The sequence below is a fragment of the Tursiops truncatus genome, chromosome 3 (assembly GCF_011762595.2).
Source record: "Tursiops truncatus isolate mTurTru1 chromosome 3, mTurTru1.mat.Y, whole genome shotgun sequence".
Lineage (NCBI taxonomy): Eukaryota > Metazoa > Chordata > Mammalia > Artiodactyla > Delphinidae > Tursiops > Tursiops truncatus.
This window is the reverse complement of record NC_047036.1, coordinates 29,798,700-29,924,605: the sequence shown is the minus strand read 5'-3', so window position 1 is coordinate 29,924,605 and position 125,906 is coordinate 29,798,700. Positions and strand designations below refer to the sequence as shown.

General features: G+C 41.3%; 1 protein-coding gene and 1 long non-coding RNA gene across 4 annotated transcripts; both read right to left on the bottom strand.

The window, feature by feature from the left end:
* Window positions 1-5,216: 5,216 nt before the first annotated feature.
* On the bottom strand, window positions 5,217-80,590 carry SLC1A3 (solute carrier family 1 member 3). Of its 3 annotated transcripts, XM_019930135.3 has the most exons (10): window positions 80,443-80,590; window positions 78,566-78,837; window positions 59,871-60,008; window positions 22,558-22,762; window positions 19,170-19,212; window positions 16,100-16,392; window positions 13,369-13,602; window positions 12,623-12,817; window positions 9,385-9,519; window positions 5,217-7,550 (listed from the first exon to the last, which is right to left on the bottom strand). In XM_019930135.3, the coding sequence occupies exons 2-10, from the start codon at window positions 78,744-78,746 to the stop codon at window positions 7,346-7,348; spliced, it is 1,629 nt and encodes a 542-aa protein (XP_019785694.2). In that variant the 5' UTR covers window positions 78,747-78,837; window positions 80,443-80,590; the 3' UTR covers window positions 5,217-7,345. The 3 variants fall into 3 exon arrangements, with proteins under 3 accessions (XP_019785694.2, XP_019785695.2, XP_019785696.2); XM_019930136.3 differs by lacking the exons at window positions 78,566-78,837; window positions 80,443-80,590 and adding an exon at window positions 59,424-59,525 and having other exon boundaries at window positions 59,871-59,887; XM_019930137.3 differs by lacking the exons at window positions 16,100-16,392; window positions 22,558-22,762.
* A 37,597-nt stretch (window positions 80,591-118,187) lies between these two features.
* On the bottom strand, window positions 118,188-121,155 carry LOC141278177 (uncharacterized). The gene is made up of 3 exons (XR_012330518.1): window positions 120,376-121,155; window positions 119,591-119,646; window positions 118,188-118,479 (listed from the first exon to the last, which is right to left on the bottom strand). It is a non-coding gene; the product is annotated as an uncharacterized lncRNA (long non-coding RNA).
* Window positions 121,156-125,906: the final 4,751 nt, after the last annotated feature.

Sequence of the window (125,906 nt, the reverse complement as noted above, 5' to 3'; positions counted from 1 at the left end):
TACTGTGATAGGGATGAGTCAATAGAGGCATGGCAAGGTTAAGTAAATGGCCCAAAGTCACACAGCTTGGCAAGGCCAAGATTAGGACCCTAGTCTGTCAACTCCAAAAGTCTATTTCTTTTTAGACTCTAGACCAGTGGTTCTCAAACTCTGGTGTACTTCACAACCACCTGGAGGACTTGTTAAAACAGACTGCTGGGCTCTACCCTCTGAGTTTCTGATTCTATAGGTCAAGGGTTGGATCTGAGAATTTGCATTTCTAATAAGTTCCCAGGGGATACTGATAGCGCTGGTCCGGGGACCACACTTGGAGAATCACTTCTGTAGATGTACAATACTTCAAGTTCCTTTTTCTTTCAGACTTCTGAACTATTTTCCGTCTCTATAGCCTCTGCTTGAGTGCATCAGAAATGAGTTTGCAGTAAATGCCTGGTGTTTCCGCATTGTCTGGAGTGGCCATCCGGAGCCTAGAGAAAGACCTTTGCCACAGGGTGGCAGCAGCATCCCAGGTACAGAGAGTTTGGCTTGGAGCTGGGGACAGCTCATTAGCACACTGGCCCCTGGGTTCCCACAGAGTGTGGGCCTGACTGCCTCTCCATTTCCCCTTGGCAGGGTGGAGATGGCAGGAGGGGGCCTGGCAGAAGGGGAGGTCGTTGGCACACAGAGTGGTGGTTTTGTTCTCTGGGAGACCGGGAGAAAGCTGGGTGGTCCCCTCAGAGTGTCGAATTGTGCCCTTGAAAAATCGCCACGCAACGCTGGAGAGCCGGGCCTGACAAAGGCCGGGAGGAGGCTGGCAGTGGTTGCCTGTGCCCCGGGCGCGCGCAGAGGCCTGGGCCCCTCCGGCCTGGCAGTTTCTCAGGATGCCCGTTTCTAGGGGTGATTGACCCTGCAAAGCCTCCCTCGGAGGAGAGGTTGGTCTGTGGCCTCCTCGGTGAGTTCCTTCCTGCTCTGGTGGGCCCAGATGGAGCTGGGAACCACTCTCCCCTCCTCCAGCATCATCCCTAGGCCTCTTCTTTTCTCATTGAGACGGTTTTGTCCTAAACGTCTTAAGAATCTTCCTAAGTGCCAGAAGCTGTGCTGAGAATTTTATATTATCATTTATTTAATTCTCGTTACACCTCATGGTCTTATTATACCTATTGATGTTGAGGGAGTTGAAGTCTGATCCAACACGTGCCAAGCTTAGTTGACCACAGAGCCCCATTCAACCTCCTCCAATATATGGAAACCTGATATGAAAACTGGTTTGGAGACTTCAGGTTTCAGCCAACCTTCACATGTACAGATGAGGACATACAGGGAGACTGAAGGATTAGGTCAAGGTACCACAGTTGGTTAAAAGCAAGTCAGGAACTTGAACTCACATTTCCTCATCCAGGTAACTACCATCACCACGATTCCAATAGATTATGTTCCAGAGTTAACCAAGACAGTCCAGGGACCTTGATGAAACTGCTCAAGAATTTAGGGTTAATAGGTTGGGATTCAACCACCACTCTGAAGCTGAGGGCCTTTAAGTTTCAGGAAGCATGAAGGTGCTTTTAGTCTAGCTGTGTTAGTTTTCTAACACACATGTAGACATTCTGCTTCTTTGGTTAACGGCTCATCATCAGCTTACGTGAAACAATACCTCACTGAGGCCCTGTAGTGCCAAGGCCATGGAATTTGGTGACAGTTTTCAGACTTGTGTTGCTGACAGAACTTTTGAATGCTAAGTTCTCCCCAGGGCAGACCGATCATCATTTCCTTTTGGGGCTGAGATGACCCTTGGATGGTCTTTATTTTCTCCTGCTATGTCTTCAAGTTCCTGGCTGGCTGCCTTCAACGTTTTTTTTTTTTTTTTTTTCTCTTTAATGATCCCCTGGACCTACAGACTTGGAAAGGAAATCCAAAAGTTGTCATCTGACACCCGTCTTCTGTGAGACACACTGTTGTCTTTAACCTGGCTGCACGTATGTGATTACTGGGAAAGAATTTATGATTTAAAGGGGCATATTTTGTGCTCCTTCTGCAGTACCGATTGGGCCCCGCTTTTTTATATCCTACAGCCTCAGCTGAAAGAAGCGGCTTTTGTGGGAATGATGCCCATTCACGGAGGCTAGAGTTCCCTCAAAAGACTTTGAAAAATGCCTCCTTCCGAACTTCACAATGACTGGAAAATGATGGTCTTTGAGTAGCACAATATGAAAAGAATATGGGTGCATTTCTAGAAAGAGCACCCCAAATGAAAAAAATATGTTCACATTGGAAAACAATATGTGAATGCCAAATTGTTCAGTCCTGTAACGGATTACAGAAAATATTTTATGTTTGGAGTTGGGGGGGTGGGCAGGGGAGAACAGGAGGAAGGAGTGAGAAAAGGAAAGGGGGAAAAAAAAAGAAAAGAAAAACAGATGTGAGTCTTAAAATATTTCAAGCATGGATAACTGAAACATTGTTTAATCTATTTAAGATCGTTCTGTGAAGTCTTAAAGGTGATCGATCAGGCTTTTTAAATGCAGCAACAAGATTTACAAGCACATAGTGAGTGATAATGCCCCCAAAACAAATAAATAGTAAGAAGAGTCCCAGATCTGGACTGTCTTTTAAAGCATGTTTTTGTCTGCAAAGAGGAATTAAAAATTAGGATGATTATTTTTAATAATCACACAAACTCACCTATAATATCCTCTTCATCGAAGCAAACATAAATTGTCTTGAGTTCTTCATTTTGCTTGTACGTAGGGTTGCCAAATTAACCAAAAAAATACAGTATTTTGGAACATACACTAAAACATTATTTGTTACTATTCATATTTAACTGGTGTCTTGTATTTTATCTAACAATCCTACTTGTTCGTGTATGTTCGGTAAAATGAGACTGTTTCCACATTGAAGACTGAGACACCAGTTTTGTGGGCATGATGAGGGAAGACCAGCTAAAAAAATGTTACCGAGCCACTTACTGAGAACCTGCTCTGTGCTTAGGAAACGTAAGTGATGGGATGGGAAGATAATTATCTAGAACAGGATGGCATCAAAAAAGGAGGTGGGAGGGGAGAGAGGCAGGGCACAGGGGAGAGGAAACAGAGAATACCCAGAAAGGAAGGGGCTCCTGGGAGAGAGGACTGGAGAAGCAGGATGACCAGAGGGAAAGGAGAAATGGGGCGGGGAAGAATTTTAAACCCCTTGATGGCTTTCACATACTGATCTTCCCTCTGCACGGCAGACCTTGGAATTTCATACTGAGCTCATCCAAGCGAGTTCTCTAAGAGGAAGTTCAGTTCCTTCCTGCGGAGAGTTCCGGGCTCCCCCCGGTGGCTATTGTGGGTATCGCTCCCCCAGACCCTGCCTCATTTACCCCAGACATTTCTCATCTCTCACTTTCCCTCTTAGAACTCGGCCCATCGGCTTCCTCCGCTCTTCCTTCCCTGCTTTTTCTGATGGCTTATTCATTCGGAGACTGCTTTCGGCATGGCATGACACCTCCCAACTGCTCTGGCCCCCGGAACAGGCCACACAGAGCTGGTCATTGTTGCCCCAGTTCTGGGACCACCCGAGCGGGAGAAGGGGCAGCGCGCCGCCGCGGAGACCGGATGATTGACAGCAGCCTCAGGTCAAGTGCCCGGCGGGCCACCCGGAAGGAGGGCGTGTGCTCCCCTCCCCCTCCCCCTGCCCCTTCCAGCGGGAAATGAGCCGTTCCTTCAGACGCACGCAATTAACGGCACCAAAACCTCTATTTTCAACACTCTGTATATGAATAAAGGCTTACCAAAAGAAAAAAAAAAAAAAAGGATTTTACCGGGAAAGGGAATCCTGCTTGGGGTGAGACAGTGCTGCTGAAGGCATAAATATGGGAAGCACACAGACCCCCAACTTCTCACAGTGTAGGATTTAAAAAAAATTGTTAGCGTATTTACTCATCAGAAACGTTCAAAAAAACCCGTTAATCTGAAAATTTTCCAAAGTTCCATTTGTGAACAGATCTGTGACCTACCACACAGAGAGATCTCTGCAGGCTTCCCCATCACCTTAGTCACACCCTGACAGGGCTGCCACGTCCCTCAGCCCTAATGGCATCACCAGATCTTCCACAGGCTGATGAACAGCTTCGCAGGCGTGACTGTGGTCATGGGGGGGGGGGGGGTGGTGGTGGAGGCAAAATGCAACTTCGGCTGCGACTGGAAGGAAACTGGTGATTGCAGGAAGAAGCACTTCCTAGGGCTGGACTCAGTTTCTGGTGGCACCTCCCCGATTGCTTCTTTATCCAGAAAGTCCCATAGATCGGGATTCCCTCAGGGTGGTGAGAGCTGGTTTGATGCCCTCAGGCTGTGAGCGTTTCCCCAATCAGCCAGTCCAATACCATAGATGCCTTGTAAAAAGTTAATCAAACAGTGATTGGTAAATGTTTTGGTCAAAAGATCCTTTAGAGAAATTGATGGAAATTAAGGATTTCTCCCCCAGAAAAAGGCAAATGCACAAAACTCTCCCCACACTTTCAAGGGTTATTAGAACTCACTTAAGTCTCAACATGGATGACCTAGGGGTTTGTGGATCATTCTTAAGAGCCCCTCCTCTAGATGGCTGTCACCTGCTAGTAGAGGGTCAGATTAAAATGTCTCTAGACACAACTTCGGTCTGGGCATTTCATGATATTGCCTCTCAGTCCTCTGTTAAAAAGCATGACAGAAAAAAAAAAAAAGCAGTTGTCGTAACTCATGCTTTATGACTAGAACGGTTCACTTGCACATTGGCTGTTTCTGAAATATCCCTTGAGACCTTATTCAGCTCTTTTCACAAATGGCAGCAGTAATCACATAGATAAATCTACCTACCTAATTTGAAGGTCAGACAGGAAATTACTTTTTTTGGAAGAACCAATGGTGGCATTACACTTTTCTAATTAATCCCAACATGGAAATGATTCAATTTATTGGAGAAATCTGAATCTGAGGTGAACAAGTAAATGCATGCTGTTACAGCAAAGTGCTTCCCTCACCTCCTCCTGTTTCCAGTTCTAGGAGTTGGGCAGGGAGAGTGTGTCCTTATTTATTTTCCTGTGGTTGGCTTCCCCAGCTGGGCCTTCTAAGATTTTACCTAGTAAAATCTTAAAAAAAAAAAAAAAAAAAATCTGCATGGCATCCTTCCCAGCATTGTCCTGAACTCATTGCAATACTTCCATGAATGAAAATTTTATTTTCCTTCAGGGAGAAGAACAATAACAACATGCAAAAGTATAATGTAAAACTAATTTTTTTCTTTATTGAAAATACATCTACAAGGTAATGCTTCTCAGTCCACACTGGGTACATGTAATATGCAGAGCCTGTGATGGGCTGGCAAGAGGGTCATCCCAGAGGACCTGCTTTCCATAAGAGATGGTTAGTATAAAAAAGATCACATTGTGTAACAGTTAATTTGACATGATTAATTTTTACTCTACTGGTGTCATGACAGCCATGTACATTAACTTTTGTAGTGTATTCCCAAATAGAGCCTTGACATTAAATGGTTACTCCACCACAGCCTAATGTTAACTTTTGTACACATGTATGTAATGCTCGCGATCTATATAAAAACATCTCTAATTGTATATCAGAGGATGTATGTCTAGATATTCAATCTGTTAGCATAATTAACTCCATTCCTCACCATTTTCAGTCAGAAACTCAAACACAGCTGGTATTGTCTGACAGCTCGCACTTCACATCTTTGACTGGATATTCCTTAGAGGGTAAAAAAATAATCTCCTCTAAACCTGGTAGCTGCCTTGCCTGAAACTAATACCCCTAGTGTTTTTTTTTGTCTTGGAACCACACTGACATGACTTCATACTGATTCATCTTCTACGGTTTCTCTCAGGGATGCAAACCAAACCAAACCAAACCCCACTTCAGCTGAAGGTTTTAAATGATTTGGTGAATGGAGTTCCAACACAAAGAAATATCTTGTTTCTGTCATTCTAAGAACTTTTGATGATAGTCAAAAACCTTTTCAAATAAGAGACCACCCACCCGGTTCATGGACCTCTAGTGGAGAGAGAGCTCATTCATTTGACTTCTTTAAAACGTATAAGAAGTGACCTTATATTTTGATCTGCAGACTTCCTTAAGGAACGATTTTTGAACTGAAAAGAAAAAGTGTTTCAGGTTAAAAAAAAAAAAAAAAAAAGAACCTCTCCTTTTAAAAAAAACCTTCCTTAAAGATGACTTATAATCTTGGTGTTTTAAAATCCTCTCTTTATAATGTCAGCCATGCTCCGTTCTTTCCTGGCGATCTTTAGTGTTCCATAGTAAGACCGTGAGCACCCTTGCTAAGTTGCTAGTCTTACGTTTTATTTTCTAAAAGTCTATGGTCAGTTGAGGAGTGGTGGGAGATATCCTTCCCAAAGTAGTCCCTTTAGTTTGTGAAGAGTAGGAAAGAAGGGAATACTTCCCCTGTTGGGAAGAACTAAGCAGAGTTTCGTGAACAATTCCACTCCTGGAAGGGCCTCCAGCCAGGTGACTTGTGTAACTGACATTTTGGACACAGGACCTGGTAAACCACACAGCCATCCTGCCCCCACTTAGAAATGTTCGTTCCCAATAAATGTCTATTCTGAAAGTCTCACGCTCCATGGAATGGTACTTGCTACAGGATGTTCTTTGGGGAAATGGAGGGCAGGCTCTTTTATGGTGCCACAGGATTTTTGGGTGAGAATCGACCATAAAGGCATCTAAGGAACTCGCTCATTTTACAGATGGGAACACTGAGGCCTAGAGATGAGACGTAACTTGCCCATGGCCACATGGAAATTTCACTTTCTGCGCCTCCTCACAGCTGTGCTGGGTGTGTATTTGTATTGTCCTGCTACTAATAAAATAAGGACACAAATCATAAGAGAAAGGAAAAAAAAAAACCCTTGTAATGACCAACCGATAACCCATTGCTGATCAAGTTGTTTTGTCTTGATACTAAAACTGAATTGTATTCTGAAGGATTCTTAAATTCTGAAAGTTGATTTAAAACCATGTTTTTAGCCTAGTATTTGTTTTGACTCTTTAATTTGTAAGAACTATCACATTTACAGGATTGCGTGCCACATAAACTTGTAAGATCTGATCAAGACTATTTTTGATCTCAGTACCTTATTAGATAAGACTAACATGAAATGACTTAAAATTTTCAAACATGGGATGAAAACTATACATTTTGGCCACTGCAAAACCCCCCCTTGTTTTTGGATGAATATTTCCCAATCCTATCAGGGCAGGGAGGAAAAGGGAGGTAAAGGGCTGACTGGAGAGAATGAGTTGAAATGAGATGGAAACATTGTATAATGGTTTTCAAACACCTGGTGCTCAAGGAAGCATTTCTTTGTGTTAGTCTACATCTTGGTCTCACTATCAATGGATTTCTCAATTTCGCTTTCCTGGGCAATCAGCTGATATGGTTTCTTCATTTCATTCTCTTCAATCACTGAGTTACCCATTTCGACGTCCCGGTTCTTCAGTTCATGTCGTGACAAGTGTTCAACAATGCCGGCTCCCAGGGAGTCTCCCAGCACGTTGGTGGTGGTACGAAGACGGTCCCTGGGGAAGGGAGGGGTGGAAGGAAAAGCGAGGCTCCTGTGAACATCACGGGATTTCAGCTCACGTTTTGAACCAGCTGGCTAAGTCACTGGGGGCATCTCTTAAAATTCTGCTTGGTGTAGCCACCCACTGCATCATTCCATAATAGACACATAACATTCAAAACTGTAGTTACTAATATATATCCGTATAATTAATAACTTATATAACTTATAACTAAGGATATATATTAGTATTAATTTTCAGTTACTAATTAGAGTACCAACAGTAGGAATGACCCTCCCCTTTCTCCTTTTATTTAAAATTTTTCTTTGGTTCTCTTTCCTACCACTCACTTTCCTTTTACCAGAAGGTCTCAGAAGTGTGATCTAGAGACCGCTGGGGGTCCCTGAGGCAAAAACAATTTTCATAATAATGCTAAGATGTTATTTGCCCTTTTCCCTCTCATTTTCTCATGAATGTCTGTCTAGTGGAATTTTTCGAACAAACAACACAACACAACACCAAAGATAACACAACAGATTGAATGCAGACGCAGTTAGTCTTGTATTAAGCTAGACATTAAGGAGATTTGCAAAAATGTAAAATGGTATCATTCTTTTCCCTAAATTTTTGGTTTGGAAAATGATATTTTTCCATAAAAATGTTATATATGTTAACATGTAATGAATGGATTATTGTAACCTTTAAATGAATTTAACATTTAAACAATGCCTACGTTTTTCTAACATGATAAATATTGATAGATATGACCCACACAGATAAAAGCTTTGGGGGTCGTCAATTTTTAAGTGTAAAGGGGTTTGTGAGACTAAAAACTTTGAGAACCACAGCTTTATATTATAAAAGTCTTCACATGAGTCAAGTAGTGGCTGTGGGCCAGACAGTGAGCTGAATGCTTTCCATGTGTCAATGCGTTTAATTCTCACAGCACCACCGGGAGGTACACGACATTATTGACTTCATTCTGCAGAGAAGGAAAGTAGGGTGGCTGGGTAATCTGGCCGGTGCCACACAGGGGCAGGACACAAACCCAGATCCAAGTGACCATGGAACTCATGCTCTCAAGTAATTATCTTCCCCCCACTTATTGTGCCTTGAGAACACTGAACTTTTTGTGGCCATTAGATCTACCTCATGGAGTCTATGTAGACTCCAACACCTACTGTGTCCTTCTAGGCTGTCACCTTGGGCATCCTGGGGAGCAATTGTAAATGGAAGGAAAAGAAAAGAGGCAGAGAATGTTAGCTGGAAGGGTGAGGGAAAAAGGGCAGAGGGGTGGGCCCTAGAGGTTAGGGTCTGAGGGCGCTTTTCTTGAAACTTTCCTCAGAACCAAAAATCAATTCCACTTAATGACGCCAGCTCTCTTCCCACTGTCTGCACAGCTGCCCCACTCGCTGTTGGGGTCAGATGGGAACATCTGCACTATATTATGCCATTGGAATGGGAAGCACAAGAAGAAAGCCTGAGGCAGCCTGGGAGGCCCGCTGTTCGGTCCCAGCCGCCACGGGGATGTGTTGTGCAATTCAGAAGTGGCTTTGCTGATTTATGTTGGCTTTGTAGACAACGGGTTTCCCAATCCCCGAATGGTTTTATAGCGCGAGAAGCGTAGCAGCCAGATGTGCCCCGAAGGCTGATAAGGGAGAGTGTGCATGGCGCCTGGGGCTTGGTGGCCAGATGATGGCAGGGATCAGGCAGGGAGGACAATTTAATTACAGGCCAAGCCTCGCCTCTTCATGGAGCCCTTTGGCAGGGGCGCCAGGCTGCCTGGTGCCCTAGGATGACAGAGGAGAGCCCCACGACAGCAAGCCGAATGCAGTCCGAGCGTACTCACAGGAACCAGTCCACTGCGATGATGAGCGTGATGTCGTCGGTGGGCAGGCCCACAGATGTCAGCACGATGACCATGGTCACCAGGCCCGCCTGAGGAATCCCAGCTGCCCCGATACTGGCAGCCGTGGCTGTGATACTGTTAGAGGAAGTCCCCAAACAGAAAACATTTGTTTAAATCTCCCGAGATAGAGAGCAGACCCTGTAAAACATGCACAGGGGCGATGTCTGACTTGCCAAGTTAACGTAAGAGGACGTGCTTTAGAAAACTGTAAGTGAGATGGTGTAAAACCCATTGAGCTAATAATCATATTAACTAATATTTCTCAAATGCCTATTACGTGCCTCCTGATTTGTTAAGCATGGATTACCTCATTTGTTTCTCACAACAACCCTTAGGAAGTTGGTCCTGTTCTTACAGCTGTTTCTAAATGAGGAAACTTGTGCCTATATACTTTTTCACGTACCTGGAAGTATTTTGCAAGGTCTAAAATACTGTACAGTTACAAAAACAATTTGTTTCTAATAATTCCCCTAACCAAGCAGAGGATTGTAAAGATACTGAACTTTACAGTATGGTTACTTTGGTCGGAAAAAAAATCAAATTTATTAATTCAAAAGCAAAATGATTTATGAACAAGGTTCTGTAGCACTAGCAATATATATATATATATATATATATATATTTTTTTTTTTTACTAGCAATATTTTTTATGGAGGCAGTGTGAACCTCATTTGTAAGGCACATAACCTGTCTGGGACTCAGTTTGTTAAATATCTATTTGATAGGCTTACGTGAGAATGTGAAAATATTTTTTGAATAATAAAGTATTACCTAGATATAAAGTGGTATTCATAAAGTAGTAAGTCTGTGGAAGAGACTTCACGGTTCCCCCGCATTGTTCCCCTTGTATAGAATGTTTAGATGTTTAGATGTTTAGATTGTTTAGAATTTAGATTGTTTAGAATGTTTAGAATGTTTAGATTGTTCCCCTTGTATAGAATGTACTAGAATGTTTAGCTGGTGTATGGCCGCCCACAATGAAACTATATTTCCCAGCCTCCCTTGGAGCTTAAACTAAGTTCTGGCCAATAAGACATAGGTGAAAGTGATCAAGCAAATTGCAGGTTGTGTCATTCCTCCTCCTCCCACTGGCTAAAATTTGGAGGTGATGTTGAGCCATCCTGGACCACCTGGATGAGGGTGATACCCCGGGGATGATAGAACCACAAGTTTGGGTCCCTTACACTGTAGAACACCTACCAGCCTGGAGGGCTTTGTGGAGTGGAGCTGCTCCACATGAGAGAGAAGTACAGTTCTATCTTGTTGAAGTCACTATAATTGTTATTATTATTTTTAACTCTGACACACGCAAATGAAACTTTTTCATAATGCAGGGCTTTTCAACCAGTATGTCAAGGTATGCCCGAGAATAGGTTATAGTGAACTGAGATATTGAGCTCCCAGCCCCAGTTTAGCTAGACTGGGCCTGGGGCTCCCAGAACCTCCAGGTCCGTCACCTCTGGCCATGATCAGCCCCATCATTTTTATCCCAATGCATCCTACGACTATTATCATTTCCCAATAGTACAAAATATGTATACAGAGTCTGACATAAATTATTTCTAAATAAACATATATAGACATACGCACACAAATGTGAGGGAACTGATAGAGATTTAAAAAGACTAAAGTGACATAAAAACCAAATACAAGCCGTAAACCTGGATTTGATCTTAGTCTGTGGAAAAAGCTATACAAGATATTTTGAAACAACTGGGGAAATTTGAATATAGGCTGGATATTCCAGAAGTGTTTTTAAGAATCTTACTATTGTGGTTATGTAGGAAACTATCTTTATTCTTAGGTGATGCATGCTGAACTATGTACAATGAAAGAAGCAAAAACGGCAAAACGTTAACAGTTGTTGGTTCTAGGTAGAAGATGTGTGTTGTAATATTCTTTAAACTTTCCTATGTATAAGACAATTTATAATAAAACTGTTGTGAAAAAACTAATTTATTTTCATTTCCAAATTGAATTGTTAATAATAATTAAAACACACACACACACACACACACACACACACACACACACACACTAAAGAGCAGGGTCTGAGCTGGATTGTGAGATTTTGTCTCCATTATACTCATTGGTCTGTTGTGCACGATGACTTTGATTAAGCAAAACGAAGGGACGATATTCACATGCGCACATGGATATGCCTGGACTGTCTCCAGAAGGATACAAAAGAAACCAGCAAGCAACAGTGGTTGCCCCTGGAGAAGGAAACTAAGAGATTAGTGGAAGGTAGGAGAAGGAAAATTACCTTTCACTAGACAGCTCAAATAATAGTTAAAAAATAGGGCTTCCCTGGTGGCGCAGTGGTTGAGAGTCCGCCTGCCGATGCAGGGGACACGGATTCGTGCCCCGGTCTGGGAAGATCCCACATGCCGCGGAGCGGCTGGGCCCGTGAGCCATGGCCGCTGAGCCTGCGCGTCCGGAGCCTGTGCTCCGCAACGGGAGAGGCCACAACAGTGAGAGGCTCACGTACCGGAAAAAAAAAAAAAAAAAAAAAAAAAGTTAAAAAAATAGCCCACAAAAGGAAAATTCTCAACCTATTTGTCAGTGTGCTCTGTCATATATACTGCCTAAAAGTTAACCCAAGAGAAAATGTTAATCCAGTTTTTGAAATGTATTTTTATTTTCTAATTTTTTCAATAAAAGCTAATGAATAATAAAAGCTAAAATTTCAATGCCTTTTATTGAAGTTTAACATTTTTTAAAAAGAGAAATATCCATACTATGTATTCTACAGATTTTAAAAAGGAAGAGCTGGATATGTTTATAGATGGTATACGGATGAGTAAATCAATCAAGTGGCAAGCAGTATGTATGGTATGATTCCATTAACTAAAAAAAAAAAAAAAATGTGTGTATGTCTGTGCATTGGAAAAGGTCTTTGTACACCAAACAGTAACCCTGGCCACCTACAGAAAGTTGAGGAGTCATGGTGGCAGACAAGTTTCACTTTTTACTTTATACATTTCTGTATTATTAGAAATTCATTATTAATAAATATGCACATCTGTAGTTTAAAAAAGTAAAAATCTCTAAATATCAAAAATAACACTGTTCCTATGAAGAGTCCCCTCTCCCAGTTTCTTCACTCAAGCCCTGATCACCGGCTCATCATTTAAAGTCGTTCTTAAGAAAAGGTCGTATAGAATGTTCCTTGTACCTGATTGTAATAATCTGTCCAAAGTTCAGGTCGAAGTTGTTAACTTGCGCAATGAAAATGGCAGCCAAAGCCTCATAGAGGGCCGTCCCATCCATGTTAATGGTGGCCCCTACTGGGAGCACGAATCTGGTGACACGTTTGTCCACGCCATTGTTCTCTTCCAGGCACTTGAAGGTGATGGGTAGGGTGGCAGAGCTGAGCACAGTAAAACAGGACATGTCAGCTGACCATCCTGACAGTTCAGACTGTGCCTGTCCGTTTTGGTATTTTGGACAGAGAGTTCCTTCCTTTCCCATATCCTAAGTGAAAGGGAACTAAGTCAGCACTAGTATAAATAGGGGAACAGGGCTAGGGACAGTGGGTCCCCTCACGGGGTCATTTGGCAGCTCCCCTGCTTCTGGAGTCCTCTGTGAGGCATCACTTGTGATTACTCCCCATCCCCCAACAAGAGCCTGTGCCAACGCTCGGCCATCTCTCCCTTAGGCAAATGGCAACTGGACGAGGAAGATGAGAACGGGCAGGAAAGGATAGCTGATTTCCATTTTGTCCCCTGAAAGGGTATATAGCCAGCTAGTCTTTGAATCCCAACTAGGTCTGACTAGCATTGGAGTCAAAAAGCCAATTCCTATGTCTGGACATTTAAAACCTGGAAAAACACACCCCCGCCCCTCAGTCTGAAGGTTCTGGTTCAAAGTAAAGTTTGAGATACATTTTCTGATAGAAATAAGCCACGGATGTATGCGTACCTGGAGGAGGTTCCCAGAGCCGTGATGAGCGCTTGCAGCAACCCGCCGATGAAAATCCAGGGGTTTTTCCGTGTTACCAAGAAGTAGAGGAGGGGCAGGACAATGACCGCATGGATGAGTAAGCCCACGATGACTGTCACTGTGTACATGGCAAGCTGCCCGCCAATGACTCCCATGTCTTCCATCTCAACAATTTTCCCTGCAATCAGGAAGAGGATGCCCAGAGGGGCGTACCTATGCAGAAGCAACACACGCACAGTTGGAAGTCTGATTTCCAACAAGCTATTCCACAGAAATTACCAAGTGATAAGAAAAAGTCAGAGGGTTGACTTCCAAACTTCTCTGCGCAGAATACTATGAGGACTTGCAGAAACTGTGAACTTCTTTCTTTTCTTTTTTAAAATATAAATTTAAATATAACTAGTGCATAATTAGGCTTTCCTCTCACTCAGAATTTCTCTAGGTCACAATTCTTTTTTTCTCCTAAACCAGAAAAAAAAGGCAGGTTCAGAGGTTTTGCTACTCACCTCTTTTTTTTCCTAAATAACTGTCATTTCACCACACCTGGGTCACTTTGGGGGTCCTCAGATGCCACCATCCCCCCATCCTGCTGTCTCCTGCTCCCCTGCTAAGTACTCTGAACAGTCAGAATCCACCAAACCAATATCCGGACTTCTGGGAGCATTTCCCACGTCGGAGCCTGACTCCCAAGCTAAAGCAAGATGCACACGATGGCATTTCAGTGTTTTAGATTTGCAGACAGCTCTCTTAATCAAGGACAACTTTTATTAGTTTTTCCCATATTACACACTACGTACAGTATTACTTAGTATCGATCTTTTTTTATTTAAATAAATGTACTCTAAGAGGAAATTGTATGTTACAATGCAAATGAAAAACTAGCACCATTTGCCATAAGTAGAAGGCAATCATAAAATAAATTCAGAGCTATCAAAGTTAATAACATGCATGTTTGTACTACCTCAATCAGGTTATGGGTGTTCTAGTTAAGTAATTATTACCCACAAGCTGCTACTGCCATTTGTGATCTCTCGCCTGTAGACTCGAAAGAATGAACAACGGAGACATGAAATGTCTTGTACACATTGAATCAAGGCCCCGCTCTCTTTGTCCGACGTGTGCTGTAAACTACAACCCAACTCACATTACCCAAAACAGAGAAGCTGATCACCCTTCAGGAGAAGGGTCTGCTGGGAACTGTGGAGGACTTATTTCATATTGGAAAATACAATGGTTCTTTTAAAAGTCCTTTAAAAACACAGGCCAGGAAATTATAAGAGTACCTGTTTTCAGAAATGTAATAACACAATGGTGAGTGTGCAGGCAAACGTACAGCTAGAAAAGCTACATGTGAGGTTCATTCAGCAGCCTTGAATAGGCTTCTTTCATAAAAGAGGTGAAAGGTGGAGGCATTTTAATACTATGAAGATAAATGTCCACTTTCAGCTCTGCCAAGATTTCCAAGGAGGGCCCCCAGCATTTCAATGGGGACTCCTGGGGAGACGACATTCTGATCATCTTTGTGCCCCCAAGTTCATATCCTTCTTGAACAAACTCCTGAAAAATGGATTTCTCTGGGCTTTGGGGGCAATAAAGACAAAGGATATTTTTAATCATGATGGTGAGGGCTTTTCTTAGAAATGGATGTTTTCCTGCCTCAGGTGCCAAGAGGGAGTCTGGATTTAAAACAAAGGAAAAAGGGAAAGCAACCCTCACAGGAGGCTTAAACCTATCACAGGGTTCTCTCCCTGCTGGGGAGAGTTTACTTTCCAAGGTCAATGTTCCTCTGTGGATTTAGTCTTTTCCTTTGTCTCCTGCTCTCAACTTTCTTTGAAGGAAGTTGTGTTATAAATTGTGGCTTGGCCTTCCATAATACTTCCCATGAGTCCTTCAGGCTTGACGCAGAGTGGCCATTTACACTTCTTTCTTAGGACTGAAATGGAGGAGAGCAGAGCTCGGTTTTTCTGATGGTCTAGGGGCTTTTCCCTCTCCTGGGAATGCTCTTCCCTCAGTACTTTGTATGGCTAGCTGATCACCCACCTCCTCAGAGGCCTTTCTGTCCCATCCAAGGCAAATTTTAAGCCTCTGCTCCAGTCACTTTTTATCACCTCACATCATATTACGTGAAAGAAAACCTCATGTTTTATTATTATTTTTTTCCATAGCACTTGTGACTAAAGCACATGGATGATTTGTTTGTTTGTTTAAGAATGTAAGATCCACACAAGGTCCTACTGTATAGCACAGGGAACTATATTCGATATCTTGTCATAAACTGTAGTGGAAAAGATTTTTAAAAAAGAGAATGTAAGATCCAGGACATCCTTGTCTGTCTTCTTCATTGCTATATCCATGGTACCTGGCATTAAATGCTTGGTATACAGGAGACAATCAATAAGTAGGAGACAATCAATAGGAGAATGAATAACTAATTAGTTATCAAATGGAGGGATGAGGAATGGTATCCCATCAGTGCTGGAGTAAGGGAGTTGACACCTTTCAAAAACAAGGAAGCAAACTTATGCAGACAGGCTTGCAGATATGTTCAAGGCCACTACCAGCCCAGAAAGTTACTGATTTTCTTGTGCTTGCCCGAATGAGATCATTGCAATTGGCCATCCTGCCTGGTGGCATCTTCCTCAGTACAGAACACAAGTTGATGGCAATAAGCATCTTCTAGATAGCATACATAGCAAATGGAAATACATACCACATTATCACCGCTACCAATCTCATGATGGCTTCGTTAAGAGAATCAAAGAACTCTCTCAGGGCCTGGCCCTGCTCCTTCATGTTTCCAATCACAAATCCGAAGCACATGGAGAAGACAACTAGTCCCAGGGCATTGACCCCATTCACAGACCCTGGCACTGGGACTAACTCCTCTGTGATCCTCGTCAGAGTCTCCATGGCCTCTGACACATTATTTATCACGGCACCCACAAGTGTTTCATTGGACTGGATGGGCACTTTAAAGCTTCTCTTCTCATAGTTGGTTTTAAACTTAAAAAGAAAAGGCACAACAGGGATTAAAGGTAATTTTTGCTTTCTTCTTTTGTACTTTTTGCTCGGATTTTCTATAATGATATACATTACCCCAAATTCAGAGAAAAGTGTTACACAAAGTATCTATCTACCCTGTCTGTCTGTCTATCTATCTATCTATCTATTTATCTTCTATCTATTTACTTATCATCTATCTAATCTGTGACAAACCTCTAATACTTCCTCAGCACAGACAAACACACACACACACACACTCAAATACACAACAAACCATAATAGGAAAGAGGTTGAAGATGGAGTAAACAGATACAAGTGCTTCTGCTTTTTTCTGAAACCCTAATAAAATGACTGTATATTCAAATATTCACAATAATCCCTTTACCCTCTATGGGTTCATGTTAGGGGATCATGGACAAATCACCTAACATCCCCTTGCTCATATTCCACAGCTGCGAAACAGGGGTAACTGTGCTGGTTCTACCTCACAGTGTTGTTGTAATGATCAAATTAAACAGAATATATGAGAACATCTGGTAAACTTTAAAGCACTATACTAATGTTGGCTAGTGGCGCTCAATAACAAAGCCCTTCAGGGACTAGACTTAGGTGGAGACTTCGGTGAATATTAAACAATTTAACATCCCCAAAACAACATTCTTCAAAGTATTGCTGATAGTATTAGTTCTTAAGAATAGTTGCGTGAATAATAGTTGAGGATGACAACCCCGTTCTCAAGTCTCCTCTTATTCAAGAGATGGTCTTTTCCCTATAGCTTCTGCAGAGAGGCCCCAGACAGAAAGGGCTGAGTGTATTACTGTGGCTATTTGGAACAATTAAGCCCATCTCTCTATGATTTTTAACGAGAGCAGAATTTCTGGCCTTCACATTGATGGAGATAAAGCACCAGAGAGAGTAATAATCTACGGATGTTGACTGGATCTACAGTCTAGGTGAAGAAAGCACAGCTGTACACGAAGGGCTGGGCCATTTCTCTACAAAGAGTAAATGGGAGACTTTTTTGTCCAGTGGGAAAGCACTATTCCCAAACAAGGACATGGCCAGCTGTCAATACTGTAGACATATTCCCTAAACAATCAGTGGCACTGCCCGTAATTTTAACAAAGAAACTGACACCTTTTTGTCAGTCAGCTCTCAAATCTCTATTCTGCTGGGGTGCTTATGCATTTTATGGATTGTCTAGGGTGAATTTTCAATCCCAATTAGCCTTTCCTACACCTCCAACTCTTTCCCCTTAGACACAGTTTGCAGCCTACACAGAAATTGCAACCTCATTTGCATTCTGATCTAAGACACATAGATCTGGGATGATACATTTGCTTCCCTTTCAAAATCCTGTAAATGCAATCCCAAACCAAATAGAATAAATCTTCCTGAGTCAGCACTTTTCCCAGCATTGCTAGAAATCAGCATTTTTGATGTCACCTAGTGCCAGCTGACTAACTGGAATAGTCAGCTCCGTGGTGCTGGGGTTGGCTGGCTGGGTTGAAAGGGGTTTATTATTTATGATTAGAGTTGTTTTGAATAAAGAGAGTTAGATTTTGCCCTCGCAGGCTTTTTTTGTTTTTTTTTAAATAAAGAAGGAATTCTGTTTGAATTTTGCAGTGCGCATATGCATTACCTATTAAAAATGGTCAATACAAATTTTAAAAAGGGAAAAAAGCAAGAGTGTAAAAACCTGGTCCTCCATGAGTTCGGAGTTTGATTTTGTTTGTTTTACAGATCCCAAGCACAAGGGTTAGGGAATTACAACAAGGGTGAAGTGACACCATCTGGAGAAATGTTCGGGAGCTATTATTTAACAACTAGAATGTCTAGTTGTTTCCCTTTTAATATCTTGGGCAACAAAGCTTTTTTGTTCAGGTGACGTTAGAATGAACTTTACTAATTTTATCCCCTAATAGTAAAATGTATTTGTGTCTTCACAAATACAGAGAGCCAAGAGTTGATTGGATTTGGGGCTAAAGGGAACTGGATTTCACTATGGCCTCCTGCTAGGTGTCTCATCAGCCTGGATACCCCTTCCCAGGAAGCAGAACAGAATGCAGAAGCAGAAAGAGGATGGAATTTGAAATCAACACAATGAATTTGAATTCAGGTCTGCCATTTACTACCTGTGAAATCTCACACCTACTACATAACCTCTCTGAATTATCACAGATAAGTTGTCTCATCAACGAAATGAAGACAATGATACCCGTCATATTTATGTGAAGAGTAAATATAACATTAGTGCTTGGAAAAGAGGGGACATTCAATACATGATGGTGGCAGTGCTTTCTGATGTGGTTCCTCCTTTAGAATCTCTAAGGCCCTTAGTAGACTTTTAAAAAAACAACCCATTGATTTTTAAAATCAAACCCAGAAACTTGAATAATCTCCCTAATCTTTAAAGCAAGCTGTAAATATATCTTATACTGGAGTTTGCTTGCTTGGTGAGCTTTTGTTTATGGGCTATGGGGGAGAGGAGAGAGAGTCTCCTGATTAGCCTTCTTAATAATTAACAGAGACTTAATGAGTCATTTGTATGCAAGACATACAGTGTCTGGCAACTAATTAAGCCTTCAGTACAGGGAAGACCACCCCCCTCCTCTCCCAATTCCCCAGAAAACTCTAGTGCTTTCCATCCGCTTGGCAAGAGAAGTGTTTCTTACTACAGAGAAATGGGAAAAAATTAAATTAAATTAAAAAGAGAACCCTACTCTGTTTGGTACACCAAAGAGGAATTTTAAAGGTGAATTAGTAGCTGTGTTTACCTGTTTAAAGCAAGCTTCCACCAGATTTGGAGGGAACATATTCCTGCAAAGAAAATAATGGTCACTTGAAAAATTCCCAAATAATAAATGAGTTCCTTAAATACTTTTTCATTGTGTCTAAGGTAAAGATGGCACTGAAATAAGCAGCAAATGGAAAAAGAGAAAGATTTTGGTGGATCTTATGAAATGGGACATAGGTCATCCCTCACTGTGGCCCATGTAGTTCAAGGAAGTCCCAAATTCAACTCATCTGTCCTTTTGTCAGACAATGGGATTTTTTATCCCAACATCAAAGCCTGCTCCTAGGAAAAATCCAAGCGAGAATGGAAATGCCTTTATCATAAGCATTCTGGTTAACTGAGGTATTATTCAATAATGGCCATTTTGGTATCATGCCATGTGTTTAAGGACCAAGTGCTCCGAATCAAATGTCACGGTTAGACTGTTCTCCACAGAGTCCTCCCAAAGGCTCTCTGGGGGATGAGATGTTGACTCTGAATTGCTAGAGCTTCTGAGGCTCTTTGGTGACCAACAGGGAGAGGGCCCACAAAATTTGAACTTGAGGCCCATGTGGCAGGGTTTGTTACTGCCTCAGTGCAGTGTTTGTGTTCATGGTGGGGAAGAAGTAAGAGGCAACACTCTCACTGGGGAATCTCTAGCCAGCTGTATGACCTTGGCTAAGTCATGGCACCCATGTAGGTCTCAGCTGACTCATCTGTTAAAGAGGAGATTGGATTAAACTATCACTAGGGCTCCAAGACTAAAGACTGCGGGAGAAGGAGACATGACCCAGGCAGCTGGAGAGTCTGAGGTTCCAGCAGGTGTATGTCATCAATCAGATTTTAGGGTTATAAACTCTGGTTTCTTCCTACTGCCTAGACCAGGGGTCCCCAGCCGCCGGGCTGTGGAGCAGGTGGTGAGCAGTGGGCCAGCCAGCAAAGCTTCACCTGCCGCTCGGCATCGCTCGCATTACCGCCTGACCATCCCCACTCCCCAGCCCCCGTCCGTGGAAAAATTGTCTTCCACGAAACTGGTCCCCGGTGCCAAAAAGTTGGGGATCTCTGGCCTAGACCATCCTGTTTCTTTGTCCTTCCCATCTATGCTCTATGGGTCTGTTTCTACAAACCCTGAGAGAAAAGTGAGTTTAGGAGATTCCAAGATAAATGCTCGAACCAGGTGTCTGGGTGGGGACCGGTTAGTCTTACACTTGTCACTGGGGCAAGGAGGGGCACAAACACGCCAGACAGAGAATGACAAGATCCCAATTCTTTAAATAAGGAGTAGAAATTATACAGAAAGAAAATATAATAAAATACCCCTAATCCAAACTCCCTGAGGGTAAAGTTCCTGAAAAAAAATGGTGAAAAGCCTTAATTAATTGTACAAATTAAATAAAGTCATTATCATTGGGTGCCAGCTTGGTATGAAATAATACAGACTGACTTGTTACCTTCGGATAATTGTGATTAACTCCCTGAAAAGGGCTTTCAGGGAGGTACCGTGGGGCTGCCTTGTGCTTACATACAGATGATACAAAGTCACTCATGGTCAGAATTGATAGGTGCTGCTGAAGAGACCCTTTGTTGCCCAAATCACTCTTGAATCTACCAGCCACAGACCCATTCCTTGAGATGGCACGTGAACTCAAGTCCCTAGGAGGAGGTTCTCTCAGATAGTCGGTGGGGAATCCTTTAGAGTAGGTATCTAGGATTGGTAAGCCAGTCTGCAAGTACGTTGTAGAGAAGGGAGGAAAGGGCTAGGTTTGGGGAGGACAGCCTGGGTGGGCTACTTGCTGGAGGAATGCTAAGCAGGTGGGGCACTGAGAGGTCCATGCTGGGATATCTTCCATTTGCCTTTCTCCATCCACTCTCCATCCTGCTTTGTGTCTGGGAGGCTGACCCCTCACCTTCTGGCTTCCTGTTGGGTTTGTCCAGTGTGAGGCGCTGACAGATCACAGGGCAGTGGGAGGAGAGAAGTGGATGTATATATTCTTCTGGCTCTCTCTCTGGCAGGTTGGGCAACAGCTTCCTCCCTCCAAATTAGAGCTGTAGCCCCTATCCTGAGGGCCCTTTCCCTCAGGACACAGCCCGTCCTGACTTCCAGTAATGGCTCCCTTCCTTTCCTCAGAGCCACAGGTGGTAACAAAACAGCTTCTTATTGCTGTTAGTCCTCTAGTGTCTCACCATCACTTGTAGGTTCCCTTTACCCTGCCCACACCTTTGCAAACCCTGTTCAGTGATCCTTCTGGGCTTGCAATATGCTTCCTACGAGCAACTGACCGATGCAAAGGCAAGCGTGGAGAGAGAGCAGGCAGGGAGGTGCCAGGCTCAAACTTGGGCTTACTTCTCAGTTCTGTGTCCAACATATTCTATCCTCAAGTCTGTTTCAAGTATTAGATAAGCTAATTCGTAATCAGTGTACTGTTTGTGTATAAAACAATGCTAAAGAAGCCATCCTTTAGTCTTTTATTATTGATCTGCCAAATCCTTTCTTCACAAATAGTACAAAAGGAAAACCTTGGGACAGGTATGATCAGATGATCTCTAAAGTCCCTTCTGGAAATAAATTGTCGTGTACAATGGATGATGATACAGATCACAAGTTCCAAACGAGAAGAGTCCAATGAACAGGCTATACTTGAAAAAAAAGTAGCCTTAGAGAGGAAGACTTGAGAAAAGTAGGTCAAGAATTATTGAAAGGCATTATGTTAAGTGAGATAAATCACACAGAGAGAGACAAATACTATATGATTATCACTTATATGTGGAATCTAAAAAATACAACCAATTAGTGATTATAACAAAAAAAGAAGCAGACTCACAGATATAGAGAACAAACTAGTGGTTACCAGTGGGGAGAGGGAAGGAGGGGCCCATATAGGGGTAGGGGAGTAAGACGTACAAACTATTAGGTATAAAATAAGCCACAAGGATATATTGTACAATGCAGGGAAGAAAGCCAATATTTTATAATAACTATAAATGGAAGATAACCTGTAAAAGCTGTGAATCACTATATTGTACACCCGTAACATATGTAATTGTACAGCAATATACTTCAGTAAAAAAGTCACACACACAAAAGAACTAGTAATATTGCAAGGTGAGCTGCACAGTTGAGAGGATGACTGAGTGCTCAGATTCCGAATCCTAAAAGCAGGGCTCTTAAATCCTTATCTTCTCCTTGCTCTTCTCACCTCTTTCACATGAGATCAGAAAACGGACACTTACTTCAATTTCTGTTAGAAAGAGGTAAAGATGTGACCTTCATTTCAAGCCCAGAGGGACTGGTTCAGTCAGATACCTCTTCTAGGGTTTGATCAGCTCCCCCAGTAAGAGGGGTTGGGTGGTCAAAATATACCCAAAAAGATGGGCTTGCAAGGACGTACCTGATCAAGTCCAGGAAGGCGTCTGCAGCTGTCACTTGTACAATTTTGCCTTCTCTGTGCATGTTTTCCTTTGTACCCTTCCCAGGATGGATGATGATGACAATGATTATGCCAATCACCACGGCAATGATGGTCGTAGTCATGTAATAGACTACAGCTCGCATCCCCATCTTCCCTGACGCCTTACTATCTAGGGCCGCCATTCCTGGGGAAGGCAAACAGAAGGAGATTTTCAGCAAATCAGTTCAGGGAATTTTCCAGTGGAAGGTCACGGGAAGAGCATTTCCTTCACCACTCCCCTACCCTCTCCCACCCAGCAATGGGATTTTATACATGTTATGAGAACTTGGCACCAAATTTAATCAGGCCGTCAACGAAAGGTGAAGGGAAAAAGCCATGGAATGGCTAGGCATCAGCTGTGTCAGCAAACACGTGATCACCTATTTTCTGCCCCAAGAATTGATATCATGTGGCTCTCTGATGGTTTGAAGGGGCAATCAAATTCTTTCCTAGGTTGCTACTAGTTGGGGAAGATGTGAGTGTTAATTAGTGAGTAGTGTGTGTGTGTGTGTGTGTGTGTGTGTGTGTCTGTGTGTGTGAAGAGATACCTTAAAAGATTTCTGGCAGAATAATCTAAGCATATCTCAAGTTCTGAGCACTGTGCAGACTCACACAGATTAACTGTCATTAAGTTCTTTTATAAGAATTATTATTTTATGTATGTACTTGGGAGTCTTTCTTTTGGGATATATTTACGTAAAATTTCAGCTATTCTAATCACCTACTGATTCATCTTCAATTTACATTTAAAGTAGGCCAAAGTTCTCGAATAGCTTCTCTGTTGTTTCATTTTATCTCATCTCATCACAATTTTTTAAAAAGAATCATGTTGGTGGGGTTCTTCTCATTTTTGCACTCTGTCTTCCTCCACCTTGTCCCATAGGCCTGGAGTATCTTATCTCATGTGAAACATTCTTTCCCTCATTTTTAGGACATCTTCAAAATCTACCTCAGGCAAGGCATTATCCCCTGTGAGAGAGGAGGTATGACTTTGAAGATTTCCCTAACTGCTCTAGCCAATGGAACACATCTTCATACCTCTTGGGATGGAAAAAAATTGGAAATGACCCAAAACTCTCAAGAGATTAAGTCATCTTAATAATAATATGGGCTCTTCTGTTTCATTAACCATTTCCTCACTTCTCTTCCTTCTTCCTCCTCCCCAAATCCGCTAAAACACTAAAATCCAATTATAGCATCATCCAATTATAGTTAATCAAACTATTTTCCTTACTATTTAAAATCATGATTCTCTAAACGTATTAAAAGTTTATATTGTATTTCAATGATCAGTATCAGATTCTAGTAGTGGTTCAACATGTAGGTAGTGACCCTGTTCATACCAATGTATTGATATTTAGAGTAAGGTAAAGTATTGAAAAAAATAGTGTCCATGATTGCCAGATACCTCGCTGGGTTTGCCCCCAAATCTTGATACAATGGTAATGAGCTCTATGGGAACTGAAGCCATGACCTTCAACTTATAATTTCATGTGTATTTGAATCATATCATTCATAATTTTCATAATAAGCACTTAGTACCTGCTACGTTCTTATTTGTAACAATTTATAAGGCAGATTAAAAAACAAATAAGTAACTTTCTAAGGTCTTAGTTAACACCAAGTAAAGTGAAGGGGGAACTTGAACCCAGATCTTGTGTAACTGAATTTAACGTGCTTTCTCCCCCTGAGAAAACCAACTACAGTCCCACAAACAAGGAGGCCAATTTTGACTTTAACGCATGAACTTAGCTTCTTTTATCCTTGCCCTGGGTTTCTTGAAACCCAGGATTAATACCCACTTATGGGGGAGGCTCCACTCCAACACTTCACCATCATTAAAAATGGGCTAATCTGTTCTCAGTCCAAGTGGTCGCATCCCCCCAGGTTCATTCTCAGGTCTCCATCATATCTCAAAACATCTTGGCTTTCCTGTGCTTGAAATCATTTCTCCCAGAAGGGGCCCACTCTCTTTCCCACCATTGCCTGAGCTTGTCACCACTGAAGCCTGCAATTCTTCGGTGGGCGAGTGGTGTGGGCACAAAAGGCCGGATATCTCTGCTAGGGGTACCAGGCGGCAGTATTTTCTTCCTCCGAGATGCTTTCTTTCCCTCTCGCCTTCTATTCTGTGGTGCTGTTCCGTTCTCTCGCCAACTCTTCTCTGCTGCTCCTGCCCACTATTCCCGACCTATAGCTATTCAGAGAGAGCGCTAAGTGGTCAAGGCAGAGCACTGGAAACCAACGTGGCAGACAAAGGAGGAGGCTTAAATCTCCCTTCCTCCCACCATGGGTGAGGGATGGGGAAAATTATACCAGAATCCACAGCTACAGGGCCATCGGCTCCAGGAAACAAAGTTTATAGGTATTTTTTTTTAAAGAAATAAAGTTTAAAAAAAATGAAAATCGCTAAGAAAGTATTTTCTCTATATGCTCTAATTCTGAAATAGATGAAGACAAACATTGAGGCATTTTTTAGCAATGAGCCCAGGAGAATCAACAGTCAAATGAGAGGCCTCACCAACCTCTGCATATTGACCTTGTTCCTCTGAAAGAGGATAAAGCAGCAGCTCCGATCGTTTCAGCGGAAGAGGGAATGCGTGGGAGTATCTTCATTAACCGATTCTCCACGTAGGTCCTTCCCCTAAAAGGGGTCTGGTGTCCCACAGCGGGGCTGCCTGCCCACTTCTGCTCAGGGTACCCCAGCATCCCCTCTCCTCCTTCCAATTCTAACCACTCCCCTTTTCTCTGAGGCAGGCTTGTAAAACTAAAGGGACCACTAGAAGCAAAGCCACACACTGTCATCAGGGCAACAGCAGGATGGATGTGGACAATCTGTCACAACACCGGGCCTGAAAGAGAATAGCCTTGATGCTGGTGGAGTCAAGAAAATGGAGGAAGAGCTCTGGAAGGTGAAACTCCACATAAGCAAGCTGTCATTCTTCCTGTCTCTTACCCAGACTCTGTGACCATCTTCTTTCTCCCGCCTCCTGAAATTCCAGACAAAGCTCTACGCTAGAGATGACACGCGTCTGGGCACAAGGGTAAAGTACTAAATCACTTTGTAGAAAAGGGAACTCTGGTAGGAAGTGCCCTAAATGTTTGAGAAGGGAAAAGTTTGCATTGAGCCTTGTCACTTTAAAATACATGGAAGAGGGGCTTCCCTGGTGGCGCAGTGGTTGAGAGTCCGCCTGCCGATGCAGGGGACACGGGTTTGTGCCCCGGTCTGGGAAGATCCCACATGCCGCGGAACGGCTGGGCCCGTGAGCCATGGCCGCTGAGCCTGTGAGTCTGGAGGCTGTGCTCCGCAACGGGAGAGGCCGCAACAGTGAGAGGCCCGTGTACCGAAAGAAAAAAAAAAAAAAAAAAAAAAAAAAAATATATATATATATATATATATATATATATATATATATATATATATGAAAAGGGCACTGTGGTGAGGGGGAAAGAGGTCCCTTGGGTATGTAGGTACTTGCGGGAGTATGTTATGACAACTATGTGTTCATCTAAATACGTATTTGAGAAACACATTCCAGAGCAAGTAGTAAAGATAATGATCTTGACTGGTCCCTTTTGCTTCATTTGATCTGGGCTTAGCTAAACCAGCTCCATTCAAGACATCCTGACATCTTTATTATGAAAACAATCTGTCATCAGAATTGAGATCCTCTTGAAACTCAGAGAAATACTGTATTGTCTATTGCTACAAATTCTGTGAGAGTTCTTCCAATTACAATGACATGTTTGTAAGTTTATATGTTTTGTAAATATTCAGTTAACTTTTGTGCTGGTTCACTAACTCACCAAATTCGCCCTCTGATCAATGGCACATATTCATCTAATTTCATGATAACTGTATGTTGTAGATATTGTTGACACCATTTGAAAGGTAAAGAGACGAGGCCAGAGATGTTAAGTAACTTGCCCAGTGTTGCACAGCTAGTAAACAGCAGTGGTAGGATTCGTACCCACAATCTCAAGGGAGTACCCTTTCCACTATACCTCAATTCTGATGGACAAGCTAGGAGTCACCCACATTTCACTTGCTTGTTATCCATGCTAACTTTCTTGCTTTTGAGTTCAATATTGAAATAAGCCACCTGACTGGAAGAAAATTTGACAAAGGGAGGTAACTGTGGAAAAACTCTGACCTTCCCCACCCTGAGGGGAAGTAACACTGGTCACTGGAAGGACTAGCCAGAGAGCTGATCAATCAGTTCAAATTCCTCTCTATTCCTAGAAAAACAGCCCAGAGCATGTTCTAATGGAGGGTGGAGGGTCATGGATATTTGCTGACTGTGGGCACATGGGCCTTACTTTCTTTTCTAAATATCAACCTGTCAATAACTGGTCATCAAGAAACTAATCCATCATTCATTCCTGAAAACCTATTAAAGGTTTACCAATGAGTATGGCATCTAAGAAAGATTGAACAAGACATTTTCTACAATGTAAAAGATTTAGACCTTTCTTCAAAATACCTGGGTATTTTAGGCAGCAGTCACTCTGAAGAGAGAGGAAAGGAAGAGAAGAGAGTTTCTTGATACAAATGGGTCAATATGCATTTACCTGATTATTTAGGCAATCAGTTCAGCACAACAGATGTGCACCAAGTTCACGTCGTTGGGTGGGGTGGGGAGGGAGTGTTTCCTAAATATGTGTATAGAACTCTCTAAGTCTATTGTAAATTAGATTTCTTCTGGTATAATATTGGTATGACTTCTCAGATAAATGAAATATGTATTCAGTCAAGTATGAAAGGGTAACATCAGTAATGTCAAGTTCCCAAGGCTCTATTATTTGCATGGATTTTATTCTCCCATCAGCTAAAAATCTGTCTTATACATTAATGTGTCTCAGTCTATTCCCCCAATAACTCCTATTTCTGGTTTGAAATGTGAAATCTAAAGAAGAAGCGGTCTGTTATGAATTGTCTTTCTACTCGTCCTCGTGGTGTTTCATTGTTCTTCCAGGGCCACTGGATCAGCCCAGAGAGGACGGAAAAGGGGGGATGGCAACAGCTGATTCAAGAATATTGTTCTGTCTCAGTTGTTATTTTATTTTACATATACTCCTTCTCCACCATGGGCTTCTCAAACACTCATCTAATGAAAGCCGCCTGTTCTCAACCCTCCTAGAATTTCAAGATGGGCAAACTTACAAGGAAATCAAGGATGAGCTCTAGTATGTACCGTATTCATTTGAATAAAAGGTAATGATTTTTTTTAATAGGAAAGTTAAGCTCTAGAAATACAATATACTTCATATTTACAGACTGAAGAATGAGCTCTTGTGTCCTAAAGCAGCTGCCCATTTCTGGAGCAAGGGCACACTGGAACCCTCAGCAATGGACAGTGAACAGGAGAGCCACAAATCTCTGAGGAAATGCGGTGAGGGGGAGGGAGCGAGTGTGAAACAAATGACTTTAAATCTCTGTCTAAAACTATGCGAAGGTTTTTTTCACCGAAATATTGTCTCTGGCTTCTTTATAGACTAGATTGGAAAAAAAAAGTTCTATGATTCTAGGGGTTCTGGAACAGAAGGCAAATCTTTAAAAGTTAGGTTAGAAACAGTATCATAAGGGGCTTCCCTGGTGGCGCAGTGGTTAAGAATCCGCCTACCAATGCAGGGGACACGAGTTTGAGCCCTGGTCCAGGAAGATCCCACATGCCGTGGAGCAACTAAGCCTGTGCACCACAACTACTGAGCCTGTGCTGTAGAGCCCATGAGCCACAACTACCGAGCCCGTGTGCTGCAACTATTGAAGCCCATGTGCCTAGAGCCCGTGCTCTGCAACAAGAGAAGCCACCGCCATGAGAAGCCCGCGCACTGCAACGAAGAGTAGCCCCTGCTCGCCGCAACTAGAGAAAGCCCGTGCGCAGCAACAAAAACCCAAAGCGCCCAAAAAATAAAATAAATTAAATAAATAAATTTAAAAAAACACAAAAAAGAAAGAATTCTTAAAAAAAAACTACCATAATTTTGCATCACAATGAATACGCTGGTTATAACCTCAGAATTTCATTGAAGAGACAATATTTCAAACTACTTGAGGCCAACCTCAGGCATTTTTAGAAGCACATTCTTCTTCTTCTTTTTTTTTTAATCTGGCTCTTTAATTAATTAATTAATTTATTTATTTTTGGCTGTGTTGGGTCTTCGTTTCTGTGTCAGGGCTTTCTCTAGTTGTGGCAAGCGAGGGCCACTCTTCATCGCGGTGTGCGGACCTCTCACTATCGCGGCCTCTCTTGTTGCGGAGCACAGGCTCCAGACGCGCAGGCTCAGTAGTTGTGGCTCATGGGCCTAGTTGCTCCACGGCATGTGGGATCTTCCCAGACCAGGGCTCGAACCCGTGTGCCCTGAATTAGCAGGCAGATTCTCAACCACTGTGCCACCAGGGAAGCCCCATAGAAGCACATTCTTCTTAAAAAATGGTGGTGCAGTGATTAAGAGTTCCGGCCCTGAAGTTAGAATACCTGGATTCCACTTCTAGGTCTGGTAGCACGTGACCTCTGTAAGCCTCCGTTTCCTCATCTGTAGAATGGGAATAAGGAAAGCTCTCTCACAGGGTTTTCATGACATTAAAGGGACTTCTGTACAGAAAGCACTTAGCATAGCGCTTGGCACATAGTAAGCATTCAAGAAACGTTAGCTGTTATTATTATTAATTAATCAGATAAATAATAAGCTACTCTCTAAGTGTTATTTGACCTGTCTGAGCCTCCATTTCACCTAGACAAGAAGATAATAATACCCACATTGCAAGTGTAGGGAAAACTTACGTAAAGAATCTGTACAAAATAGGTCCTTGATAAAAGTTAGTTATGATTATTATATGACTCCCTCTACTAGAATTTTAGTGCCAAGAGAGCAGAACCATATGTCTTATTCATTGATGTAGCCTCCTTGCCCCAAACAGTGTCTGCACAGGAAGGCGCCCAGTAAATGTTTGTTGAATAGTCATTCTTACCACCACTGCGGCTGTTATGCCCGAAGGAGGCCACACACTTTTTAAAAAAGCATTTAGATTAGGCTCCTGTTCAAATGGCGAGCACTAAAGTTGCTCTTGTTTAAAGCGCTCTGCAATGCGGACTCACCAATTTTCATTGCTCTTCTCGCCAATTAATCCAAAATAGTGAGGTTCCTTCTATCTTGAAGAAGGAGAGACAGACCTTGTGGGGAGCAACCCGGTATCACCTGGAGCTTTATCTCCAGAGCTGGGAGGTCATCAGAGCAGGGCAGGAGGGGCAGGAGCCTGGCACAGCTCCATGCAGAGAAGAGAATGGAAGAGGGGGTGGGGTCTAACACGTGCTTAAGTGGGTCACGGCTAGTATTTTTATCCATTAATGAAAGAGGATAGAAAACAATAGAGTGCATACATGGGGTAAAGGTATTGTTTTGTGAAACTTTTTTCAGCTCTGTGTGTGTATGTCCGCGTGTAGCCAGGTCACAGTGTAAAATACATTTGTGGGTTCTGGTAAAAAAAGAAAAAAGAAAAAAGGTTTGCAAACACTGGTATCTACCCCCTTTCAGTTAATAGTAGAGGCTTTAACAAGGAGCCACAAGCTATGGGCTTCCTTTCCTCTCACCTTGCTTCTGATGCCCTCGGGCTGCCCACCCACCATACCCAAGACCTCATCCCATCTCGCTAGCGGGGACCTAGGATAGGACGGTGCTGATTTCTGGAATCTGGTCAACTCATTTGAACAGAAATTCTACAGACATTGTAACAAGGGAAAAAGTTTTAGAAAAGGTTTGTTTCGTGGAATATTGAGCAAAGAAAATTCTTTTACTTTAATTCGTGATTCTTTTAATCAGTGATTCTTAGTGAAGAGAGTTAAACCATCTCCACAAAGAGCTGAGAATGATTTTGTGGAATTCACAGTCAATTAAATCACAAGTATTCTCACATGGGTTTTCACCCTGGCCAACTTTTACTTCCCGTTATGGCTGTTCACAGTCTCACAGAACTTGGCATTTCATTCACCTATAACACCACTTAGTTTTATGAAGTTATACTGCATGAGAACGACAAGGAAGCTTCCTTACAAATTTACCACTTGTGATGGCATTTGTCAGGCAAGTTGATTTTTTAACTTGACCCTTACAACTTGTCAATGAGTCTTTTTTTGAGCTCTAGTGTACATTAGTAGAATGCAGTGTGGAAAGGTAAAAGGGAAACTTCCTCTTTCAAAAGAGTGTTAAGTAGAAAACCTAGCAGAGCAGACACTAGTATCATTGGCAGAAAAAGTCCTATCATAAATCACCTTTTATTCTCAGTCTGGTAGGACTGAGCAAACGATCCCTTTTCCCTGGCCATAGACATCCTTGAAAATGAACTTTCACAGAAGGAAGCAGTGAGGGGAAGCAGAGGCCCAGCTTCAACGGCTGCTACCTCTCATGTCCAAGAGCTTCTGGGTCCTTCCCCTTAACCTTTGGCGGGGGGTGGGCAGGGAGGGGGACTGCTTCTCCGGGGTACCAGCTGGTGAAGCCCTCTGAGTGGTCAAGATTTGCTCTTCTCTACACTGGCCTTAACCATCCAATAGCCTCATCACAGCCTGACACAGCCCTGCCATGAATGGTTCCAGTAACGCGGGAACCTACCGCATCGACCCCCTCTCTCTCTCAGCAAGGTCTCAGGAAACTCTCAGAAGGGCCAGCTCTGAGTTTCATGTCTCACAGCCCATCGCTGCTGGCGCGAGCCCCACGGAGAGGTGACCGTTCACCCCACACACTAGCCCATCCTTCGCTCACGGTATTGGAATGTGCCACACAATATGCTTTTTTTGAAGAGGAAGCAGGGAGTCGTTCATCTTCTTTATGTGCGCTAAGCAGAGCAAGAGGGAGAGGCGAGTGGGACCCACGATGAGCTGGGGAGTAGTGATTAGTAACAGCTGACAGCCTCAGACCGAGACCCTTTCTTTGGTTACCTCATTGTGCAGCAGCTGAGCACAAAGGAATGACTGTCTTCTCGCCAAGACTTAGAAACCCAGGACCACAGAAAATAGCAGCTAAAAGAAAAAGCGTGGGTTGGGTGGTTAGGGCAAGGGCCGATCAGACGACTCTTGGTTATACCTGTGAAGCCTGGCTTTGAAAAGAGACCCCTGTGATGTGGAAAGTCATACCCACAGGCAGTGGACCTTCAACCAGCCCCCGCCAGGAGCACTGATGTGAATGGGGAAAGTAGGTGACTTCACTCACAACAGAAAGAGCACGCAGAGAGGAGCAAATTGCTCTGGTTTAATGAGAGGAAGTTCTTTGAGGGCCAGAGCTCCAGCCCCCTCTGCCTTTGCAAAAGAATCACGATTTACAACCAACCACCGGATGAGTTGTTTGCGATTTCCGTAACAGCCCTCTTTACTTGGGGTTGTCTAACTTGCCACGGAAAGGACCTTTATGTTCTGGGCCTCGTGCAACTTTCTTAAGAAGGTGGTGATCAAAACAGCACATTTTCTAAAATAGCTAGTGGGAAGCAGCCGCATAGCACAGGGAGATCAACCCTAGAGGGGTGCGATAGGGAGGGTGGGAGGGAGACACAAGAGGGAGGGGATATGAGGATACATGTATGCATATCTGATTTACTTTGTTATACAGCAAAAACTAACACACCATCATAATGCAATTATACTCCAATAAAGATGTTAAAAAAAAAAAAAGCACATTTCTAGCTGGCAGGATGCTGAATGGGACTGAGTTCTACCACTGGGCCAGACTTGTCCCAAGTTAATCAAAGGGCATCATGAGTTGACTGCAGAACATGTCAGACTCAAGGGGTGCTCTATTCTTCCCATGGAAGGCCTGTCCCTTGCAGGAAAAAAAGGAATTGAAAGCCTCATAGAAACTGAAAGCGACATATGGACATTAAAACCCAAATCCATCTGGCCCAGATTCCCAGAACAGTTGAAGCAGGAGTGTGACTCCAGGCCTTGAGGAGGCTGGGAAGCAGCAGAGATTCCTGGGGCCAAAAGTGTCGTACAAACTATGCGACCCAAGGTCCACCCCACCCCTCCAATTCCTTGCCATCAAAAGATTCTGGAACCATAACCCAACCTGAAAACTCTGCAATGAACTGAGGTTAAGTTCTGTTGCCTGAAACTGAAATTAAGATATTTTTAAAAGGTATATTTCTTAAAAAAAAAAAAAAGAAAGAAATAGTTGAGAGTAAAACATGTTCACCTCAGCTATTTTCTGAATTAAATCCAGAATACAGAATCTTATATACTACATAAAAGAATAAATTAAAAAAAATTCAAGTCCACATAGTATGAGTGTGTTTCGTGGTTGGTAATTGCAATCATCGTTGCTTTTGTTGTGGTCATCCATTTACAATGCTTGGTGTCAGTTTATTTATCTCTTGTAAAAATAAAATACAGTGTGTGTGAGTGAAAAAAAAAAAAATTCAAGTCCATGTTTCGACCAGTTAAGAGAGTGTACAGAATTAAGTCTTTGGGGATAGAGTTGGGGTTGAGGAGAAGAGGATGCTAGTGGAGATAAGAGAGTTGAGGAATGACAGATAAGAAAGGGGAGAGAGAAAAGAGAAGGAAAGGGAGACTTAAAGCAGAGACGTATGGGATGGGGAAACAGTTCAGAAGGTGATTTTATCTCAGTCAGCATATTTCTTGGTACGGCCAACACACCTCCTTTCAGTTCTGATTAGTTTGCTCAGCACTTAAAAGTTCATCAATTGTTCTTATCTAATCTATAAAGGAATAGTTGCACCCAGGGAGTGGGAGATTATGCCCCCAAATACCTGACCCTAACAATAAAGCAGTATCACTTCGCAGAGTGAAAAAGACCGTGAAGTCTAGAATTGGTTGGCTTCCCTCATCTCTGCCTTACATAAGTCAGAGAACATTCCCTCCTTGGAACAGGAAAAGCTGCATTTTTGCCCCCAGGGCCAAGGGCGACAATGGAATTGAATTATTCCTGATATATTCCACTAGAAGTGGTGCAACACTTTACAGCTTTTTTCCTTCTACACAAAGAAGTTAGTTTTGCAGCATCAGTTTCATATTTTGATGTTTTTTTCCATGGGGTATTTAGGAATTCCAAAAAATTCTCCGAAGAAAACTACAGGCAGCCCCTTATATCGAATTTCGCTTATCTTGAGTAGACTTCAAGGAGCTGGAGGATGTCAAAGAAAAGATGTGGAAATGACATTTGGTTGATTTTGAGACTGATGGTGCATGCGTTGGATTGGTAATATTATTCTTTAACTTGGGATTTAGGGAGAGGGTGGGTAACGATACAGTCACCAGTGTTTGGAAAAAAACACAACTAGTGGATGGGCACATTGGAGTAAAATTTGGTAACACAGAATGGCAAAGAGAGAGGGGGAGGGAGAGAGAGAGAGAATATGAACTGGGGACATTGTCTTTAACAAGGAATATGGGATAAAAGATTTATAAATAAGGTAAAGAAAAGCAGGTACAAAACATTGATTTCAAATGACTAATTCAAATGACTATGACTGCCCCATCACAAATAATGGAAAGTGGCAGTAAGGAAGTGAAGTTATATTAAGGGTAACTTACTTCTTTTGAAAGTGGCTATACTAATTGCTTTCATAGTTAAAAATTTCTCACTTATGTGTTCACTCACATTTCATTAAGGACCTTCTCAATGCTCTGGCCAAAGACATGATCATTAAGGCCCTTATGTATTTAGTAAGAAGTAAGACTTAAAAATATATTATTGTGAGACAGCCCTGAACAAATGAAATGCATAAAATTATCCAGCAGAATGATTTGAGATGGAATTGGGAGGAAAATAGGGAAATTTTTGGCATATCCTGGAAGGAAATGATTGTAATAAACTGAAAGGTTTGCTTGATTTGAATCCTGGCTCCCTTACTTATTAGCTTGTGACTGGTCAAGATATGCAACCTCTCTGTGTCTCAGTAAATGAGGGATAATAATAGGATTTACTTCATAAGATTGTTCTGAGAATTAAATAAATTCAGCATGTGATGCCTTAGAACAACATCTGGCACATATCTTAGCCATGATGATGGTCATTTTTTTTTGTTTGTTTTTAAAAAATATTTTAGGTCTGAAAGACTCCTTGGAACACTACTGTAAAATGTGAGATCTCAGTAGGTAAAATTAGACCTTATATTTCTAGGCACATGCTAAGTGCTTTATCTGATTTAATCCTCTCACATGACTTGCGTGGTTGGGACTTAGCAATGGTCAATAACCATTTACAGATTGGGAAACGGGGAGGTGACACCACGTGCTCAGATCACACAGCTAGTAAGCGGCTATTGTTGGCATTTCAACTCAAATCTTTCTACCGCCAGAACTGCCCTGGAGATTCTTTGTAAAATAAAGTCTTCTCTGCACTGGACTTGTATCAATTGTTGATTTGCATTGCATTCGTCTAATGGGGAATTCTGACAAAAATCTGTTAAATTCGTATTTGAAAGGATGCCTTACATCATAGTAAAAAAGTCTTGGTGCACGTGCTGAAAAGTAAAGCAGTGATGATGAGTGGCTACTGTCAAAGCAGTGGGCAGCCTGCACTAGAATTAGTCCGATACCTTGTTGAACTGGAGAGTCATAACATGCCAGCTTTATTCAGAAGTTGATATACTAACAGATATCCTAAATCAAAGAGAAAAAAGAAGCCTCAACCATGGGTAACTGCACATTGCAAAGGCCTTTGGGTAATTCCTGGAACTCCCAGGTCTCTTGGTGAAGCTGCAGTATCCCCTCCACCCCATACCCTTCAGAGTGGCAGTTATCAAACCTTCTCTGACCCCATCCACGATGGCACTCACCACCTCCTAGGCTAACTCTTCATTGTGGGGCAGCTTTGATTTTTAAAAACCGGTGCTTAAAAAGAACTGAAATCTGGTTCTTTATTTTGCCCCTGAGATACATTTTTGCTTCTGGAGGAACACAGAGCAAGTCCGGTCCACATTTATCAGAGAGACCTCGGTCTTCTTTTCTCCAGACTAAATACACATCATTTCTCCAACTGATCCTCATGTATCACTGTTTTCAGAGGTTCATCAACCTGTAATCCTTCCCACTGACTACCGATCGGGGCCCTCATGCTCTGATCCAAACCTTCTTTTCTCAGCTTCATTTCCTACGAGGGCCGATTCTACCGTATTCTTCTGGGCAACCTAGACTACTCAGTATTCCCTAGACACGACTTGAGTTTTCCTGTCTCTGCATCTTTGCTTTTAAGGCTTCTTCTGCTCTTGTCCTCGTTTCCTGTGGAAATCCTCCCGCCGGTCCAGCTCCTGAATTCCCAGAGCACTCTTTTTGTGCTTCTCGGCTTCAGAGCCGGCTTTGTTTTACAGTCATGTCTGTACCTGTGGGGCTCTCCATTAATATTTTCAACTCCTTGAGGCTAGAGACTGGTAATGTCTCTTCACATCTTTATTCTGCACAGCGGTTAGCACATCACCTGCCCCAAATAGATGTCCAATAAATGTGTCTTGGATTGGATTCAACACCCTCTTAGTAGATACCCTGCTTTGTCAAAGGTGCTCCCGAATGTGCTTGGCACTAAACAAATACTCCCAAGGCGTTGTGACCACTGCAGAGTACAGTGAACTATTTTCCTAATTCTACCGAGGAAGCACACGACTATGTTCATTCATTTTTAGCCACCACATCCTACTGTTGGTTCACATTAAGCTTTTAGTCACATTAACGGCTGCCAAGCTCAGTCGCTCCCCATCCTGTGATTGAATCTTTTGAATCTAAAAGCAGAAATGTGCATTTATCCTCTGCTCAACTTCATTTTGTTGGTTTCCATGCAGCACTGCAGCCCATTGAAGTCATTTTGACTTGTGCTCAGAGGCATATGCGGTTGAAGCCATTCTTTGGGGGCTTATATCATCTCAAAACACAGTGTAGGTGCCTTCTGGGTCTTTAAGTTGTTGATAAAAAAAAAAAAAGGAACAGGACAGTGTTTTTTTTATAAGTACACTAGGGTACTTTACCAGGTATCTTTCCAGGTTGCCGTGGAGCCTCAAACACTCTTTAGATATAAATGTTCTGTCAGTTTCAAGTCCAGACCACCGTTTCATTAGGTTCTATTTTATTGTCAGAGGTATTATAGAAGACTTTAAAATTTCAGAATAACCAAAATAAATCGTATCAGGAATTCCACAGCCAAATGTTATTATAGGAAGGGAGTATTTTTAAAACATAAAGAGATTCCTTGTAGTATAGGGAACTGTCACAAGATGTTTTGTGAGAATACAGTAAGCCTGACTTTGTAACTTTAGGAAATAACTCTCTTTTCCTAAAAGAACCAGTAGTATCAATCTAGAAAATTATACACTGATAAATATTTTTCTCTATTAAATGGGAATGTAATGTCATCGGGTAGATACGTAAATATGTCAAGGATTAATACAAACATAAGTTTTTCAGGACTTCCCTGGTGGTGTAGTGGTTAAGAGTCTGCATGCCAGCGCAGGGGACATGGGTTCGAGCCCTGGTCCAGGAGGATCCCACATGCTGCGGAGCAACTGAGCCCACGCGCCACAACTACTGAGCCCACGTGCCGAAACTGCTGATCCCGAGTGCTGCAACTACTGAAGCCCACGCACCTAGAGCCCGTGCTCTGCAACAAAAGAAGCCACCACAATGAGAAAACCGTGCACTGCAACGAAGAGTAGCGCCCACTTGCCGCAACTAGAGAGAAAGCCCGAGTGTAGCAACGAAGACCCAACGCAGCCAAAAATAAATAAAATTTACAAACAAAACAAAAAACGTAAGTTATTCATATGAGAAAGAAATAACATAATAATTATTTTAGGCTTCAGGAAAGTTCACTGGGTAACTCATTGGCAAACAATTCTGAATGTGTTACATTGATCATTAAGAAGTCCATTATTTAAGTGTATGCCTTTAATTCATCTTTACTTTTACTCCTTCCACCAGTAACATATCAGCTTGTGGTTTTCCAGGTTGTAGACCTCAGTTCTGAACATACCTAATGGTCTGTATTTATTGCTCTATGTCCAGTGGCTATCACAGTAGGGATCCAATAGATATTTTGTTGAACGAATGATGACTGACAAAGCCTGCAAATTCAGCAGGTAGGAATAACTAAGCCACTGTACTCAATTCACAAATCAATGAGTTATTTATGTAATATCTACTATAACTCGTCACTGTAACTAGGGCTGAGATGCAAATGTCCAAACAGTAGTTCCTGTTCTCAAGGAGTTCTTTCGTTGGGTAGACAAGTCATATTCTCACCAAATAATCAAATGATCAACCACACGTGACATAAAAACTTAAGTGTACAAGTATGGGAAAATTGTGCAGAATATTTAGCTCATGTGGAGAAAAGACTTTATCATAGGCAGTAAAATTAAGGCAACAAATGCCCTTGAGCATTATAAATCGATCCAGTACAAATCTAGCGGCCACACCGCATGACACTACAGAGAGGGGGCTTTTGTGACAAATAGATCTGAGTTTGAACACAGGTTTGGCCACTTGCTGCCAGGGACACCTTGGGAAGTTTCCTCATCTGAAAATGGGGATAATAATAATGATCTTGCAGAAGGAATAACAAGTATGTGTGTTCAATGCCCAGCATGTCTTTTATACTCAGTAACTGCTAGCAATTAATATGCAGGTGAAAATTTAAAAGTCACTGACCAATCAAAGAATAAATCTTCAGTCAAGATCATCACTTCACCATTTTAAGGTAGAAGAGGGTAAACATGATCTGAATGGCAATACCAGTGTTCTCATATGTTTTCATCTTCAGATGTAAATCACACATTATTTTGCCAATTTTTGAGGAATTACCATGTGCCAGGCTCTGTCCCAGACTAAGTAAACCATGTAGCACTGTCTCTAATTTGCACACATCTTAATGCTACGGAAACTTGATTGTAGAGAACACAATCCCATGGGAGAATCTGCAAACACCCTTGGAAACCAGGTCTGTTATCAAAAAGCCAAAATTAAATGCTTAAAACTGGGGCTAGGTCATGGCTAAGGAAAGTGAGTCCAAGAAACCAAGAGGCTCAGTAATGTACGAAGTGACACCACTAGTTAGCGGTGAGGCTAGGACAGAACAGAAGCTCCACCACGAACTTTGCAAAGTAGTTTAAAGCTTTGTGTTAGCACACCAATTTGAAACTGGTTAAGTTTACAACAAATAAAGTTTTCCCAGTCCTGGAAGGTCATGAGCTTTTTTGGCGAATGGGTTTTTTATTCTAACGTAGAAAGTAAAGGGACTTTAATGGTTTAGACAGGGTCATCTACGAGCAGTTTCCTTGCTCAGAAATATTGACAAGCTGCAGCGAGCATGTCTTAGGAAGTAGCAAATCAGCTGAAAGGAGGTGGAGTAACACACAACACGATTTCTGAAACTGGCTTCCAATCAGTGACAGCCCAGGCATGGGTCACTGATGAGGCCCGCGCCAAGGCTGGGGAAATGATCCTCTCTGGTCAGACGCGAGATGCACAAGCAAGGAAGGGCCTTTCACCGAATACTCTCCAGCAAGGAAGCCAAAGGGCATTTGAACTTGATGTTTACAGTATCAAAGCAGAATCCCAAAGTGGCTGTAATCACTAGCATCAGTCCCGTGCCTGCAATTCACACAGAGTACCCTCACAGCCACGATCTCAGCTGAGCTCACCTCAGGGTCCCCCCACGTGGCATGGACAAGTATTTCTATTCCTATCACTACCGTTATTTCCACTCCATTGGTAAGCCTTGAATGCCAAAGCAAAGACTTCCCCCATAGCTAAACAGTGCTGAAAAACTAGTCTGGTATGAAAACTAGTCTGAGAGTTCCAAAGTTTGTGTTCTTAAGAAGCAAACAGGGATTACCACGGATACATGCAGCCGGAGGGAGCCTCCTCTCCTTTGATCCTATACTCTGCACTGCTCAGTTGGCCCCTCTTCAAGTTTTCAGAATTAAACATCTCATCTCTCCACAGAGCAAGGACATCCAGGGCCCGGAGTCCCTGTTTAACAGCTCTGTGACTTCCTTCTTCAGCACCTAACGCAGCTGACGGGAGGAGCTCAATACTGAATGAACTAACAACCTCACCTAGACAGTAGCCAAGGTGCATGACTCAGAGCACAAAAGCAGTGAGGACACGGAAGGGAATGAAGCATAAAAACATATGGTAGATGCTGTCAGGACCTATTTGCCGAGTATCCAGTGAAAGCACAGAGTCAGACGAGGTTTGACAGGGAAAATAAAGGAAGCAGTAGAGCCCATGCTCCCTGAGAAGTGTATCGACAGCCTCGCTGAGGCCGCAGCATGTGAAAATGCCTCATGAGGGCTTGTGGGATAACTTCCAGATGAGTAGAGATGTAAAATATTTCAAGTAGGGAGATAAATGCGTAAAGAAGGGGAACAGAATAACCATTCACTGGGAATCAGCACACAGGATACACAAACGTGCTCCTTAATCCTCCACCGGGTGTTTGGAAGCATGAGAACATTTCCACTGGCTTATCCAATGCACTGAGGGTTTTCTGTCTGCACAAAGTTTTCTTTACGCTCCTGGCGGGGCATAGGAACCGCTTCCGAGGAAGATTCTGACATTGAAGCTGATTAAGAAGGAAACAGGAACATTCTACTTTTTCCTTGGCGAACCATCCTTGGCTCATTTGAAAGAAATTTATTGAGCACTTATTGTATGCCAGGCCCAGAGCTACAGACAGAGCTCCAACCCAGGGCTGGTCTTAATGCTCACAGGCTGGCAGGCAGAGCAGTGCTGGGGGAGCCACGTTCTGGCAGAAGAAAAGAGGAGCACTGTGGAAGGGGAGCTGGGGAACTGTGATAACCTGTAAGATGGGGTCCTGGCAACGCTTGCCTTTGCTGTCAGGACAACTGGAAAAGCACATTTAGAAAGAAGGAGCAATTTTAGTGCCAAATCAGATCTGCCTGTGCATGTTTACCAGATTGGACTCTGACAGCCAAGGATTTAGCAGTGATGTCGTCAGAACTAATAAAATAGGTTAAGAGAGCTCACGAGGGCTAAGAGCGGAGTCAGGTTAGGTATTTCTGTGAACGCTGGAGCACATCGAAGGCATACAGGCTGTTGAATTTCTAATTGGGAGACATGAAATAACCCAAAATTTGAAAACTAGTACCCCTCCCCATGCTGCCAAACACCTAGCATCTGTTCAAATCTATTATAAACCATTTCCTCAGGGAGGAAGTGAAAGAATTGCATGTAGCTGCCGAGAAGTGTGCTAGCGGGGGATGCCGCTTCCACGCTGTAAACTTATGTGTGAACTTATTCATTAAGGAATGCCATTACTGACCACGGACCTGCTGCAAAATGGACGAGGAGTTCAGTCACAGAGCACATGTGAGGTCAATGCCCCGAAGACATCATAAAACAACTTAGGAAGTACGTCTTAGAAAATGCATTAAAAAGCAAACTAGCAAATTAATCTCACATTTGGTTTGTGAAGCTGTAGCTATGCTCTCCAGTGGAAGCATTTCAATTTTCAGCACCCTCTCCCTAACCATTTCAAAGCCTGCAATTCTACAGTAGCCGAGTCAGTTGTTCTAATCGGACTTTTCAAGTTTTTAACTTTGTATGGTTTACTGGTACCTAAAAATTGTTCTTGGTGAAATTTTCTTCCACTGGGCATTTACCTCCTAGAGTCACTATGGGAGGAGAATAATAAAGTCATGTGATACGGCAGCGTTAGTAACACACAGCTGTATTGGGTTACTTTCATTTTACTAAACATTTTAGGCCAGGTCTTGCTCCCTGGATAACTCTGGGAATCCTCCACAGGCACGCAGAAGACGTGAATCTAGCTCTTTGTGTCTGTAACTGTACACCTGCTATTGATGCAAAGGATGAAAAGAAAAACACCCAAAACACATTGTTCTATTTTTAAGCTGTTGTACTCAGATCCTGGGGAAGGAAAGATGCCCTTTCTCCCCTTGAAAATTACTGAGAGCCAGCTATTCTGCTGTAGTGTAAATTCAATTTCCAAACGTTGAAGACAGATGATCTTAAGCACTGAGGGAGAAAGTATGGAGTGTGTGTGTATGTGTGTGTGTGTGTGCGCGCGTGTTTGTAGATGTGCGCGCATACCAGTTGGAGCTGGGGATGCCAAAATAAATCTTTCCTCACATCCGGAAATGCCTATCAGGGAAGCAAACTAGCTGGCAATCAGAAACTCCCATGTAACGCTCACTGTTTTAAACGGCACACACTCTCATGTCCTAGGGCAGAATTGCATGCCACGGCTCTAGAAGGCACTCCACCAAATATTAACTGAAGGATTGAATCAGTGAATCTTTCCAGAAAAAGCATGTTAAAGCTCTCTTTGCCTGTTTAAAAAAAAACAAAACAAAACACGCCAACTGCATAAATTGGCAGTAGGGTGCAATATTTCTCTAAGTCAGGAGTCCAAATGTTGGCTGTTCCGGTCTGATGCTACTCAAGGACACAGTGGAATAGTTTCAGAAGGAGCTGGGTCACCTTGGAACTTTGATGCTTCTTCCCTCCCGTATTAACCTCTCTGAAAAATGGTATGCAGGGTATAACACTTTTTTGCATCCGAAAGGAGACTTTCATGACTTTTTCTAAAATAACTGAAGACTCTCTGGGATCTCAAAAAATGATTGTTGCCAGCCCCCAGGGATGGAGTGCCAAACAAAATGGTCCCTCGCTTTCCTGAAACTTACAGTTGGCTGGAGGAGGTGGAAAATGACAATGGGGCCACAGCACAGGTAGGAAAGGGTTCCTGGAGGAAGTGACATTAAAGTAAGAACTGAAGGGAAAGGAGGGGTTTCAGGTAAAGAGTCAAGGCAGACATGGGGGGAAGACAGTGAGAAATGAGATGGAAAGAGACAAGCAGGAGCCATGCTCAGAGTTCTGACCTTTATTTCGAAAGCAAAGTGGGGAATTTTAGCAAGATCATGCAGTCTTCATGTAAAAAAGCAGGTCAGAAAACGGCAGGTCCCCATGGGGAGTGGGGGGAAGGCGGGGAGACTAGCGATGGTGTTGCGGCTGCAGATTGGGTTTGAGACGGTGTGGTCTGGACTTGGTGGAGGGGTGGCCACAGTCAGAAGTCAGAGTTAAGGAGGTAGAATCAACAAGCCTGGGGGTGGGGAGGAGTGGGAGAAGGGTCGAAGTTTCTGATTTAGCCCCTCCTTTCTACATTTCCTTTGATTGAAAAACAACAACAAAGTTTCAATCGTTTCCTACTGTTTCTAAATATAAAATAGCTGAATTCTCCTCCACGTTTATGTCCTTTCACCAGGAATACATTTATTCTACGTGCACTCACCGTCTTCATAATAATGAACCAGCTCTGTAAAATCTTAGTGACTTGAAAGGGACCAGTGGGTCCTTTTCAGGTGGGGAAGCAGGCTCAGAATGATGAAGGCTTTACTGTGTCTTTAAGTTTATTTTGCAGGTAATTCTAGTTTGCATACAACTGGGAACACATCCAATAGCCTCTCCCATCTTGAAACAAGAGAAGAATTTTTGAATCTAAAGGAGTAGCAATCACATTGTCAAAGCTGGCGTAACTCGGGAGACTTTGGCCAGCTGTTTTACCAGCTCCTGAAAGCTGTGGATCCTAAGGCTCTTCAAGGCCTCTTTCCAATACATACTTCTACTGCTTGTATCTACCTGTGACTCTCTTGACCAAAAAACCATGGTCTGAGGGACAGAGGAAGATGTTAAGCAACACTAGGGAGATGTAATCAGCAAAATCCAGAATGTGGAAAACTAATTTTACGTGACAAACAATCTGGTCTCTTCAATAAACTGCAAAAGGAAAGGATGGGAAAGAGAGAGACAGAGACAGAGAAATAGAGACAGAGACAGAGAGACAGAGAAAGAATCTATAGATTACAAGATTTAAGGGATATGCAGAACAAATTCAATTTATGAATGTGGCTTGATTCAAACTGACATACTGTAAAAAGAGAGGGAGAAAAGAAATGGGGAGTTTTGAAACCGATTGGATGATATTAAGAGGTCACTGTTAATTTTTAAACAAATGATAATGGACATTACGGTTATGTTTAGGGAAAATAATTTTTCTCTTTTTAGACATAAATGACTCCTACGGAGACTACACTTTCCCTCAGACTATAGAAAGTCCCTAGCCTGTATCCAGGAAAGATGATTTTCACTTTCATCCCAGAGCTAGAGGTCAGGGTAGAAACAGTGGACAAGTTTCCCCAACAGTGAATTTACTTTCCCCACCTGCTTCTACACTAAGAGTTGGATATTCCAGATAAAAGCGGTAAGGTAGACTGACATTCCCAAACTCTACTTTCACATCTGCCTAGCAATTTAATCCTGAAAGTGAACTGAAAGTGAAATCAATGTTCCTAAAAGCTTGAGTCAGATTTTAAATATACTAAAATAATCCATGGTGAGTCATTTTATAATTTATTATTTTTGGAAAACACACACTTATTCTCAATAGAGAAGGCACATCTCCCTCAAGGGTTGGGGAGTGGGGAAAAATGAGTTTAGAGCCCTTTTTTTTTTTGCGGTACGTGGGCCTCTCACTCTTGGGGCCTCTCCCGTTGCGGAGCACAGGCTCTGGACGCGCAGGCTCAGCGGCCATGGCTCACGGGCCCAGCCGCTCCGCGGCATGTGGGATCTTCCTGGACCGGGGCACGAACCCGCGTCCCCTGCATCGGCAGGCGGACTCTCAACCACTGCACCACCAGGGAAGCCCTAGAGCCCTTTTAAACAACACTTACAAGGCTCCTCCTGCTTCTCCTCATACCAATAAAAACAAAAACAAGAAATTAAATTAGTTACTATTAATCACTAGGAAGAGTGATTTTTCTCTCTCAAGTAAGTTGGGGCTGGAAAAATTTTGAGAACCGTTGATCTGGACTTCCCTTTTGGGTATTTTCTCAAAGTGAAGTCTACCTTGATCTTTCAACACAGTCAGGAATTGTTCTAGAACAAATCTGTTGGAATGAAGTTCCTGAAAGAGATAGGAATACCTTTCTTTTTTTTTTCTTTTCTTTTCTTTTTTTTTTTGTGGTACACGGACCTCTCACTGTTGTGGCCTCTCCCATTGCGGAGCACAGGCTCTGGATGCGCAGGCTCAGTGGCCATGGCTCACGGGCCCAGCCGCTCCACAGCATGTGGGATCTTCCCAGACCGGGGCACGAACCCATGTCCCCTGCATCGGCAGGCAGACTCTCAACCACTGCGCCACCAGGGAAGCCCTACCTTTCTCTTTAACAGACAAATAAGCTGCAGAAAGGCCAGAGCCTTGTTCTTTATGCCACTTTTCTCTCGTGGTCCTGTCAACCAACAGAAGTTAGGATTGTGTTTTTATTTTGGGAAGCCTAAAAATAAGAATTTAAACCAACTGTCCATTCTTCATTATAGAGAAAACGAAATCCTCAGAGAACCTTTTACCCCTGAGGCAATCAGATAAATTTATTCAGCTAGGATGGACTGTGCCTTTCATAATTCAACATACATAAGGAATATAATAACTGTACTGTACTATTAGAACTGCTCATTATACTGATATGTAGCACAAAAAAGTGTATCTGTGGTGTTTTCTTAAAACAGTTTTTGTTCTCATATTATTTTCTTTTATTGAAATCTTAGCAACTCTTGAACCATAGGTCATGAATGCAGTTAGAGTCAAGAGAGATCAAATCCTGCTCTTTTCTCCACTGAGTCTTTTCACAATGTCTGTGGCTAGAAAGAAAAACAGAGTGATTCACTATCTCTAAAGACCAGTCACACAGGGGGTCTGCTCATGCTTAAGAAGTCTTTTCCAAGTCTCTCTCCTGGTGAGGCTGCACTTTTTGAAAGTGGATTTTGACTGTACATGTGGGAAGTTGGGATCAGTAGCTCAGTGTCACAAGAAAGCCAAGGGGTTTTATCTACAAGAACACTGTGACTGTGAACAAAGCCCATCAAAGCCATAAATACCTTCCAAGGGCAATTGAAGGTTGTAAGAGCCAAACTCTCAAACTACTCAGAGGAGACAGCATGAAGTGTGGTACAGACCGCATTTGGAGGTTGTCCAAAGAGCTGATGAACTATGGGGGCAAAAACGGTAGATTTAACTTAAGAACTGTGTTCCAACTTATATCAGTCATCAGTAAGAAAAGGTTTATGGACACAAATCTCATTGAGAAGTTCCCAAGTTAAAATTTTGAAACCTAAGTTTGTTGCTCAGAGTGGCACAGTCCTGGCTGTAGATAAAATAATCGGACATACAAACCTTAAAAATTTCCTTTTGACGTTCAGACAGTGCAATCATTTTAAAAAAATTAATAATGGAAAGGTATTTGGCAGAATAAAATACAACTTCTTGCACACTTATGTGGTTGGTCCTCAAAAAAAAAAAAAAAGGAAAATAATGTGCCAAATGGTAAGTTTAATGCTGATTACTGCTTTAATTAAAAGAAAATTCTAAGTGATCACATAGAAATGCAGAGAATGCTCACTACAAACTCACAGCACCCAGAGCCCATTTTAGCCTTCTCCACATAAGGGTTGGGATAAATTAAAAACAAGGCATAAAAAACCCATGAAGTTACTCTGATAAATTTCGATAAAAGAAACTGATCTCTTTTAAAGAATAATAATTGTTGTTGGGGCCCTTCCTGGTGGCGCAGTGGTTGAGAGTCCACCTGCCGATGCAGGGGACATGGGTTCGTGCCCCGGTCCGGGAGGATCCCACATGCCGCGGAGTGGCTGGGCCCGTGAGTCATGGCCGCTGAGCCTGCGCGTCTGGAGCCTGTGCTCCGCAATGGGAGAGGCCACAACAGTGAGAGGCCCGCGTAACCCAAAAAAAAAAAGAAGAAGAATTGTTGGAATGGCTACCTTGTCTCAAAAAATGATTTCAGTTGTAAAAATAAAATAAAATAGATGATCAGAGTCTGGATATTTAAGGAAACAGCCTTGCAGTCAGAATTTCACCAAAATCTGACTTTTTATAGTGTTGACAAAAATCTCTTTCCATGAAAGAATCACGGATTCTGTCTTAATTTTTATATGTACTCTTTGGTGTAAGTAAATCAATGAGTAGATTGGCAGGAATGTGTCAAGTAAAATTAATTAAATTTCCTTAATACATCTGCTCTCTCTCTCTCTTTCTCCTTCTCTTCTCTGAGCAAAGTTTGGAATCATTTTGAACGCCAAAGGAAATACTCTACTTAATGAAAGATATATTTGAATTTGAGTGTATCTTGATTGAATGTCAAAAATGAACACTTATTTGGAAGGATGAGTATGCTTTGCTCCAGAGAAATTCATGGCAGCTAATTTTGCCTTTTGTATATTGAAAATAATTAAATGATTTCATTCAAGTCCTTGTAATAAGTTGCATTATGAGCGGCACGTGGCTGAGTATGGAAAGTGGTTAACAGTGAGTGTTAGTTGAGTACCACAGGACTCATAAAGTATTTTAAGTGGAAAATGGTCAAATTAGATTCTTACTTGAAACTACAAAAGAAGAACTACGTATTTCCAATAGGGTAATTAGTGAAAACCTAAAACTTAGTTATGCAGAATCATGCAATTTTCTCTGCACCACCAGTGTGTATGAGGTGAGCAGAGTCTAATTCCATTGCAACTCTCACAAATATGTATTTTATAATGCTATGGTGTCATGTGGAACCTATGTTTTTTTTTTTTTTTTTTTTTTTTGCGGTACGCGGGCTTCTCACTGCTGTGGCCTCTCCTGTTGCAGAGCACAGGCTCCGGACGCGCAGGCTCAGCAGCCATGGATCACGGGCCCTGCCACTCCGTGGCATGTGGGATCTTCCTAGACCGGGGCACGAACCTGCGTCCCCTGCATCGGCAGGCGGACTCCCAACCACTGCGCCACCAGGGAAGCCTGGAACCTATGTTTTATTAGAATAGATGCGTTTTGGCTAGCAACACCAGGGCCATGGATTTCAACAAGAAACATCCCAAGGGACCAATTCTACCTCTGACCCTTACATCCCAATACTGTAGCACAATAAACACGGGTGGATGTAATGTACTTTTAATTCCTGCCCACGCCTCTGCTTCCCTCATATAGCACTATTTGTACTCCACGGAGGCAGGAACTTTTGTACTTGCAAAGCTTCAAGAAATCTTTTTTTTTTTTTTCAAAAATACCCCTTTGAGCGTTATTTGGGAGGATTCTTGAAATACTGAAATAGAAAGTTTTCCAAGACTTAGGAACCACTTAGAATTTTCTCCTTTAAGAGACCACAAATATGAGACCACAAATTGTTTTCCTACTAATATCCAAATCCCATTTCCCAGCCGGGAGGTTAAATTGTCATTGTCAACGTGTACACACAGTTGCACAGCACCGTGCCAATGTGGCGCCTTTGGGGGAGCTTGGCTGCAAAGCTTAATCAGAACGGAGACACGCTGTCTGCCTTCATGCAGCTTGCACTTGGAGAGGACACTGGCCCAGAGCCACTGACAGCAGATCACAGGGCTGGAGGATAAAGCCGACCCACATACCACTGTGGTTTGTCCAACGATGGAGGGGGCAGACATGACTGAACAATGTCTAATATTTAGACTTACAAAAAGCTTGGGATATTTTGTTTATTTTTTGAGGGTTTTAAGCTCATGCCCCTTGTGTGGATTTCAACACAGAAAGGATAATCTGAAACAGCAGCATAAACAGAGGAAACCAACTGTCAGTGAAAAAAAGCCAGCCCTTGTTATCAAGGATAGTGCTTGTAATACTCTATCAGTGTTCTTTAAAATTCCAGACTTCCCTTGGTCCGACGAATAATCCAGCCTGTCTCTGGCAGCAGCACCAATGCTGCCCTCCGTGACGTCAACTTCAAAAGACCCACCCACCTTTAGTTTTCCCTTAGCGATATAGCTTGGTTTCTTTAAAGAGTGGTCAGTGGCTTACATTTTGCTTACACCAAAGGGTCTTTGGGATTTTCTTTAATAAACACAAATGAATGATTTATAATTAGCCTGTACATTACTTATACATTTGTAAGAGGATCTCACCATCAATGCAAGAGGTTGCTTGGGCTATAGTCCTCTTCAGGCACACAAATGAGCAATAATCAGTACCACCATAAACTAACTCACCAAGCGGAGGTACAACTCACAGCTGGCAATTCAAGAAATGGGATGGGAGCTGAATGAAACAACCCCCAAATTACTGAGAATGGTCAGTTGGCAAGCTTCGCTTTGGCTTACTGATGGTCAAAAGGCAGTAGAAGCCATTCTACAAAGACACAGTCCAAGATTTGGATTGGAGGTCTTACGAGTGCTTTAAAAAGTGGAGGGTCCTAAAAGAATGGGACTACAGGGGCTCTTCTGGAATTACCCAAGTGCAGACACCTAAGGAAGTAAACCCTTTCCTTCTGAGTTGAAAATAACTGACCTGGAATTATAGCTCATAATGCAGAGAATTATAATGAATGTATAATTCAGTAGTATTATAAAAGATCTGAACAGAACTTTCAGCAACGGGGGACATTCTGTAAGTTAAGATGTACCAGGCCACTGAGGTAGCTCATAAAGGCCACTTCATACCGGTGAGATTTGTACCAGCACTCCAGTCTTAGCACCCACATTCCTTGGAGGAAACTCGAGTATGTAATCCAGAGGTCCTCTTGCTTCTGTCTGTCTCTTCCCACACCCCTACCCTGACCCCCAACTACCTCTTCAGGGAAACCACAGGGGCCTCTGAGGAATGTCTCGATTTGGAGAGATTATCTGATTACTGCCCTCAAGACTTAACATTCTGGATACCTCAAGCATCTATACTATACATTTCCAAAAGTGAATTCCCGGCACAGGGAGAAAGCTCTCTGATTTAAGCAGTGTATGATGTCCTTTGAAAGCTATGTGTAAAAACTCTAGCTGTGGTAGGTTAGATTAATAAGCAAACAAGCATTTAGAATGCCCCTTTCAAAAGAACTGACATTAAAATATTACATCTACCTTATATTTGAAAATGTCTAATTGTGTTAAAGATCATATAACATAAAATTTACCAACTTAACCATTTTTAAAGGTACAGTTCAGTGGTGTTAAGTATATTCACATTGTTGTGTCACCTGTCTTATTTTTTTAATTAAGCTGATTTTTATTCACTATAGCTAAAGAAAGTAACACATTATATTCTAACATAACAAAAAGTTATAATTGATGAATCTACATACATTTCAAAGGATTTCAACAATTATTTTAGTATAACCAAAGATGTAACATTTGAATTTTATCTTTTTTGAGACATGAAATGCACAGTTATAATACCCAGACTACATATCTTATGACTTCGAAAATTTTAGCTAAAACATACATCTTTTACAGGTAAATGCAAAGAAAAAAAAAAAAGACATGATAAGTGTTGGCGAGAACGTGGAAAAATTAGAACCCTTTTATGCTGCCGGTGGGGATGTAAATTACAATTATAAGTGCAATTACAAAACAGTCTGGCAGTTCTTCAAAAGGTTAAGCAGAGTTACCGTATGACGCAGAAATTCCACTCCAAGGTATATACCCAAGAGAAATGAAAACATAGGCCAATGAAAGTCCACAGCAGCATTATTCATAAGAGCGCCCTGCCTGCAATGTAAAAAATCCCCCAAGTCCACCAACAGATGAATGGATAAATAAAATAGGGGATGGCCAAACAATGAAATATTATTCGGCCATAAAAGAGAATGAAATAGTAACACAACAGGGATGAACCTTGACAACATGAACCTTGAAAGAGACCGGTAACAAAGGACCGTGTATTGTATGATTCCATTTATATGAAGTGTCCAGGATAGACAGATCTATAAAGAAATGAAGAAGACTGATGTTTGCCTAGGGTTAGAGGAATGGGGTAATTTGGGGGTGATGGCTAGGAAGTGTGGGGTTTTGGGGGGGTTAGTAATAATGTTCTAAAATGTATTGTGATGACAGATGCACAACTCCGTGAATACACTAAAAGCCATTGAATTATACACTTAATATGGGTAAACTGTATGCACGTGAATTATATTTCAAAAAAACTGTTAAAAAAATAAAAACCATCTTGAAAATAAGATAAATCTAAGTCTACCAATACCAAGAAATAATTTTAGGGACTCCATATAAATAAAAGCCCCTCTCTTTCTATTGTAAAATAGATTTCTATCATTCCAAGGAACAAGGAACAAGGGGAAGTTAGTGGTAGAGGGCAAAGTCTGACAACAAGGATGTCTCTAGCAGTTGAAAGTCTGATACACACTGCTATATATCCAGATATGCTTATGTGATTTATACAGCACTTTTCAGGCCCTTGACCTTACTTGGTAGGTGTTAAGTTAGTGTTCAGGTATTTATTTAATGGGAAATTATATACTGACATTAGCCATCTTTCCATAGAATATCTGTTTTCTGCTAAAATCAAATAATGATGCCACGTGTCCAGTTCAGAGGGAAAAAAAATGAATAAAGTCAATAGATTGAATTCTTTCAATTCTAAGATTTTTCCCTATAAATTTTTCATAAGTGTTTCTTGCCTCTACTCATGTGAATACTGGCAAAAAAGGGGCTAAGAATTATGAAATATAATGCCTAAGTGATATTAGAAATTTTGAAATTGTCAATCATGCTTAGATTTAATAGCTTCTACTATTCATGGAAATATGCTTATAGTTTTGTTCTCATACTGACTAAGAGTCATATTCTCTCACAGTAAATGTGTTCCTACATCATTTAATATGTAAACGTTTTGAATGTACCCATGAGTGTTATTGTTATGAATTTCCAGTTTATTATTCTTAAATATGTTTGAGAACTACTACATTAATGTCTGGCTCTAAGCCTAAGCATGCCAAAGGAATGCTTTCAGATATGTCATTAAGCACAGGTCCCAAGGTAAGACTGCCAAATTATATTCTAAAATTTAAAACTACAGCAAGATTCCAGTATAGAAGCTACTAATGTTTCCATCTTTTTTAAAAAAATAAATACTTACTGTGTAGGTAGGGTATGCTGATATTAAGGATTTTATGGTATGTATCAATTTAGGAAAATTTTGCAATATTCTTTAGGAAAGTTCGTTTTAAAATAATGAAACTTCAGCTCTTAGCACAAACTCCTTTGAGAACAGTGCATTCAAATTACAGGTTAAGGAGACATGATGTAGTTGAGAAACCTTAAAGTACAGAAAGAAATTCTGGAAAAGTTCCAAATTAAAAAGAGTAGAGGCAACAGTCAGACTGTAGTACTTTTCAGAGTCAGAAGAACTTTGGAAAAAACAAACATACAATGTTATGTGTGCACAGACCCATATTCATATTGTGCTATAATGAAAAACTGTGTTCCCAGATTTCATAGCATCAACATTTTATTGCATTATCTCCTACTAGATAGAGACGCATCGTGCTCTCTGGAAGCATTGGTAATTAATGTAAAGCACTGGTAGAGAAGTTTATACCACAAACGGAAAGAAAGTAAAGAGCTTGGTTGGCAACACTTTCTTTAAGTGACTGACAACTCTTGGTGTGTGTGTGGGGGTGTGTGTGTGTGTGTAGAACATTAAAGAAACATGAAACAAGTTAAAATCGTCTTAAAATATTATTCCTGTCTTATGTGTTCTTTGCTTTTAGAAACATAATGAAGTATCTCGTATTTGCTTCAAAATAATCCAGTGGTGGGAAGGAGTATAGGTGGGGGAGAGGGTCCGGGGGTATTATAGATGACACAAGATTGTGTGTGTGTGTGTGTGTGTTTATTCCCCCCCCCCCCCAACAGCACTGACAGGTCCTGGTAATATAAATATCATCTCAACAGGTTGGATCTAGGAGGCCTACAATCAGCTTGCCATCATGCTCTTACAGAATTCTTTCTAAATGATTAGCCAGGAGCTTCTTCTGACTTGTTTACTTGTCCCCAGCACCACAGAGCTCAGACACTGGCCTCCCTTCATCCAGTGCCCTGTGAGAGGAAACCCCCTTGGTAATTTAGGGGAAGTTTCTTCCCTCTGAGGAAAACTCAGATGGAAACTCAAGTAATTGTTTAAAAAATTAAATAGAAAGACAGCAAAACCTATTTCCCCATACGAGGGAGTGCAGGAAATGGACATTTGAAAGCAGTACTAACTGATAATGTAGATGTTGCTGGGTTAGCAAAACAAGTGCAATTACGGGTAGTGCGCTGGCCTCCAGCCTGGGGATCTGGGGTTATTACAAAGATCTCCATGAAGAAGCTAAAAAGAAGATTATCTTGCCTAGAGAAATAAATCTGCACAAACATAAGGCTTGAGAACCTAGATTCTACCCAGACTCAGAATCGGCTGGATCATTCCAGCAGATCAATCCTTCAGCAGAGAATACCGTCACCCCAAAGCCTTCTTTCTGCTTATCATGAAATACTCACTAAACACGGAACAGAGGGAAGATGGCGTACTGTCCCCTGCAGACATACAACCCATGGCATTGCCACAGAAAGCCTTGTCTGGCTACAGAACCTTCTCTCTTTCTCTCTATCTCTATGTCTGTCTCTTTCTGCTGGTAGAAACTCCAGCATCTTTTTACTTGGCTTTATGGGACACACAGAAGTCTTTTGTAATGGAATGCAGGTTCCTAGTCATTCCCAAGGTGAGCAGTTCTCCTAGCAGAAGTCCATTCAAATCAAAGTCCATAGACTGGGTGTCTGTGTGGGTCCTTAAGCACAAATCTCCAGTCAGAATTCATCAGGATCCATCATTGCTCTACTGAAAACCATTATCACATCAGCAGAAGAAAAGCATCTCTTTCCAACACGGCCCACAGACCTGTAGTTCCACAGTAGTTTGAAAGAAATCACCAAATTGGTAACATAGGGGAAAAAAATCTTATTTTTCTTAGAGAATAATTTAATTTTAAAAGAAGTTTTAACTTTTTCTTTCTTGTTAATTTTATTAAAGAAACTTTCAAAAATGTCTTACAAACCAGAACCGATCAAAACCACAGGCTACATTGAAGCTGCTGAAATTCACAGATAAAAATTCCCAGGAATTCCCTGGCAGTCCAGTGGTTAAGATTCCGTGCTTTCACTGCTGAGGGCCTGGGTTCAATCCCTGGTTGGGTAACTAAGATCCCACAAGCCGTGTGGCCAAAAAAAAAAAAAAAAATCCCAGCTCATAGAACCCCAAGCCTTCTGGAAAGTCAAATTTCACACAAAGCCTTGAGCCTGGGGCTTCTGATCTTTCAATTCAAGAACTGTTCCATTTTTACCACAAAAGTTTTTCCATACACGTTCAATTCTGAGGGGTTAGGTTAGCACAGGCTGAACCCCTCTGAGCCAGTGGTTTGTTGCAGCTGACCCAACCCCAGCTGGTATTAGCAGAGGATTGGTTCCTGGTGACTCTCCCTACCCAGTCACGTGACACCTGGAGCTCTGGGTTCAATTCTGAGGAAACAATGGGATTCAGGAGAGGGCAACCCAGTTGGTAAGGGGCCTAGAAGGACTGGGCACATGAGAAGAACTGGGAGAGAAATTCTAGGCTGTGCTCAGATGCCCTCTTGAAACTGGCTGAAGAACTGTGCTCCGTGGGGCACAATTAGCACCACTAGGTGGACCTCGCAGGAGACAAGTGCAACTCAAGTTCGGACCACCTAAGCATGAAACTTTCAGGAGGCAGCTGATGGCCACCTTCCGGGGTGCTGGAGAGGGGGCTCCTGTCCTGGGCGTCGGGATGCATAGCGTCACCTCTCTCTGCCTTCCAGTTTGGACAGCCTCAGTCTCCTGCCTCTCCTTCTGAAAGCTGAGTGGCTCTGCTCTGAAACGGAAAGTTTCTGTGACTGAAACCCTGTTAGGTGCCTCTTCCCTCTGACTTCCCATCTGTGAGGCTATGTTCCCCGGGGTTACTTTTGCTGGGAACGTCACGGGGCACCCCCCTCTGGCTCTTACCGTGTTTAACGGTGAGCCAGGTGTGAGGAAAGCAACAACAAGCTGCTGACTGGGGAGCCTGAAAACTGGAGACTCAGGAAGAGGAATGGCCTGATACTCAGTCCCTACTTTGTCCTCCACTGGGCTCTTCTTCCCTGGGTCACTGTTCCCGTGACGCTGCAATCATGAGTCTATCTCCCAACCAGACTCTGAACTCCTTGAGGTCAGGGGTCTTGTCTTCCTCATTTGGGACCCTCAGGTCCTAGAAAAGTGGCTGGTACGTAAAAAAGCTCAACAAGTGCTTAGTGAATGAGATTGTCTGCGACAGAATGGTAGACATTTTCTGGGACAGCTAGACTTAAATAAATTTGTCTATGCTTTACCAAAACCCAAATCCACTAAAAATAAATAAAAAGCATTTAATTTCCCAGATTTCCTTTCTATAGGATGCAAAAAAGCCGGGTGATCTCTTTAGCCCTCAGATGGGTCTTCCCATTAGATCTTACAACCTCTCCCTCTAGAGGGATGTTATTTAGCCTCCCTTCCCACGTTTGTAAACAGATGGAGATAGAAAATAAAGCGGGGCCAATGGTTGGCTTCAAATGAGCTGGGCTGAAGCTGCTTTCTCGGTACCTTGTTTCCAGGCTGCCATGAAGTGTGTTCGAGTGTTGAGACAGACTCAGTTTGTCAACGTTTTGATTAGCCGCTTTCGGCATGTGAGCAGCACGTGGAATTTGCTGCCCTGTGGATTCCAGGGTGCCACACACTGGGGCTAAGTTTCTCAGGAAAGACCGGGCAGTTGTATAACCAATGATAATATTTAGAATTATGCAGCTGTGATAAGGTCATCCCATCCCTCACTGCAGGGCAAAAACCAATCCCTTCCAGTAGAGAGGAAGATTTTCCTGTGCTGTTACTCCACTACTCATGGTTTCTTTAATTTACCTTTAATAGGAAACTGATAGCTGTAAGGATCACAGACATACGAGACGTGAGGAATCTGGAGGCTTAGTTACATGCCCCTGAACTGAAGCTCTCTTCTTCTTCTAGAATTTTCACTTATACAATGTGGACCAGGACAGCTCTCACTGCTGCTACTCTGACTGCCGATAACTACCATTAATTGAGCACATACTGTGTGCCAGGCATAACTCCTCAGAACAACAGACCCATGACATAGGTACCATTAACACCTTCGTTTTACAGAGAATGAAAAGGAGGCCCAAAGAAACTCCTCCCTACCCGAGATGGATATTTTTTTTCCCTCCTTCAATGAAATGTATGTGTGGGGGAAGAAAGGAAAGAAATCTACAGTCCCTTTTCTTGTGCATAGATGCCTGGGGTATTTCACAAAGGCCTCAGCTATATCCCTGAGTCATGACAATGAATAGTTTAAAATATTAAATTTTTCTTGTGTGATTTTGGCTTTCATTTTTGCAAGGCCTTCACAAACCTTTCACATGTCCAAATACTAAGAATTGCCTAGCTCATTTTTTGCCCTCTTGTGTTAAAGGAAATGACAAAATTTTAGATTATTTTTATTGTAACTGTCATTTCTCTGACACTAAGGGCCATACTTTGAGGTACGCCATTTATTGTCTGTACTTTTATCTTCTCAGGTAAGAGAGCCTTTTGCTGAGTGTAGCTTGTTGGCTTCAAATACAGTTAAGTCCCACATTCCATTGAGTTCATTGGTCTATAGATTTGGAAGATGTTTGTCAAAGGGGATGCGTCCGCCTTCCAGAAAACTGGAGACACGGAGGATTCCTTTCGAGGTAAGTGATTGAGAAGGAAGGCACACTTAGAATGAGAAAAGAAGAAAGCACTAGTTTTCTGAAAAAATTCCAAAGTAAGGAGGAGGTGATGGTTACGTCTACACAGAGCAACCTGAAATGGAGTTTACTTATTATCTAGTGAATTTCATCAGGGTTAAGTCAGCCGAGCCAACTCATAATTCTGGCATGAAATATCTAGTCTGGTTTCTTATCTTGACCAAATCAATAGAAATTGGTGCCAATCCCCTATTTTATTGTGCGGTATGTTGGCATACAAGTATTCTTCTTGTTCAAAAAAATAGGTACTTGAGTGCAAATCTAGCCATCAGGCTTTCTCCAGCTTCTCTCTGGCAGCTTCTGGAATGCTAATACACACCAAGGATGTTTGGAAGGATTGAAAATTTCAAATTCAGAAAAAGGAGAACATGGCTTACAGGGGGTCTAGTGTCACAATTCACCAACAGGGATGTTCCAACTATGAAAACGTAACTTCAATGTCTCAGAGTTTAAATGTGATTAAATGTACAGAACCTTCTAAAACAAAATGCCAAATGGAAATAACGCAATAAGGGCTTCATGCATTTCAGCTTCTGTCTGCACAGACCCTGGGACTTTTGAACTTAAGAGTGCTGAGTTCTCGTGTTCCTGTCGGGCGCAGAAAAGGCCAACGTGGCTAGGACACAACGTGGTAATACGCAGAAGGTGGAGGAGAAGTTTTCCAACAGTTATTTGTTTAGTAGACAATAAATGTGGTGTTCAGTAGCTGATTCCATGTTGAGTTAAGCTTCGATATGGAACTGCCAACAGTGGAATGAGGCAACATATGAAACCCAGAGATAGCCTGATGGGAGCACAAATCTATCAGTGCATTTCTTATAATTAATAGCACTGACGCTGAAACCTGAGTTCCAATATTGGTAGCCCAAGGGATGGACTGAGCCTGCAGATGTTAATTATGTCAATGTTTGAAAATCTGGGTTCTTATCAATTTTTGGATTTCTGGATTCTTTTGAAAAATTGGAAGATCTGGCCCTTGCTGACACATGGCAACAATTGGCTGGAGCTGATAGTTTTCAGGTCACAATCTTGCCTCCCTTTGTCTACGCTATTCTGCAGCGGGTCACTTTCCATTTATCATCACACTCATCTCTGTTACCTCTCCTGTCAAAGAGAAATATTTATCTGTATCCATGACTCTACTAAGTAGGAAAACAGAAAGTAGCCTGAAAGGGCAGCTTCATGTATATACGTCGCCCGCTTGGCCACTGGAGGCATCTGAGTTTGCTTTTCCATTCTAAAATAGTGGACCCTGACTTTGTTGTCTCCCAGCACATTCTCCAATAATGCTTCCCAACACATACAGGGATCCCCTGGGGTGTGTGTACTTTGCATAGGTCCCCCCCCCCCCCCCCCCCCCCCCCCCCCCCCCCGCCTCCTCATTCACACTGAGTCACACCCTGCTTTGGTTTAGAATCCCTGTACTTAAAACCATGAAAGAAATTCTTATGGAATCTATCACTCATTCCAGTTGATCATGAATATCTAAATGACCATGTAGCTTGGAAATTATTCCTTTGAGACCAACACCTTAAAAAGATCTTTGGCAAGCTAAATTAAGCCACTTCTCTTAACAGTCCTGGAAAAGAGCTGACACTCTTTTAATGGTCCCTAGTGGCAGCATTCCCAACTTGCAATTAGGTTACATTTTAAAAGTTCATTTTATACTGGTTGTTTGCAGCTTATAATTCCTTTCTCTTTAACACCAATATTATAAATGTTGATAATTTCTCCAAGGTTTACGCACAATTTCTTTTTAACCATGCAGAGGGATTGCATCATAGTGGGTTATCTTTTTTCCCAGAAAAATTACTCAACGAAAGCTCTTATTCCTTCAACAAAGTTGATGTATTAAGTATTAGAAAATACCAGGAAATTCCACTTCAAATAACTGTTAACTCGGATTGCTACTAAAGGGAGCTAATATTTCCTCTAGTTGTACCAAACGAGGGCTTTCCTCTTACCAAACCCACTGTAGCACAGTGGGACTTTTAGCACAATTGCCAGAAAGCAGAAACCTCTAAACACTGTTCTCACCCTTGAAGAGACAGTATAAAGGAACCCAAAACCCCACAGTTTGCATCCAGAAAAACTGCAGGTACTCAATTCAGACTCCAGCCAGTAGGGATGGTGGGAAGGGACTCCCTGTACCATTAAACAAAATAGTGGATGTGAGTTCTGTCCTCTAAGTGCTTCTGCAAGAACTTGTTTCCCAGGAAAATGGCAGCACATAGATAATGAGGATGTGCCCTCACGTCAGCATGAATTTAGCTTCTCTGATAAGAATCGTGGCCGCTGTGATTACCTCTGGTCAGCAATGGGCCAGGCCAGTTTCAAAAACAAGTGCCCCAAATCATTCTGTCTACTTGATTGTTTTATGGGCACCTCATCCTCCAATGGAAGCTTTATGTACATGCAATCACTTGTTTGAAGACCTGAACAAGTAGAAGCCAGCAGAGATCTGCAAGGCGCTGAAAAAAAAACAAACTGACATAGTTTCTGTCCAAGTAATGGCCAGCCCTCCAAGGCATAGAGCAGTCAGAATCTTGCCCCAAGACTTTTGAGTTGTCCTATGTTGTTCTTATTACACAGAGATCTTGAAAGGCGATTATAAATATCCTTGAGAACTCCCTGGGCGGGGGGGAGAGATGCTCGGAGCCACAGAACGATCTGCCTAAGGGTCGGCAGTAAGCCAAAGACGGAAGAGAAAACAGGGCCAGTAATACCTGAGTTCTGGGTTTTAGCTACAAACTCAGAAACCATCCTGCTGGGGCAGTGTCTATGGACATTCCTTCTCCAAGTCAGAGATGTGCTGTGGGGAAAGAGAAGAGTTTTCTAAAACTTCTTGGTTCTGTTTGTATTCTCCAATCACAGGTACCAGTGACTCTTCAACCATTTCCCATGCAGGCGTAAATCGTTATTTCGCGTTCATAGAAAATAAGAATCCTATCCTGCAAAGCTTCCGTGCCTTGAAAATCCAAGTGTCAACTGACAAAATATCTGGATGGGGAAAATCTCCCACCCCCTCCCCATTCTCCCACCAGCGTAAAAGGCAACGGGGGTGGGGGACAATGGAGAAGGGAACGAAATCATGCGGGTTCACCAGGAAAAGATACAGTGTTGGTGGCAGCAGAGTTGGTGAGTGTGTTGTGGGCATTACCTCTTGATGAGGCTTCCAAGAAGGCTCCCGCTCAAGTCGTGGTGGCTCTGAGAACAAGCATTCTTGCATCAATAGCTAATAGGCTGTCCAACCAGATGTTATCTGGGTGGGATAAGAGGGTGAGAAAACAGACCTGTTGTACGCTGTTGTCAACTACATCGCTGTGGGCAGAGAAGGCTGGTTGTGTAGTGTTTAGCAGTGCGCCTCTTTTGTAGTGAGGCAGACCAGATTACGTGGCGGTTCAAATCCGTTTCCTCTTGTGATTGGTAAAATACGAGAGTTATAATCATTCATGCATTACTAAAGCCTCCTTTCCATCATTTTGAAGGGACTTTTATTTTCTAGAACAGAGCATGCATCCAGCAGAAACCTAAAGCGTTTGTTTTTCTAAGCGATCTTTTGCAATAAGCACACATGAAAAAAACAGAACAAAACTGCATAGGGTACCTGTGACGAGACTGGAGATGATTAGTGGTAACACCAGCATCTGTAACATCCTCATCAGAAGTTCCCCGGGAAAGGAGAAGTATTTGACTTCCCGGTAGCTCATTTTGTATGGTCGGAGGGTAAATCCAAGGATTGTACCTGCAGGAGAAAAAACAAAAGCAAAACAAAGAAGAAAAGTTGAGTCTTTTTCGAAACTGTAACAATCGTAGAAAAATAAGCAAGCATTTGGCCGACTATCACTCCTGTCTAAGGAGACTCGATTTATTTAAGCAGCAAATATTTGTGCCACTTTGGAGCAAGGGGTGTGCCTATCTTTTCAATCATAGTCTGGAAGGGTCTGGCTGAATTCAGGGCTTCGAGTAGGACTTAGAGAAAAAATGTTCCTGGTCTTAGCAAATGAAAAATTTCTTTGTCTAACTTGCATGCAGGGGAACCAGTTTTGACATGGCCCAGGACACAGTCATAAAGGGGGCATATCTAGGACACAAATCACGTATCCACACACAAGGCAATATAGGAAAAAAAAAAAAAGGCTTATTATAATGAAGTTCTTTTGTAACAACAGATGTTAGAACGGCTGGCATAACCACTTCTACAGGGTAGTGTAATTTTATTTTTTACAATTAAAAAAAAACTCCTCTTGCTCACACTGTTAATCCATTTTCATCATCTCCCTCTCTACACACCACACCTTCTGTCTACATGGCCCCGATATTGCCTTGGCAACTATATTGTACAGACTTGCTAGTTGCTGGCAAAAGAAGACTACAAAATTAGCAGAGACTTTTTCCAAAAGTTTTCCCTGAAAACTTAGGGGATAATAAGGGAAAGAGAAAGCAATTTTCCTCTTAATTTGATTCTGCTCCTGGAACTTCAAAAAATATTTAAATGATTAACTCTATAGGTAAATCAACTTATGCTTGGTACCTTTGGAAATGTTCAGAAATTAACAGATGTACTGAATAATTTACTCCTTCTCCCCTTTCCCTAATAAACTTTCTTTGCCCCCCCCAAATTTTCTTATTCCATTATTGTAAATATTTTCAAAAATTTTACTAAACCATGTGAGTTATAGAGAAGTACTGAGTAGTCTAGAGGCTAGAGGTTGGGGGAGGAGAGAGAATACTGTGTAGACACAAGTTTTTCCAAAGGAAGCAAGCAGTCCTTTAAGGAAACTGAACCATCCTAACTTCTTATGAAATGAGACACAAAGTTCATTCCAACTGTTACTGCAACTCCAATTTCAATTCTTGGATTCCCGCAACATGAAGTATCCATTCTTTGATTACATACCGTGATATCCCAATTACGAGTTGAATCTACATGACTAGAAAATCCAGCTGACCCTGTTTTCAAGACCTTCAGAAAAATATTTATTGCGTTTTCCCAATGTAACAGTAATATGTTCGGGAGAGAAAAGTTGATTTGGAAAATGTAGAAAAGAGGAAGCAAAAGCCTGCCTTTATTGGTTCTACCATTTAAATAGCAAATAGCTAATACTGACTGAGCTCTCTCTATCTGCCAGGCATTGTTGTTAGTGCTTTACCTGTATTAGTATCAATATATTTAATCCTCACAAAACTCCCAGGACATAGGTACTAATTTACCACCAATTTACTGATGGAGAAATCTAATAACAGTGAAGTTAAAACATGACCAATTTCAACAGCTCTTCCATATCAAAGTCAAATAGCCGTCCATTCAAGTGGCAGAGCTGGGATTGAAACCCAGGCAGTTTGGACCCAGATCTCACATTCTTGACTACTTCTCATACTTCCTGTCTTTTCAGTAGAGCAAAGACAACTACTGTTAGTGCTTCCCTGAGCTTCTTTCCAGAATGTTCTCTCACAGAGTTAAATACACAGAGATCACGCAGACTATACTTTTCCATATATAGTCACCATAAACATCACTTTTAAGCCTCATGATAGCAGATCCAGTGATTGTATCAAAATTTACTTACTACCATTTTTGTTGTTGAACACTTGGTTGTTTCGCAGTTTTTACTTTTATGAAAAACACCATTATGAATATATGAAGGCTGGTTTTTACCTAGAGATATTTTGTTTAGTGTAGTTCAGGGAAAGGGAACCAGTGCATTAAAGAATCTGGTTACCAGCTGTGGGGAGGAGAGAAATAGGTGAGGGAGATTAAGAGGTATAAACTTGCAGTTACAGAATAAATGAGTCATGGGTATGAAACGTACAGTGTGGGGAATATAGTCAATAATTATGTAATATCTTTGTAGAATGACAAATGGTAACTAGACTTATCATGAAGATCATTTGGAAATGTATAGAGACATGGAATCACTATGTTGTACACCAGGAACTAACATAGTGTTGTAGGTCAATTATACTTCAAAAACAAACAAACTCATAGAGATCAGAATTGTGGTTACAAGAGGGGGTGTGTGTGGGGAAAGGAATTGGATAAGGCAGTCAAAAGGTATAAACTTCCAGTTATAAGACAAATAAGTACTAGGGATGTAATGGACAACATGACGAATTAACACTGCTGTACGTTGTATATGAAAGCTGTTGGGAATTCCCTGGTGGTCCAGTGGTTAGGACTCCGTGTTTCCACTGCAGGGGGCATGGGTTCAATCACTGGTCGATGGACTTTCACTAAACTTTTTGTGATAATCATTTCATGATGTATGCAAGTCAAATCATTATGCAGTACATCTTTGTGTGTGTGTGTGTGTGTGTTGTTGTTGTTTTTTTTTTTAGCCGAGCTGCAAGACTTGCGGGATCTTTGTTCCCAGACCAGGGATTGAACCCGGGCCCTCAGCAGTGAAAGCTCAGAGTCCTAACCACCGGGCTGCCAGGGAATTCTCATGCTGTACATCTTAAACTTATACAGTGCTGTATGTCAATTACACCTCAATAAAACTGGAAGAAAAAAAAATAAAGCATATGACTACCTCAATTCATGTTATCAAATTGCTTTCTCAGTGGATTGGCCCAGCAGTTTAATACCCCATTAGTGAATGAGAAGACTTTATTTACCATATCTCTAGGAATGGAATATTATCATAAAAACTTGTTAAAAGAAGCAGAATTTTTGAATGAGTAAATAGTCTGTATATTAGTTTTCTTTTGAATTTACTTAATATCTGATGACCATTCCTCCTAATTGTATTTTCACCAGTCATTTACTAAATCCTGATAGTTGAAGAGTTTATGTATGTGTGTGTATATTTGGTATAGATTCTTTATATAATAGAGATAATTACCCTTTGCCTATGTTTAAAATAATATTTGCTATAGTTTTTTTCTAATTTGCTTGCCATATATTATTACTTAAAATATACAGGTGTTCTACAAATAATGTCTACACATCTTTTTTATTAAGTGATTTCTTCAAGAGTCATAAACTTTAATTTCCCTCACCCTCCCAAGCTTGAGAAATCTTCAATACACTTTTCCTTTTTCGATAGTTTGCTTGGTTTTAAAATCTTAAATCTTTAATCTCCCTGGAACTCTGTTTGGGGTAAGGTATTTAATTTCAATTCTCAGTGTACATTATTCAATACAACAGTATTAACAGCACATAGGAATTATAAAAAGCTCTGGTTATATCTGGTTCTTTCCTACTTGTTCATATAAAGGTCAAGTTACTAAAATCTGTGCTTTATCTTATAATAAGTATGCAAGGAATAAAATAAATATTATAAAGTTTACTTCCAATCAAATGTATTTTCACTGGCATTGGTTATGTTTTGTGACTTTTATTTACATGCATTAAAACGTTTGTCATTCAATTGTAACAAAAAATATGCACAGTAAGCCCAAGAAACTCATTTTGGTCTTCTGGAATTTGACCATACCAAGCTAGTAGGAATTTTAGATATCCTTCAAATAACAATTTAAGAACAAGCTTGGTTTTACAAGACCCTTTCTAAATACAGTTTTAGAAATGTATTTACTCATGTACAACAATATTTTCAAGGGTGGGTAGGATCCTGCCTAGTCCAGAAATACCCATTCAAATTATAATTCAGAAAAAATTGGTAAGATAGCTGCTCTACTAATGATACAGAGCAACAGAAAGAGAGTCAAGGAGGCAAGGTCTCAAGAGGTGGTGAAATTTTTCATCTGTCTCCTTCCAGTCAAGATGGTCTTGCTTGGAAGTGTAGTCCTGGCATCTACCCTAGAATGTCTCTGTTTCTTTACCGTCTCCAATACAGAAACCACATTTTCTAAAAGCTCTTTTTTATAGTAGGAACTGCAGAAAGATGACATCATTTATTTATAAGGGATAGTTTTAAGTCAAGTGCTTTGAAGAGACGAGTTGTTTAGAGTGATAGCACATTGCAAATACACTTTGAATCCGTTTTGTCCCTGACTGTGCTTTGGTTTATTTACTGTCTCTGGGTTTATCAAGCGAGCCATTTCTACTCTTAGGAAAGATTATGTGGGGAAGGGCAATTTTTATTGAGCTCTTACTATGTGCTAATGGTGGCGTGATCCTCATCCCAACTTTATGAGGTAGGTATTATCATATCTATTTTAAAGATGAATATGCTGATACTCAGGAGTTAGTTAACTTGCTCAAGGTTACAGAGCTAGTAAGTGGTTGACCCGGGGGCTTCCAAACAAAAGCCAGTGCTCTTTCCACTAGCTTGCTTGAAGACAGTTCTCAAATGCACCTGGCCTCTGGGTCTTCAGCATCTCTAACCCCCCAAATTGTAGAAGCACTTGAGTACTAACCTTGGATCTGCTAGAGATGTCCCAGAGGCACCTTCGGAACCTTCCACAGGTCCACTTACTTTTTGAGGATCCCACAATATGGTTATTAGTATCAAGTCACTGTTTAAAACGGTTACACCAAGTCCCTTTTCATGGAATGATTTAACTAAATGTATATAGAATTTACTAATTAAAGTAGCCTGCCTTTTCCCTCCAGTGCACACATTTTAATCCTTGGAAACCATCAGTAACAAAGGTGGGAAAGACATTAAATGAAAACATGCTTCAGGTTCTCATGCTTAATGACAACAGCTAACAGTCTTCAGCACATGCAAGATGCCAAGTTCTCACAAGCACAGATGCCATGGAAGCCAGGACTGGTACTACCCATATCTCACAGATGGAGAACCAGTCACTGACAAAGTAGGTAAACTGCCAAAACCACAAACCTGTATAGGTCGGAGCCATAGTCAGCGTAGAGAGAGGTCAAGCTCTTCTCAAGGTCAGCTGAGTGGCTGAGGTGGGCTTCATACCCAGCTCCAGGGCCCAGACCCTCACCCACTATGCTGTACTCATGGCCTTTCAGTAGACATGGTGCGAATTTAAAGAGCCTAAGTTAGGACACAACATTTTATCTACATTTTCATTCTCTTTTGAATTAGGTTAACTAAATATAGAGCTTAAGTTGAGGAAAGATTTTGTTGATTTTACTTAATGAAGTCCACATCTAGCTTTTTTTCAGTTCATTTGTTAAATGAATAAACAAAAGCCATTTTTTTCTTCAGCTTTCTGCTGGGACAGGCAGCGTTAGAGGTGAAGCCAGTGTGCTGAGGTCAGCCAGCTCTCAGCATCAAGTTAAGAGGAAATGCTCTGCATATGCAAAGATGGCTTTTCTGGGTAAGCAATTCAGGTTTCTGATTACAGAGCCCAGCAACGAAAAGAGTCTTCCCTGAAAACGAGTTCTCACAGCCTGATACATAGACTTCTCAGAGCCCTCTCCACCCTGCCCTTTCGACCAGTTAGAGGGAGAAGGGTGGAGGGAAGCCTGCTTCCCTTCAGTAAAGCAACTCACTGCCTCTGCAGAGCTGAGTTCCATTAGTGGGCACTTATTTAAGCACATTGATTGATATTCCCAGAACTAATAAAAACTTTTATGGCTACCAGATTTTTAGTGCAAAAGAACAGATTCTTTATTATTGATTACTCTGCAAAAATAACCATAAAATCCAGAAGAACTTCCTAACAGGATTTGTTAGATCCGAAGCAAACTTTGCAAAGTTGGCATCTTGGTGACATTATGTAATACATAGATGTCACGAGCAATGTCAAAATTGCTCGTTCTCAGCCAACTATCTCATAGTATTCTTATTTTGGTATTTTAACAAGATTTCTAGAATCTAGGAAATATCTTAACAAAAATGTTTACGGTGATCAAAATTAACCGTCCTTGTTGAATGCTACAAACAAAGATGCATTTTTTAAAAATACTTTTTCTGGGGCTTCCCTGGTGGCGCAGTGGTTGAGAATCCGCCTGCTGATGCAGGGGACGCGGGTTCGTGCCCCGGTCCGGGAGGATTCCACGTGCCGCGGAGCGGCTGGACCCGTGAGCCATGGCCGCTGAGCCTGCGCGTCCGGAGCCTGTGCTCCGCAACGGGAGAGGCCACAGCAGTGAGAGGCCCATGTACCGCAAAAAAAAAAAAAAAAAAAAAAAAAAGACAGAAAAAATACTTTTTCTCCCCTAATGTGGAAAGCTCAAGAAAAGAGTCCTTCAGGGGTTCACTGTTTCTCCCTGGGGAGTCTATACAACAAATACTTCTTTGGAAGATTAAATATCACTTCACTTTCTAAACTAAGACGCAATGTGCACCCTGGAGCCTCAGAAAGAACACATACCTGGTTCACTGTTTTTTTTGTTTTGTTTTTTGTTTGCGGTACGCGGGCCTCTCACTGTTGTGGCCTCTTCCGTTGCGGAGCACAGGCTCCGGACGCGCAGGCTCAGCGGCCATGGCTCACGGGCCCAGCCGCTCCGCGGTACGTGGGATCTTCCCGGACCGGGGCACGAACCCGTGTCCCCTGCATCGGCAGGCGGACTCTCAACCACTGCGCCACCAGGGAAGCCCCGCTGGTTCACTTTTGAAGGTCAGACATTCACAAGTTAAAGCTAAAGACCTGTTTTAAGAATTTGGTTCATATCTAATCTGAAAAAAATTATTGAAAATATTAAGAAGCCAGAAAATATTTAAGAGTAAAAGAATGAAGCACAATCTGAAGTAATCTTTAGACCAAATCACCCACTTTAACTTTTGGTGGATGTTGGTGTTTGAAATAGTAAAGTTTTACTAACGTTCCTGCCCTATCTCCAAACTCTGTCATGAACAGATTGGCAGACCAAAGCCTTCTAGAATTATTATTCACAATGCAAAATTCTCCAGGAAAAGAGACGATGGCCCCCAAAGAGCTCAGATGTCAAAAGAGAATCTAAAAGTGATATTGGCATTGATCTTGAGAGGAAGATCTCATATTCTGAGGCCAGCTGTAAGAAAACTACCAAAGGCCCACCACCCAAGGTGAGCTAACTAGCTCTTCTAGCATTTACATTGCAAACCAGTCAAAGCCCATTCAAACTCCTACTGGGAAAAAGCTTGGCCTGCAGATCTTCAGCCAGAAAGGAGACCATGCTGTCTGCTTGAATGCAAGATGGCTCAAAGATATAATAGTATCAAATATTTTTGTTGATAGCACACCACTGGTTTTATGTGACAAAATACTATTCTTTCCCAGCTAGGGTCTTTTCATTTGTAGTAAAAAACCAAACACACAAACAAAAAACTAGCACTACTTTGCCTCAAGTTCACAACAACCTAATGTATGATGGAATAAAATCACAGGAGTGGCATCCATTGCCTTCGCCATATTCTATTGGTTAAAAGCAAGGTCACCGTTTCCACCACACCAAGTGAGCTGCACAGGACGATAAGGGCTTTGTCTGACCTGCACAGTCTCTAGGCCTGGCCCCCAGCTGCTGTCGAACAGTTTCCCGAGCAGAGGAACTGCTTAGTTGCACCATGAATCCGATTCCCTACTGCACTCCAAACTCTGATTTCTCTCATGATGTGGGAAACTGGTTTTTGCCTGAACTATGATTTCTCATATGCTCAGGTTTCTAGATTCACAAACTAGGAGAGATAGCTCTCGATTCCTAATTCTCTCACTAGACAGGTTTTTGGGGGTATGAAAGACAGCAGGTGTGATGCTGTATAAAGATCATAGTCTGGGAGTCAGAGATGAGGGTTCTGGGCCTGATGCTGCCAGTAAATTACGCTAGTAGATACTTCACTTAAATGACTGAATCTTCATAGCAAACCTACAGGACTTAATATCACCATCTTATAGATGGAGAGACTGAGCCCTAGAAAAAATAAGCCATCTGTCCAGGATTACACGGCCAGTAACTGATGGTGGCAAAATGGGGTTTCAGACTTAGATCTGCCTATTTCCACAGCTAATATCTTCAAGTCACATAATCTCTTTGCCCTCCCTGCCCGCTTCTTAATCTGAATAATGGGAGAAATAGATCAGAAAAGCAGTATCTACGATCTTCTTGAACTTTAATATTCTCTGCTCCATATTCTGAGCATTATCTTAGCTGTTTTATATGCATTCATCTGGTTTCTTCTAATGAATTCTAAAGTCCTTGATAATGCCTACGAAAGCTTGTAGTAAGTCATAAAATGCTTTATCAATTTGGCCATTACGGTTATTATGGCAGGTACTCAATCATTATTTGAGATCAAATAAAAGTTTCTATTTCAGAACTTGGCTAGATCGTGGCCCAATTTGGAGAAGTTAAAAGCCTGTCTCATGCCAGTCTGATGAAGCTGCTGGATGTAAAGTTCCATTGACTCATTTTTATAAAGAAGCCAAGGGCAAAATGGAGAATTTACCTGCCCAAGAGGTCTGCTGGTCCCTGGCTTTTTGTTTCAGCTCAAACTTCCAGGCATTTCCTGGTGAGAAGCTACTCTGTGTTTGAGTCAACCTTTCAACCCTCCCCCACTCCTCTGTTCCCACATCCTTCAGAGGCCCTGGCTTGGCTCATTCTTTTGTCCTTTGGTATTTCCTGTTGCTGGAGGTGGGAAATACCTGTTCCAGCCTCGTTCCACCAGTGGTGCCCAGATAACCAGCCGTGGGTGACTGATGACCAGGCATGGTACAGATGCAGACTCAAATCTGCATGGCGTGCAACACTGAGAGACAACTGAACCGGAAGAACCTTGGAGTTCTGAGAAGCCTGGTGCTTTCTTCTTAAAGCTGCACTAACATAGACTATGTGAAATGGTAATATAATTTATAAATAATCCTACGGGTCTTTAAATGTCCAATCCATTGTCATTAAAAAAAAAATCTATTTTAGAAATAGTAACTGAAATCACCAGAATCTGTTGCCTTCCTTTCTGGGTAATATATACAGTTGTGAGTAGAAACTGGAAATGAAATATATTTAAAATTTTCCAAGTTCTCCCTGTGCCTTTGCTTGTCTTTCATATGCTTGCCAGCCCACACAAACTTCAAAGACCACTTATCTCTACCTGTGGCAGCAGCCCCATTGGGGCAAACTCTTTTAAATCTCACAATTTGGAAGAGTAAATGACTCCAACCCCTATGGGGTATAAATTAGCTATACAAAATCACACATGGGTATACCCTTAGTCTCAGCAATTGCACTTTTAGGGATGTATCCCACAGATATCCTTTACCAGGGTGAAATAACTTTTATCCCAGATTATTCATTATACCATTTGAAAAATGATATCAAAGTGTTGGAAACAACCTAAGTGTCCCATCAATGGGGAATTGCTTAAATAGAGTATGGTTCACCCATACAATGCAGCCTCGAGAGAATGAGGTGGTTCTTTATGTGCTAGTAAGGGATGACATCCAAGGGATACTGTAAAGTGAAAAAAGCAAAGTATGAAGCGAGCTATATATACTATGGTACAATTTGTAAAAGGCAAAAATAAATAAATATGAATTTATTTTTATGCTGATAAAATAACTCTAAAGTCACAGAAGAAACAGATAACAAAACAAATTGGACCCCTGGGGGATCTGGGTGGGTGTGACACTTTCATTTCATTTCATTTTTGTTCTTTTTGATTTGGGGCAACGTAGATTTATTTATTTCATAAGTAAAATAACAAAATAAATACACACACAAACATGGCCCACAATTAAAAACAAAACCTGACTGAATTTTATTTTACATCTTTTCTGCTAAATGCCTGAATCTTTCTAAAAACTCACTCTGGGTCTGGGTGGCTTGGTCCTCAATCTGCTTTAATTTGCTTTAACAATGAGTTTCCTTAATTTGGGTCATGGAGAGGGGGGACACTAGCGTGCTCAGATTTATAGTTGAGTGGATCACTTTCTGACCAAAAGGCTTTTTTTCTGGAGACAAGGAAGTGAATCTGAAAAAACTTTGAACTCAGTCGTTATAGGCTCATGTGCTGCTTCACCCAATTAGCCAGAGTTACAAGTATACCAGAGCTGAAAACTCACATTGTAAACCACTCAGCAAAGGTATGCTCTTTCCTCATCTGTCATGCTGTGGAAAGCATCCTGATGCCAGAACTTACAAAGCCCTGGCAAGTTTATTGAGTCGCAGCTTTATGCACAAGTCTACTTCATTTGCCTTAAAAAAGCAAATCTAAGACAAAAGTAAATAAATAAGAAAAAAGAAAAGAAAACAACTTGGGTCATAGGCAGTCTCTTCAAAGACTCGTAATTTCCTTCTTGATGCCTTTACCTTCACATTCATCAACACACTGAAGAGAGCAGCAAGCACATGATCTCTGAGGTTTTGCCTTTCTTGCTTTAAAAATGGAATTTCCAGTGATGCAATGTGTCTAAAAGAAGAGGCCATCTTTTCAGGGTGAGAAGGGCAGTAATTGTCCATCTCTACTCTCATTAGGGACAAATGAGCTTCATCTTACAAGATTTTGAATAGAAAGGCTCTCACTAATAGCCCACTGTTTTCTCTCTGAGAAGCAACAGCAGTTTGTGACCTGGAATCATTGCTGGAGAACTGGAGAAATCTCTTTGGGGACAAGAAGAATGAAGTTGTCCTCTCAGGAGACAGGGACTCAGTCCTGAAATTCAAAACTTAAGTGTACCTTTCAACTCTCTGCTCCTAAATTTACCTTCAACTCTTTGATAAGATACGCAGAGGGAAAAAAGGAGTGCCTTTCCCCGACATTGACTTAATTCAGCCAGGGTATATCTTCCTTTATCTAGCCTTGGGGGTTTTATTCTTCTCTTTTTGGTTTCAAAACCACTTGAGTGCATTTTTTTTTGGCTGCGTTGGGTCTTCGTTGCTGTGCATCGGCTTTTCTCTAGTTGCGGCGAGCGGGGGCTACTCTTTGTTGAGCTGCGCGGGCTTCTCATTGTGGTGGCTTCTCTTGTTGCAGAGCACGGGCTCTAGGCACGTGGGCTTCAGTAGTTGTGGCACATGAGCTCAGTAGTTGTGGCTCACCGGCTCTAGAGCGCAGGCTCAGTAGTTGTGGCTCATGGGCTTAGTTGCTCCGTGGCATGTGGGATCTTCCCGGACCAGGGCTCGAACCCGTGTCCCCTGAATTGGCAGGTGGATTCTTAACCACTGCGCCACCAGGGAAGCCCTTGAGTGCATTTTTGATTGGGTCTAGTGATGGGAATATTCTTGGTCTAGGGAATAAGCTCTGGGCCATTTTGATAGCACTGAAGCTTGACATAAAACTCATAATTTTTATCCTCGGTGAGCACAATGGCTAAAGTGTGTGCCCTGAAGTGCTCTGTGTGTTTCCACATCTCACAGCAATGATACAGCTCACCTAGCTGTCAGACCAAATACTTGGTGAATGATGGTACCCCAGCGTTCCATAAATATCAAGAACTCAACACCTGGAATGTAAAGCTTGGAAAAGACAGTGCTTAAATTCCAGTTGCCTCTTCCAAATAGCGTAGGCTCTTGACAACCTTGTTTACTCTATAGCAAAAACAAAGGCCTGCAATTTTCACCCCCTGATTTATACAGAAGATGGAAGGGCAGGAGTGGCTCTGCAGAGGTGTGCCTCAGTTGTGTCCTCAAACATTGCTTAGGAAACATTGGCCACCACACCCAGAGGCAAGAAATTGACAGTCAAGAACTCAAAGCAAGAGAAGGCAGCTGCTTCATAGATTTGAGAGACTGGCTAGAATGAGTTGGGAGATCATGAGTTCAGGAAAAAGGTCCTTGCAATGGTACAGCATCATGGGCTGAAAAGAAAACCCTCATGTATCTTATTCCGTATTTTCAGCTTTAGAGGAAGACAAATTAGACTTTAAATGATAGAATTTTGGAGTTGGAGGCAGACATTAGTCCAAATGTATTTTGCTGGTGAAGAAATATGAGGTCCAGAGATTTGTCTTAAATCATAAAGGGAGCTGATGGCAGAGCTGTGTCTGTAAGCAGGACCTTTAGACTCTCAGCGCTTTCTCAGCTGTGTTCCAGACATTCACAGATACTGATCAGAAGGGGGGATGAACTGGCCATGGACTTACATTGCTATAGAGGGCAATGGGAAAGCACTCTGTAAACTGTGACACAGCCACAATGGAAGATATTATTATTGCAGGTAATTGTCCTGAACACACATACTTATTTGATTACCTACTTGAAAAAGAAACAAATTTGAAATTGCCTGCTCAGTTTTCTCATTATCTGAATTAACAGGAAGAAAATAGAGCAAAATAAAATCCAGAGACAATCTTAGAACAACATTAAGCCTTCTACCCCCTACTTCAAAATAACCTTTGCCAACTCTGTTAGAAACCAGCAACATTTTCTCCAAGTTTCCAGAACCCCTCATCTTGCTTGGCTCCATTCTGATGGGGGCAACAATTAATGAACAGTAGACACCAAAATGCTGGAGAAAAGGAGAAACCAGGGAGGTGGTGAACTCTGATGGGTCCTGAGTGGTACGAACAAAAATGCACTATTGAGTATGTTACAACATTTATTGAAACCATTTTCTCAGCAACTTCCCATTTTCCTGAGACATCACTCCCTCCATTGAGCAGTCTGTGTTGTGATAACTGCTGCCTGGGGATTACTTTCTGCTTGGCTCAAGAGGCCAGGTAGGTAAGGGACAGATAATGACGGTGTCACTTACACTGAGGCTTTCATCTCTGCCTCTCAAAGCCGTTTACAACTATTAAGTCTCTTCCTACGACTCTCTTGGCTCCCTCCTCTAGCCAAGGAAATAGAAGACACTTCCAGACCTAAAGCAGGTGACTGTCTTCTCCCCTTCCCACACCCGGTCCTCCCTCACCCTTGGCTCTCAGTCCTCTGGCCGAGCAGCATCCTCAAACCCGCGTGTATTTTCACTTGACGCCCTAGCACAGATGGAAGCCAAAGACGGAGGGTTGACGGTTTCTTCAGACACTTTGCCCGCCAAGCATTTAAGGACATTATTTAAGGTTACATGGTCGTAAGTGGCAGAACTGGGATAGAATCTTGGCACAGAGGTGTTATCATTATTCCACTTTACGCATGAAGAAACAGAGGATCAGTTCCAGAAATGGGACATAAACCTAAGCTTCTGACTCCAGAATCCGTGGCTCTGATCTACTCCCCTATTCAGTCCTGGACTCTATCCCCAGGACAGGAAGCAGCTCTCTGGAGTGCTTTTGGAGACGGTGGGAGGGGGGGCTGGGATCTAATGCAAGTCGGCTAGTTGCTATTGTTGTCCCCAACAATTTTTCTATCCCTATGTCGCATCTCCAGAGCAGGGCATTATGAATCCACTGCTTCCTAGCTCACCCTCCAGCCCAGCCCTCTGCCCAGGGAGTCTCTGTGAGTGACAGTGACTAGCTGGGCTCTGGTAACACCAGGGGAGGGGCTGCCCCGAGCTTCTGGAAGCTCCTTCTCTTTTCCAGGAAGTGTTGAAGAAACTGGAAATCTGAACCCAGAAATCTGTTCACCATTCTTTGGATTCTTGTTGTTCAACCTGGGTGGAGATGCCCTTCTCTTAGTAAGCTGAAAGGCGTCAGCATGGGGGCCACTAACTCAAGCAGTTGGCTAGTTGGGTCCAGGCAGCAGCTGATAGTTCACCGCATTAATGAACCTGTTTGGCTGAACTAAATGACTCGGCTGGATATTGTATTACATGCCCAAGGCTCAGGATACCACTACAGCATTTCTGGGAGATTATTGCTTCTAGTTATAAAGAAGGGCCCTAGAGTTAATACTGCTCTCAGAATAGACTCACTTACAGAGTAGCTTATGCAGTAGGATAACCCGATGCATTGATCGTTATTCGTTTACCCTCAAAGACAGAACCTGTCTTCGTTCAGTCTGGAGATGGTAAGGCTACCTTCCAAATCTTTATTTATGGTGAGCCTCTTGCACTGTATCTCCACTGCCGTGGCAGCCCACATCTCAAACTCAACATGTCCGAAACTGACATTATTACTTCCCCCGTCTTCTTCCTGTGTTCCACCATGACTGATGGTACCAAAGCCACTCGGTCACCCAAGCCAGAAATCAGACCATTGACCTGCAATCCACTTTCTCTGTCAACTCACATGCAATCAGCCACCAGGACTCAGGAGTGACCCTTGTTCTGAATTCTCAATTCAATCTCTCCTTTCCACCCCTCCTGTTGATGTGTCAGTGCACATCCTGAGCTAATTGGTGTAATATAACAAGAATGGACATTTCCTGAGAGGAGGGACCAAGCATTCAGAACACTGTGGTGGGTAAGAGTATGAACTTGGAGCCCAAATGGTGGATTTGAATCCCGGTCAAAATGCATCAACTGCGGGATAAGTATCTGAGCTTCGGTTTCCTCATCTATAAAATGAGCATAAAAATACCTCCCTCCCTCGCTTGTTGTGAGGATTAAATAAAGCTAACATACTAACCACACTTACAACACTGCTTGGCACCACGTAAGTGTCCACAATATATATTATACATTTTACAATAGATGAGGAAACTGAGACTTCAGAACAGGTAAACACCTTCTTTAGGATCATACGGTGATTAAGTACGACCGGCATATGAATCCAGATCTATCCTTCCTCAAAAGCCACACTTTAAAAATGTTACCACGTGGCACATCTACCACATGTGGTTGTTAATAACAAAGTAGAACGTCTAAAGTACCAACACAGAAAGACATCATATACGATATAGAACTGTATATACAATATAATCTCATTTCAAAAAATGTTACGAATTTCTCTATTACTACCGCTGAACCCCATATATTCCTTTGTCATCTCATTTTTCATCCATCTCTCCTACTAAACCACCTGAGGGCAGAGATGCCACATTGTATAGCATAGAGCCAGATACACAACATCCAATATTTGTTAAATTGCTGAATAGCATTGAATCTTTTAAAAAAATGTATTTATTTAGCAGATAATAGATGAGTGACATTCTGTGACTTGAACATGACAAAGGATTTTTCTTTCTTTCAGGGAGATGTCTGAGGTCCCTCTGACACAACTGACCACAGTATGAAGTAGAAGGTGCTTCCCAGAGGAAGAAAGACAGTGACCACTCTTCTCGGTGTGTTTTTTGTCAGACAGCTTGTCTGCTATAGCCCTGGAAGACACTTCATCAAATGCTTTAATGATGAACTATCTTAAAGGGACTTAGCACTTGCCACTGCCTCCTTTCAAGTTGCTAGCCTGCTCCCGTTACATGGGCTTTGCAGCCTGGCACTTTCAGACTTTGACATGGCTTAGAAATGACATTAGAAATGTCATTGCATAGAAATGACATCACATTGCACATGTGGTTCTATGCCTGTGTTTGTAGAGGGATTGGTAGTGAAATATCTACAATTCCCTACTTTTTTTGAATATATGGATTCAACATGTCTCTACTCCTCCTCTGTATTTCTAGCTTCTATTTCCACACACTAAATGCACATTTATTTTATTTCAAAAAGATGAAAGAAAACAGACTGAACAAAAAATTCACCCCACTACGTAGATTTTCCCAGTCTTTTTTAGTAAAAGTGATCAAAACCTAAGAATTTGAAAACGAAGTAATTGGGACTTCCTTGGCGGTCCAGTGGTTAAGATTTCACCTTTCAGTGCAGGGGACATGGGTTTGATCCCTGGTCGGGGAACTAAGATCCCACAGGCCGCAGGGCAACTAAGCCTGCGTGCTCTAGAGCCCACACGCCACAACTAAAAAGAAGCCCATGCACCACAACGAAGATCATGCATGCCACAACTAAGACCCGATGCAGCCTAAATAAATAAATAAATTTTAAAATAAATAAATTAAAATTAAAAAAGGAAACCAAGTAATAGCTATAGTTCTTTCTTGTCATTTCATCTTTGGAGAAAATAACTCTTTTCTTCTTCCTTCCTAGCATCTTTCCAGTTTTTCCTTGTGCTGCAGCAAATAAATTTGAGAGTTGATGTCCCAGACATGTCCTTTTCCTATTATTTCTTTTAGGGTTGATGTAGACATGGTACCCAGTGGCAAGCTAAATGAGCCTTTGTGTTCACTGGGCCCTCAGTGGAAGAGGCACCAAGAGATAGCTGAAGGCTTCTTCCTTCTCTCCTAAATCTGTTTGCTACTAAGTTGCGATTCCAAGTCTTTGGTGTAGACTCAGTGGTCTGACTGTCAATGAGACCTCTTTATTTGTTTCTTTGTTAGTGCCTTCTTCTTGTTACTTCTACCTCCTCAGTTTCCATTAGTAAAGCCAACCCTGAGGGCATCCTGCCAAGTTATCTACCCCAGCTCAGCCAACTCATCACAATTCTCACAAATCTTAGGGCAAGTCCTCTTTGGGCTAGGAAATGATCCCAGAACTCATAGAGAAAATGGACTCTTAAATCCTGCCACTATCTTGCTTCTATCAGAGATGTTATTTCTTTGTAATCACTTAAGAACTTCCTTCCCCATTGATCTGATTTCTATGTTCAGGTTTTATCACTTTCCATTTCTGTGTTCTCCACCTGAAACATTTCTGTCCCAGAAATGGGACTCTTGTGTTTAGAACACCATTTTGAATCAATGTTTCTGCATCTTTTCCAAACATACTCCAGTATCACTGAGCTCTATTATTATATGTATAGGGTTGCAAAATAAATGGGTATTTGTTAAATGAAAGAGGAATGCAGCTTAATCATTTGTAGGAGAATTATACGTTTTCTGCTGAGTTTAACTGAGTAAATCATGTAGCAAAATGACAAAGCTATGTGAATGCATGTAGCATTGCTTGGTAATTGGCCTCTACCAAGACATGGCAGCATTTTTCTTCCTGGCAACTCTCACAAGATGTCAGCTAGTCAGGAGAGCACTGAGCTGGGATGGCAGAGTGGTTAAGAGAATGGCCTCTGGCACTAGACAGCCTGAGTTTGACTTTCACCTCTAGCATTTACTAGCTGCGTGACTTTGGGCAAGTTGCTTGATCTTTCCGTGCTCAGTCTCCTTAACTATGAAATGAGGATCAGAGTAATCATACCTACCCACTGCCTTCATAAGCTTGTTTAAGGATTAAGTGAGCTAATATAAGCAAAACACCAGAAAGTAGCTGGAATAGTGCTGTCTAATCGCTCACAATTATTATTACACAGCTATTACTTGGCTTGACAACAACTGTAATTCAAAGAAAAAAACCGAGATGAGAATACTGTATTTTACATCAACTTCCAAGACAATGATACAGCACTGAAATACTTCTTCCGGGAAGATATTCAAACCTGGAGACCTAAAGGAAGCCATTACTTCTCTGAGTCAATCAGGAAACTTTCTTTTTGAACATCTCTGGAATTAATTGAAGAGTCATTAATCACCAACAATTACTAAAAGGAGCCAAAGATGTTGAAATGGAATATATCTAAAGTCTTGTGACAAACTACTCTTCTGCTGTATTCCTATTTGTCTGCAATCTAAGAATCCTATTTCTGGAGATAAAGTTATAATTATATTTACATGCTACAGAATTTTCTTAGTTTTTATTGTCATTACCTCTTATATTTGATGGTGATCTTGGCAAACTCCAAGGTAGAGATTAAAGCCTTCTTTTGGTGGCAGATTAGTAGAAATTTAAGTTATAGCATTTTTTACAGCATGACATTGGCTTATCTGTTTACCAGCCTAAGGATTTCTATATTGGTTCAAAAATTCTGAGTAAGTAGGTTTTTCAGCTATATTTTAAAGGAAGATTAATGCTACCTACAAGTAGCAGATATAATTGCTAATTATAATGAACGATAATTTCAGATACCGATAAATCAAACAAAACAATAATGTTTTATTTGTACAGATTGCTGTCAACAATGCTAAATTAGTAAGAGACTGAAACGTTTCAAAAAAGGTTTAACTACTTATGGCAGACACTTAGAGGCAATGAATGAGGGATCTGTGTTTACATTTCCCCTAATTTACCTTTCCCAGTCACTGGATGAGACAGTGTACAAACAGAAAAGATTCGGCCTCTATGTCTGTGTTGATATTCAGCTGCAAGTCAGCGCCAGTTAGAATATAATTACTGTTAGGGACCTGTGTCTTATTCTGGGTATACGAATAGCGTACATTAGTTTTAAGTGAAAGTGACATTGCATAATGATCACATCTTGGCCAAATCTAGAGCACTTGCTTGTTTCTATTGTTACTTAACTGCTCAGGTCTTAAGATTAAATTATCCTCTTTTATCCTTACATGAGATGGAGAAACATTTGATTTATTTCCCTTCTTCACACAATCAATTGATTTGCATAATGCCTAATGAGATTCTTTCAGATTCCCACGTGTTTTACCACATGTTGCTCCAAATGTGCCAACAGACTGTCATTTAAAGGAAAAAAAGAATCTTCAAATTCAGAGGAAAGCCTGGGCTATCCTTTTGAATACCTACAATCAGTTCATCTGATAATATTCCCAGGCAGTCAGATGCCCCCGAGAAACAAGATCCAGTTGTGTTTTTTTTTTTTGCTTGTTATCAAATGACTTACCCACAATGACTGCAGTGACAGTAAGCAGCACAAAAGCATTCCGAAACAGGTAACTTTTAACATCTTCCTTTGTGATGTTCTGCACTTTCTTCTTGGCCAAGAGTGTGCGTTTACGGACCCCTTGCTGGAATCTCTCCATCCTGCCTCCCATCCTGGCCTCTTCTCCATTGCTTTTAGTCATGTTTTACTTCCGCAGAGTGTCTCTTCTTTGAACTTCAATGTCACGGAATCAGCCCCAGAAAGCCAGTCCTCTTTGGTGTTCAAGAACACAACTAGACGAGAGAGAAAGAGACAAGAATTACAGCCTCCAGGGGTGAGAAATCAGGGCTGCCCGACACCAGGGGAAGCTGTTGGCAAACTGCATAATCTCAGTAGGAATCAAGGGCTGGAGAGTGGCAATGCCAGATCTCAAGGCTAGAATGTGCATATTTTACTGAACCACGTGTGAGACATGTGCATAAATCCAGAATATAGGAGCAGGTACTTGTGTTACATTTTTAAACATTTGTCCTTCCCTCTCCAGTGAAGCTATAAAAGGGCTCAGCGGAGCTGGGTGTGATTGAGCACCGTTACCCCCACCCGATCCCCCAGAACCTAGCCAAGTACTTTGCACAATGTTCGCCCTCAATAAATGTCCAATTGAATTAAACGCACAGGAAACGCTCAGTAATTATACTTAATGGCTCATGTTGTATACATGGCAAAGGCATAACCAGGTCAATGAAATGAATTAAGATACTGAGATTTCACAGTCAGAGGTTGCTGTTATATATAATAAAGTAACTACTTTATGCATTAAGAAAAAAACCATGATAATATCAACTAGTAAATATGCTTATGAAAAGAACACAAGTACCCACAGGCCCTGGGAAATACATTTGACCCTTTCACGTGGTAACTTTTTTTTTTTTTCACAAAATAAGCTAAGTGCACTGGGCACGTTTATAAATTATCTGAAATCATAATTCATCTTCATTTTGGTCCCAAGTAGAAGTACAAAGTAGCATTTGTCTTTGTGGCAAACATGCTGGCGTCTTCTGAGGAAACTATCACCCACTTCTCAGTATTTTAAAATTTAGGATTTCTAGAATAGATGAGGAGATTAATTCAATTTTCATTCCAAACGTTACAGCGTGTGGTTTCTAGTTTCTTTAAAGTGCTCCTAGGTTATGCAAATATATCTAAGTAAATCTCTCCTTGGTGGAAATCAGCTGTTTTGAAAGATCAAGGGATTCCTCCTGCTGTTTTACAAGATTTCTAATCCGTAACCTTTCCCATGATAAATCCAAGTAAAAAATCAAGTCGTGCCTGTGGACGTGTGTATCTGGCAACGCGAAAAGCCAGTGTGTGCGTCCGTGTAGGAGGTAGCTAGAAAGCAAGAGACTCCTCGGAAGCTTTTGGCAAATCCAGGTGCGGAAAAAAAGACTAGTCTTAACAGTTTTGACTTTTAAATAAAATTGCAGGCTGGGGTCAGTGATAATAAGACGTACAGCTCGCTCAAGACTTCACAGCAGATTAAAAGTTTAGGGAGAAGTGAAGAAGAGGAGACGCGAGAGACCAAATTTTTTTCTCTCCTACTAATCTCTGATTCCCTTTACCAGTCACTTTAAAACAGACCAGCTCAGCCTTGATTCTTTTCTAGAGCTCGAACCGCAATCTGCCCCCCATCCACCCTGAATGACTCAACTCCAGATTAAGAGAGGACACGGCGTAAATAGACACCACACGCTCAATGCATTAAATTACTAACATGGACTTTATCTACCAAAATGGCTAGCTTTTACTCTCGCTACTCCTCTGCTCGGGAAACAAAATACACTGGCAGAGAAATGGAACGAGAAATGTAGCCCAGCAGGAATACAGGACGTCAGACTTACCTTTTCTGATTTTGTAACGGGTGGAAGATACCCCAGGCAATGACAAGGTGAATTCCCAGCAGGTACAGCGGAGCAACAAAACGCAGCGAGCAAGGCGTGCATGTGCTCTGAAACTGCAAATTACTATCTGGGCAACTTAAGAAAAGGGGCGGAGTCTGTGCCCGGGAAAGGGGGAGTGGGGAAAAATGAAAACACCACAGGGAAGGAGGGGGGAAAGCCGAGGTTTCTGGAATATTGATTAATCTTGGCGCACCAGAAGCATGCTTGCTGGCTTTGTTTTGCTCCTTAGACCACTTTTCCAGCTTTGTCAGTTCACTTTCATTAGAAATGCAAAACCGGGACCAGGAAGAATTGAAGAATAAAGCGCACACAACACTCAGAAAGCTTGAAGTCTTGATTAGAACGTTTCAAAGAAGACTTTTCTGAAGCTAAAGTTAATTATCTCACATAATGGCAGGTTTCCTCCCCTTAAGGAAACACGAGAGTGTGCTCTTTTGCCTGGTTGTACAACTGTTATGAAAGAGTCCCTCTTTTTAGAATTGGGGAAATAACTGACATTTCTTGGGAAGACCCGGAACGCAATCAAGTATAGAGAAAAAAAAAACTTACTATAATTCTCTAACCTTGCCTAAACTTACTCAAAACACAAGCTGAAACATGCCTCTATTTTAGCAGTTTAAACTCTATTATAGCAAATCTAATTTAGCTCACCGTCTGTGTTGCAAAGATTCAAAAAGGTAAGAAGCACAAAGATGCCAGGATCTTTGCTAAACTAATCAAGTGAAAGGCATTTTAAGACCAAGAGTATAAATGCACACTTGAAGTTTGGTAATTTCAAAAGATAAGTTGCTGTGCAGACAGATGCCTCAATTTTAAAGGAGGCTAAATGTCCCCCACACCCCCTCCTGCCCCATCATTTTTAGGAACTAGAAAATTCTCATTGCCTTGAGAATATAACTTGCACTTGTAGTCCACCTTTCTTAAGAAGGAAATAGATTGTGAAGTCGATTTTTAAAAATTAAAAAAAAATTTTTTTGAGCCTGACTCAACTCCAAAACTTAGAACTTGTTTAGTATGAAGAAAAATGTTCAACAGAAACAAAACTCATACCAAAAATTACAGAGTTCTGTATTCCTGTTTATTAAATCTCATATTCCCCATGCAAAATCTGCTTAATTCTTGTGTCTGTTTTCCAGCAAGAAAGTATGTCTTTTTCCCTTATTAGCAAATCCAGGGAGATTCTAAAGGTATGTCTCCTGCCAAGCTTCAACTGTTGCATGTATATACTCTTTTGAACAGCTCCTGGTTGGAAAGCAACGGTGAATCATGTAAATGCTAAAATTATAAATTAGCAGCAATTATAACAAGTTTTAAACTTGCATCATTTTAAGAGATTATTGAGAATATCTACCTCTGCCAGTCCCACCCCTCAGCAATCTTTCTCTTCCTCTTATCTCCTAGGTCACTTAGCATCCATATCACATAGTTTAACACATAGTTCCACTGTCTCCTACTGTTCCTTTCTTTTAAAAAATCCTGTTAAATTTTGGCTTCTCAACTAAATTGTAAGTTCTTTGAGGGCAAGAATGGGTCTTATACCTGATACATAGTTAACATTAAATTCAACTCCTATGAATGAATGACATAATATAAGAGTATTAAACAAAACACTTTGCAACCTTCCGTGTTAAAACAAAATCACTTATTTTTATGTTCGCGCTTCTGGCCTAGGTACATGGAGCACATGTCTTTTCTCAATGCCATGACTACATTTTAAAGCATTTATTTACTACACTAAGTCCTCTCTGAGCCATGGGTTTAAGACTAATTTGTTCACATTTCTTGTGGAAGTGACCTGTATTTCAAGAGAACTTAAAAGAGAAATCTTTATATGATTTTCAATGGAATTTCAAGTCAGGTGGCATTTTCGTTTTTAATTCTGTTTTTTTTATAGGCAAGAAAAAGCACTAGAAAAACCACACTTTGGTTAGCATAGAGATGAGAAGGCCCTAGTGTCCCTTCTTTTTCCTTTTTTCTAATCCCCAAAGCTTGGTTAAAAACCACTTCATTATTTTAGTTTGCACAGACATTATGGGAGTCTGGTGAACCCCGGAGAAGGGAAATAATTCACCACTGAAAGTTTTGTTGACTGTAATAAAAACCCAATGAGAAAAAGAGATGCAAAGAGTTTCAGTTCAGAGTTCATCTGAATTACAAGGTTTTAGTCTGGGGGACATATTGGGAACTACTTCTTTTAAGTACCACTTTCTCTTTTGGAAAGCTATAGCAATAATGCCCTCAGGAAAACTTGGGTTTACTCAACACATATTTCTTCCTTTTCCTCTATTTTATAAATAAGACCCTTGAGCATTCAAACATTTTTTCCTTCTTAGAAATACTAAATAAGTGAAACAGCAAGAAATTATGAACATATCTCTATATGTCTCTATATGTATTTCATTTAAAGCTACTCTGGGTAGGAGACACAGAGCTAGGAAATCACATTAATTTTGGTATTTCAGAGTTAAAAAAAAAAAAAAGATGTGGCAAAAGCTGCTCCTTTTAAAAAATTTTCCAAGAATTTTCTTTGAAAATGCTATTATAAAGTATGCTGTAGGTAAATTCATTTGGGGGGTTGGGGAATGTCACCATAACAGGAAACAACCAAATCCAACCTATCCTTGAACTCCATTAGTTTCAAGTATGAGGGATCATGATTAACAAGTAAGTGTCGTAACATAGTACAGAACAATCACATTTCAGCAGTCAAGATAAGGGAATTCTGGAATTTGAGGAAGAATATGATTAGAAATCCTTTTAACCTTTATTGAATATTTTCCACTTTTATTTGTAATTTCATGGGAGATTTTTTCCTTCCTTCTTCAAATAGTTTACATTTTAGAATCACCATAAGGAACGTCAATTTTCCTTCTACAATTTGGAAATTGTAGAATGTTAAGACAATGAAGGGGACTTGATTTAACCCCAGGGGAAGCACTAGAGGTAGCAGGAGTAGACATAGTACTTGTGGTAATTGGTCTTTCATTTTGTCTTAAATTTTTTCCTTGTTAGGTTTGAATGTAAAAAGCAAAACAACAAAAAATTGATGGTGAATTCTGGTTAGGTTTTTAATGATTTGGGTTTATCTTAAACCTATGTGAAGCCTGAAAAACCCAGCTATAGAGGTGAACTATAATTAACCTTTATCCTACTCACTCGTTCAACAAACCTTGAGCAAGTCCTGAGCTCCAAATACCAGCCCCTTTTCTCTAGGGGTCCACAGACACATCTGTAGTTATTGCACAGTGGGCAGTAGGGGGGCCCCACAGAAAGTTATGGGAACTCTGTGCTGGAGCCTATTTACCAGGTCTCCCTACGAGGACTCAGAGATCCTTGGAGGACCTGTTCCTGGCTCAGCCTTGTACGTACAGAGGACCCAAAACAGCAAATGAAAAAACCTTGAACTCTATTCCTAGGCAAGAGGGATTTAAGCACTGGAGTGATTTTAGTTTTAGGTTGATGCAAACCCTTTGAGAGAACAAGACTTTAGTTAGAAAGCCAAAGGGGCAGAGGAGCATTTACAAACGGGGGTAGTTCACGCTCACATTAAAAAAAAAAAAAAGATTCTATTGAAGAGTACAGACAACTTCATGGTATTGAGCCCCAAGGGATAGGCTGGCATTGAGTTGAGACCACCTCCACTAGAGGTGCTTCCTCTCCAGGTCACCTGACCCACCCACTTCACTTGTTTTAGTTCCCGGTGTGTTCCTCTAGCACATTCTAATGTTGTGACCTCTGAATGGGTTTAAGAAGTGGTCTGAGTAAGGGTAGAGGCCTAGGGAACTCCAACATAATAGGTAAGAAGAATAACAGGCCTAGGGAACTCCAACATAATAGGTAAGAAGAATAACACCCTCAATAGATCTGCAGGTGGTGAGAAATTATACCAACCGTTTTATCCCAAGTTAGCTAAGAGTTGGACATAATGGCGGTTTAAAGCAATGTAACACATTTTCTTCATACTAAAACTAAAGAGGGTCTGCTTTTTAATGAATATTTCACAAGTGTTATTGCTATTAATTATGACTCATGTTGTGAAATGGCTCTTTTCCCAGTTCTTCAAAACGAGCCAAACCTCCGCAGGACCAGAATCTTAGTGTAGCTGGGAAAGATCGGGTAGGTTAGTGGGAATGAAAGGTTTTGGCACAGTGTGAGCAACAATGATGGTCGACATTTTTATAGGACTTTATATTTTCATAAATACTTTTACACACACTATCTAATTTGATCTTTGTGACAGTGCTTTGAGGAACATGCTATTATCACTAGCCCTGTATATCCAGATGTTGACATGGAGTTCCAAGGGATTGAGCAATTTGCCCAGCATTACAGTCAGTGAGTGACAAGAGTTCCTAACAGTTCACGGAAATTTGGTTTCTCATCTTTTTCCAAAAGGGTCTCCAGTAGCTTTTATTAAGACAAAGAGAAAAAAGAGTAAAGAATATTAAAGGGAAGGCCTACCATCTGTTATTTCTTCTGGAAAGTCAACCCTAAACTTCTCCTGTTCCCTCTCCTCCTCCAATCCCTGACAGCGTTGTTTGCCCTTCCTATGTGCTCCCAAGACTTCCTGGGTTTAAATTTCCAGAGTGATTACCACCCTGTTCTGTAACTCTCTCTTTCTAGACTGTGGGCCCTTTGAGAGCAGAGCCTATCTTTATAACTACTGCATACCCAGTCACCAGTAGAAGGTTGCTTGGTTAAGTAAGAGTTGCTGCATGAATAAATGGACACATCACAGCCACAAATATGAGAAATTGTATCAGTCCATCTCCAATCCTAAAACTTGGAGAAAGGACATCAGTAAACATCAAACTTAAAAAAGGGGAGAAAAACTAATGGATTCCTTTTTCAATCATTACAATATAAAAGAGATCCAAGTGGAGCTGCTCTAATGGAACGGGTGGGAGGTGGCGGTCAGAAGCTATCTCAGTGTCCCCCTCTTCTCTCCCTCAGGGTTCCCCCTCATCAATCCATGGATTCCACCCATCATCCTTGAGAACAAAGATGTGTTTTGTTTTGTTTTTTTGGCTGCGCGGCATGTGGGATCTTAGTTCCCCGACCAGGGATTGAACCTGCGCCCCACTGCAGTGGAAGCATGGAGTGTCAACGACTGGACCACCAGGGAAGTCCCAGAACAAGGATGAATGAGGAAGTCATGTCAGCTTGTGCCAGGATTCCTTAGTACTAGGTCCAGGTTTAGAACTTAGGTCCCCCCATTCCTGCCCCCATCATGTTTTCAATCACTAAACCACAAGTTTCTCCTCTCCCAAATTTGAATGTTGTCTGTAAAATGAGGTTAGGCTACCTTATTTTGCTCAAGTCGCTTTCTCTTTCAACCGTCTATGATTCTAAATCATGTCATGCCAATAATAGGCTTGCCCCATCCACTTCGATATATTTAGTTAGTGTCACAAATTTTTATATGCACTCAGTGATTAATGGCTTCTCATTAGATTCCTCTGCCACAAATTAAACACAAACATATAAACAGTCACCAGAGGAAGCTTACTGAAGGGCACGGGTTTTATGAAGCACAGCGATGACATGAATCTTTTATAAGTGTTTGCTGGTATAGAATCATAATTACAGCAATCAAGACAGATATACCTCTTTTGTAAGGAAAAAAAGTAATTATAATTTAAAAGCGCACAGCTCAAAGTTGCCATCACAAAAACGACTATTATAGCAACTATTTCGCATTTGGACATTTTTTTGGCAGGAGCTCTGGGCATTGTTTATTGTGAGTCAGAAACAGGCACTGAGAAAATATGCAAATTTTTTAAGCAAGAGAAAATGCAGCTTTGAGTTGAGAAAACAGGGTGAATGGTGCAAACTGTCTGGGTCTTGCACACAAATCAATCTTAGAGGCTGAAATAATTTTTGGTCATCGGATGCTGTGAGAGTAATTTGGGGTAAGGTCAGAATAAAGTTATTTTATGCTTTAACATGTACATTCAAGATTTGTGCCGTCCCCTGGAATCAAAGTCCATCTTCTGCTAATGCCACATCTATAGCTTGATTCTAAATTGAAAGACCAAGGAAGAAACCTCCGGAACGCTACCGATCCATTTTCCTTGGCTGGGCAGAGGAACGGCTCCGGCCTCGTGAGGCAGCTCACCTCTGGGTCACAGAAGTGGCAAAGCCAAGCGTCCTCCCTCACCCTGCTGCCTCCTCACACAGGATCACACCTGAAGAAATAAAATTCACTTGGGGTAACAAGTTCACTCCTGTCGCTAGACCTCAGTTGTACATGGGTGTTTCTATCAGAGTTGCATGAGTCCAGTACCAAAATCTCTTAATATCAACAGATGAAACGAGGGGAGATAATATAGCCTTGGAGAAAAGTACACTGAGGCTGGGGTCTGGTGGTGGAAGCTTGGGTAAATATTGGGAGACTCCCCCGACTCCAAACAAAAGGTGAGGCAAGAACTAAGTTTCAAACTTTTTTTAACCTGATAAAGTTAATGCGTGTATGGGCCGATGTCACGAATCGAAACCTCAGACAGCCTGTCAAGGAAACCTAACACACTAACTCCAGTCCTCCCACTCTGCTTTAGCTAGCTTACCTTACCTAGAAAATAGGACCTGTCGGCCTTATAAGGACCTCTAGCCAATCATGCTGCCTTTCAGCGTGGTCTCTTCTAACGCTCTACAAAGTCACTCTGGCCCCAAATCCCTCGGGACGGTTGCTCCACTGCCTGTGAGGGACTGTGCTTCCCCAGTCCCTGGGTTGTTTTCACTGAATAAAGGACATCAAACTCATTTCAAAATTGTATTATTTTTGTCGTTCGATAAACCCTTTGTTCAAATAAAATCTCATGATGAAACAAACGGTAATACGGCACATCAGGGACAAGCCTAATGTCCGGGTGGGATGCCCAGAGCCACTAGATTTATACTTCTTCTGGTGTCCCTTCCCTTCTCCCCACCACCAGCATCTGGACCCTGAATGGGTTCCCAGGGCAAGATATGGAAATGACTGGATCGGGTAACTCGAAGTACTCAGATTCTGAGAATAACGTCCTCATAATCTGGAATAATCTCAGAGGAAAAGACAAAAGGTTTAAAGTAAACTCTAAGGACCCCACGGTGCTAGTGATGTTTCAGTGAATAAATCTTATAGAGGCATGGTTTGTTTTAGTAAATTCAACCACAGGTAAGATGTATGGGAGTATGTTTTTCAGGTCTCACGCCCAAGCCTGGGGTGGGCGGAGGGGATGATGGGTGGTGATGAGACGGACTGGACTGAGCAATGGGTCATAGTTTTTATGTCCTTGTGACCTAGTTAAGCTCCAGGATAAATGCAGGAAATGCAACAAAGCCAAATTAATGGTTTGCCCAAAGTCAACTAAGTGAATGTCGAAGTCAGCACCAGACCCGGTGTTCACACTCCCAGCCCTGATCATTTTCAGACAAACATACAGTGAAAGCCTGGTAAGACGTGATTCACTTATGAGACAGATATTTTCAGCTCCAGTGTTATAAAGCTATTGTTGTCCAATATGGTAGCCATTGGCCGCATGTATTGGAGTGCTTGAACGTGGCTACTGCAAATTGAGATGCGCTGTAAGTGTGAAGTATATATTGGATTTTGAAAACTTGATCCAAAAAAATGTTAAGTATCCCATTAATAATTATTCATATTGATTACACGCTTGTAATGATAATATTTTAGATATTGGGTTAAGTAAAATACATTAAAACTATGTTAAAGACAGTTTCACCTGTTTCTTTTTTCCTTCTTTTAACGTGGCCAGTAGAAAACTTAAAATCACATATGTGACTCTCATTGTCTTTCTGTTGGAAACACAGCACCGTTATAAAGTGATTACTCTTTATAGAGGCGTTCTTGGACTTGGTAGAGCTGGCGAGACCCCCTCTCCAGTCCATTCTCTCCCAATTTATTTAAATAGATTAGCATGTGGTGAGAATATTTTGGTCTCTGCTAGAGGTTTAATGCTAATGGTCATAGTAATAATAATAAAACAACTACCATTTATTAAATCTTTTCTATGTGCCAGGCACTGTGCCAAGTGCTTTACATTTGCCTCCTTTACTTGTCACAGCAAACCTATTGTTACTAAATTTCATCATTCCCACTTTACCAGCGAAGGAATTGAGGTTCTGAGAGTATTAGCAACCAGCCAAGGTCACAAGCTGGTTAAGTGGCTGGACTGAGATTCCACCGCAGGCTGATTGCTTTCAAAGCTCAGGCACTTGAGTGCCACACAGTTCTGCTCTGCGAACGAACACTCCCAAGGAAAACACTGTCCTCCGAATTGCACCAATTCCCACTAGGTTTGAAGGCACTGGAGGGAAGGTGGGATACCCAGAGAAGGGCAAAACGGTTGCGGTCCTCAAGGATCTTCCAGTGCTGTAGGGAAAACAGATGCACAGTGAGATAGATGACCAAATAAGACCTGATGAAATTGAAAAATAAAACTCTCTAGACAGACAGTTTGCAGGGAAAAGGGAGGGTTGCACGGAAGAAGCAGCATTTCAGAAGGAGCTCTGCGGGTGAAGTTTTTTGCACACTTAGGAATAGCTAGGGAGAGTCTTCCAGGTGGAAGAACCCAGGAGCAAAGACACAGCACGGACTCAAGAGCGGCTATTAAAACATGGCGCAGCCGAAAGAAAAGACCGACGAGGTTGAGCACACCGTGTTTTAGACAAGTAGAGAGTAAGAAGGTAGAAACAGCTTGGATACCTTGCTTTCTTTTCTTTTTAATTGAGGTGTAGCTGATTTACAATATTGTGTTGGTTTCAGGTGCACGGCAAAGTGATTTGGCTACACATACGTGTGTGTGTGTGTGTGTGTGTGTATTCATTTTTTGGATTCTTTTCCATTGTAGCTTATTACAAGATATTGACTACAGTTCCCTGTGCTATACAGTAAATCCTTGTAGTTTATATGTTTTATATATGGTAGTGTACATCTGTTCATCCTAAACTCTTAATTTATCCCTCCCCCACCTTTGCTTTCTTGACAAGCATCTCTTGGGTTGAAGAAAAGTCTTTGGGTGCGACTTTCAGAATCAAAGATAGCTTTGTATTAATACAGTGGGTAAAATGCTCAAGTCTTTTCTCTAGAATCTGGCCAAATCAGCAATCACAGCTACCACCACAAAATCAGCCCCTAAAACTTTCGGAGAACTACCCAATCTTCAGGAACCAAAAGGAACAGGGTATCCAAATGTAACAAAGACACCACAGGAGTGATCCCCTGGTGGCCCACGTTCTCTCATATTCCAGGATCTTTATCAGCAGAAACGAAATGCCTTCTCATCCACACCCCTGCCTCAGCCCCACCCCAAATCCACACTCGGGTCAAAATCCTCATTTTCTTCAATTCCATTATGGGAAGGTATGTCTCGGAGGCAGTATTTCCACAAAAGGATAATGATTGCTAACACTTATGAGGCAGACAGAGAAGACTAGAAAAGGCAGCTTTCAGTAGCATGTAGAAGAGAGGGAATAATTTTATTAGATAATCTATGGGGATCCCTCTTTAGATGTCTGTTAAGTTTTTCAAATGTAATTTTTAAGACAGAACCGCTCCTCACATCCTTGGCAAGTAGCCTTCCTCTGCTTACATTTGTTTTTTCACAAAATCCAATGTGACTCAGAACTACCCGTCCAGCTTCCAAATTCTTCCAGGAAACTGGAGCCACCAGGTGAGGCCTATTGTTCTGGAAGAGTTTGGTGATTAAAACATAGTCCTAATCTAATTTCAGCCCAGGGTTTGTCTCCAGGTTAAAATGTGTGGGGTGGAATTAGGGAAAGGAGGCCTGCCAAAGGGTAAATTTACCCCTGGTTAACTACCCTTTGCACTAGTCTTCTACTACAAATTCAGTACCAGAGCCAGGACTGAGCAAATCCTGCCCCCGAATACAGTCAGTTTATGTATATATATGTCAATCCTGGAGCTACGCCTCTGGCATTCCTTTCACCCACCTGGCATGTCTGGTCTTCTCAACTTCTTATCACAGAGAATTCGTTGCTTCCTTGCTGGCTGTTTAGAGCTCTTCTCTTGGGTCTGCTGGACGAGATTGCAATCTTTATTTGATCCCGGGGCTTTACAGAAGAAGGTCCATCCTTCAGGCTAGTCTTGAGCTGCTGAGAGCTGCCTGGAGATTTAAAAATGCACATTGGACTGTATGAATGAAAACTGGTGTGATCAGGGTTAAGCAAAAGGAAAAGAACAAACAAGCAAAGGGAGTGGGCAAGGGCACAAATAATCCTCAGAAGGGGAGGAAGAGGCTATGGTGCAGCTGGGATTCTGATTCTCATTAGGAAGTCAGTGCGGACTAGAGGAGGGCTCCTCTCTGACCTTTCTCTTAAGGTTGATGTGACATGTTCAGCTTCCTCAGCTCTACCAGCATGGGCCCTGAAGGTTTCTCCATTTTATTCTAGTGCCCCTTCAGTGCCTATGGAGAGCTTATATTTGTTAACATGTTTACATGAATTATCCCCCCCTAAAATTTTTGAGGATTTAGGTCTTCAAAATATTTTTCTTTACAAAAGAGTAAAAATTATAAAGTAAAATGTGTTTCCCTTCTACACTTCTTCACACCCACAACCTTTGCTCCACAGTCAGCAGTGTATTTTTACCCTTTTTTTAAAAAGTTGAAGTATAGTTGACTTACAATGTTGTGTTAATTTCTGCTGTACAGCAAGGTGATTCAGTTATACATATGTACACATTCTTTTTTATATTCTTTTCCATTATGATTTGCCCCAGGACATTGAATACAGTTCTCTGGGCTGTACCATAGGACCTTGTTGTTTATCCATTCTTTATGTATTAGTTTGCATCTGCTAACCCCAAACTCCCACTCCAAGTCTATTTGCACTTCATGCAACAAATTTCTGAGTCGCAACTCAGTGCGCGACACTGTTTAAGGCACTGTGGGTAGAGTGGTGAAGAAAGGAGAGGAGGTCTAGACTCTCCTGGAGCTTATATTCTAGTGGGGGAGACAGACCCTAAACAAAGAAATGCGCATGGCTTCAGGAAAGGGCTCTGGATCTCACTGGCTGGGATAGGAAGCCACTGTAGGGCTTAGCTTAGTGCAGAGAGGTAAAGAGTGAACTCTAAGACTTCCCTGGAGGTCCAGTGGTTAAGACTCTGCACTTCCACTGTAGGGGGCACGGGTTCGATCCCTGGTTGGGTCCTGCATGCCGTGTGGCGTTGATTTCCGGTGGCCTTGGCCTGCAGAGGCTTGAAGCAGGGTTTCAGTTCCCGGTCAGCGATTGAGGTCGGGTCTTGGGGGTGAGAGCACCGAATCCTAGCCACTAGATCAGTGGTCAGTGACAAGACCCTGGCCCTACGGCTTTGTAGAAAAAGAGTTCCCGCAAAGACAGAAAGTAGTGAAACAAGTATTTATTAGGAAAAAAAGAAGTACAGTACGTGTGGATAGACACATGGGTGGGCTCATAGAGAGAGTCATACCCTCGTGGCAGTTTGAATCACTTTTATGGGGCATTTCTTCCAGGTTTCCTTGTGCCAATCATTTTGATATATCTGGTTTAAAGTCCGTATTTGGTGTATCTCAGGATTTTCCCATGCGTGCGCGTGCACTTCTTAGCCAAGATGGATTCTACCGAAGAGGCCTATGGGAAGTGAGCGTTAGTTAGCATCACTCTCCTTTTGACCTCCAAGGAGGCTTTCTGTGCATGTGTATTCGGGGATGTCTCCTGCCTTCGAGAATGAGGAATATGTGGTCTCTTCTATCTGGACAGGACCCAGCCTCCTCTCTCAATTGTCCTGCTATTCCCATCTCGGAGTTATCGGTCCACAGAGAGCGAACTCAAACCATTTGCCCTGAGGGCCCATCTATCTCTTGCCTCAGCGTGGCCAAAAAACAAACAAACAAAAATAAAAAAGTGAACTCTGGCTGCTGCATGGAGAATGGTTAGTAGGAGCGAGAGACTAGTTAGGAGGCTACTGGAAAAACCCCAAGGAGAGATGATGGTGGCTTGGATTAAGGTGACTAACCAGAGAGGTGATGAGCAGTAGTCCTATGAGAGGATGACTTTTGAAAGAAGAACTGTCAGGATTTGATGCTATTTGGACAAAGGGTGTGAAAGAAAGAGTAGTGAAGGATGGAACTAAAGTTTTAGGCTTGAGGAACTAGGTAAGTAGAGTTTAACTGAAATGGGGTTGAAAGCCTAAGGTTCAGGTTAGGTGTAGGTGAATGAAGAGCTTTTGGATCCTCTCACATCTCCAAATGGAGATGGCCAGGTGGCAAGGGCATTCAAGAGAGACGGAAAGCTGGAATATTTGGGACTTGCCACACAAAAACTCCAGCTGCAAGGGCATGCCAAGGGAGTGCACAAGTGTGTATAGAGACAGAGCAGAACCTGATTCATAACTGAAATGAAAGGAATAACTAAAAATTAAATAGTCCAGTTTACTTTGCTTAATATCCTACATGCTCAAACACTGTTACAGAGGCTGAAATTATATCTAATGGAATCTCTATTATTCTGCCTCATTTTGTTAGCCAAATTTTTTATAAGCATGTATTGGCTCAAAAAGGATGACACCAAGGTTTTTGGCCTGAGAAACTGGAAGACTGTGGTTGTAATTTACTGATTTGGGGAAGAGTGGGAACAGACTTGTGTGGGGTGTGGGCAGGGCAGGAAATTAAAAGATAATCAAGTGGGGATGTTGAACAGGCTGTTAGACATAAGAGAAGGAATTCAGGGGAGAGGTCTGGTTGGAGATTAGATTTGGTGTTATCAGCCTCTAGACAGTGTTTAAAGCTAGGGCACAGTTTAATATTAACAACACGGATTTCATCTCCACAGGGTGTTAGTGTAGCTAGAGATATATAAGCAAGAATTGATCATCAAGGAATGGGCCGGGGGCTCTCCAATTCCTAGACATGGAAAAACTGTGGAGGAATTGGAAGGGAGACCACGTGGTAAGCAAGGAAAAAGCAGAAGTGTTGTCTAATATGCCACATTATTTTAAACATTACAGGTACTTAAAATATCAAAGAGTCAGAGACTCTTATGAAACTTAATGCAAGCATAAAATACCTTAGGTGTTAATTACATGGCCTCTGTATTTAATTCTAAATCTCCCCAGGATTATACATACTTGCCTGCTTAGAAAATAATTATGTTATCCAAAGGATCGGGGGGGGGGGGGGGGTTGCTTTCCCAAAGGAATATTTTGAAATTATGTTTCTAGCTGTACATTCCCAGCTAATCAGTGTGGCATATTGACCAGAGATTTTGGTTGGGTGTGATTTGTGAAACAGCAGACGGCAGGGCACGGCTTCTCAACTCCTGACTGCCATGCTGTGAGATGCTCTTTAAGTCTCACTGTCATGAATTTGAAGGGTAGAGAGTGGGGTGGTCACATAAGTCAACTCCCAGGGGATGAGGTTGGAGTCTTTAAGCAACCACAGGGGAGCCACATCCCTTGACTGGACTTTGCATTTCTTTATTTTTTGAGATTGTGTCAAGATCTTTCTGTGGAATTCTGAACCTGGGGTTGGAGGAGTTGTCCAAAGGGTCTTCTACAGATAGAACCCAGGCATCTGTGAACTTGGATGTGAAAAATATTACAACTTTATTTTCATTAACTTTTCATTGAAATTCAGCAATTCCTTCACTTATGAGTGTAGGCAACAAGCCATATTAATATTAGCAGTATCTGGACTTTGTCACCAATAGAAAGGATAGATATTATTACATTGCCTTACAGTTGTTTCAGATATCTCAACAGTACTTCAAAATTGCAGTAGATATTCGACCTGACACTGTATTTTTTTTATTGTGTTGGTAAAGAAGCATATATATATATAACTGTATTTCAAGATAATTGTTTCCCTTTGTAATCTTTTGCTTTATACTTACATGTTTTTTATCTTATTGTGAGAAGGGACTTAATTAGATTGCCAAAGGGGACAATGGTGCAGAAAGGTGTAGAACCCCTGCTGTCTCTCAACTTGTGTCTTGAATTCTTGCCATGTACTTCCCACTTCTTGGCACCATACCACGCCTAAAGACACTGTAATGATATTCTACTGGACATCTTGAGGCTTTGGTCAATGACATTATCATTACTTATGGTGTCTTTTCTCATCTGAAGTTTGAAATTTTAGGCAGTGAAGTCTGCTATTGTTACATTTTTCTTCACGGCTTCTGGTTTTGAGTATTTCTTGAAAAGACATTACCCACTCTAAAGTTATAAAAATACTGTACTCTCCAATGTTTTCTTCCAGCATTTTAATAGGGCTTTTATTTTGTCTTTCATCTAGGACTTTAATCTAATTGGAATTTCTTTTTATGTCTTCTGTGATGTAAGAATCTAACTTTTTAATTTGTTCTCCTAAAATGGTAGCCAAATATTCCAACACCATTTATTGAATAGTCAACCTTTTCTTCATTTACCATTTATTTTTAGCAGCTTTATTGAGAGACACAAGGTGTTAGGTTGTAAAAAGTTTTTTTATTACTCATATCCAATCCCAGGCCCAGGTGTTCATTGCCCTCTCTGGAGGGCAATCAGTGTCATTAGTTTCTTTTGTATCCTTACAGAGATATTTACTTATGTGTATATTTATTATTTTATATCAATTATACCTCAGTAAAAGTACTAAAAATATGATAAATGAGGAAAAGATCGACTCTTCAAAAATAGAAATATTTATGTATATATAAGCAAATACATGTACACACACACAATAATATATAATATGCATTGTTTTTCCTTATCAATATATTTTGGACATTATTCCATATCTGTATTTAAAAATATTCTTCATTCTCTTTTACTTCAACTTAGAATTTTATTGTATTGATATGCTCAACAAATATGTATTGAAAACATACTATGTGTGAAGTACTTTTCTTTTTTTTAAATAAATTTATTTATTTTATTTTTGGCTGTGTTGGGTCTTCATTGCTGCGCACCAGCTTTCTCTAGTTGCGGCGAGTGGGATCTACTCTGCGTTGCAGTGTGCGGGTTTCTCATTGCGGTGGCTTCTCTTGTTGCAGAGCACGGGCTCTAGGCACGTGGGCTTCAGTAGTTGTGGCACGTAGGCTCAGTAGTTGTGGCTCACGGGCTCCAGAGCACAGGCTCAGCAGTTGTGGCACACAGGCTCAGTTGCTCCGCGGCATGTGGTATCGTCTCAGACCAGGGATCGAACCCGTGTCCCCTGCATCGGCAGGTGGATTCTTAACCACTGTGCCACCAGGGAAGCCCTGAAGTACTTTTCTAAGCTCTGACATATCAGTGAACAAAACAAACACAAATCTTTTCCCTCATAGAGCTTACTTTCTAACGAGATTGATCATAGTTTATTTAACCAGTTTAACGGATATTTAATTTTCAATCTTTTGATATTATAAACAGTGCTCTAATAAATACCTTATGTATGTCATTTTGCACATACGCAAATATATTGATAGAATACAATTCTAGAAGAGGAATTTCTGGGTCAAAGGGTGCGTTCATTTGTAACCGATATGATCAAATTATTCTTGGTAGAGGATGAATCAATTTATACTCCCAACGATAATGTATTGACAGTGCTGGTTCCTCCATACGTTGTTCTATGCAGGTGTTTTTTTGTTTTGTTTTTTTTTGTTTTTTGCGGTACACGGGCCTCTCACTGTTGTGGCCTCTCCCACTGCGGAGCACAGGCTCCGGACGCGCAGGCTCAGCGGCCATGGCTCACGGGCCCAGCCGCTCCACGGCATGTGGGATCCTCCCGGACCGGGGCACGAACCTGTGTCCCGTGCATCGGCAGGCGGACTCTCAATCACTGCGCCACCAGGGAAGCCCTTTTTTGTCTATTTAATAGGGAAAAAAATGACAAGTGATTGTAGAGTTATTTACATGTTTCTTCTGAAGAATGTTACTGGGTGTCTTTTCATATTTTTAAGAACCATTTCTGTTTCATATCCTTTGCCTGTTTATCTACTGAGTTGTTAGCCTTTTCTTGCCGTATAGATTGTATATATTAGGAAATGTTGGCCTTTTTTTCTGTGATTTAAATTTCTAATATTTTGACCAGTTTGTCATTTATTTTGATATTTGATGGGTTTTGCTATACATAAATTTTGATTTTTATGTAATTGAAATGATCAATCTTTCCTTTTGTGGTTTCTGGGAAGTTGTATGGTACTTAGGATTATAAAAAGACTCCAGTGATTTTTTCTTGAATTTATATTATTTCATTTTTTGAATTTAAATATTTAATCTATCTGGAATTATCTTGCCATAAAGTAAGGACTCAATTTTTTCCCAGATGACAGCTCCAACACAATTTATTAAATACTTTTTCTTTTCTCTATTGATATTAAATATCATCTCTATAACTACTAAATTTCCACATATGTTTATGTCTATGTCTTGCCTTTCTACTCTGATCCATTGATCTGTCTGCATACTCAGTGTGCCAATACCACAGTTTTAATTATTGTAGCATTATACTGTAAAGACGTTCTTTCATTAGTTTTGCTTTTCACAATTGTCTTAGCTCTTCTTCTTTTTTTTTTAAATAAATTTATTTATTTTATTTATTTATTTTTGGCTGCATTGGGTCTTCATTGCTGTGCCCGGGCTTTTCTCTGGTTGCAGCGAGAGGGGGTTACTTTTCGTTGTGGTGCACGGGCTTCTCATTGTGGTGGCTTCTCTTGTGGCGGAGCACGGGCTCTAGGTGCGCAGGCTTCAGTAGTTGTGGCACGCGGGCTTAGTTGCTCTGTGGCATGTGGGATTTTCCTGGATCTGGACTTGAACCTGTGTCACCTGCATTGGCAGGCAGATTCTTAACCACTGTGCTACCAGGGAAGCCCGTCTTAGCTATTCTTGCTTGCTTATTTTTCCACATGTACTTTAGAATCAGCTTATACGTTGCAATCTCTCATTATTTTGTTCAGATTTCCCAGGGAGCCCAATATATAGCATTTTTTTCCTCTGTCCAGGTTACGAACAAAGTGAGAAAAAAGGTAAAGAATTAAGCATGTGGGAAATCAAATATAACCGTTATTAGAGACACGGCTGAGTTGGATAGCTAAGTATACTTCCAAATGGCCTTGTGAACAGAATCTCAGGACTAGGCAGATATGTTTCTGAGCCACAGGCAACCTTGGTCTGGGGATGGCCTCTTGAGGTGGGAGCTGTCCAGGTGAGGCTCTTGAAACCAACATCCTTGTGGCCCACTCACTTCCAAAAAAAAAAGAAGGAATAAAGCCAAGAAAGTCTACTTTATTCTTCCCAAATTTGCTAGAGAAGGAGAAGGAGGAGCGAGTGAGAAGTGTAAAAGAGGCCTTAAAAATCCTCTGCAGGAAAGAAAACTGGGCCTTTCCCTTCTAACAATTTGATGTTGGGTGGAGTAAATTATTATTCCACTTTTTTCGGTGAGATACATAGTACACAGAAATGTTAAGAAGAGACACACAAACCTCCATCTTCTACTTCAGTTAACTCCTTATGCAAAGCTTTCGTGGCCTTCGACAGATCCCCTCAACGATCCCTTACATTAATCATTGGTATCTTCGCTCAGCCCAATGTAAACATGACAGAAGTCATAAAGATAAATTTCTCCATTATTTTTTTCTTCATTGACATAGTTTACAAATAATACTTAATACAGTCTCACAGTCAAATAATCCTCAATCCAACCTTGAACTGCTTCCATTTGGAACTCTGACATTGAGTTCAATTTTTTTCGGTTTCAGGACAGCATCATCTATCTTTCTTGGCATCTACCACATAGCTTCTTTCTGTCTGACTCTTATCTCAAATTAATTAACCCCAAAGTGATGTCAACTTCCATGTTCAGTTCCCTCTACAAGATGTGTTTTTCATATCCTTGATGCTATCTATGGGATTATTGCTGTGGACCATAAAACTGAAGGAGAAATACCCTCAAATCATCTCTGATTTTCTGAAGTTGAAGCTAGAATCACCTACCTCACATCCATTCTACTCCTATCCCCTGGGATCTGGCTGCACTAAAACTGATCAAACATGGTGGATCAAGCATGCCTTTTCAATGATCACTTAGGTCTTCCTAATCTACATATTCCTCTGGGTGGTAGATCCCTCTTAGCCCTCCAATGCCTGCACCCCACCCCTGAGACACGTGACTCTGGAATTCCAGGGCAGGGACAGGATACCCAAACATATGTTCTGAAACAAAGTAATGCATACTTTTAAATAGATATGTTAATATGGTAGGTCCCCATAGGAAGAGAAAGAATAATCTTAAATGTACATCATTATTGGAATCAAAAGAGAAGAATGTACTGATGAAAAAGAATTCAGCTTTATTGCATAACCTGCTAAAGAGCTAATGCAAGTCATGATTACAACGTTTTTACGGTGTTTCTCTCTGTGTCTGGTGGGTTTTTGGTTTGTATTTTTTTAGTTCTAAACATCATTCTCTGTCTTAGTGCTACTGAGTTCAAGCACACTCCACTGAAGAGCATGTTGTTAATGTTCATCATGGCATCTGTGCTGTATTTTGGGAGGTCCATGGAACTTAATTAGAAAGAAAGTTGGCTTTAATTTCTTCTTTTAGTCCCCCCACTTGAAAAAATAAAGCCTGGCTGTTTGAAGACCCATTTCAGAAAATCATTCTTCAGTTTCCTCTTGATTTGTGTTTATTGCTTAAAGTTTTCCCAGGGGAGGGCTGAAAGCAACCTTAGAACAGTTCAGGCATGCTCTTGTATTCCTTTTCTATCACAGGGCTCCAGATAAGAGCCTTGAAGAAGGGAACATATTCAGCCCTTACAGCAGGATGTCAGTACTTTATAATAACCTCTTCCACAGCCCCAAGCTCTCAGCACTATTCACTTTGTACTAGTACCCTTAACACAGCACAAAGGAAGACTTTGAACATCCCTGAACCCCACATCCCTGCTGAGACCCCGGGATCCAGGATACTGCACAGCAGTCTTCAAAAAGCCCCCTAATTTTATTTCTGTCTCTGATTTCTGGGCCAGAGTCTTCTGCTTGAACAAGGGGAAGAACAGCTGTGTAAATAAATACAGATGACTACAACTGGCTGCATGCTTTCCCCAATTGCGTGCTACACTCACAGAGGCTCTCTGTTGATTGTATGTAGGATAGATAAGGACATGGACCCAAAGTGTGGCACTATATGGTATTTTAAAAAAAAATTAATTAATTAATTTTTGGCTGCACTGGGTCTTCATTGCTGTGCACGGGCTTTCTCTAGTTGTGGCGAGAGGAGGCTACTCTTCCTTGCAGTGTGTGGGCTTCTCATTGCGGTGGCTTCTCTTGTTGCGGAGCACGGGCTCTAGGCGTGCAGGCTTCGGTAGTTGTGGCACTCAGCCTCAGTAGTTGTGGTTCTCGGGGTCTAGAGCTCAGGCTCAGTAGTTGTGGCGCACAGGTTTAGTTGCTCCGTGGCATGTGGGATCTTCCCGGAGCAGGGCTCGAATCCGTGTCCCCTGCATTGGCAGGCGGATTCTTAACCACTGCGCCACTAGGGATGTCCACTATATGGTATTCTTCAGAGAGAAAATTGTCTGGCATTAAGCAACTGGGAGAGTGTTCTATATAAAATATGGATGCAGGGCTGCTGGCTCACCAGAAACAGTTAACTGTATCGTACGATTGTAGTTAGGAACTTCCAAAAAAGCCTGTTTTCCTAAAACCAATTGATCATTCATTCAACAAACATTTATCGAGTGTCTACTACATATGAAACATTTTTTTCTAAATATTCATGGGGACACTTGGCAAACCTTGGTGAGGTCTATCTATGCCTTTAAGGCTGTGAATCAGAGCAAAGGGATAAGTAGTGATTAAAGGTATAGTTTCTGAAAGCAACTGGTCTAGGTTTCAGTTCTAACTCCATTACCTACTAGCCGTGTGGCCTTAGGCACGTCGCAAACCCTTTCAGAGCTTCAGTTTCCTCATCTCTAATACTATTTTCCTCATGATATCATTGTGAGGATTAAATGATGTGATGCACAGTGTCTGCTGCATGATAAACTCTCAGCGATCATAGTAGATAGGATATGAACTAAGCTATTGTAACAAGGAGACCCCCAAATCTAGTAGCACAGCATAATAGAAACTGATTTTCTCTGTTCATAGCTAAGAGGTCTAGAATATCTCTGCCATTTTCAAAATGTAGTTTCATCTCTAAGGCCAAGATGGTTGCTCCAGCCCTTATCACATCCTCGCCAGCAAGAAAGGAAAAAAGCAAGGTGTGTGTTGGGGGGACATGCTTATTCCTTTTAAGGGAATAACCTAGAAGTGGCACATTCTGTTTCTGGTTACATCCCATGTGCCAGAACTTAGTCATATGACTGTGTCAAGCTACATTAGAAAGGCGGGAATTGTAGCATCCAGCTGGCAGCATTGCTCAGCCAAGACTCATAGCTTCTGCTGTGAGAAATGGTTGGCCACGAACAACCTTAGCCACAACTATCACTGTTACCTAGCCATGGGACCAATGACAATCGTGCTGTGGGAGCCTCAGGAGATCACAAGACACATGGGGTAAGAAAAAAAAACCATTTTCAATGGAGGGAGAGAGAGCTCGGAGGCATCTAAGAGGGAACATGATCAGAGCATTCTGAGAAGTTCAGATTATCTGGAGCGTAGCATGTAATAGCAGCATCTTGTGGGAAGCGAAGCCAGAGCAAAGGTTAGCAGCAGACCATGAAGGGCCTGAGATATTTGGACTGTACTTTTCAGGCAGTGAAGAGATAGTACAGCTTTTTTTTTTAGCTGGGGAGGGGAAGATAGGGGATGTAGTTTAAGAACATATATCTGACAGGGGTGAATAGGCAAGGAGGTGAATGACCAATTGGGGAAGTCATTTCAATAAACCAGCAATGAGATTTTGAGGGCCTGAACTGGGCCAAGGTGGTGGTGGGATTGGTCAGATGGAACCAGGTGGGAGGCACATTTGGAAGTAGGATCAACAGGATATCATAACTGATTGAGCATGGGTATGAGGAAAATGGGTCAAGAATGACTCAAATTTTTCATGCTCGGTTTTTGTCAGGATGATGATGCCATTAACAAGGACAGGGAAGCTGGGAAGAGGGGAGATAACAGCTAGGATGGGGTAGTGTTTTGTGAGCCAGGAAAGGAGAAAACTTTGTGGTACCCTTATAGTTGAATTTATGTTTTTGGATAATTGTTTGATGTCTGCTCTAGGCATTAACGCATATGACTATAAACTCATTTGTAGGTGCATAACAAACCATCACACACTTTGTGGCATAAAACAAAAAATTATTTATTATTATTGTCCTTCATAGTTCCGAAGGATGACTGGGCTCAGCTAGGTGCTTATCACTCAGGATCTCTCACTCAATTATAGCCAGACAAGGGCTGGAGTTGGAATCATCTCAAAAACTCACATGTCTGATGGCTGACGGTGGCTATCCACTGAGACTTCAGCTGGGACTATTGGCCAGAACACCTCCATGTGAGTGTAACCTCTCCACGTGGCCTGGGTCCTTCACAGCATGGTGACTGGATTCCAAGGACACACATCCTAGAGAAAGTTAAGGAGAAGCCGAACAGTATTTCTGCTAATGACGGAGTCACACAGTGGCATTTCCACTGCAACCAATTCATTAGAAGTGAATTTCAAAGACCAGCTCACGTTAAGGGCTTGATGGGAGGACTGTTGAATTTGTGGACATGTTTTAGACCATCACACTCTGTGAGGACAGGGACCTGACCTGTCTTTTTTTAAACCATTATATTGTTCATGCTTAGGGAAAAAGTCACATATTGGGTGGTCAATGAAAGTTTGTTGAACAAGTAAATGAAGAGAAAAATGAATGTTTCAGTACCACGGATGATCCCGGCTAAGGACGAGGGAATGTTGGCTCTTACTGTTTATTACTAGCTAGTCACCTGTGTGGCCATCACTTCTACACGGGGAACTTCATTTTTTAGCAGCTGCCACTAATACAACTGGGAGAGTGAGAACATCACAATCCCTTTTTATTGGGCCACTGGCTTTTGAGTATGGAACAAATGGATCTGAGAGGTGTTAAAAATAAAATGAAGCGTATTTAAAAATTTTAGAATTTATTTGAGCAAAAATTGATTCAAATCAGGCAGCATCCAATCTAGCAGATAGAAAGGAACTTCAATTAGCTGTACAAAACAAAAGATTTTAAAGGCAAAAGGCAGTAGGAAAAAATTATATGAAGCAAAAAGCAGGTTGGTTATTGCAAAGTTACTTTCCTTTAGGGGATGACAGGAGTCTATGAGCCAGATTACCCAACTGGTGCTACATCAGGTGATTCCTGGTTGACTGGTTTAAGATTCCACTTCTGGGAGAGCTGAGACTATAATTAAGTCTCAGTTTGGTGACATGGGTAAATCTGTGTTCAGCAGTTAATGTTTCAGTATTTTATCTTTTTTGGAAATGATCTAGATAGTCAATGAATACCCATCATTTAATTTATCTCACTGTAACTTTAAAGTTTCAAGTTACCAAAAGATTTTGGAAACTATTTTCAAGTAGACTTATGAAATGGAGCAGGACCCTGGGGGGCCCTCTGAGGCACAAATCCTTTCCATGTCCCCCATTTCTCATTTGTAGGAAAAAGGCTTCGCCTCCTAGACCTTCCTGAATACCAAAGAGCAGATTCAACAGTTGTTAATCAGGGAAGTAAGGGAATGCAGAAACAAAGGAGGAGCAGTCAAGAAAAAATACTGCAGGAAATTCCCTGGTGGTCCAGTGGTTAGGACTCTGCACTTTCACTACCAAGGGTCTGAGTTCAATCCCAGGTCGGGGAACTAAAATCCCGCAAGATGCTGAGCCAAATGAAAAAAAAATTAATAGAATTATAATGATGGGCAAGGTCCAGGTTCCTCCTCAAGGGATATGCATAACAATACCTCTGAGTTCTTCTAGAACTAAGGTACCCCACCCAGGTTGAGGATGGTAACTTCAGGCTAAGCCCAAAATTCCTGGAGCACCATCCTGTTACCACACCACCAACTAATTAGAAGAATGTCACACACTCTGCAGCCTTTGCCCCAAATTTCACCTGTAAAAACTTCTCCCCCAGAACCATGGAGGAGCTTGGGGTTTTTGAGAACGAGCCACCCATTCTCCTTGCTTGGCCCTACAATAAACCTTTCTCTGCTCCAAACTCTGACATTTCGGTTTGTTTGGCCTCACTGTGCATCAGGCACAAGAACTTGCATTTGATTAGGTAGAATAAAAGTATTATACTTAATACTGATAACTCTAAAGACATGCCTATTTTAATTAAACCAACAAACTTAAACTTGCTTTTATTTACTGAAGATTATCCTAGATCACATGAACTTGAAAAACGTTTGAATTAATTTCTACACTTCTGAGAGTGTACTTGATTTATATAAATGCTTGCTTGTCTTTAAGCCTATTAAATAGAGCTCTTTACAAATTAATTTTGGCAATACCTTCCTCTGGTAGAAAAATTTCACACATCTATAAATACATACATAGACATACATAAACATACAGACTCAGATCTTATAGCTGTTGTTTTGAAATTTTAAGCATGAGATGGGTATGATAATACAAAACTCACTAGTTTAAAAAAGAACAATGAGATCTAAACTGTGTTTCTGACAGATGGAATAAGTTAAGATTACCTGTTTTTTACTAATTTCTGTGAAAGAAATTTTTAGCTTTTTATTGGCCTACTTTGCAAAATATCCTTTCCTCTTTTCTTCTCCTTCTGATAAGAATTACCCTGGTTCCTGGAGAAGACCAGTAGAATACTTACATATCAAAAGACACAGAGAAAGAATGCAAGTTCCACGAGGAAGGACTTTTGTTTCCTAAGTTCAATTTTTTTACAATATCTGCAAGTCTTTTAAGATGAATAGGGGAGGTTTGGGGATTGATAAAAAGGATAGATGGGCTTTGAATTGTTTCTAGAGTCACACTTCTGTTCTTATAAAGACTCAATTTGTAAGATAAGTGCTGTTGTTTGTAATTCCTTAAAGAACTGGGTTGCAACCTGAATGATATGGAGGCTGCCCCACCCATTCAACTAGTCATCTTCAGTTTGCTTCTTTGTATCAAGGAGAAGATCTTCAACTAAGATGAAAAAACAAAAGACTCCTATGTTCCAAATTTAGAGCTGTGTGTAGATTTAGTGTTTTTGGAATGTTTTAGTAAATCCTTCCACAAAGGCTTCAGAAAGTTTTTCTTTCCCTCAGAGTACATAGTTTGATTTTACCTTAGGGGAGAAAGCCTCAAAAAAAGTTCCTACCAGGCGTTCAATATCAGCTTCCAACATGGCCAGCTTCTGAACATAGAGATCATTAAAAAAAACCAAAAAACAAAAAAAAAAAGAGAGCGAGAGAGAAAGAAAAACATCCTTTCAAATATCTTGTCAGGTTTCACCTGGTAAAAAGAGCAAATATTCCTGGCTGTATTAAATGACTCCATGAACACAGAGGAGTTACTGAAGAGGGTGCAAAAGATACTACATTTCCAAGATCTAGAGCTGTTAATGAAAGTTCGTGTGCCCGACACACAGTGAGGCCAAACAAACTGAAACATCAGAGTTTGGAACAGAGAAAGGTTTATTGCAAGGTCATGCAAGGAGACAGGTGGCTCATGCCCTAAAAGCCCCAAACTCCCCAAAGGGTTTCGGCAAAGCACTTTTAAAACCAGGCGAAGGACGGGGGTCACAGGGTGTGTGATCAGCTTGTGCACAGTTCTCTGATTGGCTGATGGTGAGGTAGCAGGGCGGTATCACAGGAGTTAACATTATCAGCCCTTAGGCTCCAGGAGGCCTGGGGCCATGTGCTCATGGTCATCAAGTAGTTCCATTTGTTGGGGGTGGGGGTTCACATCTGCAAAACAACTCAGGAAATGTGCATCAAATGCTATTATCTAGGTACTTCAGAGGAGCTAAAGCAGAGGATATGGGGGAAGCCTGTCCTAGGAAGGCCCCATGGGGTCCTGCTGGGTTACACTTCCCCCCTTTTCTTTGATACTCCTCAATCTCGAGGAGAAAAAATTTTGAACAAGAAAAGGAATAAAGGTTCAGAAAGGAGGTTAATCATAAACTTGACAGAGGTACCCACATTCCGGCAGACACTGATTTGAGAATGGCTGGTGGTGTCTGAGTCTGACACAGCTACTCCGTTTTTACTTCCAAATGCATTTCTCTCCTCAACGGCCAAAGCAGATGTCACCATTAGTGATTTTAATGCTTTTCTAGATATGAGAAGATGCAAGAATTTGGGCTCTTAAAATCTTCTGAAAATATCTAACTATAGGAAGACTGTTCTGCCAGTTTTTCCCAGAGCACAGAGTGCCTCATTCCTGATCTCCATCCTGAACTCCTTTCAGGGGGTGTTGAAGGTCAGCAGCTGCAAGGGAGAGGTAGATGGCAAATGCCAATTTTCAGCCAGCAGGGCCCCTTCATGGTCATACATTTGACCATGGTTTTGGGGGGCATTTCATGACCATTTTGTGCTAGGAATACTCATTCCCAGATCTGATGAAGATCTCATTGATAGGCCACTCAATGGACTAGGCCTTATTAACAGCACAAAAATCTCTGGACCACCTATCTTATTAGTCTCTTATTGTCCAGGAAAAGATTCCCTCTTGTTGCTTCTTCCCATATCTAGAATTACATTATTACAATCATTGATCTCATGTGGAGCTACATATTATCATTTTATCAGAGGCTCAGTCACACATTTGTTAATGCAAGAAACAACAACAAAAGAAGACAATATAGGTTATAAGTTGTTGCAAATATCTCCTAGTTTTGGCCAGACTCAGGAGGGGATGTGTTAATTTCTTCTTTCCTGCAGCCATTCACAGGTGGGCTGGGTCAGGATGTTCCCTGTGAGCTGAACAAAGGTATTTTAGTTTAACATTTGAGCATCAGGGCAGGGTTCCTGAGATGGGCCATTACATATACTTTAAGCTATAGGCAACACCCCTTTAGTGATTAACTTGTAGAAAAGCAATAGAATACAAAGGTTAAAGTAAAAGAAACAGATGTAATATGGAGTCAGATTTGTTCTTCCCTACTACAATTCCTAATGGTCAATGCCCATTCCACAGTCTTGTGGGGAAAGGGGCAACAACCACTCTTGGCTACTTCCTGCTGTACAGGGGTGATGAAGGGTGATTGTGGAATGGAGTTGATCAGCCTTAGGCATGGAATATTCTTTAGAATCTTTAGTAAATAGAATAATTCTCTTCCTTTCTTTATCTATAACTATTCGAATCTGATGAAACTCCTTAGCCCTGTTGGTATCTAACTTGTAATTGGACTTAGGCTTTTGGTTCCAGTTCCCATACTTATCTATTAAATTTAACTTTCTGACTGTGTCATAACTATACTTAGGGAGAAAGACTTCCTTACATTTGGAGAAACACAGATTAAAAGCCAGTAATATTTCAGGCAAAACCAAAAAATTATAACCATATTCACCAGTTTACACAGTCCTATATACTTAATCCTTTTTACTAACAGTTTTATGGAATCAGAGTTTCCATTAGACTTTTAAAATATCTTACCTAGTTTAGCAGTATGATTTAAAAGTTATCAGAAACCTGTTTTCATCAAAACATCCTTTCTATGACTCTTCTTGAAGATGTGGCAATTTTGCAAAGCATCAGCTTCGCTGTCTATGAATGATAAAGGTCTTAAAAAGGCAAGGTTAAAGATCTGATTACAATTCTTCTTGGCAAAGAAGCTTATCCAAGTTGTTGTGACATACAACATTTTACAATAACAACCAAAATTATAACATTATACCAGGATGTATACAAATTTCAGAAATTTTGCATAATTTCTAGAATGTCTATATTAATAACATTTATTCATAACGTATAATCACTCATTTGACAATGCCTTCTGTGTAATTTAGCATACCAACTAATTCTAGTCAGTTTAATATATATATACTGTTATTATTATTTAATATTAATATATTATTCTGAGGTGCCTCAGGAGCCCTCTGAAGCATCTCAAAGCTAGCTGAAGTCAAAAGAACTTTAATTAGAATTTGATAGGAAGTTCATCAAAACTATCAAAAAAATTTTTTTTAAACATTTGGTCATATAGAATCATACATAGGTCACTGTGAATATTTAAAAACAAATACAGATCAATGAAAGGCAAGGAAGTTCACACAATCTGTCCTCAAAAGCAGCATTCTAAGTAAACTTGTTCTCTTAGCAGAGAGGAACCAAATCTAGTCCTGCACCTGTCTACTTTTAATAACAAAATTCATTTACCCAATTAAGTTTAATCTAATCTCAGCCTGACCATGCATAAAACTCCTTTTTTACTCAAAATGTATATCCCACTTTCCTACTGTATAGTGAAATGTTTTATTATTTTTAGTAGCTTTAATTACATATTTAAATTAGAATCCCCAACTCTTAAAAACCTTAATTTCTAGTGAAAATCAAGAGGTAAGTAATAGTTACCAAAATCTGGAGAGACTATTTTAGATATTTTTCAGAATGTAATTATTCCTATAGAGTTTACCTAAAAGCTCTTATCTTATTTGCATTTAATTCACTCATAAAAACTTCATCATACCCAGTTATTTTTCTTGCTGACAAATTTTCAACAGATATAACAAGATTTCATTTAACTTCTATTAAACCTAGGTGCAGTGAAAGTATTATACTTAATGTTGACGACTCTAAGGACAGATCTATGTTAATTAGATCAACAAACAAACTAACCTTAATACCAGGTATTAATAGAGTATTTCCCCTTTCACATGAACTTAAAACTCATTTTTAAAAGATTATTTATTTATTTATTTGGCTGCTCTCGGTCTTGGTTGTGGCACGTGGGGTCTTTAGCTGCGATATGTGGGATCTAGTTCCCTGACCAGGGATCGAACCCCCTGTATTGGGAGTGTGGAGTCTCAGCCAACGGACCACCAGGGAAGTCCCTTGAAACTCATTTTGTCTAGCTTCTTTTATATTTAATTAGTTCGTGCTTAAAGTCAATTAAATAGAGGTCTTTATAAATTCAATTTTTAAAAATATTTGTTTATTTATCTTTGGCTTCAGCAGTTCTTAGTTGTGGCATGTGGGACCTTTCATTGCAGTGAGTGGGCTTCTCTCTAGTTTTGGCACGTGGGGTCTCTAGTTGTGGTGCACAGGCTTAGTTGCCCTGTGGCATGTGGCATCTTAGTTAGATCTTACAACCCACATCCCCTGCATTGGAAGGTGGATTCTTAACCCCTGGACCACCAGGGAAGTCCCCATAAATTTAATTTTGATAATACTTTCCAGAGGTAGAGATATCTCATATGTATAATGTGTACACAGACATATAAACAAACAGTACTAGAGATCTCATAGCTGCACTTAAAAAAAACAACAACTCAGTTATGAATCAGGTATTACAATATAAACTTACTAGCTTACAAAGAACAGTTGGAATATATTAAAATTGTTTGCTCAGATAACTAAGTCTTTACTATTTGTTCTTGATATCCCTTATGAAGCTTATGAATTAAAGTTTGGCTGAGGGAGCATTCCCAGAAGTTTTGAGGTTTTTTTAAAAATGTTATTTCTGCATCCTTTTTTTTCTTCAGTTCTAAGCAACACAGATTGATTAGATAAACTCCAGAGAGGCCAGATAGATCATTTACAACTCAAAGGCACAGGAAGAGAAATGTGAATTCTTCCTCTAACTACTTATACAAAACCCAGCCATCTTAGGCTATTTTCAGGGAACTTCCTTTTTTCCAGTTCCCAAATATCCACTGCAGTTTAAACAAACAAATGACAGTAATAAATAAATACAATAAATAATACATATCATCTGCTCACATTCGTAGGCCCCTTTTTCAGCAAAACCAGGAAGAGAAAAAGGGATTTGGACTTAGGTACTGAGATACTCATTCACATACATACACATACACTCCCAATATAAAAGCAATTGCAAAAGACCCACTTTGATATAACAGCCGAGCCATTAGGGCCTTTGCCCTCCAGATCTCAGGGAGTATTGAGGCATTTCCTTTCATTTAGGAAGCATAGCTAAAGACCTCTTAGTTTTGCAAAAGTACCAAGTAAGATGGAACAGAACTCTGATCATACATACTTAATTATTCACAGCAGGTATTATCAAATATCAAGCAAACAGCTATTCAAATTGGTCCCTCAGGGTCACGGTTCCCTAGTCCCAAAAAGGAAAAAAATCCCAAACAATGCTCTGCCACAGGCAAAACCAGTGCAATAGGGAAGGATACCCTGTTATTTTCACACATGAGTCCCATTATTCACCAAAGATGTCTCAATTGGCCAATGCAAATACTAACACACGTACAATTCCCAAAGCAAATAATCAGATGAGGCGTAGTCCAGAAATTCCACCTCCATTCGCAGATGGAGGCTCCAGAGTGTCCTGGCTCTCAAAAAAGAATGGACCACGAGTGGCTCACCCCAAAATGATACACACAAAAGCACAAACAACAACCAAGCTATGGTCACACAGACAGAAAATCAGAGGAGGTGTAGTCTAAAATTCCACTTCTACTCCCAAATGGAGGCCTCCAAACAAATTGGCCTGGCTCTCAAAATGAACCGGTTCCCAAATCAGGTGAAGTCCAGCAACAATTCCCCTCTCCAGCAGGGTACCCCAATCAAACAAGATTTCCCTTAGAGGGAAAGCCCAAATTGAGGGGGGTAATTATTCCCAGTTGTACACACTGGAGTGACGTACCCTCAAGCAAAGAGAGTGGCTCACTTCCCACAAGGGAAGCAGCCCATATGGAGTGGAGGGGATTCCCAGGCTGCGCAAGCTGGAGCAACTCACCCAATAACACCAAATGTGGACCACAGCTCCAGGTGTTTCTTGGCTCCAAACAGCCTCATGCCATGGACGGCCGGTGCCTGATGGGGACAGTCCCTCTGAGATCCCCAGAGCGAAATGGGCTCTGGCAGCTGCTGGGAGCTCAGGCAAGGGGCTGCCCCAGGCTGGGCTTGACCTGCCACTGGCATGGACTCCTGTCTGGCTCGCCAAAATTGTTAACACAATGTGCCTGACACACAGTGAGGTCAAACAAACTGAAACGTTGGAGTTTGGAATAGAGAAAGGTTTATTGCAAAGCCATGCAAGGAGATGGGTGGCTCATGCTAAAAGCCCCGAACTCCCTAGAGGGTTTTGGCAAAGCACTTTTAAAAGCCAGGTGAGATACAGGGTGTCGCAGGGTATGTGATCAGCTTGTGCACAATTCTCTAATTGGCTGATGGTGAGGTAGCAGGGTGGTGTCACAGGGTTTAACACTATTAGTCCTTAGGCTCCAGGAGGCCTGGGGCCATGTGCTTATCGTCATCAAGTAGTTAGCATTTTCCATTTGTTGGGGAGGGGGGAGTTTCACATCTGCAAAACAACTCAGGAAATGTGCATCATATACTATTATCTAAGTACTTCAGAGGAGCTAAAGCATAGGATATGGGGAAGGCCTGTCCCAGGAAGACCCCATGAGGTCCTGCTTGTTTACAGAGCCACTCCCAGATAATCAAAAAAGAGACTCAGATAATTCCCCTGAGAGTTGGCAACAGTTCATAAAACCCCAAATGAATTGCAACCCACATTTCTGTCCAGCCGTATTTTTGAGACCCCTAACCTGAGGTTTTCAAGTCAAGTTCTCAGGACACAAAATGATACAAATAGGAAGTCAATAAATGTCTCTGGGAAAGCATCAACAACCAATGGGTACCTGAAAGCAAATTCACCAGTCACAATTTAAAGATCTAATTCTTACTTTTCTTTTTTTTTTTTTTTTTGGCCTGCCAATCTAAAAGGAAGGGGTGGCCTTTTAGGATGGCCTAAAACGTGAAATTTTACCTTCTCTCTCGACGTGGCACCACAGATAGAGATCTGGGAGAGGGGAGAGATGACTTGGGTAAGAATTCTCCCCCTTTGAAGACTTCTGCTAGTTTACCCCCTCTGCAGGTTCTGGAGCAGGTGGGCTGTCCCAGTGGGTCTCATCCTGGTCACCAGAAACTATAGAGGAGGAAAAATCATTTTCCTTCTACCCTTTGTGGTCAGTGCTTGGCTGACACCCCTTTCTCTCTAGGGACACCTCATGAATGGCTAAGCTTATCTAGATTAAAAGTTCTCCACTTTGGCCACTGTAATTCAAGATTATCTTTGGTAAGTTTAACCTGCTTGTTCAACTTTAAAACAAAATTTTACTCACCTGAGACCTCACACTGGACCCAGTCCAGTTTCTAAGTTGGACCCCAGTTTGAACCTAAACGCAGTCCCATTACTAAGTCAGTCTTAGTCCAACCCAGACAGGTTTCTGTGTTGAACTCCTGTCACTTTTTGGGCTCAGACAGTAAAAAAAAGAAAGCTTAAATAAAGTCTGAAAACTCATAATTCAGAAGCTGGGGAGGTAGGACCCGAGAGGGACTTGCCTACAACCTCCAGGGGCTGCAAGAAAGCAGCAAGGTCAAGGGGTTCCATGGGTACCTATGTCTGGTTGCTCTTTGCTCCTGGGGGGCTCCTCATGGGGGGGATCTCCTTTGATTCCCTCTTCTGATACCAGAGTGGTTAAAAGATAAACTGAGGCATATTAAAAATTTTAAGAGATTATTTGAACAAAAATTGATTTGAATCAGGCAGCATGCAATCTAGCAGGTAGAAAGGAGCTCCAAGGAGTTGTACAAAATGAAAGACTTTATAGGCAGAAGGGAGCAGGAAGAAGGAAGTTGTATAAAGAAAAAAAGCAGGTTGGTTATTGCAAAGTTTCCTTTAGGAGATGGCAGGTGTCTATCAGGCAGGTTGTCTAACTAATGCAGATCATGATTCTTGATTGACTGGTTTAAGATTCCATTTCTGGGATAGCCGAGACTATAATTAAAATTAAGTCTTAGTCTGGTTACATGGGGCTTAGCATAAGTGACTCCATTTTGGGCCTGTTGTCTTATTTTTAATAGAGGTAATCCTAAACCATATGTCTTCATCCTGCAAGGGATTGATTTCTGCTTTTACCCAGAGGTAAAAGGAGGGTGTAGTAGTTTCTTTCTGCTTTGGAACAAATTACCACATACTTAGTGGCTTAAAACAACACTCTTAGCTCATTTGCTCATTGTTCTGTAGGTCAGAAATCTTGGGATCTCTGCTCAGGGTCTTACAAGACTCAAATCAAGGTGTTGGTCAGACTGCATTCTCAGTTAGAGCTCGGGGTCCTCTTCCAAACTCATGTGGTTGTAGAATGTGCAGTTCCTTGTGGTTATAATGCTGGCTATGTAATGTGGTTTCCTTGCTGGCTGTCCAGGGGTCACTCTCAGAGGCTAGAGACTGCCTACATTTCTTGTCAAGTGGCCCCTCCATCTTCAAAGCCAGCAACAGAGAGTTTCTCCCTCACGAATCCCTCTCTTATGCTTCACATCTCTCTGACTCTCTCTGTCCCTGACCACCAGACCCAGATTTAAAGGGCTACTGTGATTAGGTCAGACTCATTTGGCTAATCTCTGTATTTTAAGGCCAGTTGATCTGGGAACTTGATTACGTCTGAAAATCATGTTTGAATAACTGGGAGTTCACAGCAGTAGTGTCTGAATAACAGGGAGAAGGTGCAGGTACACCGGGGCTAGCAATCTTGGAGGCTATTTTAGAAATCTGCCTCCCACAATGGGAAATTCCCCAAATATAGGAAGGTGTATGGGTGATTCAAATGTTGGGAAACCCAAAACCTTACAATGTCCACCGCAGGAAGAAAGAAGACAAATGCAGACATAGGAAAACTAAATGGTAAGCATCTGAGGGGAATTCCCTGGCGGTCCAGTGGTTAGGACTCTGCACTCTCACTGCCCAGGGCCCGGGTTCGATTCTGGTCAGTGAACTAAGATCCCACAAGCTGCGTGACGTGGCCAAAAAAAAAAAAAAAAAAAAAAGGAAGAAGGTAAGTTTCTAAAATTGAAATTATAAATTCTACTAGGGAACTAAATAGAGATGGACGAAAAGAATGTGGACCAGTACTGAAAGCCTGGCTGAAATTAGATGCAGAAAATGGCAATAGAAGCTCTTGATACAATTAATGATTTCTTAAGCAATTAACTGCAGCAGTGAGTGTAAAAAGATGAAGGTGGACAACAGTGAGAGGCCCGTGTACCGCAAAAAAAAAAAAAAAAAAAAAGATGAAGTTGGAGAAATTAAAGGGAGGCGTTTGCACAGCACAGGAATTAGCAAGACAAGCAGAGCACTGGTCAAAGAAGCAAAGGATCATGGTAAGAGCATCATTAAAGGGAAAGGAGCTGGAGGTCTGAATTCTCTTTCTTTATCTATAAAGTGAGGGTGCAATGGATAATGGCTGACCTTTAGCACTGTAGCATCTATGATTCTATGTTGTGGCCGCAGGGTCCTGCTGAGTTGGAAGGCAAGGGAATGATTCTAGTAGCATTGAAGAGTAGGAACTGAAAGTCATGAGGACAAAGATTGGGTTCTTTAGGATTTGATGGAATAAGAAAGTGTAAGTGTAAGAGAGGTAGGTAAAAAGTTGGTTTTATGCTACTTCCCATAGAATTTTAAACTTTATAGCAATATACTTCTTTTCCCCCCTCCCTTTCTTTGTTCTATTATTGTGATAGACTTTACTTCTTCATATGTTATAAATCTCACAGCATGTTGTTTTTGGTTTGTTTTTAAAGTCAACTATTACTTAAAAGACTTTAAAAATGAGAAATAAATATCTTTTATATTTATCTCCAGAGGTTTAAATTCCCATCGGAAACTATTGCCTTTTAGCCTGAAGCACTTCTCCAACAATGGCAATGAATTTTCTCAGCTTCTGTTTGCCTGAAAATGTCTTTATTTCAACTTCACTTTTGAAGGTTTTTTTTTTTTTTAATATAGAATTCTAGGTTGAATTTTTTTTTTTAACCCTTTAAACTTGAAAAAATGTTGGTCTATTTCATCCTGGCTGTATCTTTTCATCTTCCTTTAATGGAAGAGTGGATAGATTTGTTCTGTCATGTAATTAATTTACTGGCAAATTATCTTCATCATTTTGAGGCTTGTTTTTAAGCTTTATTAAAGTAAGTCTGGAGTAGATTTTACTCTAGGGTTAGTTTGGCCTTAATGCTATGGGTGTCTTCAGTGAAAAAAAATATCCAGAATATTTGGTGGAGTTTCTCTTTTCCTTTGATTGGACTCGTTTTGTATTACCCTATGCCTTCACGGACTAATATCCAGTCAAAGACTCAAGGAGATATCTATGCAGATTCCTAAAGCTACATCTCTGCATAGCTTCCGTCCTCTCTGCCCTGCAAATTTCAGTCACCTCAGCTCACTTGAACTTCAACTAATGTCTCTTGCACTCAGTGAGACAACTGTGCTGTACTCACTTTACTTTCCACTTCTGTGGTCTGGAGTCTGGCAAATATCTTCAGAGAGAAATACGGGGTCATAATAGGAATCATTTCATTTATTTCTCTTCTCTCAGGGGTTACAGTTCTCTGATGCTGGTTGTCCAGCATCTAAAAATAATTGTTTCACACATATTGTTTTCTTTTCTTGGTTATTTGAGGCCTGAGCATTGGTCTGGTACTACTTAATCTGTCATTGTCAGTGGTAGAATGACCACATTAAAAAATATTTCAAATAGTATTTATCTATTATTTCCTTTTGATGTGATGGGGTAGAATTAGGCCTGTGCTTCTTCTATTATGTCAACTAGAAATTCTATGGGAAGTTATTTGATAAAGACAAAGGCATATTCAGACTTGTGTGGTGTTACTGGGGGTTGGATTGGAAGAGAATGAAACTGGAGCAGAGAGACATTTTGGACATTTTAGACATGTTATTCTGCAATAATCCAAGTAGAACACAAAGCCTGAACAAGGTTGTAAAATGTGCATAGGAAAGAGCAGTTGAAGATAACTCTGAGGTTTCTAGGTGATTAAATGATCTCAGAGAAAATAAAGAGCCCTAGACATTCAATGATAGCACAGAACTTCTTCCCTTCATGGTGGCATATAATATTGTCATGGACTGAAAAATTTGTTAGATTGGAAATAAAAAATGTCACCTAGGTATAACTCTGGAATCATCTTAGAACTGCTGCATTTCTTCTTTTATAATTCATTCTTTATTTTTCAGATTATTATTATTCTTTTTATTGGAGTATAATTGCTTTACCATGTTGTGTTAGTTTCTGTCACACGTTGAAATGAATCAGCCATAGGCATACACACATCCCCTCCCTCTTGGACCTCCCTCCCCTCCCCCCATCCCACCCAACTAGGCCATCACAGAGCACTGGGCTGAGCTCCCTGTGCTATACAGCAGGTTCCCACTAGCTATCTGTTTTACACATGGTAGTGTATTTATGTCAAACCTAATCTCCCAGTTCATCCCACCCTCCCTTCCCCGCTGTGTCCACATGTCTCTTGTCTACATCTGCCTTTCTATTCCTGCCCTGCAAATAGGTTCATCTGTACCATTTTTCTACATTCCACATATATGCGTTAATATACAATATTTGTTTTTCTCTTTCCGACTTACTTCACTCTGTAGGACAGATTCTGTGTCCACCCACATCTCTACAAATGACCCAATTTCATTTCTTTTTATGGCTGAGTAATATTTCTCTCTCTCTCTCTCTCTCTCTCTCTCTCTCTCTCTCTCTATATATATATATATATATGCCACATCTTCTTTATCCATTCATCTGTCAATGGACATTTAGCTTGTTTCCATGCCCTGGCTATTGTAAATAATGCTGAAATTCAGATTGTCTGAGGTCATCTTAACCTAAGTAGAAAACAAGAACTGAATATTCTTTAGGTAGAAATACTATGTAAGTGGGCACATGATGTGGAGGAATGTTAAGTGTGCAGACACAAAGCCTATGTAATAATACACTTAGAATTAGGCAGGTCCAGAATACCAGGTCCAGTGGGAACACCACATGCCAAGTCCTGAGTATACACAGAAGCAGAGGCCACCTGGGCACCATGTAGGCCTAGGCACATTTATACACAAGTAGCACGTGTACACTAGCACCGCATACCCTAAGGAATGGAGTACACTCAGGTTTTCTGATGACTGCAGAGTGATTTAGAGGAGCTATCAAGTCAGTGGTCCACAGCTATGCATTTGAAGTCATAGATGGGAGTGGGAAACAACATTACCTGTCACAAACACAGTCCTGCTACATAGGCCTTATTTTCTAGTTGCGGTGATTGATAATTATGGGGTTTTTGTTTTTGTTTTGGCTGTAACATGTAGTATAATATCAAACACTCTTATGAAAGGATAAGAAAGACTACACAGTGGCAACAAAATATGTTAAAAAGTAAAATTTGACAAGAAGCCAGATGGTGTTAAGCTTTAATGTATTTAAGGTAATTTCATCTTCTCCTAAATTGTGCCAAAGTTGATGGATAAATGCACAGTAGGTGCTTTGAAGGTAGGAGTAGGGGTCGGGGAGTGGGAGGAGAGGTAAGTTTTGGATTGGGGCTTTTAAAATAGGAGGCCAAAATTTTCTTAGTCCTCAGTTGAATACAATTAGGTGGCAGATTACAGATTGCCTTCCAATATCTATTCTCCCCTTCTTATTCATGGAGCTATAATTTTTAGGTGGGAACTGGACACTTAGAACATAGACTGTTTCTACCCTTTCCTATGGCTTGGTTTGGCTATGTGATAAAGTTTCGTTTAAAGAAATCTCAATGGAAGGGCTGTAGGACACTTTTTGAAATTTTTAAAAGGAAGGAGAAGGTGGCCCTATAGCTTTGCCCTGCTTCCTTCTGATGCCAGGCTGGAACGTGCACTTGATGGCTGGAGCACCAGCTGCCAACTTGGACCAATGCTTCTCAGAAGCTTGCCTATCTGCCTGCCTTCCTCCATGTACAGGATTTTATGAGTATCTCTGGGGTGCCCTGCCCTGGGGATATGCGCCGGTGATTGTGGCTGTGGCTCTGCCAGTGCCCCTCCATGTGTTTGTGAGTGTGTGCACAAGCATGTTCCTGCAAGGGGTGGACATCAGAAGTGCATGTTCTGAAAGAAAGCGAGCAGCATAATTCTAGTGCTTCAGAAAGAACCGTGTGGCTGTCCAAGCTGCAAACTGGGGGAAGTCAGAGAGAGGTACCTTTCAAATCGGCCCTTTTTATGCCATTCCCCAAACTCCAGATCATTCTTGGAAAACTGGGCAGAGCTGACCCAGAGAAGGAGATGGGCAAGGGACTCTGGGGTCCACCTCTGACCTTCCTGGCCTCCTCCATAATATCCCTTGTGCTATCATGTGAAATGCTGAGCACAGGGACTGGATGATTTCACTGAGTTGAGAAGTCTGAGGTGGGTTTTTACTTTCTAACGGAAAATACAGCTCAGAGCAGGGGACTTCCCTTCTGAGGGAAAGTTTTTGGGCGATGGCCAAGGTAGGAGTTTGGGTAGTTGGTACTACGAGGCAAGCGGCTCCTGTCTCCCTGCTCCAGGTCCTGAGTTGGGACAGTTCTTATGGGTGAAAGCAGGACCTGAACTAGATCTTGGGGAGGAGGCTTGGAGGAATTGGGAATGGGGTGCAGGCAGCAGGATGGCTCAGCCTCTCATTTGCCCGTGAGCTTTTTCTGAGGTATCCTCTCTTTTCCGTCTTTGGAAATTCTGGTGATGTAGCTGCCATTTCCCTGGGAGCAATACTTTTACAAGAGCTTTTTTTTTCTTAAATAAATTTATTTATTTTATTTTTGGCTGCATTGGGTCTTCGTTGCTGCACGCGGGCTCTCTCTAGTTGCGGCGATCCGGGGCTACACTTCGTTGTGGTGCGTGGGCTTTTCATCACGGTGGCTTCTCTTGTTGCAGAGCACAGGCTTTAGGCACAGGCTTCAGTAGTTGTGGCCCATGAGCTTAGTTGCTCCACGGCATGTGGGATCTTCCCGGACCAGGGCTTGAACCCGTGTCTCTTGCATTGGCAGGTGGATTCTTAACCACTGCGCCACCAGGGAAGCCCTACGAGAGCTTTTATTGCATCTTTAAATAAATAAACTAAACAAACAAATAAGAAAAATTGTTATTCATTGTGGAACGCTTGAAAAATATCGAGCATCCTTAGGAAATAAAAGCTATGCCTACTTCCACTGGCTGTGGACAACTACCCTAGCTGGTATTTCCCTTTAAGAAAAAGGTTAGGTAGTTGGAATAATCCATGAAGTTGTGCATCTGCTTTTTAAAACCTAACGTTATAAGGAAAACATTTTTCTGAAATTTCTAGCTCTGCTTTTACTTGTTGTGTTAGCTTGGGTGAGTCACTTAACCTCTATAAACCTCAGTATCTTCATCTGTAAAATGGAGATCAATAACAGTACCTCCTTCACCAGATTGCTGCCAGGACTAAATAAGATAATATATGAAAAACTCTTAGCTAGTGCCTGGCATGTGGTAAGCACTCATTAACTGTTGGTAATATGAATATTTTTCAAGTTATGCATCATCAACGTATGATTTTTCAATGAGTGCATATGCTGGCATTGTATATCTGTATCATAATTTATTTAACTATTCCCCTATTTTGGACATTTATATTGGGTAAAATTTTTGCTGTTATAAATAATTCGTAATGAAAAGTGCCTGAATATATAACTTCGTCCACCTTCCATAAGAAGGTAAACTCCTGGAAGGGGAAGGAATCATTGGGGGAAAGGAGAACATGAGTGGAGGGAGAGTTTTCCTCATCCATCTCACATGCTTCATAACCTCTTGTGACCGCCTCTGATACAAGTACTTTGAGAAAGCACAGCAGCTTCTAAGGGAGCCTGGGCCGAAGGAGAAAGGATGACACTTTGGGAGATTTCTGTCTTCCCTCCTTTTGTTTCAGATTCTCAAAGGGTTGGGACTCACTGAACTGGGAAGACCTGAGGTCTAATTCCAGCTAAATGGCTGACTGTGAGTTTGGGCAAGTTGCTCAATTTCCCTGGACTTCTCCTTAGGTAAAATGAGGAGTTGGGTTTTGCATCAAAGCTTGCATTCTACAGACCAAAAACTCTGACAAGTTCATATCCAGTATCAACCTACCCCCCTTCCTATTTCAAGTGGAGACTCTAGTTCATGAAATCTCCAATTCATTCATTCATTCAAGAAGCATTTTTACAGCACCTACCAGTCATTTATCACAGAGGTGAATTACATGGTCCCCTGTCCTTGAGAACTCCCAGTCTAGTGGATAAACAGAACAAGGAAAAAATTATATTGATACACTCTGATAAGTGCCATAATAGAGGCTATTACTAAATCCCATGGGAAGACAGGAGAAGGAGATACCCGTTAAGTTTTTATGGTGCTGGGTGAGTGGGTCAGATTAGAAGCACGTCACCTAGGAAGAAAGGCTAGCTCTCCTCAACCCCCTGATCCTGAGGATTAATGAAATCTCTCTCTCCACGAGACCCTTGTCTGTCTTAAAATATCTCCATAAAGCAAATATTGCTGAGAACTTCCAAGATGGGAGAGAAGGTGCTGTCCATAAGGGTGAACAAGACGTTGGCCTCATCCTCCCAGACACGGATGGGGAAGGGCAGCCTAGAAGTAACTGAGGCTGTAGGAGGTGGGAGTGATTTCTGCAGTCTTCTATGGGAGAGCTGGGAAGGGAGGGATTTAACTCCTGAGAGATCTGGAGAAAGTGTTTTTTCTGGCTTGGTGGAAAGAACTCTGAGTTTGGAGCTGGAAGGGGCAGGTTCAGCTCCAGAGTCTAGGATGGGCTGCCTGATAGCTGTGCGTATCAGTAAACAGCCCCAGGAACACTTGGAGATAAATGCATGCAGAGCTGGAGTACGGCCCTTTCTCCCTTCCTCCAGTTTACACACCCTAAAGGTGTGAAGGTGCTTCTCCCTGAAGGAATATAGATGAAGTACTGAGTATGGAGGCATTCGGCACATGCCAGAGCATTACCATAGTTCAGGAAGAAGGAGGATGTGAGCTGGGATCTGAAAGAGTGGACGTCTCCAGTAGGCTTTTTCAAGAAGGTTCTGGCATTCACCAGGCAGCTGTGGCTCTCTGGCAGAGGGCATCGCGCAGCAGCAGTTGCTGGAACTGGGCCTGATGCAGCGGTGGTGGTGGCGAAAGCACTCAGAGGAAACGGAAATGGAGCAAAGGGGACGGGGAGCCGGGGGCGGGGAGGGCAGGGCAGCTGACCACACCTCAGTCTGACTGGCCCAAGTGCCAGCAGGGAAGGGTCGCTGGGTCAGGGCAGGGGTGGGGATGGGTGGCTGCTCAGGAAGGGCCGGCCACCTAGCACCACGGAGACAGGACAAGGAGCGGCCATCACTGCTCCACCTCTGCCCCTCCTTGTTCTATTCCAAAGGGAAAAGCTGTGATGAAAGGCCTTTAAGAAAAGTAGGGCAGAGGGAAGATGACCCAAGCAGGGGTTGCCCGGACACTGGTGAACGGACAGCTGGGTTGAGTGTCCGGCCTGGGCAGGAGGGAGAAGTGCCCCGAGAAGCGCTGCGCTTTGTTTCGCCTTCAAACAGGATGCTCCGGGTCCAGCGGGACCCGCCCTGCCAGCCCTCCTCCCTGCGTCCCCGAGTCCACGCAGACAGAGAGGAGAGAGGAGGGTGTAGGGGTATAGTGTGCATTGAAAAACAACGCAGAAGGGAGAGAAAGTGGGCTCAGAGCGGAAAAAGGCGGGATTATATCCTCGGGTACCTTCGCGAGGCTCCAGGACTGGAGGGGGATACTGCAAACAAAACAGCGCAATGAATATTATCCCCCCCCGCCCCCCCCCCCCACCCCCGGCACGGGGAGGGCCCACTCTGTGTGTGGAGCTGAAATAGGCGGCCTTTTTAAAAGGAAGAGAAACAAATTTGCAGCATCTTGGGGCGTGTCATCTTGGAGTGTTCTTCCTTTGCATGCTCTCCACGGCAGCAGATTTCCGTCCCAGTCCGCTCCCTCCAGGGTAGTGTGGATGTCTGGTTAGGTCACTGGGGTAGGTGGCAGAGAGGCAGCATAGCTACAGGTTCAAAATGTGGACTCTAACGCCACACTCTCTGGTTTTGTAACCTGGCTCTGCCACGGGGACTCAGTTTCCTCATTTGTAAAATGGGATAATAGTAGTATCAACTGTAGGATTGTTCTTAGATCGGTTTATACATGGGAAGCACTGAGAAGACTGCCTGGCACCTGGTAAGAGCTCTGCAGTGTTGGCTTTCATTGTTGTTGTAATTAAATATCTGTGTTTAGAAGATATTCTCTAAATGTTAACTGCTGTCAGAAAGATCAAAATATCAAATGCTTCCTGAGCCCTCACGTGTCCATGATGCTATGCTCTATGCTTATTTTTGGCGCTGGATTGAGTATATGTTTTCTGCCCAGGAACTTACTTTCCCCGGTGGACACACTGATTTAGACATACACAAAGAACTGAAGAATAAAATGGGAGTAAGGCACGAAAAAATAGTGCATCAGAAAAGAAACAACTGAGCATAAGAAGTCAACCCAAATTTGTGCTGACTGTTTTAACAAAGTAGTAATCTCATTTCTTACCGGTAGGGTTTTAAAGTTGGTTAATAGGTCAATTTGTAGCTGTTAAGCTGTCATGTACTTACCTGGAAGGAAGTCTCTGTTGGACTATCACAGGATCATTCTTATCCTGGGGAACATTTTCCATAATAATATTTTATTAATCATTATAATAAATAATAAATATTTCATGTTATCTTGGTGAATAGTTTTATGTAATAATTTTTATTATCATGATAATTAAAATATGTAATGTATGCTGTTTTAATAAATATATTTATAACAATGTTTTATTTCTATAATAAGGTATTGAGAGATATACCAGTTATTATGTCATTTCATCATCCCAAGAATCCTGTGTTACAAAATATTTGTTATCCCATTTAACAGGTTAGAAAAGTGAGACATAGATTGAAATTGCCCAAGTCCACACAGTTAATAAACTGTAGAGCTTGTATTTAAACCTAGGACTATTTGAATCCAAACTTATTCTTAATGACAGGTAATTCAAAGCTAATAACTTGGATAATCAGAAAGATCTCAAAGGAAAGAGAGCTATGGACTGAAACTAAACATGACTAAATAAAATGGGGAGAGATGGAAATTTCTGAATGTACCTTCATAAAACTAGCTATTTGAGTCTGAATTGGAGAAACTATGGCTTACTAACAGTTTATGTGGAATACACTTAGGTTTACTTTTTTTTTTTAATTTGAGTTTCATATGAGCCAACAAATTGTAACATGGCTGCCAATGAAAGCTAATTGCTGTGGTTGCAGCAACAGAAGTAATATCTGCCGAAATACACCCATATAGGAATTAGTAAATAGAACACTAAGAGAGCATTCATGACAGTGAAGGGTCTGGAAAATATATTGGTTTCTAAAAATCTCAACAATGAAGAATCATAATGTTTTTTTTTTCTAGAAAGCAGTAATAATTATAATAATAATACCTAATTCTTTTTAAATTCTTTATATATATATATATTTATTTATTTATTTATTTATTTATTTATTTATTTATTTATTTATTTGGCTGTGCCGGGTCTTAGTTGCAGCATGTGGGATCTTCCTTGCAGCATGCAGGATCTTTAGTTGTGGCATGCAGGCTCTTAGTTGCGGCATGTGGGCTCTTAGTTGCAGCATGCGGGATCTAGTTCCTTGACCAGGGATCGAACCCAGATGCCCTGCATTGGCAGCGTGGAGTCTTAGCCACTGGACCACCAGGCAAGTCCCAATAATACCTAATTCTGATAAAACAGTTCCTTTGACCCAGGCATATTTATACATATTAACTCTTTTACTCCTTACAACAACTTCGTAAGTAGTCTTATTATTATTCTCACTTTATGGATGAGGAAAATTTGTTAGCAGCATAGAAAACTAATAGTAGCCCTCTACCTTGTGCTTTTAGCTTCTGCCACAGTCATGTGAAAGACGCATGTGCAGTGAACAGAGTTTTTACTTTAACATATGGTTAAATCTGAAAGAGGACTAATGATAGATAAGTCATATCTCTTTTCCCAACCCTTTCCGGATGCAATATAATTAACCCCTCCTTTTCAAGAATAGCATGTAGATACAATGGCATACTACTCAGCCATAAAAAATAATGAAATAATGCCATTTGTAGCAACATGGATAGACCTAGAGATTATCATACTAAGTGAAGTAAGCCAGACAGAGAAAGACAAATACCATATGATATCACTTACATGTAGAATCTAAAACATGCCATGAGGGACTTCCCTGGTGCCTCCCTTGCAATGCAGGGGACACGAGTTTGATCCCTGGTTAGGGAACTAAGATCCCACATGCTGCAGGCAACTAAGCCCACGCACTACAACGAAGATCCTGCGTGTCACAACTAAGACCCAACTCAGCCAAATAAATAAATAAATATTTAAAAAAATGACCCAGATGAACTTATCTACAAAACAGTAACAGACTCACAAGCATAGAGAACAGACTTCTGGTTGCCAGAGGGGAGGGAAAGTAGAGGAGGGATGGATTGGGAGTTGGGGATTAACAGATGCTAACTGTTATGTATAGAATGGATAAACATTCTACTGTATAGCACAGAGAACTATATTCAATATCTCATGATAAACCATAATGGAAAAGAATATGAGAAAGAATGTATATATATGCATAACTGAATCACTTTGCTGTACAGTAGAAATTAATACAACACTGTAAATCAACGATATTTCAATGAAATAAAATTTTTAAAATAGTTTACCTTAAAAAAAAAAAAAGAATTGTATGTAGAGCGTTAGTTGTTGAAAAGAAGTGCATCCACACTTGAGCTAACTCCTTTTTTCTTTGACAAGTGGATGCCTCTGACGGCTATTTGGTCTACCAGCCAGTTGTGCCCAGATATGTGCCATAGCCAGGGAGGCTCACAAAGCCATGAGATTGTCCATCAGTGGGAAACACAGGAAATTGCAGGTTAGGTGTATACGAATTATGTGCTGGATTTAAAGGCTGAACAGTCCAGACACAGGTAGATATACAGAAAATAGTATGAACTCTTTAGCTGTGATGGTTTTCGTCAGTTGTTACTTGGCATCTCTATTTAAAAATTTTGCAATTTGTACTTTCAGCATAACAAGCTAAAAAACAAAAACACCACCACCACAAAACCAAGCCAAAAACCTGAAAGAGCACATTTAATGAAAAATAAAGTACTGAATGTTCATTTATCAAGGTAGTTGATGACAAATATAAAATTTGCATAAAATGCTCATTGACATCAGGGGTTTTAGTGATATCACTAAACATATAAAAAGCAAAGACACACATCTGCTGAAGAAGCAAAGCACCTACTTCAATGTTAGATGTTATTTTAACTGGATTATGCCCAAAGCAAACAATTAAACATGTGCAGCTGTGGAAAGGTATGTTTACACATCACTCTTTGAAGTGTGACTTTTCATTTAGATCAGATATCTGTTCTTCTAAATTAATTTCAATCATTTTCAGTTTCAAGATTTCTTGTGCACTTACAAAGCAATGTTAGAGTGTTGGCTCCATTAGCAATAAGAATTTGGTGAACAGTTAAATAATTCCAGTTTTACGTCAGGATCATCAGATATTTCAAACAGGAAATCAGCTAATTCTGGTTAATGATTCAATTCTTTTTCCATCTGACAATTCATGAAATCAAAGTAAAACTTCCAGAGGTTCATCTGTTGAAGGCGAAACACTTGATATCATTGTGAGTATTGTAATAAACTCAGTTAAAAATCCAACATTGAAGATGAAATTATCTGTTGCTGTGGTGATATTATGAATATAAATTTTAGCAGAGCATAGCACCATGGTAAAAACTGTGCTCTACTCATGTTCTCTATGGAGCAGAAATGTACTTGGAATTGATTTTGGTGCACACACAACTCCTAATTGCATCTAAACAAATTTCAATATTTTAGTAATTGAAATAGAAGCTGACAGTGGTTAAATTTGAACGCAGAGTAACTGAATTACAATTTTTTTGTGTGTGTATGTGTGATGAAGCTGACCTTGAAAAGCAAACAAAAACTGCAACATGACAGTATGTACTTTCTCTTTGTCATGCATCATCATTTGAATCTTATAAATGTTTGAGCTTTTTGAAGAATTGCTTGGAAAATCAACTTAAATGTCAACCATGGGGAGGAAATCCTCCAAATTTTGATTGCGTTTTGTTCAAAATCATCTGGAAATATTTAATCAAATTATTCAATAAAGGGAACAACCACACTTTTAGCTTTTAAAGTTTATAGTAAACTGCAATGATTGAAAACAAAGTTTGTAAACAGGGAGATATTAATACTTATCCTTACAAAAGCAAGGAAAGAAGTGAACAAATTAGTTAATAAGTGCTCAAACAGTGGAATAGCTCAACATGTGGAAAAAAATCTTTTGAAAAGATTTTATTTTCAGTTTGATAAGTTTTTATTCTATTCTGGAATGCATTGA

Bases quoted from the DNA above. Each gene is read 5' to 3' on its own strand.
- SLC1A3 (XM_019930135.3), bottom strand. From the start codon at position 78,746: ATGACTAAAAGCAATGGAGAAGAGGCCAGGATGGGAGGCAGGATGGAG. The intron at 22,763-59,870 runs GTACCCTATGCA...TGCCTTCCCCAG, and splicing joins CATCTCCAGTCTCGTCACAG to GAATGGCGGCCCTAGATAGT. The intron at 16,393-19,169 runs GTAAACACAGCT...TTTCTTTTTAAG, and splicing joins TGGAAGCTTGCTTTAAACAG to TTTAAAACCAACTATGAGAA.